Source organism: Bos indicus x Bos taurus, chromosome 4 (genome assembly GCF_003369695.1).
Source record: "Bos indicus x Bos taurus breed Angus x Brahman F1 hybrid chromosome 4, Bos_hybrid_MaternalHap_v2.0, whole genome shotgun sequence".
Taxonomy (NCBI): Eukaryota; Metazoa; Chordata; class Mammalia; order Artiodactyla; family Bovidae; genus Bos; species Bos indicus x Bos taurus.
The window spans coordinates 21,754,905-21,894,351 of NC_040079.1; the positions used below are offsets into that span (position 1 = coordinate 21,754,905).

Below are 139,447 nucleotides of genomic sequence, written 5' to 3' on the forward strand. Positions count from 1 at the left end.
AGTATTCTTGCCTAGAAACTTCCATGGACAGAGGAGCCTGGCCACGAGGTCGCAAAGAATCGGACACTACTGAGCACGCGCATGCATGCATATGCTTCTCTCTCAATTCGTCCTCCTTCCTCCCCCTCTGTGTCCACAAGTCGGTTTTGAATGACTGTGCCTCTATTCTGGGGCTTCCCAGGTAGCTCTAGTGGTAAAGAACCTGCCTGCCGATGCAGGAGACATAAGAGATGCTGGTTTGATCCCTGAGTCAGGGAGATCTCCTGGAGAGGAAAATGACTACCCACTCAAGTATTCTCGCCTGGAAAAGTCCATGGACAGAGGAGCCTGGGGGGCTACAGTCCATGGGGTTGCAAAGAGTCGGACATGACTAAAGTGACTGAGCAAGCACACATCAACAGTGGTTCAACTGAGGAGAATCATGGAAAATGATAGTGAAACCAGCAATTTCTAGGGAAAATTCACCACCTTTTTGGAAATCTAAAAGGCTATCATTCAGGGACTTCTCTGGTGTCTAAGACTCCGCATTCTCAATGCAGGGGGCCCAGGTTCAATCCCTGGTCTGGAAACTAGATCCCACATGCTGCAACAGAGATCCCATGTGCCACTAAGACCTGGCACAGCCAAGTAAGTACATTTTTTTTTTTAATGAGAGCGCATGCTTAGTCACTTCAGTCATTTTTGAATCTTTGCAACCCTACAGACTGCAGGCTGCCAGGTTCCTCTGTCCAGGGGATTTCCCAGGCAAGAATACTGGAATGGGTTGCCATTTTCTCCCTCCAGGGGATCTTCCCAACCCAGGGACCGAACCAGCATCTCTTATGTCTCCTGTATTGGCTGGCAGGTTCTTTACCACTATCACCACCTGGGAAGCCCAGGTGTATGCATGCACTACAGATAACTTTGTGGTCCAATATTAGGCCAAGGTGTACTTGGCGATCTTGTGACAACACTAGCTGATGAGCAAGGTGACGTTCTCAGATATGCTTTGTATGGACAAAGATGAGGCCAGTGAACTCCAGTTAGGGCCAGAGGCATTACCCACATTCATTTAGTCTCACAATCTGCCACATAGGTTCTGGGATAGGTATTTATCCTCATTTTATAAACAAGCCTCAGAAAACTAAAACAATCTGCCCAAGGTCACCCAGATAGTAAGAATCAGGACCAGCATTAAAATCTATGACTTTTCCATTGAAGCTACATACACATTCTCAGGAAGATGCCTATTTTGAAACAAAGTTTCTGGTGATACAAGTTCTCTGCCATGACAGTCAAAATATGGAGCCATCCTAATGCCAGGGCACTGCCCAGTCGGATGGGAGCCAGTAGTCAATAATGTGTACAGCCATAAAGGTGCATATCTGCTGAATACCCACCCTTCCTCAGCAGCCCACGAACGAGCTTCAGCACTCTCTGATGATAGAAGAGAGTCTGACTGGTCATTGTCATCAAAATACTTTTTCTTTCAAGTAATATTTTTGATGACAGAGAAATGTAGATTGATTGCATAAAAAGACAAAATATTTGAAGGCATAAAGAGGAAATAAAAATTGTATGTAATTCACACACCCATATACTCTTGCTGTACATTAGATCTTGCTTCTTTTTTAAAATATGTTCCCATATTGTTAAAAAAAAAAAACAACTCTTATGACATTATGTACAGGGCTGCTTAATATTTCACTTTAGGGATGTAGCATAATTGATTTAACCTTTCTCTTCTTATAGCAAATTTGAATATTTCCAAGTTTTTGTTTGTAGAAATAATGCTTTGGTAAATATCTTTGTGCCTGAAGCTCTATTTGCCTGTCAGTTTATGTCCTTCAGAAAATTCTTAGAACAGTTGCTGGTATTCACCTAATATTGTAAACCTGAATTCTAAACTAATCGTTATTTTCTAGTTCAGCTCCTCAGTGAAATGCTGGGAAGTGGTTAAATGTAAAACCTGATTTCAGTCTTTTGGCAAACTTGGGGAGAGTTCACAAACTCTGGAGTGTTCACATATTTTCCCATTTGAGTAACTGCCACATAGAGGGTTCCTACCACGCTGTTGGAGACAAAGGCAAGGCTTCAGGAATGGGTGAGATTAGAGCTGGTCCATGAAATGAACCATGCAGCAAAGACCTCCGGCAAGAAACAGCCCCTGTGGTGAGCCAGAGGCAGAGCCGGTGGTTAACATTTGCCCTCCCTCAGAGTTCTAGAGGCTAAGAGGGCCGGGTGCTCGGGAAAGCTTGTGAGATGTGACAGGATGACACAGGGTATATTCATGCTGTAATCCTCATTCAGAGACTAAGTTTCTTAGTGCTTTTCTCTGTGGAACCACTACTAACAATACTTTTAAACGTCGCTTTAAGGACTTTAGGGGCTTCCCTGGTAGAGAATCCGCCTGCAGTGTGGAAGACCTGGGTTCAATCCCTGGGTTGGGAAGATCCCCTGGAGAAGGGAAAGGCTACCCACTCCAGTATTCTGGCCTGGAGAATTCCATGGACTGTGTAGTCCTTGGGGTCGCCAAGAGTTAGACAAGACTAAGCGACTTTCGCTTTGCTTCACTTCTTCAGGGACTGACCTGGTGGTCCAGGGTTAAGACTCCATGCTTCCATGACAGGGTGTGTAAGTTCGATCCCTGGTCAGGGAACTAAGATTCTGTATCCTGCATGTCATGTGATGTGGCCAAAAATAATAATAAAGAAATAGTGTTATTGTTACTTCTTTTATATTTGCACTAGCACTGTTGGTACTTCTATATAATTCACGGGACAAAGAGCTATTCTCAATGGAAAACAACAAATACATTAACTGAATAAAATGAAAATGCAACATATCAAAAAAATTTTTTAATCGCTTTAGCTCAGCATAGGTTTGGCATGCCTATATTTGCAAGTGTGGCCATTAGACCACGGAAATGGAGTCTTCATCTCTGACCCTCCACCTGGGAGGAAAGAGGCAGAGTAAACAGAACTCAGTCAGGCGCTGAGTCTGGATTAGACCCTCAGCCCCCCTGTGACCCCTCCCTCTGCCCAACTGTCTCCCCATCTTGGCCTCCTATTACCCAGTGAGTCATCCGCTGCCTCCCTCGTCTGGCAGGCTGGCTGCCTGATGAACCACGGGGCTTTAACGGCTGAGACATTTTTCTGCCGCTCAGCATGTCCACCTTTCACATAGAAGATCTCGCCTCCCCTCCTGTGTCTACATGTAGATTTCCAGTGGGGGAAAAGAGCACACAAAAATGAAGGAAAGGAAACAAGAAGGAAAACAGGACAGAAAGGATGTTCTGGAATTGTTTCTCTGGAAGCTTGGGAGCAGGGGACTGAAATGAAACCAATGGAAGACCACCTCTGTGCCCCTCCCGCTGAGCCCCACGTCCAGCTCCGGCTTCATGGCTCCCTTTCTGTATGTGGTTGTCAGGAGCAGCAGCCCTGTAATCTGTGAATCATGTCACATGGATTCACTTTCTTAATTGCATTTTTCATAGGCTATTAAAACGAATTTGGACTTGACCCTGTTAAACAACAGGGACCCATCACAAGTTCTTAGTTGAGAGAAATAGTTGAATGTAGCGGTTTATATTTTGTATCTGCCAGAATGGTGGCAGAAATGAATGGCATGTTCCCAGTTGGTGCTTGAAGGAAGTTCGTTAAAGAGACGAAGTACAATGGGGTGGGTGGAGAATAGCAAATGGAGCAAAGGAAAGTGTGGGAGACCCTGAACAGTTACTGCAACAGACGGCGGGAAGCTGTGGCCTCTGATGGAGGAACAGAGCGTGGTTGGGATGGAGGGAGCCAGAAAGAGCCTGGCTCCCGCCCTCCAGTCTCCTTCAAAAGCCTCCCATTGGCTAAACGCGGGTGTGAGACCCAGTGTGGGGGTCCGGGGGGCAGGCAAGGGAGCCCTCAGACACTGTGCATTCAGGTCAGCTTCCTAGGGTCAGAGCCAGAGACAGGTAGGCACGTGAGGTGCTGGGTCTAACAGAGAAGATCTAGTCTGCACTTGTGTAGTATATTCTGACATCCAGAGGCAGAGACACGTAGATCTTAATATAGAGATCTATCTTTAAACATATTTTACAGGTTTCTTTTAAATTTTATTTTACATTGAAGCACAGTTGATTTACTGTGCTGGTTGTGCTGGTTTCAGGTGTACAGCAAAGTGACTTAGCTATACCTAGGAGCCAGAGATCAGACTGCCAACATCCACCGGGTCGTCAAAAAGCAAGAGAGTTCCACAAAAACATCTATTTCTGCTTTATTGACTGTGCCAAAGCCTTTGACTGTGTGGATCACAATAAACTGTGGAAAATTCTGAAAGAGATGGGAATACCAGACCACCTGACCTGCCTCTTGAGAAACCTATACGCAGGTCAGGAAGCAACAGTTAGAACTGGACATGGAACAACAGACTGGTTCCAAATAGGAAAAGGAGCACGTCAAGGCTGTATATTGTCACCCTGCTTATTTAACTTATATGCAGAGTACATCATGAGAAACGCTGGGCTGGAAGAAACACAAGCTGGAATCAAGATTTCTGGGAGAAATATCAATAACCTCAGATATGCAGATGACACCACCCTTATGGCAGAAAGTGAAGAGGAACTCAAAAGCCTCTTGATGAAAGTGAAAGAGGAGAGTGAAAAAGTTGGCTTAAAGCTCAACATTCAGAAAACTAAGATCATGGCATCTGGTCTCATCACTTCATGGGAAATAGATGGGAAAACAGTGGAAACAGTGTCAGACTTTATTTTTGGGGGCTCCAAAATCACTGCAGATAGTGACTGCAGTCATGAAATTAAAAGAGGCTTACTCCTTGGAAGGAAAGTTATGACCAACCTAGATAGCATGTTCAAAAGCAGAGATATTATTTTGCCAACAAAGGTCCGTCTAGTCAAGGCTATGGTTTTTCCTGTGGTCATGTATGGATAAGAGAGTTGGACTGTGAAGAAAGCTGAGTGCCGAAGAATTGATGCTTTTGAACTGTGGTGTTGGAGAAGACTCTTGAGAGTCCCTTGGCCTGCAAGGAGATCCAAATAGTCCATTCTAAAGGAGATCAGTCCTGGGTGTTCTTTGGAAGGAATGATGCTAAAGCTGAAACTCCAGTCCGTACTTTGGCCACCTCACGTGAAGAGTTGACTCATTGGAAAAGACTCTGATGCAGGGAGGGATTGGGGGCAGGAGGAGAAGGGGATGACAGAGGATGAGATGGCTGGATGGCATCACCGACTCTATGGACGTGAGTTTGAGTGAACTCCAGGAGTTGGTGATGGACAGGGAGGCCTGGAGTACTGCGATTCATGGGGTCACAAAGAGTTGGACACGACTGAGTGACTGAACTGAACTGATACATCTATCCTTTCTCAGATTCTATTTCCCATATAGATTATTACAGAATATTGAGTAGAGTTCCTACTGTGCTACACAGTAGGTCCTTGTTGATTATCTATTCCCACCTTTCCCCTTGGGTAACCCTAAGTTTGTTTTCTAAGTCTGTGAGGTTGTTTCCGCTTCACAAATAAGTTCCTTTGTATATCCTTTTTAATCTCATTTGATTCTCTACACAATGCTCCCAGATATTCACGTGTTTCTAGTAAGGTAACGGTTCTCTAATAGATCAAATCTACAGCCTAGCTAGAAGCGATGGCAAAGTGAGGACACGAGTCTAGGATTTTACCCTTATGTCTGTCGCTCCCTGCCTGTCTCTTTTCATACTGTACCTCCCCTACCCCTCACTTCCTAGGGTGGACCTGTTCTTAAAGTCTAGTTCAAGCCCCGTTTGAATGAAGTTAAGTCCGTTGATCCCACCCCTTCTGACTACCAAGCACCCTTCATGGTGTTCAACTATACTCAACTTAGCAACTGTTCCTTTATTGACCTTGTATGGTCCTGGGGTGCTGATCCCTGAGTTCCAGAGTCTATTTTCCCTTGTTCTGCTTTTAAAAAATGTTTATTTATTTTTGGTTGTGCTGGGTCTTTGCTGCTGCATTCAGGCTTTCTCTAGTTGCAGCGAACAGGGGCTACTCTTTAGTCGCGTTGCATGAACTTCTCATTGTGATGGCTTCTCTTGTTATGGAGCACAGACTCCAGGGTGCCTGGGCTCAGCAGCTGCGGCTTGTGGGATTAGTTGCTCCACAGCATATGGAATCTTCCCACAGCAGGGATCGAACCCATGTCCCCTGCACTGGTAAGCAGATTCTTAACCACGGGACCACCAGGCAAGTCCCAGAGTCTATTTTCTTAATATGAGTTCAAAAGAAGTTGCCTTTGGACATCAACTTCTGATAGCCCTTGGCACACTGTATTCCTCAGCAGATAACAGATGAATACTTCCCAAAGATAAATCACGGGGAGTGGGAAGACAGCCAGAAATACATATGTGTATGTGAGTGAGCATACATGTGTCAAGCAGGAAACAGAACCTCTCCTGCTGAAATGGATGGAATATAAGAATTAGGCATTCCTGATATCACTGGGCAGGCAGAATAAGGGACCACCTTTAAAGTATTGGTTTCAAGTTCAAATTACTCTGTGATTCCCAGGTCAGAAAGCTGGTATTGCTGGTGATGCCACACCATGACCTCACAGCTCTGCCTGCTTCTCCACTCTTCATGCCAGTCCAGCTCACTGGCACAAGCTGAATTGCACCTAGAACCCTAGCTCTAAGAAAGAATGAGAAGGCAGCCTGTACATGCTGCCATTTTTCAGAAGCCAGGACAGTCATGTCAGGGTATCTAGGAATCAGGAGGCTGGGTGAGGTGAATTCTTTGGAGGTATTTTAGATTGAGCATCTTTCTTCCAGTTGGTGCAATTTGATGGAGGTCTTCAAGATCAGCCTTGGAGAGATGTGATGGCAATGAAAAATGATCTGTAACATGAAAGGGGTGTATGGACAAGAAGGCAAGCATCCTTCCCACTAGGGGTGCAGTAGGGTGCAACCGGCAAACCAGAGACTTTGAGGTATGTGAACCAGCTGCTCAGTAAAATCCCCCTCTCTAAGCCCCCTTACCATCACCCCACCACCCACTCCATCCCTCAACCCTGGTGGCCATCTTGAGTTTCTCCTTGATCAACAGGGCCCCCTAGTGGTATGTCAAAAACATTCACATTTTTTGGAACATAGCAACCAATTAGCTTGGTTTGAATTATACTTTTATTCGGAGGAAAGACACAAATGTAAACTGAGAGAATGAGAGAATTGGAACTGGAACTCAGCATGCTTAGCTCCTGGCAACTAGGGAAGCCCCTACCTCTTCTGATGTGCCAGGTCCTGATACAGGGCAGTGGTTCTCAACTAGGGGCTGTTCTGGAGACATTTTTCATTGTCCCAGCTTGGAAAGGGGGGCCTACTGGCACCTGGTGGGTCGAGACCAATGATGATGCCTAAACATCTGCAGTGCACAGGACAAGAGAGAAGTATCTGGTCAAAAATGTCAATAATGCCTCAGTTGAGAAATTCTGCCCTTAGAAGAAGATTGTCCCCTCGGGATGCTCTCCAGGGTGTCACCAGGCTCAAACCCTCTGCATTGCTCAAGGCTCTCTTTAAACTTGAGACAGGAGAGAGATGCAAAGTAGGATAAAAGCCCACATATCTCACACCTGTCAAGATGGCCATTATATATATATTTTTTAAAGGGAAAATAAAGTGTTGGTGAGGATGTGGAGAAATTGAAACCCTTGTCCAGCACTTGCAAGAACATAAGATGGTGCAGTCATTGTGTAAAACAGCATAGCAGTTCCTCAGAAAGTTTAACATAGACTTCCCTTGTGACCTAGGTGGTGCTAGTGGTAAAGAACCCGCCTGCCAGTGCAGGAGATGTAAGAGACGCAGTTTCAATCCCTGGGTCAGGAAGATGCCCTGGAGAAGGAAATGGCAACCCACTCTAGTACTCTTGCCTGGAGAATTCTAGAAAAGCCTGGTGAGATACAGTCTATAGGGTCAGACATGACTGAAGCAACTTAGCACATACCTTTTGACCCAGAAATTCAGTATATTCCCCAAAGAGCTGAAAGTAGCGACTTAAACAGATATTTGTGCACCAGTGTTCATAGAAGCATTAATCACAATAGCCAAAAAGTGGGAAAAAAACAAATGTCCAACAGAAGAAAGGATAAACAGAGTGCAGTATATGCTTGCAATGGAATATTATTCAGCCTTAGGAAGTAATGAAATTCTGGTAGATGCTACAATATAAATGAACCTTGAAAACATCATTTTAAGTGAAATAAGCCAGACACAAAGGACAAATATTGTGTGATTCCACTTTTACCTAGAAGAAGCAAATTCACAAACACAGGAAGTAGAATGGTAGTTACTAGGGGCTGGGAGATAAGGGGACAGGAGTTATCATTTAATGGGTAGAGTTTCTTTTGGGGAAGATGCAATAGTTCCAGAAATAGCTGTGATGTTCGCACAACACTGTGAATGTACTTAATGCCACTAAATTGTACGCTTGAAAATGGTTAAAATGCTAACAGTTTCTAAAGATTTATTTATTTATTGGTTGTGGTGGGTATTTGTTGCTGTGCGAAGCCTTTCTCTAATTGTGGCGAGTGGAGGCTACTCTTGCTTGCAGTGCCAGCTTCTCATTGCATGGTTCCTTTTGTTGTGGAGTACAGGCTCTAAGCGGGCTTCCTGATAGCTCAGCTGATAAAGAATCTGCCTGCAATGCAGGAGACCCCAGTTCAATTCCCGGGTTGGGAAGATCTGCTGGAGAAGGGATAGGCTACCCATCCTAGTATTCTTGGGCTTCCCTGGTGGCTCAGATGGTAAAGAATCTGCCCATAGTGCGAGAGACCTGGGTTCGATCCCTGGGTTGGAAAGATCCCCTGGAGAAGGGCATGGCAACACACTCTGGTATTCTTGCCTGGAGAATCCCCACGGACAGAGGAGCCTGGCGGGCTGCAGTCCATGGGGTTGCAAAGAGTTGGACAGGACTGAGCGACTAAGAACGCACACACGCACAGGCTCTCAACTTGTAGGTTTCACTAGTTGCAGCTTGCAGGCTCGGTGGTTGTGGTGCACGGTCTTAGTCGCTACGCAGCATGTGGGATCTTCCTGGACCAGGGATTGAACCCATGTCCCTTGCATTGCAAGGCAGATTCTTAACCCCTGAGCCCCTTGGGAAGAACTTTTGTATTATGTATATTTTATCACAATAAGAAAAACATCATAAACTTGAGGTTCTTGGCTCTTTTAGACCAAACAGCAGCCAAGGTCAGCAAGGTCTCCAGCTTACCAAGACCTTCTGACAATGACCCATCAAGGCCCAAAGTATATTTGCCAGGACTTAGGCCAGGTCATGTCATATTAGCTGAGGATTGGCTGCACATGGCTTTGATAACCCGGGCTCAGTCTGGATTTCATGAAAGCGGGGACAGCTGGCAGCCATGCATCCCCAGCTTCAGCTCACCAAGAGGGCATCACTTAAAGGTCTGAAATGCATCTCCTCAGAAGCCCTTTTGGCTTCATTTGCAGAGTCAGCAGGACTGTCTTTCTGGGGGAAAGAAGATAAGAAAAAGGGGCTGGAATTTGTCAGAGGAACAAGGATGTTGCCAAATCCTTCTGGCTTTTCCTGATTCTCTGCTGTGCCCGGGAGATGCTAGCTCTGCTCAAGTTGTGACAAGGCTACGTTATTTATCTCAGTCCATTTCTCTGTGGCTTCTCATTGTATGTACACACATGCAGGTGTGTGTGTGTGTGTGTGTGTACACTCATGGGGCTTCCCCAGTAGCTCAGATGGTAAGGAGCCTGCACTGCAGGAGACCCGAGTTTGATCCATGTATACCCATGGGTGGTTTATTTAGCAATTTCCTCTAAGCTAGTGGTCTCGGTTTTTAGAATACAGAGATGATGGGTCCAAGGTTGTAGGTTCAATTCTGATTGTAAACTAGTTAGCATTACATAGTGAAAACTGTTTTAGGTCACAGAGTATCATGGTCTCAGCTCACTGGCTGGCACAGAAATCAGTAAAGGAATAGGATGCCATCCAGGAAACAGAAGCCCTTGAAAAGCAGAGAGTAGAGCTGAAGGGCATGGAGCACATGCTCTTGCTCACGCAGAGGATGCTACAGACCTCAGATGTACCCCATAGCTGATATCAGTCACTTCCCATTGGCTGAATAAGCTTCATGCTTCAAGCTTAAGCTTAAGCTTCAAGCAGCATGCTTTCACATTTCTCTTCCTGAAGCAATGGGTGATATCCACTGTGTGCAACCCAAGATTTTCCCACTGACCCCTTGGGGGTCCCCATTGAGAGCATCCAGTGAAAGAAAGTTGGAGCTGGGTGAATGCAGTTCCTCAGCAGTCAGGACTGGAGACTTCTATATACCAGACCAGTCCCTGCAGAATCCACAGACCTTGAGGACATCCTCTTCGGAAGGTCTTGCCCAGCAATGCTAGAATTCCTACACCATTCGCTTCAGACAGCCAGAGAAAAGCACGTTCACCAGGGACATGGGTATAGGATCAGAGAAGCCATGGATTTTCTAAAGCCTAGATGGAGGGGTAACGGTGAACAGCCGCACCCTGGAGTTCAACAGTATCCCTGTCCACTGCCTATTGGTGCAGAGTTCACGGCAGACTGAGAAACACCAGATCTCTTAAATCTTTGCCATGCCTCCTCACCTGAGATTTTCTCTGAATAGAATGCCTTCCCATCCACCTCTTAGTACAATCTTCCCCAGTTTCTATCCATATTTATGCATCATATTGTAGCAAGTCAAAGCAAGCCTTTATACACTGTGTTCCTTCTGGAGCCTTTTAGTTGCAACACCCAGATCCGCCAGCAGGTGGCGGTGACACCCCAGTTTTTGCTCTTCCGGTTCCCAGCAAACAAAAGCCTGCCTGTCAGACTGCGCTGGGAGCGATGCCTGCGAGATCTCTCTGTGGTCTACAGGGACACAGGGAATTACCACCCCCCATTTTTGCAGAAGAGGCTGAAATTCTGAGAGGCTCAATTAACCGACCAAAGATCACACCCCGCTCATTAGAGGCAGGGCTGGAGTGGTGGCTGCCTTCAAGGCCACAGTGTTGGCTCTGCGCTTTGGTGTCAGGGGCGCAGTTTCCTGAAGACAACTCTGCGCCGGCCGCCTTTTTTCTAATGGTACAAGCTGCTCGGTTGCCCTCCAGTCCAGGCCCCATCTTGTTTGGCTCTCACCCGAGGACTAGATGACTGGGTTCCACGTCCTGAGCCACATGAGCTGAGAGAGGGCTCCGTGCACTTGGAGGGCTCCCCCGGCATGAGCTCGCGGCGTGGGGGGTGGGGGGTGGGGTGCTTACTGAACTTTAAATATTGGGGAGCGGGGGGATGCTGCCAGACATCCCCTTAATGAGGAGGAGATTAGCAGGGCTGCGCGTGGGGGTTAGTCTGCCAGGCAACCTAAAACCTGTCGCGGTCCAGGCTGGAGGGGTGATGTGAAGACCCCTCAAGGCCCCCCATCTTCCCTGGGGTGCCCGCAGCTCTTATGAGCTGTGTGATCAGCTTTGCTTGATAAAGTGTGTGAGACGGGGGTGGCGGAGGGGGAGAGAAAGGCTGGGGTCAGAGAGGTGTTGAGAGAAGGGCAGGTGAATGAGCAGGAGGAGGGATGGAGCCAGGGCTTGCCAAGGCTCTCAGTGTTCCTGGGGCACCGCCACGGGGAGGTGACTGCATCAGCTGAGGGAAGGGAGGTGGGAGCCCCTGTGAGGAGCGGGGGCGGGGGGGCGGGGTGGGACGGTTTCCAGTTGGCATCCTGGGCTTGAAGAACCCTGGTCCCTACCATCCCCTTAGGCTCCGAGGCTCCCCTCTGGGTTCCGGGTCCCCTTCCTGTCCAGATGATCCTAAACAGCATCACTTGATCAAATACCCGCGCTCCCCCGGAGGAGGGGCAGAGACGCAGCCAGCGTGGTGGGGGGCTCCTGCGAGGTTGGTGCGGGGTGTCTGGGTGATGACGGAAGCCCAGGAGCAGATAGAGACCAGAGTCCGGTTCCGTGTAGGATGTGGAAATTCAGGAGGTGGAAGCGGGAGCTCACAGGCAGGAAAGGCGGACTGGAAGCACAGGAAGTGAAAAGAGAGGTCAGAGGGCAGGACCAGGTCGCTGACAGGAACCAAGGAGGGTCCAGCCCTGCCTGCAGGGGGTGCTGTTGGCCTCCCCTCCCGGCCTATTGCCCGGGAGGCTCAGCCAAGTGGACCTTGAACCTCGCCGCAGGTACACTTGGTTGGGCCCTGCGAACGGAAAATGAGGCTCTAGGGGTCAGCCTCTGAAAGTGGCCTCTGATTTCTAAGAAGAATCCTCCAAGGACTTCCCTGATGGTCCTTTGGCTGAGACTCTGCCCTCCCAAAGCAAGGGGCCTGGGTTCAATCCCTGGTCAGGGAACTAGATCCCACATGCCGCAACTAAAAAAAAAGATTCTGCATGTCGCAAGGAAGACCCAGCACAGCCAAATAAATAAGTAAAAAAAAAAATATATATATATATTTTTTTAATGGCCCTTGAGAAATGACAGCAATACCAGCACATGCAGCTATGCTGGGAATCTCCTGAAGCCACTTCTGAAGTGGCTGGGCTCGGACTTAGCTTGAACTGCATGACCGTGTGATGAGTGATTGCTTATGAACCCTCTGAAGTAACTGGGACTTCAGTCTGTAGGATGCTTTTGCAGGAATTCTCTGGAATAGTGGTTCTAATGAGCAGGAGGAAGGTTGCGGAGCACAGCACTGAGAGTCCTTACTGGTCAGAAAGCCTAGGGCAAAGCACTGGAGAGGAAAGGAACACAAACCCCAAACAGGACAGACAGAGGCTGACTCACTCCCACCTTGTACCTCCAATACTGTCGCCAAAAGAGACCCCAGATCCCCCAACACTCCAGCACCTTTTCAGCCACAGCCCTGTTGACAAAGAAAGAATACTTAGCCCCTCGGAGTAGAATTTCTGATGAGCAACCATACCATAGCGGCCAGAATTGAAGCATCACTTACATCATCTCAGTCCTATATGAAGGGGAAGTTACCTACGCAGCTCTGGATTGCCTCTTTGGTTGAATCACCTGCAGGCTCCAGAGTCTGTGTGTGGTTGACTTCTGCCTGCCTCCTGACAATTCACAATGCCCTTTAGCCCTCTCGCTTGTGGACTCTCACTCAAACCTCACGATGGTCCTGAAAAGTGAGCTTTACCATCCCAATTCTATGACTGAGAAAGCCAAGGCTGAAAGACAAGAAGTAGCTTGCCTCATGGAGAAGGCAATGGCACCCCACTCCAGTCTTCTTGCCTGGAGAATCCCAGGGACGGGGGAGCCTGGTGGGCTACCGTCTATGGGGTCGCACAGAGTCGGACACAACTGAAGCGACTTAGCAGCAGCAGCTGCTTGCCTTGAGCCATGGTTGAATGGGGGTGAGTGGGTCAGGACTTGAGCCAGATCTTTAATCCCAATATCCGCCACCCCCACCTTTTTATAATCAGAGTCAAATGATTAAAAAAAACAATCTCAATCTGGTGAGTTCCTAAAAATTTAAGTTTTTCATTTTATAAGATTGTCCTATATTCTGTGATTATTTCCTTCCTGTTTTTTTCCTTCAAAATGCCTTTTCTTCATGAAATGATGCTAATTGTGGATTCACATTTGTATGTAAGGTTAACTTGGCCAGATTGAAAAAATGACAATCCTATGTTAGGCCCCAAGATATATTAATATATTGGGACCTTCCCTGGTGTTTGACCCAGGAAATCCCAGGAAGCAGCAGCCTACAGTTCACAGTGGGCTGCTGGGTCCACTTACACTCCCTGCGAAGCACTCAAGGGCAGGTGTGTTATTTATGTTACAGCCCCAGGCCTGAGGCATCAGCCTGGCTGAGAGTGGGAGCCACGTTTTTCTGAAATTCCCTTGCTTTTTCTATGATCCAATGAATGTTGGCAATTTGATCTCTGGTTCACTTAAGAAGGCTTTCTTAATCTCTCCTTGCTATTCTCTGAAACGCTGCATTCAGTTGGGTGTATTTTTCCCTTTCTCCTTTGCCTTTCACTTCTCTTCTTTTCTCAGCTATTTGTAAGGCCTCCTCAGACAACAACTTTGCCTTTTTGCATTTCTTTTTCTTGGGGATGGTTTTGATCACTGCCTCCTGTACAATGTCATGAACCTCCATCCATAGTTCTTCAAGCACTCTGTTAGATCTAATCTCCTGAATCTATTTGTCACTTCCACTGTATAATCATAAGGGATTTAATTTAGGTGATACTTGACTAGTCTAGTGGTTTTCCATACTTTCTTCAATTTAAGCCTGAATTTTGCAATTAGGAGCCCATGATCTGAGCCACAGTCAGCTCCCGGTCTTGTTTTGGCTGACTGTATAGAGCTTCTCCATCCACAGCTGCAAAGAATATAATCAATCTGATTTTGGTATTGACCATATGGTGATGGCCATATGTAGAATCATCTCTTCTATTGTTGGAAGAGGGTGTTTTCTATGACTAGGACATTCTCTTGGCAAAGCTGTTAGCCTTTGCCCCATTTCATTTGTACTCCAAGACCAGACTTGCTTGTTACTCCAGGTATCTCTTGACTTTCCATTTTTGCATTCCAATCCACTTTGAAGAAAAGGACATCTTTTGTTGGTGTTAGTTCTAGAAGGTCTTGCAGGCCTTCACAGAACCATTTGACTTCAGCTTCTTTGGCATCAGTGGTTGGGGCACAGACTTGGATTATTGTGATGTTGAATGGTTTGCCTGGGAAATGAACCAAAATCATTCTGTCATTTTTGAGACTGTACCCAAATATTGCATTTTGAACTTTTTTGTTGACTATGAGGGCTACTCCATTTCTCCTAAGGGATTCTTGCCCACCGTAGTAGATATAATGGTCATCTAGATTAAATTCACCCATTCCCATCCATTTTAGTTCAGTGATTCCTAATATGTTGATGTTCCCTCTTGCCAACTCCTCTTTGACCACTTCCAGTTTACCTTGATTCATGGACCTAACATTCCAGATTCCTATGCAATATTGTTCTTTATGGCATCAGACTTTATTTTCACCACCAGACACATCCACACCTGTCATTTCCGCTTTGGCCCAGCCACTTCATTCTTTCTGGAGCTTTCTCTGCTCTTGCCCAGTAGCATATTGGACACCTACTGACCTGGGGGGGCTCATCTTCCAGTGTCGTATATTTTTGCCTTTTCATACCATTCATGGGATTCACAAGGCCAGAATACTGAAGTGGATTGCTGTTCCTACTCCAGTGGACTGTGTTTTGTCAGAACTCTCCATCATGACCCATCCATCTTGAGTGGCCCTGTATGGCATGGCTCATAGCCTCATTGAATTACACAAGGCTGTGATTCCTGTGATCATTTTGGTTAGCTTCTGTGATTGTGGTTTTCATTCTGGAGGCTGTGGGGTTGTAATTCTTGCTGCTTCTGTCTGCCCTCTGGTAAGAGGCTTGTGCAAGCTTCCTGATGGGAGGGACCAGCTGTGGGGAAAACTGTGTCTTGCTCTGGTGGGCAGGGCCATGCTCAGTAAATCTTTAGTCCAGTTGTCTGCTGATGGGTAAGGCTCTGCTCCCTCCCTGTTAGTCGTTTGGCCTGAGGTGGCCCAGTCCTGAAGCCTATAGACTGTCTGGTAGGACTAAAGGTGACCTCCAAAATGACCACGTGCCAGTGTCCCCGTGTCAGGCCACTGCTGACCATACCTCCACAGGGGCTTAAACGCTCACAGACAGGTCTTACTGCCAAGAAAATCTTCCGGGTCTGTTTTTACATTGTGACACTTTAGCAATTAGATATTCAAAATTCTTTAAGCTCTGGGAAGCCTTGAAACGGTGAAAGAAGTAATGCTTCTTAAATTTCGACAATCAAAACAATACATTTTAATGAATCTCTGAAAGCATCACCATGAAGGTGAAAATAGGAGGACAGTTACCATTGGATCCGTGTTTGATCAGTCATGTCTGTTCCTGGCTGTGTGATGCTTACTTGATTGGCTCCCATTGATTGTGAACATAAACAGCTCGTGGAAGATACGTCCAATAGCAGGTGGTCATGGGGCAGGCTTGGTCAAGCCTCGTTTAGAAGACATTAGTCTGTCCACCAATCCGTATCCACTGTTGTTTGGAGCTTATATCAACCTCACTGATGACATCAACTTCCTCCCATTTTAAGTTGGAAAAGAGCTGCTCCATGTGGTAACGTCACTTCCAAGGGTAAATATTATGCAGTCAATGACAAGAAAAACTGACAAAATTAACATCCTTTTATGAAGCAGAAATTATCAAGATAACAACTGCTCAGGTACCCCCTCAAAGCCACCAGCCAAGATCCTCACTCTCCCCATCTTGTTTCATGTGCCAGTAGGTAACTTCCTCAACAAGCTGGCCATAGAGCCCTCCTGACAACAGGCCTGGTCCTGAGAGTGGGCTGGATATAAGGGTTTATCTTCAGCCATTTACTCTGCCTTAAGCTTCTCGCAGTTAAGGAAAAGAAATGTTTGGGCCAAACTGCTTTCTGGCAAATAAGGGAGCAATGCCCACCAGAGCAGCCTTTCTGGACCCTGGGCTGGTTTTGTGTTTTTGTGATAATGTGGCCCTGGAATGTCTGTGTGCTGTGTATAGTAAGTCACTTCAGTTGTGTCCAACTCTTTGCGACCAACTCTATGGACAGTAGCCTGCCAGGTTCCATGGGATTCTTCAGGCAAGAATACTGGAGTGAGTTGCCATGCCCTCCTCCAGGGGATCATCCTGACCCAGGGATCAAGCCCACATCTCTTATGTCTCCTGCATTGGCAGGTGGATCCCTTACCATGAGCACCACCTGAAAAGTTCTAGCATCACCACTGTGCCACCTTCCAAACCACACAGGGCACATTGCCAGCAAAAATGCAAGATTCTTTTTTTTTTTTGCTGTGTGGCATGCATGATGTTAATTTCCTGACCAGGGATCAAATCCATGCCCCCTGCATTGGGAGCACAGAGTACTTAACCACTAGACCATCAGGAAATTCCCACAGGTTCTTTTTATAAATAATCTTCAGTTCATGTCATGTGAATATTTACATATATTTGGGGTTGCTTCTTACCTTGGAAGAGTGTAATTGCACATGTTCTACGTTCCACAGGACCTAACCCTGCACCAAACATTTACGTCATAAATGTTGCACTAAGTGCTGGATGAGTTTTAAGTCAGCACATTATAGAAGCCCCTATGGGGCAGACTCCCTGAGACAACTTCTTGTCGTGTTAGAGTTCAGATCTATAAGAAATATCACAGATGGTATGCTCCTGAACTACGCCTTCCATCTAAGCATGCCAGAGGAAATTTGAAGGTGATCAGAGGAGATTCATATAGGTGAAAGAGATGAAATAATTTGAATGCCACTTGATAGTTCCAGAAACAGAAGTTACTCCCACAGCATACATAACCTAGAAGGTTCTAATCCTAACACATGCTCCTAACACATCCTAGAACAAGTTGATGGGTCCTGGCTTCAAGATGAATCCAGAGAAGTCAGCAGAGCAGCTACAGCTCTGAGCACATAAATATTGAATATCATGTGCCTATAAAATACTGTGCAAGTGGAAAAAGAATTTTCACTGTTTTGACCAACCACTGCTGAAAACTACAGCTAGTAGCCTAGAGGAGAAATAATAAATTTCTTCATGGTTCACAGTTTACAAAATACTTTCACATACCATATCTCATCAAATCCTTCTAACATCCAGGTGAAGGAGGTGTTATTTTCAGAGGAGGAAGGCTTGGAAATGTTGCAATTTGCCCAAGTGCAGTGGGAAAATAATGTCTCAAAACCAGAATATTTGACTCCTGAGCTAGGCTCTTTTTCTTCTCAGATATATAAAGCTGTATTTTACAAAATTGCTTCCATTACAAAGCTTAAAGTCTGGGAAGTGCCTTTTTCCCTACCCAAAGAGCTCATAAACATGTAGAGGAGAACAAATTCATTTTTAAAAGACTATTACTAAAAAGGCAAAAGATGCTGTCCACAGGCACGGATTTAGATCATCCAACCCTAAGAAACTTACTTAAATGAATCCAAAGGACAATGTGGATGCAAACTGATTTGATTGAAAGTTATTATCTTGCATGTTGGTAATTCCAGTGCATCATGGAATTGTTTTGTAGCCTTCTTGTCTTTTGGGGAATCCTGTCTAATTTTCAGAGTTTCTTGTGGGAAACCTTTTGCTCTCTACTTGTAATTCATTCCAGCGAGTGATTCCTGATCTGCCTTAATCGTAGTTGCAAAACACTGGAGCAAAGAAAACATCCAACCACAGAGGGTGTGTTAGATCAGCCCCGATGTCTTGGCTTCTCTGCTAGAGTATGGAGAATTCTCCCTTTGATCATTCAGCTGTGTCACTCTGGAATGTGAGTTGCCAGCTGGGCTGGTCTCCGTCCCTGCTGCTCCCCCAGGCTCAGGCTGGAGTCCAGGGGCCATGTGACCACAGGAGTCACAGACCTTCTGCTCAGAATTGCCCCTCCCCACTGTTGGATAAGAGGGGGATCCACTTGGTAACACACATCACTAACACCAAATATTAAGTGCCATGCAGTGACAGCCTAATAAAACACTAAATTGTAAAACAATAAAAAAAAAAATCTATGCCTTTACTAACTTCAGCTGTGGACCAAAGCAGTCTTTTTTTATCCTAAGCAAGATTTCATACACTCTTTGTCCTCTTATCTCCCTATCCCATTACATTTGTATGTTGTACACACCTACACACGTGTGTACGTGTGTGCTAAGTCACTTCAGTCATGTCCAACTCTGTGCACCCCTATAGACTGTAGCCTGCCAGGCTCCTCTGCCCATGGGGATTCTCCAGGCAAGAATACTGAAGTAGGTTGCCATGCCCTCCTCCAGGGGATCTTCCCGATCCAGGGATTAAGCCCGTGTCTCTTATGTCTGCTGCATTGGCAGGCAGGTTCTTTACCACTAGTGCCATTTGGGAAGCCCACACAAACACACACACGCCCTCATTTCTGAGGCCCAATGACCAGAAGGATATAAAATGAAAAATAATGGGGGAGGAAGGGTGGAGGAAAAGAAACCACCCAGCTAGATGGACAAGCCTCTGAATCTCAGGAGTACTGGCTAATGTTAGTGTAGCTTAGAGACCGCCTAGTCATTTAATGAAACACAGAGAAGAGAGAGATGCATTTGCTATTCTAAAAAGCCACAAGTCAGTAAATGCAAATGTGCCCTATTGGAGAAAACCAAATTAAAGGAACCACTGGGAATTCTCTGCATAGTTAAGCAGAACAATTTCCCCCCTTTAAGGCCATATTTACCCTTCAGAAATCACATACCCTAAAGCACAGAAACCTAGACAAGCATCATTTTCAGGAAGGATGTGTTGCATTAGCCCAGCCCCATCCTTTGAAGGAAGAAACACGAATGTATCATTGCCCTGAAGGGCTGCTGCAGCTGCCAAGAGAGAGAACTCCAGGGCTCACATCTGACTCTACTTCCAGTTGACCGGTGTCCTGGTGGTCAGAGGCTTGGCCTTCCTGAGCCCATGGCTACACTCCAGCACAAAGACAGTTGGAGAGACTGTAGATCAGAGAAGTGCCATCCCAAACTGGGAACAGGTAACAGGCACTCCATGGGCTGTGGAAAGCTCATGCCCCTGTTCCTGAAATTTGTCACTGAGTCCATTGCAACAAGTGATTCAAGATGTGTATTTTTTTTGCTTAAAGGAAAACTTTCTTCCAGTTGTTCTGTCTCCATCTCTAAACAGCCCTTCTTGGTTTCAAGTCATAGAAATGTACTCAGCTTAGCCCAAGCTAAAACAGGACTGGTGTGAGGATTTTGAGATCTCATAAGGAAAGAAAAAAACTAACAAAACCAAAACCAGAGAAGGCAGGGGTGTATCTGCCTCTCTCTGAGCCTGTGTCTCTCCCTGTCTCTCCACCGCTGGGTCTATATCACTTTTCTGGTAGGAGTTTCTTCTCTTGTTTTCTGTTCTCTGGTAAGAGATTCATTCCCACAGCTTCTGGAGGATTTGTCTTGAATGCAGGCAATGAATAGAGACTGACACCATCTCTGATTCTCAGTTCCAGATTCCAAGAAAATATTGGGTTGGCCAAAAGTTTGGGCTTTTCTGTAAGATGGTAAGAAAAACCCAAGTGAACTCTTTGGCTAACCTAATAGAAACTTGTGAACAACACAAAAAGTACCCCCAGTATTTATGGAACTGTGATTTAGTAGAGATAAAAAGACACAACCAAAATAGGCACATAAGTTTATAAGTTATAAAGCGAGAGGAAGTAGTATGCAGAAGTACAAGCTGTTATGGTAGAGAAGAATGGTTGGGGGGAATGATATAGACTGAATGTTTGGGTCTACCCCCAAATTCACATGTTGAAACCTAAGCCCCAATGTGATGTACTTGGAGGTAGGGCCTTTGGCAGGAGCTTACATGGAGAGGGTGGGTCCCTCATGAATGGGATTAGTGCCCTTTTAAAAGAGACCCCCAGAGAGTTCCCTCACCCCTTCTGCCGTTTTGGACATTGTGAGGAAATGGCCATCTATGCACCAGGAGGAGGGTCTTCACCAGATGCAAAATCTGCAACCTTAATCTTGGACTTCCTGGTCTCCAGAGCTGGGAGAAATATATTTCTGATGTTAATAGGCCACCCAGTCTGTGGTATTCTGTTATAGCAGCCTGAATAGACAAATACTGGAGGGATATATAACTTAGGGGTTTAAGCTGAACCCTGAAGAAGTAGAAATTAGTCATTCAAGGGGAAGGGGAAGAATATGGATGACCAATAAGAACCTACTGTACAGGACAGGGAACTCTGTTAAATATTATGTAACAGCCTAAAGGAGGAAAAATCTGAAAAAGAATGGCTGCATATATATGTATAACTGAATCACTTTGCTGTACACCTGAAACTCTCATAACACTGGAAATCAACTGTACTCCAATATAAAGTTAAAAGTTAAAAAAAAGGGAAGGGGAAGAATATTCCAGTCTAAGCAACCACACAAATGAAGCCACAGGGCAGGGAAGAGCTGAGTTTATTTTGTTGTTGCTATTGTTTTTTAGTCGCTCAGTCATGTCTGACTCATTGTGACCTCATGGGCTGCAGCATACCAGGCTTCCCTGTCTTTCACCAACTTCTGGAGTTTGCTCAAACTCATGTCCATTGAGTCGATGATGCTATCCAACCATCTCATTCTCTGTCATCCCTCCTCTTGCCCTCAATCTTTCCCAGCATCAGGGTCTTTTCCAAAGAGTTGGCTCTTCACATCAGGTGGCCAAAGTATTGGAACTTCAGCTTTAGCATCAGTCCTTTCAATGAATATTCAGGATTGATTTCTTTTAGGACTGACTGGTTTGATTTCCTTGCTGTCCAAGGGACTCTCAAGAATCTTCTCCAGCACCAGAGTTCAAAAGCATCAATTCTTAGAGATTCAAAAGCATCAACTCACCCTGCTTTATGTTCCAACTCTCACATCTGTACATGACTACTGGAAAAACCATAGCTTTGACTAGACTGATTTTTGTCAGGAAAGTGATGTCTCTGCTTTTTAATATGCTGTCTAGGTTGGTCATAGCTTTTCTGCCAAGGAGCAAGCAGGTTTTAATTTCATGGCTGTAGTCACCATCTGCAGTGATTTGGAGCCCAAGAAAATAAAGTCTGTCATTGTTTCCATTTTTTCCTCATCTATTTGCCATGAAGTGATGGGACCAGATGCCATGATCTTGGTTTTTTTAATGTTAAATTTTAAGGCAGCTTTTTACTCTCCTCTTTCACCTTCTTCAAGAGGTTCTTTAGTTCCTCTTTACTTTCTCCCATTAGGGTGATGTCATCTGCATATCTGAGGTTATTGATATTTCTCCCGACAATCTTGATTCCAGCTTGTGCTTCATCCAGCCTGGCATTTCGAATGATGTACTCTGCATATAAGTTAAATGAGCAGGGTGACAATATACAGCCTTGACATACTCCTTTCCCAGTTTGGAACCAGTCCGTTGTTCATTTCTAACTGTTGCTTCTCGACCTGCATACAGGCTTCTCAGGAGGCAGGTAAGGTGGTCTGGTATTCCCATCTCTTGAAGAATTTTCCACAGTTTGTTGTGATCCACACAGTAAAAGGCTTTAGTATAGTCAATGAAGCAGAAATTGATGTTTTTCTGAAATTCTCTTGCTTTTTCAGTGATCCAACGGATGTTGGCAATTTGATCTCTGATTCCTCCACCTTTTCTAAATCCAGCTTGAACAACTGAAAGTTCTCAGTTCACATACTATTGAAGCCTAACTTAAAGGATTTTGAGCATTACTTTGCTAGCATGTGAGAAGAGTGCAATTGTGCAGTAATTTGAACATTCTTTGGCATTGCCCTTCTTTGCAATTGGATTGAAAACTGACCTTTTCCAGTCCTGTGGCTACTGCTGAGTTTTCCAAATTTGCTGGCATATTGAGTGCAGCACTTTAACAGCATCATCTTTTAGGATTTAAAGTAGCTTAGCTGGAATTCGATCACCTCCACTAGCTTCCTTCATAGTAATGCTTCCTAAGGCCCACATGACTTCATGCTGCAGGATGTCTGGCTGTAGGTGAGTGGCCACAACATCATGGTTATCTGGGTCATGAAGATCTTTTTTGTATAGCTCTTCTGTGTATTCTTGCCACCTCTTCTTAATCTCTTCTGCTTCTGTTAGGTCCTACCATTTCTCTCCTTTATTGTGCTCATCTTTGCATGATGTGTTCCTGTGGTATCTCTGATTATCTGGAAGAGATCTCTAATCTTTCCCATTCTATTGTTTTCCTTTATTTCTTCGCATTGCTCACTTAAGAAGGCTTTCTTATCTCTCCTTGCTATTCTCTGTAACACTGCATTCAGTTGGGTATATTTGAGAACCTTAAATGCCAGGGTGGCCCAAGGCTGAATTGGGCTGGGTCTCAGAAGTCGCACTTTGCTAGGTCTGACAGCCAGGTTGTGAATGTTATTGGCAGTGCAATTAGGGAGCAATGACAGAGTTTTAATCAGATACATCATTTTTTGTTTATTTTGGAAGATCATCCTAGTGACAGCATAAATGGGTAACTGGAAAGGAAAAGTGGAAGCAGGAAGATCAGTGAAGAGCAACTGAGGGTCCGGAGGAGAAACTATACTGACTTCTTAGTCCAAGATTATGGCAACAGAGATGAAGAGAAGGATTCTAGACTAACTTGGGAGACAGACATGACCGGTGTGTGGATGTATTCTATTGGGAAGAGCAGGGAGTGAGATAAAAGGTAGAACTAAGAGTGCTCCCCAGACTTCTGGGTCTGAGCAACTGGGTGTGTGCAGGTACCAGCACCGAGACCAGAGCCCTGGAGCAGTGAACGGGCAGGAGGGGAAAGTGCTCTGCTTCAAACACATGAAGCATCAGCTGCCTCTGAGACAACAGAGTTGAAGTGTAGGTCATTGTACTTGTGAATGTACTATGTAGAGAGAGGTCTCACCAAGGATAAAATTTAGATCCATCAGGATAAAGAGGGTTTTAAAATCATGGCAGTGGTTGAGTTCACCCAAGGAGTAAGAGTGAGAACAGTGCCCAGGGCTGAGAGTGAACACTGTAACATCTAGAGCTTAGGTAGAGGAAAATCAGCTAGGAGGTCTGAGGGGCAATGGCCAAAGAGGAATGAGGAAAAACCGGGCAAACAGGCTGTCACAGAGCAAGGAAAGGGCGGGAATTGAAATCTGGAACAATGGCTGCTGCTGTCGTCACCCAGATCAACAGCAGTTCAAGGACTGTGCGTGCAGACGGTGCAGCGGTGCTCCAGAAGGCGTCGGTTATCCATAACTAGTGACGCGTGTGCGTGCTAAGTCGCTTCAGTCGGGCCCCACTCTGTGCAACTCTATGGACTGTAGCCTGCCAGGCTCCTTGTCCATGGGATTCTCCAGACAAACTTACTGGAGTGGGTTGCCATTTTCTCCTCCAGAGGATCTTCCCAATCCAGGGATCAAACCCGAATCTCTTACACCTCCTGCATTGGCGGGTGGGTTCTTTACCACTAGTGCCGCCTGGGAAGCCAGTGATGCTAATCCGTTTTCCTCCCAGGCCCTTCCTGTTTCACAGCTATTCTGGGTAAACTTTTAACTGTAAACATCCAGTCATCGATGTGCCTACCTATCCATCCATCCACCTATTCATCTACTCATCCATCCATTCATCCATCCACCTATCCATCCATCCATCCACCTATCCATCCATCCATCCATCCATCTACCCACCCAGCCAACTATCCATCCATCCACCCACCCACCCACCCACCCATCTTTCCATCCACCCACCCATCCATCCACTTATCCCTCCATCCTCCTATTCATCCATTTATTTATCCACCCATCCCTCCATCTGTCCATCCATCCATCCCTCCATCCATCCATTTACCCACCTATCCAACCATCTATCCCTCAGCCCCTCCTTCCATCCAAGTCCTAGTCTTCCCGCTGGGTGCAGGGCACACAAGGGTCCACAAGGGTCCCTCGGTCCTCTTCCTTTTGTTTATTTATTTGTTTGTTTGTTTGCATATTTTTACTAGTTTTTGTTTTCTACCTCTGAAGGCATTGTGCAAGATTTCCCTCACATACAAACCATGATATCCATCCTGATGTTTGGTCTTGGTAAAGCACCTCGAATCCCAGTTTAATTACTGCGTTGAGTCCACGGTAGTAACCATAGCGATAAGAGGAACACCATGATTGAACAATCTTCCTCTTAATGAAGAGAAGGAGCATTTCTAGCTTCCGCATTATGCACACTGTGTTTTCACACAGCCGAGATTGCTTCTAGCCCATTTAAGGCTCCTCACCCTCAGTCAGTTTTTCTCAACATTTGCATTTTCTTTCAGCTTGTCAGCATGAAAAGCTCTTCTGTAGCGATGCCTGAAAGGTCAGCACAGTACCTTCACAGAGGCCGATGAGACTCCTTCCTGTTGTGCTTCACTTGATAGCGAGCCTCATTCTCGCCTTGCACAGTCCTGGCTTAGACAGCATCCTTGCCCACAGCCAATATCCGCCCCCAGTTGCTACCTCCAGAACCACAGGTTCTCCTTCCCCTCTTGCTACCACCTGGACTTCCCTTTTTATAGGTCACTTACCCATCCAGCTTTGGAACGATGGCAGGATTCATTTGAACTCCCCGACATATTCCTTGGTAAAGAATGTCTCTCCAACACAGGAGACTTAAGAAATTCGAGTTCGATCCCTGAGTGGGGAAGATCCTCTGAAGGAGGAAATGGCAACCCACTCCAGTATTCCTGCCCGGAGAATCCCATGGACAGAGGAGCCTGGTGGGCTACAGTCCATGAGGTTGCAAAGAGTTGGACACGACTGAGCACAGCACATATTCCTTAAGGATCCTCTGTGACACAGGGTATAAACTGAGATGTAAGATTTGAGGATTACTTCCTCTCATCTTCTACTGTGTCAAAATTTACCTGTTGCCACTGTCTTCTTTCCCTAGAGAGTTTCAAAGTAACTTACACACAGTTTTTTCACTCTGCACCAGCTGTAGCCCTGGGACTCTCTCTGCCCCTCGGTCCATTCCAGTTATGCTATGTCCAGCCCAGATGCTCACACACTGAGGCCACCCTTTGTCCTTCTTTAGGCCAACACATCACATAGCCCTCAGCTTCTTTATGTTCTCTTTTCCCTAAGCTCTGAGCCAGCTCCATCAGCGGGTTTCCTCACACACCTTTTGGAAGCGGTAGAATTGTAAATCCTTAGAAAAATAGATAGACTCCATAAGCTTGTGTTTGCTATGACAGGTGATGAATTAGGGGGATTCAATTTCCAGCAAGCGAGAGTTGTTAACACTGCAATGGCTCTACCAAAAAAAAAAGTTTTCTGGGGGTCTTTCAAAATAAAACTACCTCCAGTGATTTAGGGGGGGACAGATTAGATAACTTTTCAAATGCCTTCCAGTTCTGAGTTGCTACTATTCATTTCTCCCCAACTCTGCCCTCTGATTTCAGAAGTTATGCCCTGATGAACTTACCTATCCCTCCATCGGTTTTATCTGTTGAACCAATTTTATTGATGGAATGAGGTGTACACCCCATCAAAAGCATATCTGAAGCATATTCTGGGGTCCATATTACATCTGGGAACCCTATACCCTTTTATTTCTGTCCCCGAATAACAATTAAGCATCTGGGAACATACTTGACTGTGTCTTGGATTTGCCAATTTTGCTGATTTTCTTTGCCTATTCATCATTCCAAATTTCGAGTGAATGGGCACTTCTGTGAGGCACCGAAAGTCTCCTGAGAAATAATTAAGCCATGAAATGTTTTGCTTGAGAGGTTAACTGTGAACTCAGAAGCGTATTCCTATGAAGCCTTCTGAGTTTAAAAGCCAAAGAGGATTGACTCACGCCATCTTGCTCAGCACAGGTGTTTTGGGTGGATTAACTGAGTTCATGCTACTCCAGGATTTGCTTGTGTGATGTCCAGAAATACAGCCCAGTGTTGGTGATTCAGTGGTGAGCACAGATGCCGTCCCAAGACATAGCATCTTCTGTAACAGGAAGAAAGTGCAGGGGGCAGGGAGAGCTTGTGTGCTCTGGAGTCAGACACACCTGGGCTTCTAACCCAACCCTGCCTTCACCACTTCACAACTTCACAGTGTCTTTCCTGAATCTGCTGGCCCCTTACTTTTGGACTTCCCAGCCTCCAAGATGGTGAGAAATAAATTATTTATTGTATAATTTTTTTTTAACTTAAAACCTGCTAAGCCTTGGTTTTGCCCTCTGTGAAATGGGGATAAATGTAAAGATTGCTGTAAAGGTTAGGTGTGCAAATGAATGTGAAGTGTTCAGCCGGTGTCATCAGCATCCTGTGTGCATTAAACATGTCACGACAACTGCTGGCCCCTGAATTAATCCAGGCATGTCTTGCTGAAGGGTTGCATTCAAAAGAAACACCAATTCCATCACAGAAAGCAGTGGAAGGTAATATGTGCCTTTTCTGAAAGTGTCTCAAGGAGGCAGAGAGAGAGCCAGACCCCCCCGCCAGTCTAGTTCTCTTTGCCCCCAAATCCCAATTCTCACCCAGAGACCCTACCTCTCTACTTCTCATCGGTTGTCCTCACCTGCTCCAGCCCCCTGGCTCTCACATTTCATTTTTTATTCCCAAAGCACCTCCAGCTCACTCCAGCCCACTTCCCTGAAACCACCTCTGGGGGTGTCCTGAGTTGGTTTTAAGCCATGCTAGACACATAGTAAAAGTGTCAGTCACTCAGACATGTCCAGCTCTTTGTGACCCCATGGACTGTAGCCCACCAGGCTCTTCTGTCCTTTGAAGGCAAAAGGAGAAGGGAGTGACAGAAAATGAGATGGTTAGTTAGATAGCATCACCAACTCAATGGACACGGATTTGAGCAAACTCTGGGAGATAGTGGAGGACAGGGGAGCCTTGTATGCTATAGTCCATTCGGTCTCAAAGAGTAGGACACAACTTAGCAACTGAACAACAAGACATGTAGCAGTATTTCTAAAGATTGTGGAGGCTATTAACTTGAGGGAAGTTATTTTTTCCCATTTGTACTGAACAAGACTTGATTATAAGGAGAAAATTTATAGGAAACTCTGAAAGGATGGAGGAAAAAGCAGGACAGAGTGGAAGGCAAAGTTCTTCCTTGCTTCACAAGACAGAATGGCATCTGTCCTGCCAAAGCAGGGACGGCATAACTGCCCAGGACTTTCCCCCGGGAGGAAGGAAGTGTCACTGGTCACAGCGAGATGGAGTGGCTTCCGTTCCAATCCTCCGCAGAGCCTGTGATTACGCCTACCATCACTTGCAGGAGCAGGGCTTCCTGCCAGAGTTCTGAGAATGCCCTGGAATGCCCCTCACCTCTCTCTTCTCTCAGACCCAAGGTGGAGTGTACATGCTGACGAGGCAGCAAACTCGATGTATGTTTGATCACTTCATTGCTCATCCAGGCTCCTCACTCCCAGGTCAGGCTTACTCCTCCAACGTCATATTGCATCTCCGAAGAGGACTGAAGCATTCAAGGATCTGGATTCTAAACAAAGTTGGTGTGCAGTAAGCAGCTGCCCAGAGCTCTCTGGGGCCCCAAAGCCTCCTGAGGCTGTGGGTTTGATCTGGCCACTGTGAGAACCGGTATCTGAAAACACATTCAGCAACAGCTCTTGTATGCAGAACACAGAGCCTCCTCTGGTGACCTTGGCTGTGCATTTCATCTGCTGCATCTTAAGGTGGACAGAGGGTGAAAAGCGATTAAAGTTAATTGAGTGCATCCCTTGTGCTGGGAGCTTTACATATGTAATATCACTGAATTCTCAGGCTTAGATAGATGCTATTATTCCCTTTTACAGACAAAGAAGTGGAAGCTGCAGGTTTTTAAACAACTTGCTCCTAACACCTAGTAAGAAACAGAGTTAGGGTTTGAAGCCAGTATCTGATTCTAAGCGTGTATTTACTTTTCCTGTAACTCCATACTGTTTCTCTTATTTTGGTGTTTTACATTAAAATTAGAACCTGTTAACTCTTACAGACCAACTTTACATTCCTAAATTAAAACTGGATAGAGAAACCCTCAAAAACTCATTTGCACAGAAAAAAACAAAAACCACACATACTGAACTCAAAATCATCACTTCACCCAATGCTCAAAACGTTGCCCGTATCCTGCCACTTTCGTCTCCAGATTTATTTACCTAGAGCTGACTCATTAGAAAAGACCCTGATGCTGGGAAAGATTTAGGGCAGAGAGAGAAGAGGATGACAGAGGATGATGGTTGGATGGCATCACTGAGCAATGGACATGAGTTTGAGCAAGCTCTGGGAGATGGTGAAGAACAGGGAGGCCTGGTGTGCTGCAGTCCATGGGGTCGCAAAGAGTTGGACACGACTGAGCAACTGAACATGTTCAGTATGGACACATGACCATGACACCTGACATATGAGTCAAATAAAATTTCTTTGCAAATGGAGCAGGACATCCTTTTTTTGAGAACATTATGGTCCAGGTTTCACCCTGGTGCAGGCTCACAAAGGCAGCCACAATGCCCAAATCACACTGAGCATTCCACACTGTTGTTTGACGTTTTGGGAGCCAAAATCTGTGCAATATTTTTCACAAAATGTGGAACCAAATGGCAAATGGACCTAATTCCTTCCCTTCGAAAGCATATTGCCCAATGGACTCCCTTTTGTTACCTGGTTAATGAAATTTCCACACCACCAGGTGAAGAATGGAAAAGAAATATGTATCTTTGATTAAAAAGAAAGAAGAAGGGTCCCTTCATCATTAGCTACCTAGTCTGGAAGGTCTGCACAGAGTGTCTGAGATGGCTCCCTTAACACTTTTTTATAGAAAAGGTACTTCTTAACTGGCACCTGGCTTTCTTGGTCTTGTACTTCTAATTTGACCTTCTCTAATGACATTGGGGTCTATAAGGAGATATGGGGAAAGGGAAGGTCTGAAAGAGAAGGAATAATTGCAGATTGAAGAAGGTCATGGGCTCCAGGATCTTTTTTCTTTTATCTCTTCCTCTGTTCTTCGTAAATGGGACCAAGAGGTCTGTCCTTACTTGCTGAGCTGTTGGGCAGAGAAAAGCCTCCTGCAAAAATGAAGCAAAGCAGGCATGCAGAAGAAAAAGTGAAGCTGAGTATCATCTCCCCAACTATCCAAGGCAGTGTTAGGAGACGAGAAGAGAAAGTCAAGCCCAAATGTCCTCTCCGGCGTGGTGCCTCACTGCACATCCCTGGAGGTTTTGTGTGTACGGCTGCTCCACCCATAATTAGACAAAGTGGTTTCAGAGTCTCCCTGCATGGTGAGTAACATGTGGTGGCCTCACCTCCCAAGACAAGTCACTTGCTGTTCTGCTTCTCAACTCTCCTGTGAGGTCCCGGCCAAGAACAGGGTCCACCTCCTGCAGGCCCCCACATTGCTACCTGGCATACCATTGACGCTGCATTAATGACAAAAGTAAAAATGATGCTGACACCCGCCAATAAAGGAACCAGAGAAACCTCTGATCCTCTTGACCCATCAGCAACTTACAAGTTGAGGACAATCACTGAAAACTTAGTTTGGAAAATACATTACCAGTTGAGTGAAAGTGAAGGCACTCAGTCATGTCTGACTCTTTGCAACCCAAGGGACTGTAGCCTACCAGGCTCCTCCGTCCATGGGATTTTCCAGGCAAGAGTACTGGAGTGGGTTGCCATTTCCTTCTCCAGGGGATCTTCCCAAGCCAGGGATCGAAGCTGGGTCTCCATCATTGCAGGCAGACACTTTACTGTCTGAGCCACCAGGGAAGCCCTACGTGGCCATTAAGATTCTTAACCAGATGGAAAGGCAGGAATAGCACAATACCAAAGTGCTCCTTGGAGCAGCGAGGCCTTACAGCCAGTTGAAATATACACTGCGCAAACAGTCTGTGCCAGAGACCTCAGGTACCTGTGATCAGCAGCAGGGGATAGTTGGTCTGGATATAAAGATTTTCTAGCATGAGATCATTACTCTATATACATATCCAACTCTGCAGGAAGAGTTTCCTTATAATCCCCTGACAACTTTCTACAAGTTTGTGCAAAGTGGGAGGCAAGGAGCTTATAGATATAAAACTTAGACTCCAGTAGGATATGCCCATGGGTCCCAAGAAAGTTCTAAAATTTGGGGAGCTCTGGCTATCAGTCTGGTTCCTGTAATGTGAAATTCCCTCGCACTGTAATTTTGTGCCTCAGTGTTCCGATCTGTAAATTGGAGAGAAAATCACTAGTGCATCCAAGAGGACTACCAAAATGGTAAGAATATAAAAGGTTAAATGCATACTGCAGGTATAAATTACACGTGCAGTATATAAGGTTCCTTTATTCTGAGACATCAAAAAGATATATCACTTTGCTAATATTTACTGAGCATATGCTGTGAGTGGCCAGGAGGTGATGGGATGGACCAGCCTCACACACAAAACCTCGAGGGACATGCTATGAGATTGTGTGCCCGAGAGGACATCTGGGCTTGGCTTTTCCTCCTCATCTCCTGAACACTGCCTCAGATAGTCAGTGAGTTCATGCTCTGCTTCATCTTTTTTTTGTTTTAAATTTATCATTTAATTTGGCTGCACTGGGTCTTCGTTGCTGCACAAGCTCTTTCTCTGGTTGTGGCGAGTGGGGGCTACTCTTCATTTTGGTGTCTGGGCTTCTCATTGTGACCTCTTCTCTTGTTCTGGAGCATGGGCTCTAGGGCTCGTGGGCTCAATAGGGATCTTCTCAGACCAGGGGTTGAACCTGCGTCCCCTGTATCGCCAGGCAGATTCTTAACCACCGGACCACCAGGGGAGTCCTCTGCTTCATTTTTGCAGAAGGCTTTTCCTGCCCAAGAGCTCAGCAAGTAAGGGCAGATCTCTTTGTCTCACTTATGAGGGACAGAAGCGATCAAAGAACAGTTTCTGGAGCCCATAACCTCTCTCAGTTTGCAGTTATTCCTTCTCTTTGAGACCCTTCATCCTCATATCTCTTTACAGAGCCCGAGGTCATTTGGTAAGGTCAGATCACTTTGGGAAGGTCAAATGTGACATCCAGTGATATCATCAGCTGCTGGTGATGCCACAGTGGACAGAACAGCAAAGTCCCTTTCCTGCAGGAACTTATATTCTAGTCATGAGAGGCAGAAAGTATGTGATATATGGTATATTTTGGGTGTTGTAATAACAATTTAAAGAAGGTGAGGGAGGGGCTGGAGGGTAATGAAGTTGGGAGAATATTGCTATTGCAGATGGGTGGCCAGATACAGTCTGTCTACAATTTGGAATTTAAGCAGAGAGCTGACCACAGTGAGGAAGTGAACCATATGAATATTGGAGGAAGGAGCATTCTAAGCAGAGGGAACAGCAAAAGGCAAAGTCTCACCACTCCTTGGTAACACATTCAGAAAAGGGACAAAGATTGGTCTCCTCCAGTGGAGACTAAGAGCTGAGGTCCAGAGAGAGGCAGGGACCCCGTGCAGTCACTGAAGGGCCAGGGTCTGGGGGAGAGCAGTGTAGTGACCTGGAGGTCTGGCTGTGGTCCCTGGTCCCTGCCACTCGAGCAGGTATCGGACAACCTCAGAGCTGAGCTGTAGTAGCCTCTGTGGTTTTCTGAGACCCGTATTTCTCAGACTATGTAGGTCCTCTATGTTTTTCTGTAAAACAGAGTTGAATCGTGTGTGCCTCTGAAAAATGGCAGTGGGAAACTTGGTTAGTGGTCTTATTTATACAAAGTGTAAGTATACTTATACAACCCTCTCGTCCACCTCTAGTCTGCTCATGAGTAGGCAGCAAGCCAAGCACAACCAGGGCCCCACACTTCCTACTCAAAGTGCCCATTACCCTCTCACTAAATATTATTATTTTTGCAAAAGCTTTAGCTAAATTACAAGCCACTTTATAGTCTGAATATACCCCCACTGTAGCATGTATATTACACTGAACTATAAAATGTGTTGAGGTTTCTTGGGATGGGAATAGGTGTAAAATTACAGTCCATTATTATTATATATTTCTTTTCATTACTCTTTGTTATATTTCTTAGGTCTAAGCAAAATAATTCTTACCCTGCTGACTTTTTACAACCTTCAGATATGAGTAGATGGTCCCTGAGTTTCCCCAGATCATCATTTACAAAGTTCCACCATTCAGCTCTTTTAATCGTCCTCCATAAATCCAGTTTCCCTCCTCCATCACTCTTGTATCTTTCCTCCCAACACTCACCCCATTTGTTGGTACCCGGCTGGTAATTAGATGCTCAGAGCCAAGCACAGTCTTCCAGGTGGAGTCTCAGCAGGGTCGTCTGTTACTCCAAGCATTGCTTTGCAAATCCATTTCTTTTTTTTCCCTGGGTCCCACATTTCACTCCAGACAGGATAAGCCAAAGAGAGTACAAAGGAGAAAAGCACAGATATTAGCCCGACCCATAGAATGGGTCTTGGAGGGAGAACGACAAAGCTGGGCTGTGTTCCACTCAGAGCCCAGAAACTGTCACAGGAAGATGGCGTAAGGAGAGCAGGGATCCATTTTCTCCTCCATCCTCAGCGGCTGAGACATTTTGTCGTAAATGTTATGAAACTCTGCATGGAGCTGAGCTGTCTGGGGTTTCTCTTCTTCCAGAAGTCACCAGAAGCCGCCTCTACAGTGGGATGAGACGCAGGGAGAAGGTCCCATCCACAAGCGTGCTGAGAGCACCAGCCAGCTCCTTGTCTACACCTCTCGCCTCAGCACTGGCTCCTTCCTCTCCCAAGCCACCTCCAGGGCACTTTCCTAGTTACTTGCTCACCATGATCTGGGATCCCTTCATTTTTCCCACCAGCAGGTTTACAGAAGGAGAGGAAACCACATTAGTAGATGAGTTTATATTAGTGGATGAGTGTATATGAATCAGCCACACCTTCCTGGATATTTTGTTAGCTGTTTTTCCTCATCTTGGGTGTGCACCCCAGTCCTGTATATGTCACATGTATCACAGAGTAGGGATCTGACAGACACTGGGGAGATGACCCATAAGAGTGTATCCAGATGTATGTTTAAACCAGGCAGCTCTGGGCTTGTTATGTTATTTTCCCATCAGCCGTGTGATTCAGGGCAGGGGACTTCACCAGGCCTCAGTTTCCTCATGGATAAGACAGAAACAAGCATCTCACTGGGGTTCTATGAGTTGTGAGAAGGCATAAGTAGAATCCCTGATATATAATTGGCATTTATACAATGTTTGTTGTATAAATGAACGATTTATACACCATGATCGTGGTGACTGGCTCTGGTAGACCTCACAATCTCTCATGCTTGTAAACTTTCTGTAATCATCTCTACTTAGGGAAAGTTAGTATTTGGAGAGGGAAAAAAATTCAAAGAACACAGTAGTCTAATCCATTAGCAAGACAGCGCAGAAGTTCATAACCTAGCTTTGATCAGCAATTTGGAGGAAGGAGTTTCCAAATACTTGAAGGATCATTTCTCCCCCTTGATGTGATGTTGGAATTTAACTCCCATTAACCATTACAGGCTTAATGAGTCGCATCCTGGGGAAACATACCTTCTAGTGTTTAATGAACACAAAATAAAATATTTCCTTTTGTCTTTGACATCTACCAGAGGCATTTCAATAATGATATTCATATTCATGACGCATAAGACCCTTCCATCAGCTCAGCATTGTCACCGAGGCTCCTACAGAATGCCAATAAGGACGCTGAGATCCTTTTGATGAGACTGTGATACGGAAGCTGCTCCTGCAGAGGAATCACGGGGTCCCAGGTCAACAGAAGGTAAGGGACATTCTACAGTGTCTTTCCACTCGAATCAGTGGAATTTGGTGGCCTTGAAATAATAACCTTCAGATAGAGCACAAATCACCTTTACTCCAGCAGGGATGCTCTACCACCTGGTAAGATAAAAGCAAGGGAGTGGCAATAGTGAAGGTCATTATTCCCCAAGCATGAGGTTCTGCAGTTTGTCCAGCCGGGACCTGAAGGGGGCAGACCAGGGGCTTTCAAAAGGACTGGGAAAGGACCAAACAAGTGAAGACACAGAGGTGGTACAGGAAGTGGGGGTAGATGCTTCTAGAAGAGTGCTGTCCAATAGAACTTTCTGTTCCCATCTGAGGTTCTGCCCATGGAATGTTCTCTAAATCTATCCAGAATGATAGCTGCAAGCCACACTTTTCTCTTAGTACTTGGGATGTACCTAATGTGACTAAGAACTGAATTTTCCATTTTATTTACTTTTAAATTCTTTAAGTTTATATAGCCACATGGGGATAGTAGCTACCATGATGGTTCTAGAAGAAAAGGTTAGGGAAAGGTTCACAATAAGGAGGGCCACACTTCTGATGCCATGCTTTGAACCTTATCCTGTGGGCAAGGGGACGCTCCTGAGAAGTGTTAGACTGGAAAAGACTAGTGGTCAGATTTTTGAAGCACTGTGCAGGATACCCAAAGCACAGAAACTTTTCTTTTAATAGTTAATTTTTAGTTGTAAGATAATTACAATATTGTGATGGTTTTTGCCATACATCAACATGAATTGACCATTAGATACACATATGTCCCCTCCCTCTTGCACTTCCCTCCTTCTTTCCTCCCCGTCCCAGCCCTCTAGATTGTCACAGAGCAGAGCACCAGCTTTGGGTTTCCTGGGTCATACAGCAAACTCCCACTGGGTATCTATTTTACCTATGGTAATGTGTATGTTTCACCCGCCAGGTGGAGCTGGTGGTAAAGAAAATCTGCCTGCCAATGCAGGAGACATAAGAGACATGGGTTCCGTCCCTGGGTCAGGAAGATCCCCTGGAGGAGGGCATGGCAATTCACTCCAGTATTCTCGCCTGGAGAATGCCCATGGAGAGAGGAGCCTGGTGGGCTACAGTCTATGGTGTCTCAAAGAGTCAGACACAACTTAGCATGCACGCAATATGTATGTTTCAACGCTGTTTTGCAAAATATCCCACCCTCTCCTTCCCCCACTGTGTCCAAAAGTCTGTCTTTATGTCTATGTCCCCCTTGCTGCCCTGCACGTACAATCATCAGCACTGTCTTCCTAGATTCTGTATATATGTGTTCATATACGATATTTATCTTTCTCTTTCTGACTTACTTCGCTCTGTATCATAGGCAGCACAGGACTTTTTAAGATGGAGTCCCAACTCAGGATGAGGTCACGGGAACTACCTGAAAGAGGAGGTCGCACCTGAGCAGAACTGAAGAAATGAGCAGTTATTTGCCAGGTGGCTCTAAAGGGAGGACTTTGGAAGTGGAAATAACAGACGCAAAGCAGCAATGCCAGACAAAGATGGTCAGTGCATGCTCAGGAGGCCCAGATACTTCTCAGAACCCAGGGCCCAGTGCACGGGCTGGAGGGCCTCAGATGCAGCTGGGAAGATGGGATGAGAAGGCCCTCATCACACAGCAAACTCCCACTGGGTATCTATTTTATGGATAGTAATGTGTATGTTTCACCTGCCAGGTGGAGCTGGTGGTAAAGAATCTGCCTGCTAAGGTAGGAGACATAAGAGACATGGGTTTGATCCCTGGGTCAGGAAGAGCCCCTGGAGGAGGGCATGGCAATTCACTCCAGGAAGTGAATTCCTTCCTTTTTGAAAGGAAGTTTGGATTTTTTGGTTTTCTTTTTCTATGAAGATACATGATATCAATGAAGGGTTTTAAATAGAGAAGGGAATCTTAGGTAAGTAAGCTTGGGCTAGTGATCAACCTCTATGAGCTTCCATTTCACTGTTTGGGGGTTGCAAAACTGCAGATAACGAGGTCCACCTCACCTCACAGATCTGTCTGTGTCAGGACTGTCCTGAGCAGAAGTATTAGTCACTCAGTTGTGTTCTTCCCTTTGAGACCGCGTGGGCTGTCCATGAACTTCTCCAGGTAAGAATACTGGAGTGGGCTGCCAAAACGCTGGTTTTCTAGTCTCTTCCAGCTGCCTCGTCAACACGTGGCATCTCTGGCTGAGCTGCAGCCTCCTTTCTCAGTGGTCACCCCTGAGGGCCTGACGTAGAACAGACTAGAACTTCCTCTTTTCCAATCCACCCCTCTCCTCTGAACTACCCTCCTCCCTGTTGCATGAAACTGTGGGTGTTGGGGGTTTAGGGAGGAAACCAGTGCTGACTGTGTGTGTCAGTCACTCAGTCATATCTGACTCTTTTGGCAACCCCATGGACTGTGGTCTGCCAGGCTCCTCTGTCCATGGGATTCTCCAGGCAAGAATACTGGAGTGGGTAGCCATTCCCTTCTCCAGGGCATCTTCCTGACCCATGGATTGGACCCAGGTCTTCTACACTGGAGACAGATTCTTTACCATCTGTGCCACCAGGATTATTCCATGCTGCTGCTCCTGCTAAGTTACGTCAGTCGTGTCTGACTCTGTGTGACCCCATAGACGGCAGCCCACCAGGATCCCCCGTCCCTGGGATTCTCCAGGCAAGAACACTGGAGTAGGTTGCCATTTCCTTCTCCAATGCATGAAAGTGAAAAGTGAAAGTGAAGTCGCTCATAACCATGACCAAAAGAGCATCTGTCTTGTTACAGGGTTTGTTCATAATGAAATGCTAAAACTTTTAACAGAAACTCAGACTACCATATTGTTGCCTCAAGGAAAACAGCAAACTCCAGGAGATAGTGAAGGACAGGGAAGCCTGGTGTGCTGCAGTCCATGGGTTGCAAAGAGCCAGGCTTGACTTAGCGACTGAACAACAACCAAACTTCTAACAGAAACTCAGACTACCATATTGGTGCCTCAGGGGAAACAGTTGATAGTAATTATGAGTTGTTTTGATTTTGTATGAAAGAACCGCCTTCCCTCACCCTTCCCTTCAAGACCAAGCCAAAACAGGTGGGGTAGGTTTGTGAAAGACAGAATCTTCCAGGTCCACATTCAGAGAATGATTATCCTCCAGCAGGAGATCAGGGACTGACACTCCACTTTCGCAGGGCATGATGCAACTTCCAGCAATCAGAGCAGCTCAAGGAAAGCAGGATGCAAAAACTACACTCAGGGGAAAAAAAAAAAACCACCCTGTTGACATATCATCAAAAGCCTCGGAAAATATTCTGCATAGGAACGAGCTTTCCTTGTATTAAAGAGGTGGGCAGGAACACAAAATCCTCTCTGCCTAGGAGGTCCCCTGACCACTCCTCATTACCGTTCACTCAAGGAGCGGTCTGTCCTTTATAAGCCATCTGTCATAGCTGGAATAAAAAGCAGAGAATGGAAAGCATCCTGGAGGAAATTGGAAAAAGCATCCTGGACAAGCAGGCTCCTCGTGTGTGACCCTGGTGGGGCTATGCTGTGGATGCTGAGGCTTGAGAAGCTCATCTTCCAGTTGTCTTCTCTGTGAGAACTTGTTGACATCAGTGCAACATGGAAGAGAAACTACTCTCTTCTGCAAGTTTCAAGAGGTTGACTGTATAGCTCTGCCGGAAAAATAAGCCCGGAGAAAATGAACTCTCAGGATATAATGCATAAATGTTGTGGTTGTTATTTATTTGCTCAGTTGTATGACTCTTTTGCAATCTCATGGACTGTAGCTTGCCAGGCTCCTCTGTCCATGGGATTTTCCAGGCAAGAATACTGGAGTAGGTTACCATTTCCTTTTCCAGAGGATCTTCTCAACCTAGGGATAGAGCCCACGTCTCCTGCTTGGCAGGCGGATTCTTTACCATCCGAGCCACCTGGGAAGCCCACGATGAATTATAGGAAAGAGCATTTTCACATCCTAGCTCAGCTACTAACTGCCATGGAACAGGTTATCCAGCCTCTCTAAACTTTGGTTACCTTGTCTGTGCCTGTAAAATGAGAAGAAAATACAGTTCTCGTAGCGATGTGGCAAAGTAATATATGAGATGCTGTAACATGAAACATCTGGCAAAATGCCTGGCACAGAACTGCTGTTCAATACTTGCCAATTATCTTAAAGAACAGTTATCTTAATGATCTTAATTTGTTCATTCGACAGGTATATTGAGTGCTCCTATGTACAAGGCACTCTTCTCATTCTGGAGGTACACACAGAGTCCCTGGCTTCCTGGAGTCAGATCTCTAGTGGAAGACACAGAAAATTAAAAAAAAAAATCCATAAAAAGATAATGACCATCATGTTAGGTAATGGTAAAGAAAATAAAGCGGGGGTGGGCCAGATGGAATGTCAAGGGATGCTATTTTAGATATGGTGGTCAAAAATGGTCTCTCTGAGGAAGTAACAATTAAGCACAAAATTGAAAGAAATGAGGAAGAAAGCCATGGATATACCTGGGGGAAGAGTGTTCCAGGCAGAATGAATAGCAAGTGCAAAGGCCCTGGAGCAGGAATGGGCTCAACATCCTGGAAAAAAAAAAAAAATACCAGCAAGGTGCCCAGAGCGGCTGAAGAGTAGTGGTCCAGGGAAGAGTGGAAGAGAAGTACCAGGGGCTGGGTTATAGCTGGAGTGTCCCGAGACACCTTGGTGGTTTCGTGGGAGTTTATCTTGCATCTCTGACGAAGCTGAAAACCTCGGGGGTCAGTGGAGCAGAGCAGTTACAACTCCAGACTCTAGTATCAGGCAGATCTGGGAGTTAGCCAAGGTCACAACTTTGCATCAGCTTGGAAAGATCTCTTAATCTCACTAAGCTTCAATTTCCTCCTCTAGAAAGTGGAGCTCGTAATAGTGCCCACGCCTATCTCATTGGGTTTTTATGAAGATTAGATGAGAGAAGTTGGGAGAGGTGCTGGACATTGAATAAGTGTCCAAATGTTGTTGTTCAGTCACTAAGTCAGGTCTGACTGTGATCCCATGGACTGCAGCATGCATGCCAGGCTCCTCTGTCCTCCACTATCGCCCAGAGTTTACTGCAAGTCATGTCCATTTAGTCAGTGATGCCGTCCAACCATCTTATTCTCTGTTGCCGCCTTCTCCTCCTGCCCTCAGTCTTTCCCAGCATGAGTGTCTTTAGCTATTACCATTGAGGACAGCAGATCCATGCTCTGCACTTTTATCCATCAGCAGATCCATCTGAAGCTCTTACCACGGACATGCCTTGTGAGGTATAATCCCATACTTCCTAGCATTGTGTTGACCACCTAACCCAATGCCTAATTAACTTTTGTAGATTTACAAAAGAGCAATAACTTTCTAACCCAGGAATCAGTTTACTGACAACTCTATTTGGAACCCAAGAACCAGAAGGAAAACAAAACATGTCTTTAAATTCCCCAAACACTTGCCAGAAAGATTGCAAGCTAAAGCTCCTCCTTCCAACTCTCTGTAACCTAAGAAACCAACTGATGGAGCACGTGATTGGGTTTGAAAACGTTAGGAATAGAGAGCTCCTTGGCCTAATGTTTTCAAACCCAATCACGTGCTCCATCAGTCGGTTTCTTAGGTTACAGAGAGTTGAAAGGGACAGTGGCCAAACACCAACACACTTAGCTTAATGTATAGATAGCAACAGTGCAAAAGAACATCAAATGAAAACCACAGAAAGCAAGGAGGAGAATTCAAAACAGGAAAACAGGAATCTACTCACTCACCCCTTTATTCACGTATTCATTAATTCAGTTACTCAACACATATTTACGGATGATTATTGTTAGCTAGGTACTATTGTTAAGAGCTGGGTATGCAAAAGTGGCAAGACCCTCATCCTTGCCCTGGCAGAGCTTGTGGTGTGGCGGGGGAAGACAAGGAAACAATTTCAATACAGCGTTAAGTTATAGGCCAGAGTGAGCACAGAACACTAGAGGGCGCTGGAGGAGCGTCGATCAGCCTTCATCGGGCAGCGCTCATTTCCTGGAGAAAATTGGAGGCCATTTAGCATCAGGGCACTCAGAGGCCGTGGTCCATCCAGTGACTCAGTAAGAATCACCACACTGCAATAATGGATGCTCAAAACCACAGTGTTCAGTGCACAAGACAAGGATCGGCAATGTTCCCTGTATTTTATTTCATAAGGCAGGGAATAACATGAAGATTTCCATTAAAAATTATTTCAGTACAATTTACAGTTCTTAAATTGATGCATTATCTGGAAATTTTTGCTTCATTGCAATCTTGCCCTCGTGGCACTAACATTTATTTCCTAGTGATACAAGATCTATGAGGGATTATTGTTAGGCCGTAGTTTTTCAGACAATGTATGAGGCTTACTATATAATATTTTGTCTTGTATATAAATATTAGATAAAGCGCCTACTTTTTTAAAAAAACTGGTTATGGGGAAAGGTTTAGGAAGAAACATCCTTTGCTATGGAAGTCCTGTGAAAGTTTGGCATTTTTTCCCCCTATTTTCTTTATTGTGGTAAAAAGACAAATAATATTTTAATGCAATATTTTAAAACATCAAAATCAGTGCAGAAAAAGCCACAATGAATTAAATAACAGTTTTTAATACAGTAAGCTGGGTGAGGCGACTATGCAAATTGAGGGTTGGATCCTGCTTCGTTTTTATTTATTTTTAATTTTTTGGCTGCACTGGGGCTTCATTGCTGTGCACAGGCTTTCTCTGGTTGCAGAGAGTGGGGGGCAGCTTTCTAGTTGTGGTGTGGGGGCTTCTTTCATTGTAGAGCACAGGCTCTAAGTGCATGGGTTTCAGCAGTTGTGGCATGTGGGCCCTGGATTGTACAGGCTTCAGTTGTGGTATGTGAGCTTAGTTGCTCCAAGGCACATGGACTCTTCCTAGACTAGGGATTCAACCCATGCCCCCTGCATTGGCAGACAGATTCTTATCCATTGTACCACCAGGGAAGTCTCTATTTTGTTTTTAATGATGTGCAATTGACATACAATATTATATTAATTGCAGGTGTACAACATGGTGATTCATTTGTATATAACGATCACCACAATAAGTCTAGTTCCATATGTCATCATACAAAGTTAGTACAATATTATTGACTATATCCCCCATGCTGTACTGTACATCCCTATGACATTTATTTTATAACTAGAAGCTTGTACTTTCTGATCCCCTTCACCCATTTTGCATGCTCCCCCACACTTCTCTCCCCGCTAGAAACCACCAATCTATTCTCTGTACCTATGAGTCTGGGTTTGGTTTGGTTTTGTATGTTTGTTTGCTTTATTTTTTTTTTTAGATTCCACATATAAGTGAAATTGTGTGGTATTTGTCTTTCTCTGTATGACTTATTTCACTTAGCATGATACCCTCAAGGTCTATCTCTGTTGTTTGAAAATGGCAAGATCCCATTCTTTTCTATGGTTGAGTAGTGTTCCATTGTGTTTGTATAAATGGCAACCCACTCCAGTACTCTTGCCTTGAAAATCCCATGGATGGAGGAGCCTGGTAGGCTACAAGTCCATGGGGTCACAAAGAGTCGGACATGACTGAGCGACTTCACTTTCACTTTCGTGTGGACATGTGACCATGTGCATGCGTGCTAAAGTCCCTTCAGTTATATCTGACTCTTTGTGACCCCATGGACTGTAGCCTGCCAGGTCCTCTGTCCATGGGATTCTCCAGGCAAGAATACTGGAGCGGGTTGCCATGCCCCTCCTCCAGGGGATCTTCCCAACCCAAGGATTGAATCCACGTCTCCCATGGCTCCCATCGCAGGTGGATTCTTTACTGCTGAGCAACTGGGAAAGCACGTACATATCGTGTGTATGTAATATATATGTGCACCATATATACGCATCTTCTTTCATCCACTGATAGGCATTTAGGTTGTTTCTGTATCTTGACTATTGTAAATAATGCTGCATTGAAAAAGCTTGGTGCTATTAATGCTGCCAATCTAGAACATGAATCTAAAACCTGAAACAGTCAGTTAACTGGGCTATGTTTCATAGCTAAGTCATGACCAGTTGTCCACTTCTTTAGAGCAAAATACTGTAAACAACCCAAAGATCCAAAAACAGGGAACAAAATGTTAAAATGAAACATTCTTCAAGACATACTGTTAGAGAAAAAATTGAGTGAAAAAACCTACATCTTTTATAGTAAGTGGAAGGATGCCCAAAACATCAGTGACAATGCTAGCCTCAAAGTAAGGGTGCTGGGCGACTGAGGTTCAGGAAAGGGAAGGAAATTATTTTACACTGGTATCCTTTGTACCTTTTGAATTTTGTACCATGCACATGTGTTACAAATTCAAAAATCTACAAAAAAAATTTTTAATGAGGATAAAGTAAGAAATGTCATCAGTTGAAAAGGCAACCTGGTGAGATGGTGGAGCAGATTGACCAGGTGCCAAATGAGGGCCAAACAAGAACCCCTTCCTCCTGGTTCTGTTGCTCAGAGCATGATCCAGAGTCTCCAGCCTGGAGAAAGAACATAGCTCAAAAATCCACGCTTTAAAAATGTGAATTAGATGGACTCCAGCACAGATATGCAAATGACTGGTGAGCACATGAAAAGATGCTCAATGTCAGTAATCACTAAAGAAATACAAATCAAAACCACCATGAGATACAACCTCACACCCATTAGGATGGCTACTATTAAAAAATAATAATAAGTGTTGGTAAAGAGACAGAAAAAAAGGGAATCTTTGTGCATTGTTTAGAAACAGAAAATAGTGTGATTGCTGTGGAAAATAGTATGATTGTTTCTCAAAAACTTAAAGATAGAATTAACATCAGATCTAGCACTTCTGAGTATATTCCCAGAAAAATTGAAAGCAGGGTCTTAATGGGATATTTGTACATCCATGTTCATGACAGCATTACTGACAACAGCCAAAAGATGCAACTCAAGTGTCCATCACTGAATGATGGGTAAACAAAATGTGGTGTGAACAGACAGTAGAATATTATTCACCCTTAAAATGGAAAGAAATTCTGACACCTGTGACAACATTGTTGAACCTTGAGGACATTATGCTAAGTGAAATAAGCCACTCAGGTCATCTCAGGAGGCAGAACTTCAGAAAACTAAGATCATGACATCCAGCCCCATCATTTCATGCAAATAGATGGGGAAACAATGGAAACATTGAGAGACTTTATTGTTGGGGGCTCCAAAATCACTGCAGATGGTGACTGCAGCCATGAAATTAAAAGATGCTTACTCCTTGGAAGAAAAGCTATGACCAACCTAGACAGCATATTAAAAAGCAGAGACATTACTTTGCCAACAAAAGTCCATCTAGTCAAAGCTATGGTTTTTCCAGTAGTCACGTATAGATGTGAGAGTTGGACTATAAAGAAAGCTGAATGCTAAAGAATTGATGCTTTTGAACTGTGGTGTTGGAGAAGACTCTTGAGAGTCCCTTGGACTGCAAGGAGATCCAACCAGTCCATCCTAAAGGAAATGAGTCCTGAATATTCATTGGAAGGACTGATGCTGAAGCTGAAACTCCAATAATTTGGCCACCTGATGTGAAGAACTGACTCAATGAAAAAGACCCTGATGCTGGAAAAAATTGAAGGCGGGAGGAGAAGGGGATGATAGAGGATGAGATGGTTGGATGGCATCACCAACTCTATGGACATGAGTTTGAGCAAGCTCTGGGAGTTGGTGATGGACAGGAAAGCCTGGCATGCTGCAGTCCATGGGGTCGCAAAGAATCAGACATGACTGAGCAACTGAACTGAACTGAACTGAACTAAGGCAGTCACAAAATGACAAATACTGCATGTTTCTATTTCAATGAAGTATTTAGAGTAGTCAAATTCACAGAAGCAGAAACTAGAATGGTGGTTTCCAGGGGCTGCAGGGAAGGAGGGAAGGCTGAATGGTTGTTTAATGGGTACAGAGTTTCAGTTTTGCAAGATGAAAAAGGTTCTGAGAATGGATGGTGGTGATGAAAAGGTATTTAATACCACAGAACTGTGCACTTAAAAAGTGTTGAGATGGTAAATTGTGTGTGAAATACATGTTACCACAATTAAAAATAAAATTAAAAAATTTTTAATTTGAATGTACCCAGAAACAGTTTACACCTTCCGATTCCCCCCAAAACTCAATACATTTTGGAGTTTCACACATTTACCTTGAAAATCAGTTTCACATTGACTTCACCTGTCTGGCCCCACATGCATTGAAATTTGTGAGCCCTAGCAAATGTATTTAAACTTTTTGACCCTCAGATTTTTTTGTAGGAATAATAATCCCTATCTCCCTCATGTAATTGATGGAGGGATAGGTGGGCATTTAGAGGCATTTAGAAACTGAACTGGTCACTGTGATGTGCTATGTTCATCGCGGGGAGGAGCTTATCAAAGTGTTCCACCAGGGGGGTTAGTAACATAGCTTAATGCCTGAGCCAGAGAAAAGGTCACAGAACCAGAGTAGGAAAATCAAAATGAAATGAGTCCATCAGTTTGTTTTATTCCCTTAAAATACTATCAGTTATCATCTAGGGGTGAGGGAAGGTGGAAGCATAGTAAGTAACTTAGAGACACATCACATTTGATGCAAACAAGCATGATTGATTCTCTGACATCATTCTTTTCCTAAAAATGGTTTAAGAGTATCTTTTCCTCCATAGTCAGTGTCTCCCATCAGGAAGCTTCCATAAGCCTCTTATCCTTATCCATCAAAGGGCGGACAGAATTTAAACCACAATCACAGAAAACTGATCAAACTGATTACATGGACCACAGCCTTGTCTAATTCAATGAAACTATGACCCATGCCCTGATGAGTCATGGTGGAGAGTTCTGACAAAACGTGGTCCACTGGAGAAGGAAATGGCAAACCACTTCAGTATTCTTGCTTTGAGAACCTCATGAACAGTATGAAAAGGCAAAAAGATATGACACTGAAATATGAACTCCCCAGTCAATATGTGCCTGATATGCTACTGGAGAAGAGTGGAGAAATAACTCCAGAAAGAATGAAGAGACAGAGCCAAAGCAAAAACAATGCCCAGTTGTGGATGTGACTGGCGATGGAAGTAAAGTCCAATGCTGTAAAGAGCAATATTGCATAGGAACCTGGAATGTTAGGCCCATGAATCAAGGTAAATTAGAAGTGGTCAAACAGGAGATGGCAAGAGTGAACATTGACATTTTAGGAATCAGTGAACTAAAATGGAATGGAATTTAATTCGGGTAACTGTTATATCTACCACTGTGGGCAAGAATCCAGAAGAAGAAAAGGAGTAGCCGTCAATAGTCAACAAAATGAATCCGAAATGCAGTACTTGGGTGCAATCTCAAAAATGACAGAATGATCTCTGTTTCCAAGGCAAACCATTCAATGTCACAGTAATTCAAGTCTATGCCCCAACCAGTAATGCTGAAGAAGCTGAAACTGAATGGTTCTATGAAGACCTACAAATGTTCTAGAACTAACATCCAAAAAAAAGATGTCCTTTTCATCATAGGGGACTGGAATGCAAAAGGAAGTCAAGAGATACTGGGAGTAACAGGCAAATTTGGCCTTGAAGTACAAAATGAAGCATGGCAAAGGCTAACGAAGTTTTCCCAAGAAAATGCACTGGTCATAGCAAACACCCTCTTCCAACAACACAAGAGAAGACTCTACACATGGACATCACCAGATGGTCAATACTGAAATCAGATTGATTATATTCTTTGCAGTCAGAGATGGAGAAGCTCTATACAGTCAGCAAAAACAAGGCCAGGCACTGACTGTGGCTCAGATCATGAACTCCTTATTGCCAACTTCAGACTTAAATTGAAGAAAGTAGGGAAAACCACTAGACCATTCAGTTCAGTTCAGTTCAGTCACTCAGTCATGTCCGACTCTTTGCAATCCCATGAACCGCAGCACGCCAGGCCTCCCTGTCCATCACCAACTCCTGGAGTTCACCCAAACTCATGTCCATTGAGTTGGTGATGCCATCCAACCATCTCATCCTCTGTCGTCCCCTTCTCCTCCTGCCCTCAATCTTTCCCAGCATCAGGGTCTTTTCAAATGAGTCAATTCTTCACATCAGGTGGCCAAAGTATTGGAGTTTCAGCTTCAACATCAGTCCTTCCAATGAACACCCAGAATTGATCTCCTTTCAGGTGGACTGGTTGGATCTCCTTGCAATCCAAGGGACTCTAAAGAGTCTTCTCCAACACCACAGTTCAAAAACATCAATTCTTCAGCGCTCATCTTTCTTTATAGTCCAACTCTCACATCCATACATGACCACTGGAAAAACCATAGCCTTGACTATATGGACCTTTGTCGGCAAAGTAACATCTCTGCTTTTTAATATGCTGTCTAGGTTGGTCATAATTTTCCTTCCAAGGAGTAAGTGTCTTTTAATTTTATGGCTGCAATCACCATCTGCAGTGATTTTGGAGCCCAGAAAAATAAAGTCAGCCACTGTTTCCCCATCTATTTGCCATGAAGTGATGGGACCGGTTCAGGTATGACCTAAATCAAATCCCTTACGATCAAATCCCTTACTGTATAAGTGGAAGTGACAAATAGATTCAAGGGATTAGATCTGATAGAGTGCCTGAAGAACTATGGACAGAGGTTTGTGACATTGTACAGGAGGCAGTGATCAAGACCATCCCCAAGAAAAAGAAATGCAAAAAGGCAAAATGGTTATCAGAGGAGGCCTTAAAAATAGCTGAGAAAAGAAGAGAAGCTAAAGGCAAAGGAGAAAGGAAAGATATACCCATTTGAATGCAGAGTTCCAAAGAATAGCAAGGAGATAAAGCCTTCCTCAGTGATCAGTGCAAAAAAAATGGAGGAAAATAATAGAATGGGAAAGACTAGAGGTCTCTTCAGGAATATTAGAGATATCAAGGGTACATTTCATGCAAAGATGGGCTCAATAAAGGACAGAAATGGTATGGACATAACAGAAGCAGAAGATATTAAGAAGAGGTGGCAAGAATACACAGATGAACTATACAAAAAAGATCCTCATGACCCAGATAACCACAATGATGTGGTCACTCACCTAGACCCAGACATCCTTGAATGCGAAGTCAAGTGGGCCTTCGGAAGCATCTCCAAGAACAAAGCTAGTTGAGGTGATGGAATTCCATTTGAGCTATTTCAAATACTAAAAGATGATGGTGTGAAAGTGCTGCACGCAATATGACAGCAAATTTGGAAAACTCAGCAGTGGCCACAGGATTGGGAATGGTCAGTTTTCATTCCAATCCCAAAGAAAGGCAATGCCAAAGAATGCTCAAACTACCACACTATTGCACTCATCTCACATGCTAGCAAAGTAATGCTCAAAATTCTCCAAGCCAGGCTTCAACAGTATGTGAACCATGAAACTTCCAGATGGTCAAGCTGGATTTAGAAAAGGCAGAGGAATGAGAGATCAAATTGCCAACATTCATTGGATCATCGAAAAAGCAAGAGAGTTCCATAAAAACATCTACTTCTGCTTTATTGATTATGCCAAAGCCTTTGACTGTGTAGATCACAATAAAATGTGGAAAATTCTTAAAGAGATGGGAATACCAGACCACCTTACCTGCCTCCTGAGAAATCTGTATGCAGGTCAGGAAGCAACAGTTAAAACTGGACATGGAACAACAGACTGGTTCCAAATAGGAAAAGGAGTACGTCAAGGCTGTATATTGTCACCCTGCTTATTTAACTTATATGCAGAGTACATCATGCGAAATGCCAGGATGGATGAAGCACAAGCTGGAACCCAGATTGCCGGGAGAAATATCAATAACCTCAGATACACAGATGACACCACCCTTATGGCAGAAAGTGAAGAGGAACTCAAGAGCCTCTTGATGAAAATGAAAGAGGAGTGGGAAAAGTTGGCTTAAAACTCAACATTCAGAAAACTAAGATCATGGCATCTGGTCCCATCATTTCATGCAAATAGATGGGGAAACAATGGAAACATTGAGAGACTTTATTTTCTTGGGCTCCAAAATCACTGCAGATGGTGACTGCAGCCATGAAATTAAAAGACACTTGCTCCTTGGAAGAAAAGCTATGACCAACCTGGACAGCATATTAAAAAGCAGAGATATTACTTTGCCAACAAAGGTCCGTCTTGTCAAGGCTATGGTTTTTCCAGTAGTCATGTATGGATGTAAGAGTTGGACTGTAAAGAAAGCTGAGTGCTGAAGAATTTATGCTTCTGAACTATGCTGTTGAAGAAGACTCTTGAGAGTCCCTTGGACTGCAAGGAGTTCCAATCAGTCCATCCTAAAGGAAATGAGTCCTGAATATTCATTGGAAGGACTGATGCTGAAGCTGAACTCCGATACTTTGGCCACCTGATGTGAAGAACTGACTTATTTGAAAAGACCCTGATGCTGGAAAAGATTGAAGGTAGGAGGAAGAGGAGACGACAGAGGATGAGATGGTTGGATGGCATCACCAACTCGATGGACATGAGTTTGAGCAAGCTCTGGGAGTTGGTGATGGACAGGAAAGCCTGGCATGCTGCAGTCCATGGGGTCGCAAAGATTCAGACACAACTGAGCCACTGAACTGAACTTTCCTGGTAGTGAGACTTACCATCTCAATTCAATAATATAATTTAATAAACATCAGTTCAGTAATAATGAAGAGGATTACTGGGAGGCACACAGATCAAAGAGACATAGTTTCTGACATCAGGAGCTTGCCCATAGCCCCTAGAAGGCAGGACTGTTTCTTCAGGCATTTAGCCTGATTTGTAGTTTCTACTATAGCCAGTACCATTTTCAACCCTTCCTCTGTTTTGTATCTAAGAGTTTTGTAAATAGGAGCTGGTTTTTCTAAAGGTCCTTCATTACTTCCTCCCTCCCTTTCTCCCCTCACTCTGTCCCTCCATTCCTTCCTTCCTTTCTACCTCCATCCATACGCATTGAGCATCTGCTATGAGCCAAACGCCATTGAGATATGGAAGGTACCATGATTGATAAGACAAAATCCTTAACTTATGCCACTAACACTCTGATTGAGAAAGTTTCCTTCCTCACCAAAACTCTGTAGTACTCTGAAAAAGGTCATCTGTCTTTGAATAATGTCCTTGAAGAAGCTAGATGACATCAACGTATCAACACATTGGGCACTGCTTGACTCTGACCTATGAAACAAGTAACAAAAATATTTGACTTTATAAATAATACTGTACATATATTTATAGTGTGACTTTCCCATGCACAGCTCCAAGTGTCTCCGGATTTATGTAATGGAGGAGAAAATCATCCTCATATGAAAGATATGAAAACAGGTTTAAAAAAAAAACTCAAGTGACAGATCTCTGTAGGATTGTCAACTTGAGGACACTTGTCGAGGAGTATCCCACAGGAGTCATCTTACTTAATTTTTTGTCAACAAGTTGGTTAAGTGGTTTTAATAAATGATTCAAAATATGTCTGAGTGGCTGGAGCTAGAAGCACAAATGGCTTTTAAGACAACTTTGACAACCTTTTCCTGCTGACACCCCAGGGGCAAAGATGATGAACATTCCCAAAACAATAGGTCCTCCTTGTAAGTGAAGTGGTTGGCATGAGGGTTTGAATACACTGAGCCCCGCTGCTGTCTAAGATGTTGCTATTCATTCAAAGATGCTAGAATTTGGAATGGAATGTAGAAAGGAGCCTGGGAGATGAAGCCTTGTTTGCACTTCATAACTTTGGTTTTATGATGAAACCATTAAAATACTGAAGTTGACATGACACCTAACAAAGTCCCAGGGTGTCCCAGGTGTTGACTTAGAGCCTCCCGGCTCCAAAGACTCCTCTCATGTTTCCTCTTGTGATTCTGGAGGTGGATCCTCTGGCTGTTTATCCTCTGCCAAGTGGCACACTGTGGACCTCAGTCACAATGGTGCTGTAGGAGCACCGCAGGAGGAAGGGCCTTCTTCCTGGATCTGGGGCTTTTTCCTCTCTGCTTCTTTCTACAGCACATGGGACATCCCGTGGCAGTGAATTCAGTGGTTCCATTTCAGGTGGTCACCAGGAAGTTGTCCAGAGCCCCAGCCTGGGTCTGGGTACTTTCTGGAAAGTACACCCCCACAGCAACTTCCCATGACTTAGCCAGTGCCCCAGCCAAACCCTAGAGGGTGGTTCATAGCTAGTTTCATCAGGACCTTACAGAACCTCTCTGCTAGCCAGAGGGCTGTATAGCCATGCCCTCTTCAGGAAAGCCTGAGTCTCAGTTTTCAGGAGAGAAGGCCCTCTCTTCTAGATTTGTTCCTTCCTTGGCGGGTCTGCTCCTGTCCTAGGTCGTACTTGTTCTTCCTATAATCTTGGGAGTTTCTTAACCCCTTAAGGTAACGAATCCTCTGTTACTAGTTAATACTCTTGTATATTAAACTTTTCCTAAAGACCTTGATTAATTCACTGATACCCAACAGAAATGTGTGTTTATGTTCACCAAAAGTTATGTACAAGAAATTTCATAGTTGCACTTTCCATAGTGGCCAAAATGTCCATCACCAAGAAATTGTAGTACGTTAATACAAGGGAATGCTATCCAGCAATGAGAGTAAATGAACCACAAGTACATGCAACGGCACAGATGAACTGACGAACTGATGTTAGGTGAAAGAAGCAGAAACAAAAGAAAATATTCTGTATGATTCCATTTATGTCAAGTCCCAAACCAGGCAAAACTGATCTCCGGTGCTAAAAAGTAAGAAACGTGGTTATTCCTGGAGGGGACTAATGATTCAAAGGAGGCACAGGGATCTTTGGGGGTGCTGGTAATGTTCTGTTTCCTGGCCAGGGTATTGGTTATATATCGTTTATGCAAATTCATTGAGTAGTGCATTTTTGACGTTTGTATTTTAGAAATGTTTCAAGCTGAAATGTATGATGTAGTTATTGAAATTATAAAGTGTGACTTATTTGACTCAAATAATGATAGTTCAGTTGGTAAAGAATCCGCCTGCAATGCAGGAGACCCCAGTTTGATTCCTGGGTTGGGAAGATCCGCTGGAGAAGGGATAGGCTACCGACTCCAGTGTACTTGGGCTTCTCTTGTGACTCAGCTGATAAAGAATCCACCTGCAACGTGGGAGACCTGGGTTTGATCCCTGGGTTGGGAAGATCCCCTGGAGAAGGGAAAGGCTACCCATGCCAGTATTCTGGCCTGGAAAATTCCGTGGACTGTATAGTCCATGGGGTCACAAAGAGTCGGACATGACTGAATGACTTTCACTTTCACTTCCCAATGAAGTCAAACTCATTCATTCAACAAAAAGTATATGTATGTATTACATACCAGTCACTGTCTATAATGCTAAGGATCTAGAGATGAATTAGTTATTGTGGTTCCTGTTCATAAAGGGGCATAGTATAAAGGAGGAGACTGACATGAACATGTAAACTACAGTGCAACATGATTCACGGGTTGGTTCGGGTATGTATGGGGTGCTAGAGATATAGAGGAGGAAGCTGTGAATGGCGCACTGAAAAACTACACACAGAAAGGTGATGTTTCAGCAGGGGACTTCCCCCCATGCACAGTGAAGTACCTACTCACTCCTCTGTCCTCCATTGCCATAAAGGGATGAGCAGGAGTTGGCCAAAGTGAAAAGGGTGTTCTGAGCAGGCCAAACAGCATGTGGAGATGTGAACTTTGAGTCTCCATAAACTCAGAGAACAGTGTTTAATGTGGCAGGAATCCAGGTAGTCCTGGAAAGAATGGCAGGAGAGGAAATTCCAAATGTAAACTGAGGCTTTGGCAGGAGAGGAAATTCCAAATGTAAACTGAGGCTTGATGGTGATACGTCTGTATGCCTTCTACAGAGTGTGAATTTCACACAAGGAGCCAAAAAACAACGTATAATTAGTCTTCAAAGATGCCTCTCTACCCACACATAGCTGATGCTTTTGCTAGTCCCTTCTCAGAATGAATCTGAGAATCATTCTTGGCCAGTGGAACCAATAGAATTTGGTGCAAGTGATATCTGAGACCACTTCAGCTTCTCTGACTTGATTTCCTGGAATGCTTGTTCTAGGGGGAGCTAGTTGTCTTGTAGGAAGTCTGGCTATTTTGAGTTCACCTTATTGTGAGGAAGCACAACCTAAGAGAGGCCATGAGGAGAGACCCTTCACCAGCCAAGACTTCAGATGACTCCCCTGTAGCTGACATCTGGCCACAACTGCATCCAAAACCCCAGTGGAGAATGGACTAGCCATGTGTCGGACGTTGTCAACATACAGAACTGTGAGTGAGAGAAAATATTTTTGTTCTGTGCTGTCTTTTCTAAATATTTATTTCTTTTGGCTGTGCTGGGTCTTTGTTGCTCTGCACCCAGGCTTTCTGTAGTTGTGGAGAGCGGGGGCTACTGTCTACTTCTGGCATGTGGGCTTATTGTGGCTTCTCGGCTTTTCTCATTGTGGAGCATGGGCTCTAGGCTTCTCAGGCTTCAGTGAGGATCTAGAGATGAATTAGTTGGGTTGCACAGGCTTAGTTGCTCCATGGCACGTGGGATCTTCCCAGACCAGGGTCGAACTGTGTCTCCTGTATTGGCAGGTGGATTCTTAACCACTGGACCACCAGGGAAGCCCTATACTATGTTTTCAGTCGCCATATTTTGGGGTGGTTTGTTACAAAGTAGTAGCAATTGGAAGACTTGTTGGAATAGCATTGTGACATAAAGAGTCTATTTTTGGGAGCAGTGTGGAGACAGCATGGAGGATGGGCTGAAGCTACCAAGAATGTGTTAGGAGGGGAAGTGTGCATGGATGTAAACAGAAAGCAAAGGCTGGAATCTAGAGATACTTGTCAGGTAGAAGTGTTGTGAAAAGAAGACTATGAATATCTTTCAGCTTTTTGCCCAAAGAGAACAGGTGGTGGATAATGTCCTTAATAGAAATAAGGGCCCTATTTGAGAGGGTAGATAATGAACTGTGTATATGTTGATGTTGAGGGGGTTACAAGGATTCATTGGTGAAAATGTCTGATAAGCAATTGGAAACTTTAAGGCACACAGGAGATTGGGGCTGCACGTGTACATTCATGTACCATCTCAATTAACAAACAGTGATGGCTGAAGTTATGGAGGCGAGGTCATCAATAGAAAGTATACACAGCAACAGGAGGAGGGACAGATAGTAGAGGTTTGTTACGAGAATTCAGTGGACAGAGCAGGAAAAAACCAAATAAAAACTGAAAACAGATTAAGTCAGAGAAGTAGAAAATTCATGTCATACAAGCAGAAGGACAAGAGAATGTCAAGAGCATTGAGCTCTCATTATCAAAAGTCATTGCAAGATTGAGTAAGGTGAGCTTGTGGTATTTGGTTTTGACAATTAAGCGGTCACTAGGTTTCTTAAATAAGACTGCTTTCAATAGGCTGGCTTCAGTTAGAGTAAAATGAAGAAACCACGAATATAGATTATTCTTTAAAGATATTTGGCGTTAAAGTGAAGGAGAAAGACATGGTAGCTTATTTGAGCATGATTGTAGGCCATGAGGGAAAAAGGAGCCTGGCTGGCCACCTGGAAGTGAAAGTCGCCCAGTCATGTCTGACTCTTTGCAACCCATGGCCTATACAGTCCATGGAATTCTCCAGGCCAGAATACTGGAGTGGGTAGCCTTTCCCTTCTCCAGGAGATCTTCCCAACCCAGGGATGGAACCAGGTCTCCTGCATTGCAGGTGGACTCTTTACCAGCTGAGCCACAAGGGGCACTAAATCCCTGAGCCAATGGAAGGGGTGGGATAAAAAGGTCTTCAGAGTCAACTAGTTAATAGTCGTCTAGGGGGAAAATCCCATAGACAGAAGAGCCTTTCAGGCTACAGTCTGTGGGGTTGCAAAGAGTTGGACACGACTGAACAACAGCACACACACTTCAAAGTGTGGTGGATGGATCTGTAGCATCACCACCGCCTGGGAACTTGCTGGAAATGCAGACCCTCAGGATCTGCACTTTCACAAGATCCCCAGATGATCATAGCTTTTAATCCTTACAACCACCAGGTAAGATGGGCATTGCTGTGTTCTGTGCTTAGTTACTTCTGCTGCTGCTGCTGCTAAGTCACTTCAGTCGTGTCTGACTCTGTGCAACCCTATGGACAGCAGCCCACCAGCTCCTCTGTCCACAGGATTCTCTAGGCAAAAATACTGGAGTGGGTTGCCATTTCCTTCTCCAGTACTGGGATGTGGGAGACCTAAAAGAGAAGGGCAACACATGTGGGGAACCAGAATCGTAGAGTAGAGTGTGGCCTGGTCAGGGTACAAGGAGGGATTGCTTGGACTCAGTTTTTTATGGTCTGTAAAATTGAGGGAGTTGAGTGATAGCCCCTTCCAGTGCTGATATAATGTACTGTTGTGTGTTAGTTGCTCAGTCATGTCCGACTCCTTGCAATCCATGGACTGCAGCCCACCAGGCTCCTCTGTCCATGGAATTCTCCAGGCGAATACTGGTGGCTTCAGTCGTGTCCAATTCTTGGTGACCCCCTGGACAGTAGCCCACCAGGCTCCTTCGTCCATGGGGATTCTCCAGGCAAGAATACTGGAGTGGTTTGTCATGCCTTCTTCCAGAGGATCTTCCCAACCCATGGACTGAACCCAGGGCTCCCGAATTGCCGGCGGATTCTTTACCATCTAAGTCACAAGGGAAGCAAGATGGGCATTACTGTTCCCATCTTTACGTATAATAAGAAACCGGTTGCCTTAGCTGAGCTGATTAGTGGCTAAGCCAAGATTGAGTACTAGAACTTCCTGAGTCCAAGTTCCGTTCAGTCTCTCAGTCGTGTCCGACACTTCGCGACCCCATGGACCGCAGCACGCCAGGCCTGCCTTCCATCACCAACTCCCTGAGTCCAAAGTTCTTCTCAAAAGGTAGAGAAGGAAGTTCAGAAAATTTGCACTTTCTCCCAATTCAGGAGAATTGTCAGATCCTGCTGTTGCTGCTGCTAATTCGCTTCAGTCGTGTCCAACTCTGTGCGACCCCATAGACGGCAGCCCACCAGGCCCCGCCGTCCCGGGGATTCTCCAGGCAAGAACACTGGAGTGGGCTGCCATTTCCTCCTCCAATGCATGAAAGTGAAAAGTGAAAGTGAAGTCGCTCAGTCGTATCCGACTCTTTGTGACCCCATGGACTGCAGCCTACCAGGCTCCTCCGTCCATGGGATTTTCCAGGCAAGAGTACTGGAGTGGGTTGCCATTGCCTTCTCCGTGTTAGATCCTAGAACACTTCTAATTATCAGTCAATCACAGGTGTGTTGTTCTAGTGCCCTCAGCTGTGAGTTTGCCCTGAAAACGATGGACGAATCCTTTTCGTAGCCTTTGGCTGCCTCACGGGAAACAACATTGACAGCGTTGGAACTTCACTTCCCAGCAAGCCTCGCGGCTCGCTACGGCGCGAGGCATGACGGGCACCTCGCCTCTCTCTTCGATTGAGCTGCCCGGCAGAAGCGGAATACGTTGCAGCTTGACGTACGGGCGCGCGGCATTCTGGGAAGTGTAGTCTAGCCCGGACTCGGACGACCCCTCGTATGAATGGGGCTCCGGTTGACGGCGAACTACAGCTCCTTGACCGGCAGCGTTGGTGGCAGCCGCTGAGAAAAGGGAGACCGTCACGGACCCGGGAGAGCGGCGCTCCAGGACGGTGGTGATGTTCAGTGCCACGGCGAGGCGGTAGCCGGGCTTCCTGGGGTAGTGGTCTAGTTGGGCGCTTCCTCTGCGCTCTCGCTCCCCTTCCCCTGTCTTGGCCATGCGCCCGGCCTTCGCGGTGGGCCTGGTTTTCGCAGGCTGCTGCAGTAACGTGATCTTCCTAGAGCTCCTGGCCCGGTGAGTGACCCCCGTCGGTCGCACAAAAGAAGCGGGAGGAGGGGCGCCCCCGAACGCTGCAGCTCGGCGTACCCCCCGCGCCCGCGCCCGCGCCCGCGCCCGCGCCCGGTCTTGTTGCCGTTCCCTCCTTACCCCGAGGCGCGCGCGGGCCGGGATGGAATCGCCTCCGCCCGGGTCTGCTCTGGACTACCTGGGACCTTTTTGAGTTGGCTGGTCCGTCATCCTATGCACCGTCAGCTCTCCTGCCCAACAGTTTCTCAGCATCCCTCTAGGGGAACCCTCGGGGTGTATGCTATCGTCACCCGCCCGTTTCATACCCTGGAGGATTGAAGTCTGTAGAGTTTCCACCCCGCAGGGTCGAAGGTAACTCGTGGCAGAAGCCAAGATTCCCCCCAGCTCTTCTCGATCCTGCTAATGCCTCTTGTATGACTTGAGCAAAGCTTGGACTTAAAAAGCAGTCTGACTTGGTTTACACTGCAAAGAAGGTTTCAGTTGTATTAAAGTAGGCTGCAGAACATTTGTTTTATTGGCCTTAGAGATGGTTATGATACTTCACCCAGCATACCTCTTGGGGATGTAGTAGAACGAATTCTTAGGCAGAAAGTTGTCTAATTGACCGGAGATAGATTTTCCAGCATTAAGATACTATTCAATAAATTAGGAAGCTTGCAATTTGAGGCGTAAACTTTATAAATTAAGAATGGTTATGACACTTTCCCAAAGGACACTAAGGTAGCTTTATTGAGGTGGCACACAAACAGTATTAAGTAACAATGTGCAAAGGTCATTGAGCACAAACTGTTACAGAAAAGGCGACAAGTGGACTGGAAAAGCTCAAGACTGAAAATCTCATGAGTTTCAGCCTTTGGCTCTGTCATTCGCCTGGCTGTGTGACGTTTTCAAGTTATTTAGCCTCTCTGGGCTTCCTTTTTCCAGCTATAAAATAATATCTGTGCTGTTTAACACCTTGTTTTAAAATCTGCACAATTATCTCCATTGCCTATCACAACAATCTTATGTACAAGATAGGTCAACAATTATATTCTCTGTTTTACTGAAAGTGAAACACGTCCCAAGAAATTAGGTTCTCTTTTATCACTTGTAAGTGGCGGAACCAGAACTGGAACCCAAGAATCTAAACTCTTAGTCGAGTATCTTTTTCAGCCTTCCTGTTATTTTTAAACTGGAGTAGCCCATAGTTTTGGTCACCCAGTTCCTCGTGTGGTGCTTATTAGACTTGTATTTTATTTTCATGACACTATTGATTAAGTTATTCAGAAGCAACCAGTTTACTTAAGGGAATTCTTTGGGGTTAATTTTTGCAATTACAGAGCTTGAAATTTTATTATGCAAAAAGTGTTGATAAAGATCTGTCATTTGTCATTCTTGGGACTAAGTGGTGAGGGATATGAAAATAAAAGGAAAAGATGCACCCAGCTGTCAGCTGGTACACTTCAAAGGAAGGTCACTTTGGAAATTGGTTTAAAAATATAAAAATGTGATGAAATCAGGTCAGCCATGGAAATGAAGGTCAGAGAATAATAGTGTGTTTATGTTGAATATGCCATTAAATTAAATCTTGCCAAAGGCTGTATGACATCAGAATATGCTAGCAACTGAGAGCCTTTTTTTTTTAACCAGTTGTGAGCCCTTAGCTAAATTACTTGGTCTTTCTGAGTCTGTTCCTGAGCTGTGAAAGGGTGGCGATAGCTCTGCCAGCCTCACAGGGTTTTGAAGGATTAAATGAAATTCATGTGCAAAGCCTGAAGCTCATATTTGGTTCGTTCCCCTTTTAACAACTTTTGTTTCAGTATTTGTATACCCGTTTTATTGGGCTTCCCAGGTGGCTCAGTGGTAAAGTATCCGCCGGCAATGCAGGAGATGAGAGTTCAATCCCTTGGTCAGGAAGATGCCCTGGAGGAGTGCATGGCAACCTACTCCAGTATTCTTGCCTGGAGAATCCCATGGACAGAGGAGGCTGGTGGGCTACAGCCCATGGGGTTGCAAAGAGTTGGACATGATTTAGTGATAAACAACAACTCTGTTTTATTAACTGTTCCTGAAAAGTTATAGGTAAATATGACTGTACAGAATGTTTTTCTGCATTATTCATCTGAATGTTTGCATACAGTGGTAAGGGGTACATTTGCTAATTTAATGAGTGGTACCCCAGACTGAATAGTAGTTTTTTCCTAATTTTCTTGGGCAACTCCAACTTAATCATGTTTCAGATTGAGAAAGTAAGAACTGGTTGGACTAGATAGTCTTCAAGGTTCTTTGTAGATTTGGCTTCCCATAATTTGTAACTCTTGTCTTGGGACATCATGCTGCTGCTAAGTCGCTTCAGTCGTGTCCGACTCTGTGCGACCCCATAGATGGCCGCCCACCAGGCTCTGCTGTCCCTGGGATTCTCCAGGCAAGAACACCGGAGTGGGTGGCCATTTCCATCTCCAATGCAGGAGACTGAAAAGTGAAAGTGAAGTCAGTTGTGTCCGACTCTTCATGACCGCATGGACTGCAGCCTACCAGGCTCCTCCATCCATGGGATTTTCCAGGCAAGAGTACTGGAGTGGGGTGCCATCGCCTTCTTCATAGTGGAAAGCTAATAAAATTTTGTAGAGCAGGCACTGTGCTTCTTCTGTGGTTTTCTTGAAATCATTAGGTATGGAACACCAAGTATGAATGGAAATACTAAAGTGACTTGTAAAATGAGCATTTTTAATCATTCTCTTCCAAATTGGAAAACAAATTTAGGTTTTTCTTTCTGATTTCATACCTATGATTGGGACCTATAATAAAATACAAAGCACCCATGCAGTGCATAGGGCAAGCATGAAGTATTGAATGAGTGCTTTGATCTTCCTTCTGAGAGAGTTCACCTTCTACTTCGGAATCAAGATATACATCAGTTCCCTGTCTAGGCAAAGTGTCTTAGATCAGGAAAACAATCTGAAACATTTTCTTTTCGGCATTTTATTTTTTAATCAAGTGCCTAATGTTAAATAAGGACATTTTCTAAAAGTAAAACTTTGGATTCTTGCCAAAGAGAATTCAAACAGAAATGATTTGCAGTTAGTGATTATAATTCCTGAGGAATAAAGTTCAAGAAAATAAGTGATTTAGGAGAAAAAGATCTAGGTTTGTACTCTGATGTTTTCAAATGAATTATTCAAGTTAAATTGTTCCACTGGTAGCTATACAGCATTGTGTTCTTAAAAAGTTCGGTAAATTGATTTCTTAAAAATTGAATTATGTGGGCACATTAGGGAGATATAAAAATCCTATGGAAATAGAGACAAAGTAGATTAGATTGTCAAGAGGAGGGGGACATGGGGACTGATTCCTAATGGGTATGGGATTTCTTTTGGAATGTCTTAAAATTAAATAATGGAAATGACTGCACAACTCTACATATACTAAAAATCACTGAATTAAAAAGGGACCTCCTTGGCAGTGCAGTGGTTAAGACTCAGCGCTTCCAGTGCAGGGGCACGAGTCAATCCCCGGTGGGGGAACTAAGATCCCACATGCTACGTGACAAAAAAGAAAAAAATAATAATAACAATGATAATAATAAATAGAATAATAATAAAATGGAAACACCATTTATTTGCCAGGTAGCCCTGAGAGACTTACCTAACTCAGTGTCATATGGCCCTCAGTGTCTTTAGCAATGAAATGGGCATAATAATACCTACTATGGAGACAGGTATTGTTATAAAATAACACCATGAAGCCATCATAATCAAGGTAATAAACATATCCATCACCTCCAAAATTTTCTTGTGTTCTATTTTATGATAAGAACACTGAACATAAGATGTACCCTCTTAACAAATTCTAAAGTGTACAATATGGAATTGTTAACCATATGTACTTCAATGCACAGGTATCTTTTGAACTTATTTGCTTTGTATAACTGAAAACTTACACCCATTAAACAACAGGTCCCCGTTTTCCCTTCCCCCTTGACCTTGGTGGTCTCCATCTGTTGTCTGCTTCTGTAAGATTGATTTTAGATGCTTCATGTAAGAGGAGTCATGCAGTATTTCCCCTTTTGTGACTGACTTCATTTAGCATGTCTTCCATGTCGTTGCAAATGATATCATTTCCTTCTTTTTTAAGGTTAATAGTATTGTATGTTTATACCACATTTTCTGTATCTATTCACCTGTCCATGGACATTTCAGTTGTTTCTGTATCATCACCAGGTATTGCAAATAGTGCTGCAGTGAATACGGGGGTACAGCTATGCTTTCAAGATCTTGATTTCAGTCAGTTATTTTTAACATTTAAAAAACTTGAAATATAGTTGATTTCTAATGTGCCAATCTCTGCTATACAGCAAAGTGACTCAGTTATACACATACATAAATTTTTGTGGGGGTGGGGGAGTGCGTCCCTTGTAGCTTAGTAGGTTAAGAATGTTAACCTGCCTGCAATGCAGGAGACCTGGGTTTGATTCTTGGGTTGGAAAGATCCCCTGGAGAAGGAAATGGCTACCCACTCCAGTATTCTTGCCTGAGAATCCCATGGACAGAGGAGCCTGGCAGGCTACAGTCCATGGGGTTGCAAAAGTCGGACATCACTTAGCGACTAAACCACCAACCGCCACCACATACATGTTTTTAAATATTCTTTTCCATTATGGTATATGGTGTATCCCAGGAGACTGCATAGTTCCCTGTGCTATACAGTAGGACCTTGTTATTTATCCATTCAATGTATAATAGTTTGCATCTGCTAACCCCAAACTCCCCAGTCCATCGCTGTCCTCCCCTCCCCCTTAGCAATCACAAATCTGACCTCTATGTCTGTGGTTCTATTTCTGTTTTATAGATGGGTTCATTTTTGCCATTTTTAGATTCCACATATAAATGATGTCATGTGGTCTTTCTCTCTCTGACTTCACTTAGCATGATATTCTCTAGTTGCATCCATGTTGCTGCAAATGGCATTATTTTGTTTGTTTGTTTTTTTTATGGCCGAATAATGTTCCGTTGTATGTATGTACTATATCTTCTTTATCCGTTCATCTGTTGATGGACGTTTGAGTTGTGTCCATGTCTTAGCTATTGTGAGTAGTGCTGCTTTGAACACTGGCGTATGTGTATCTTTCTGAGTTAGAGTTATCTCTGGATGTATGCACAGGAATGGGTTTGCTGGAACATAAGATAAGTCTGTGTTTAATCTTCTGAGGAACCTCCATACTGTTTTGCATAGTGGCTGCACCAATTTATATTCCCACCAACAGATAGGAGAGTTCCCTTTTCTCCACATCCTCTTCAGCATTTGTTGTTTGTAGACTTTTTAATGATGGGTCATTCTGACTGGTGTGAGGTGGTACCTCATTGTAGTTTTGATTTGCATTTCTCTAATACAGTGATGTTGAATATCTTTTCATGGGCCATCTGTATGTCTTCTTTGGAGAATTGTCTATTAAGGTCTTCTGATTGGGTTGTTTTTTTTGTTGTTGGGTTGTATGAGTTGTTTGTATGTTTTGGAGATTAAGCCCTTGTATGGCGCATCATTTGCAAATGATGCTATGGCTTTCATTCTATAGATTTTTTTTTTTTTTTTTTTTTACGGTTTCCTTTGACTTCCCTGGTGGCTCAGACGGTAAAGCGTCTGTCTACAATTCGGGAGACCTGGGTTCAAGCCCTGGGTCGGGAAGATCCCCTGGAGAAGGAAATGGCAATGCACTCCAGTACTGTTGCCTGGAAAATCCCATGGACAGAGGAGCCTGGTAGGCTACAGTCTATGGGGTCGCAAAGAGTCGGACACGACTGAGTGACTTCACTTGCTCTGCCAAAGCTTGTAAGGTCACAGTTGTTTATTTTTATTTCTGTTGCCTTGGGATATTGACCTAAGAAAACATTGGTATGATTTATGTCAGAAAATGTTTTGCCTATGTTCTCTTCTAAGAATTTTATAGTATCATGTCTTATGTTTAAGATTTTAAGGCATTTTGAGTTTATTTTTGTGCATGGTATGAGGTTGTGTTCTAACTTCATTGATTTATATGCAGCTGTTCAACTTTCCCAGTACCACTTGCTGAAGAGACTGTCTTTTGCCCATTTTATATTCTTGTCTCCCTTGTCAAAGATTAATTGACTGTAGGTGTGTGGGTTTATTCTGGGTTCTCTGTTCTGTTCCATTGATCTGTACATGTGTTTTTGTACCAATACCACATTGTTTTGATTATTCTGTGTGTGTGTTAGTCGCTCAGTTGTGTCTGACTCTTTGTGACCCCACGGACTGTAGCCCGCCAGGCTCCTCTGTCCGTGGAATTCTCCAGGCAAGAATACTGGAGTGGGTTGCCAATGCCCTCCTGCAGGGTTTGATTACTGTAGTTTTTTATTAACAGTATTGTCTGAAGTCTGGAAGAGTTATGTCTCTTGCTCCCCCCACCCCACTTAGGTTTGCTTTGGCAATTCTGGGTCTTTTATGGTTCCATATACATTTTGGGGTTATTTCTTCTAGTTCTGTGAAAAATATCATGGGTAATTTTTTAGGGATCGCATTAAATCTGTAGATTGCTTTTGACAGTATTGCCATTTTAACAATATTAATTCTTCCAAATCAAGAGCATGGGATATTCTCCCATTTCTTTGAATCCTACTTGATTTCCTTTATTAGTGTTTTATAGTTCTCAGCATATAAGTCTTTTACCTCCTTGGTCAGATTTATTCCTATTTTTTTATTTTGTTTTCTGGTGTGATTTTTTTAAAGTTTTTTTTTTTCCCCTACATTCTCTTTCTGTTATTTCATTGTTTGTGTAAAGAAATGCAACTAATTTCTGAATGTTAATCTTGTATCCTGCACTTTGCTGAATTCATTTATTAGATCTAGTAGCTTTTATGTGGAGACCTTAGAGTTTTGTATATATAGTTTCATGTCATCTGCATATAGTGACAATTTTATCTTTCCTTCTGATTTGGATACTTTTTTATTTCTTGTCTGATTGCTGTGGCTAGAACTTCCAATACAGTGTTAAATAAAAGTGGTGAGAGTGGGCATCCTGTCTTATTCCAGATTTTAGCAAGAAGGCTTTCTTGCTAAAAGTATTATATTGAGTGCTGCTGCTGCTGCTGCTAAGTCGCATCAGTTGTGGCTGGCTCTGTGCGACGGCAGCCCACCAGGCTCCTCTGTCCCTGGGATTCTCCAGGCAAGAACGCTGGAGTGGGTTGCCATTTCCTTCTCCAATGCATGAAAGTGAAAAGTGAAAGTGAAGTCGCTCAGTCGTGCCAGACTCTTAGCAACCCCATGGACTGCAGCCTACCAGGCTCCTCTGTCCATGGGATTTTCCAGGCAAGAGTACTGGAGTGGGTTGCCAGTGCCTTCTCTGATTATATTGAGTATTGAGTATTAAAATGGCTATGGGTTTGTCATAAATGACTTCTATTATGTTGAGATATGTTCCCTGTATACCCACTTTGGTAAGAGTTTTTCTTTTTTTTAATCACAAATGGATGTTGAATTTTGTCAAATGCTTTTTCTGCATCTATTGAGATGATCATGTGGTTTTTTACTTTTCTTTTGTTAACGTGTATTACACTGATTTTGCATATGTTGAACCATCCTTGTGAATTTGGGGTGAATCCCACTTGGTCATGGTGTATGATCTTTTCTAAATGTTGTTGGATTTGATTTGCTAATATTTTGTTAAGGGTTTTTGCATCTATATTCCTCAGAGATATTGGCCTGTAATTTTATTTTTTGGTGGTATCTTCGTCTGATTTTGACATCAGGGTGATGGTGGCTTTGTAAAATGTCTTTGGGAGTGTTCCCTCCTCTTCAAGAAGAATCAGTATAAGTTCTTTTATGTGTGTTTGGTAGAATTCACCTGTGAAGCTGTCTGGTCCTGAAATTTTGTTTATAGGGTGTTTTGTTTTTTTTTGTTACAGATTCTATTTCACTTCTAGTGACTGGTCTCTTCAAATTATCTACTTCTTGATTCAGTTTTGGTGGGCTGTATGTTTGTAGAAAGTTGTCTGTTTCTTCTGGGTTGTTAACTGTGTTGGCATGTAATTGTTTATAGTATTCTATTAAGGTTTTTATGTATTTGTGTGTTATCAGTTGTGGTTTCTCCCTTTTCATTTCTTACTTGTTCTCTTCTCTCTTTTCTTCTTGGTGATCCTGGCCAGAAGTTTGTCAGTTTTGTTCACCCTTTCAAAGAACCAGCTCTTGGTTTTATTGACTTATTTTTTCTGTTGCCCTTTTAATTTCTATTTTATTTATTCCCTCACTAATCTTCCATGGTGGCTCAGATGGCAGAGAATCTGCCTGCAGTAGGGAGACCTGGGATCAATGCCTGGGTTGGGAAGATCCCCTGAGGAAGGGAATGGCTACTTATGCCAGTAGAATTTCTTGGAGAATTCCATAGACAGAGAAGCCTGGCAGGCTACCGTCCATGGGGTCTCAAAGAGTCAGACACAACTGAGCAACTTTCACACATAATCTTTATTATTTCCTTCCTTCTTCTGGCTTTAGATTTTGTTTGTTCTTCTTTTTCTAATTATTTTAGGTGGTAGGTTATTATTTCAGATTTTTCTAATATTTTGAGGAAGGCCTGTATCACTGGGAATGTCCCTCTAAGAACTACTTTTACTACATCCTATAGATTTTTGTATGGTTGTATTTTCATTGTCATTTGTTTCAAGGTATTTTTTAATTTCCTTTTTGATTTCCTCATTGACCCATTGGTTTTTTGTACGTTGTTTAGTTCCCATATAATCTTTTTTTTCCCCCCCCTCATTTCTTATCCTGTATTTGATCTATAGTTTCATGCTGTTGTGGTCAGAGAAGATGCTTGAAGTAATTTTTTTTTCCCCAACAAAATTCTTTATTTCACTAGAAATAGCTTTATTGATGAAATCACCAGGAATTTTCAACACAAGATTTAACATCTTAATATCCACCAAGGCCTGGGCTCTGAGGTTTGCTCTGCTTCTCCCAGTCCTTAAAGGGATTTAGAGAGAGACATTGTTAGCAGAGATCAAGTAAGGTGGTTGGAGGTCCCCCTTTCCCAGTCATTGGACAAGCTGCTCAATTCTGCTCCAGAGTAGGAAAGAGCCAGTATTTCAGAGTAGTCCAATAAGAATTTGACATTGCATTTTAATCTCTCATAACAGTTTCAGTTTATCAACAGTATTGGTCCAAACTTATTTGCTTCTGATCTAAGTGTTTTTCATTTTGCAATCTATTTTTGGTGTCCATGTAATTTTAATAAATAACCTCACTCCTTGTGAAAAAAATCAATTAACCCTGTGCCAAGAAAAGTATCTCAAACCTGAATAATCTCATCTTGCTCTTGGAAAGAGGAAATGGGGTTTCCTGCTCTTTTTCCACTCAAGAGATGAACAAATCTACCCCTTGGAAGTCCAAAAATGTTACTTCTGGCCTTGGAATCTGCAGTTTTTGATGGGCTGATTCAAATTACCTAGGAAGAGCAGCTGGAAGTACTAACCGGGCAGCCTTCTTTGGAAATTTCTTCCTAAAATCAACTGTAGAGAATGGTCCATGCTTGTGTACAACTTCTGCTGTTCCATCTCACAAGCCAGGCTCAGAGGAGGCACTGGAGTTCTCAGGAGCAAGAGCAGTACCAGTGGCCCCACAAGGCAGGACCTCAATAACGTGAGGCTTGTCAATGATCCAGGCTGTCTGGTTTCCCTTTTCAAGAATACTGACAATCCGGGCTTGACGACCCTCTCCATACTTTGAAGATTTGATTTCTGAACAAAAGTGAACTGTCTGTTCTCTTGGCAGACAAATCAGTAGCCCTCCAGAAGTTTCTGCTGAGGTTCCTTGCAGGAAACCAGAGCACCTGCTGGCCTGGCTGATGGCAGCCATCTTGGCAATGCTGGGCAGATTACAAATGACAAAGGACACTTCATTTCTCTGTTCTATATCAATAACCTCAGATATGCAGATGACACTACCCTTATGGCAGAAAGTGAAGAGGAACTAAAAAGCCTCTTGATGAAAGTGAAAGTGGAGAGTGAAAAAGTTGGCTTAAAGCTCAACATTCAGAAAACTAAGATCATGGCATCCGGTCCCATCACTTCATGGGAAATAGATGGGGAAACAGTGGAAACAGTGTCAGACTTTATTTTTCTGGGCTCCAAAATCACTGCAGATGGTGACTGCAGCCATGAAATTAAAAGATGCTTACTCCTTGGAAGGAAAGTTATGACCAACCTAGATAGCATATTCAAAAGCAGAGACATTACTTTGCCAACAAAGGTCCGTCTAGTCAAGGCTATGGTTTTTCCTGTGGTCATGTATGGATGTGAGAGTTGGACTATGAAGAAGGCTGAGCGCCGAAGAATTGATGCTTTTGAACTGTGGTGTTGAAGAAGACTCTTGAGAGTCCCTTGGACTGCAAGGAGATCCAACCAGACCATTCTGAAGGAGATCAGCCCTGGGATTTCTTTGGAAGGAATGATGCTAAAGCTGAAACTCCAGTACTTTGGCCACCTCATGCGAAGAGTTGACTCATTGGAAAAGACTCTGATGCTGGGAGGGATTGGGGGCAGGAGGAGAAGGGGACGACAGAGGATGAGATGGCTGGATGGCATCACTGACTCGATGGATGTGGGTTTGAGTGAACTTCGGGAGATGGTGATGGACAGGGAGGCCTGGTGTGCTGGCATTCATGGGGTCGCAAAGAGTCCGACATGACTGAGCGACTGAACTGAACTGAATTCTATCGAGGGTAGCCATGTTGAACATAGCTTCCTGATAGCCCAGTTCTACCTCTTCTCTGAAGAACACCATCTTTATCTTATTCCATCCTTCAGGATTATCCAGCCATTGGTGGGCATTGACAGGCAACTTGGGTTCCTAAGGGTTTAGTTAACACAAGCACATCCCCAACTGCCCCACTGTCAGGCAGGATGAATTCATTTGGTTGATATACCACAGTCGCAACCCCACCAATGATAATACCACCGTTTGCCCACCAGTCACTGCAGTCCCTCCTTCCTCGGCAGCATCCCGAAAGCCTTTGATCATGAGTGGTGTGATCTTTTCTCACTCCTCCTCAGGCATGCTCTGGCTGACGCTGATTAGCATCAACATGTTGTCACACTCAGTAATGCCCATGGCATAGCGGTCACTCAGCACGTTGGTGCATGTGATGGGCCCCATCACTGTAGGGATCTTCCACCGAGGGGTAAAAGAGGTCGGTGGTCTGCACCAAGGACAGGCCCCCTGTGCCTCAGGGGTATGATGCGGGAATCCATCCCAATGCCGAGGCTGGGGAAGGGCGGGCTGGGCTCTGCCCTCACCAGGCAGATCGGCTTCCTGGGCCATCTCTTCAAGGCCTCCGACGAGGCTCTGGCCCAGCGCTGGTCGTACTTCCGGTTGCGTCAGTCCCGCCTGGAGTTTGAGCAGCATCCCCTGGGGGGCCTTGCAGGCTCAGCCTTGCATGCCGAAGCCAGTGAGCCGCCAGCTCCGGCTGCGACCCAACGCCTGGGGCTCGAAGGGCCTGTTCGACAGGCCCCGGCTTCGAGGCAAGCCTGCCGGGCCTGAGGAACCTTCTCCCCCCGCGGCCACCTCAGCCATAGCCTCTTGCTGGCACCTGTCGCTGCGGCTTGTGCCATCATGCCCGCCTGGCAGAGATAGAAAAAAGAAGATGGAGGAGGAGAGGTCCCTTTTACTTTCCACTCCAGTTAGCAAGGCGTAACAGATATTACCGCAGAGTCTCTCTCTGGCACAACTCGCGCAGCCCAACTGCCGCCACACCACACGCTCCAGGGCCTCCTTCTATACTCTTATATTTGTTGAAGTTAGTTTGTGCCCTAGTGTGTGGTCAATCCTAGAGAATGTTCCATGTGCACTTGAAAAGAATGTGTTTTCTTTTTCGGGGAAGAAGGCGGTTATAATGTCCTGAAAAACGTCAATTCTATTGTATTATTTAGGATCTCTGTTGCCTTATTGATTTTCTGTCTAGAAGATCTGTCCATTGATGTGAGTGAGAAGCTAAAGTCTCCTACTATTATATGCTCATCAATTTCTCCTTTTATGTCAGTGTTTGTTGTATGTATTCGAGTGCTCCTCTATTAGGTGCATATATGTGGATGAGTGTAAAATACTTTTCTTGTATTGATCCTTTAATCATTATATAGTGTTCTTCTTTATCTTTGTTTATAGCCTTTGCTTTAAGGTCTATTTTGTCTGATATGAGTACTGCAACTCCTTTCTTGTCATTTCCATTTGTATGAAATATGTTTTTTCCATTCCCTCACTTTCAGCCCATGTGTGTCCTTTGCCCTAAGGTGGGTCTCATACTGTAGGCAGCATATTGTAGGCTCTTGTTTTTAAATCCAGTCTGCCACTTTGTTCTTTTGATTGGAGCATTCAGTTCATTGACATTTAAGGTAATTATTGATACATATGTATTTATTAGAGAAGGCAATGGCAACCCACTCCAGTACTCTTGCCTGGAAAATCCCATGGACAGAGGAGCCTGGTAGGCTGCAGTCCATGGGGTTGCTAAGAGTCTGGCACGACTGAGCGACTTCACTTTCACTTTTCACTTTCATGCATTGGAGAAGGAAATGGCAACCCACTCCAGGGTTCTTGCCTGGATAATCCCAGGGGTGGGGGAGCCTGGTGGGCTGCCGTTTATGGGGTTGCACAGAGTCGGACATGACTGAAGCGACTTAGCAGCAGCAGCAGCATGTATTTATTGTCATTTTAAACTTTGTTTTCCAGTTGATTCTTCTGTTTCTTTTTGTGGTTTGATATATTTTATGCTTGTGTTCTCTTCTTTTTGGTTTTTGAGAATCAATGTTTTCGATTTGTGGTAGCCCACCTTTTTTTCCCCAATTGTGTTAACCCCTTCATATTGCTTTAGATTGCTTCAGACTATAGGCTCAAACACTTTTTTTTTTTTTTAAATCTGTATTTTCTTACTGTCCTTCCCTCTGATTTTGGTGTCTTTTTTTACATTTTCATGTTTATCTTTTTCTTGTTCCTTGTGTTGATCATCACTTTCACAAGTAGGTTGTTTTTTTTTTTAATCTGTGTACTGGCCAATTTAAATGATTTACTTTCCAATTGTGATTTCCTCCTTCCTATATGGTCTTGCTTTTTTTCTATTTGGAGAAGCCCTTTCAATATTTCTTTTGGGATAGTTTTTAAAGTTGCTGTATTTGTTTAGTTTTTGCTTGTCTAAGAAATTCTTTATTTCTTCTGAATGATGATCTTGCTGGGTAGAGTAATCTAAGCTCCATATTTTTCCCTTCCAAGACTTTGAATATGTTTTGCCACTCCCTTCTGACCTTCAGTGTTTCTGTGGAGAAATCAGCTCATAGCCTTATGGGGGGTTCCCTTATACTTAACTCATTTTAAAAAGTAATTTTATTTACTTATTTTTGGCTTTGCTGGGTCTTTGTTGCTGTGCGGGCTCTCTCTAGTTGCAGCGAGCAGGGGCTTCTCTCTAGGTGCGGTGCACAGGCTTCTCATTGTGCTGGCTTCTCTTGTTGCAGAGTGCAGGCCCTGAAGTGCGGGCTTCAATCGTTGTGACCCTCAGGGTCTAGAGCACAGACTCAGTAGTTGTGGTACATGGGCTTAGTTGCTCTACATCACGTGTGGGATCTTACTGGATCAGTTGTTTATCACTGAGCCACCAGGGAAGCCCTATAGTTGACTGTTTTTGTTTCTGTCTTTAGAAATCTCTCTTTAGCTTTAGCCATTTTTATTAAAATATGTCTTGGTATAGGTCTGTTTGGGTTTATCTTGTTTGGTACTCTCTGTGCTTCCTGTATCTGAGTATCTGTTTCCTTCTTTAGGTTTGGAAAGTTTTCGGCCATAATTTCTCCAAATACATTTTCAATCCCTCTTCTCCTTCTAGAATACCTATTATATATAGATTGGCATGCTTTATATTATCTCACAAGTCTTTTATATTGCTTTCATTCTTTTTTTTTTCCATTTGGCTTCCTGTCTGCTGTTTTGATTGGGTAATTTCCATTATTCTGTCTTTCAGGTCACTTACTCTTTCTTCTGCATTATTCATCCTGCTGTCCATTGCCTTTAGCTCTACTTTTGTCTTGGCAAGTGAATTTAAAAATTTTTCTTGCCTCTTTATGTTTCTAGTTCTTTTTTACAGTAATTTGCATTTCTGTCAATAGCCTTTCTTAATTTCTTCAGTATTTTGATTACCTCCTTTTTGAACTTGGTGTCTTTTAGACTGAGGAGATCTATGTCATTGTTCCTTCAGGGGAATCTTCTTGGTCTTTTAATTGGGAGTGTTTCCTCTGCTTCTTCATTTTGCTTATATCCCTCTTACTCTATGAGTTTTGAAAAACCAACTATCTACTGTAGTCTTGGAGGGCTATTTGTATGTGGGAGCATCCCTGCATAGCTTGTGTGAGTTTAATATTTTTTGGCATGAGGGCTGTTTTAGGTTTGGATGGTGTCTCTTTCCTTGGGACTCCTCGAGTTCAAGTAGCCTGTGCCCTGCCTCCTGAGAGTGTACTCAGAGAAGGAAGCTCCTGTGGTGGGCCCACCACCTCCTCACGCACCCCCCAACAATGGCCTTGCTTCGCTGGTGGGCCCAAGCATCTTCCCATACTCCCTTGCCTGTGGCACACCACATCCTAGCCAGCCCTCTCAGGCTGTCTGCATGCAGCCAACCCCAGTCCTCTCCCCAGAGTCTGAGCTCTGAAACCCGAGCCTCAGTACCCAGCCCCCACCCACCCCAGTAGAGAAGCATCTCAGTCTGGGGAGAGCTGGGCAGCACTGACCGTCTATGCGGGTCTTTCTCTTTCCCTTTCACAGATGAGTTGCTGTGCTCTCCTCCAGGACTCCGAAGCTCCCTCTCTGTCCTGGCTGATCTCCCTACTAGAGAGGGCCATTCCCAGGGGCAGGAACCTTTCCTCCTTCACAGCTCCCTTTCAAGGGGTCAGGTTCCCATCTCGATTCCTTTCTCTTTTCTCTTTTTGTCCCACCCAGTTACATGGAGATTTCCTTGCCCTTTTGAAAGTCTGAGGTCTTCTGCCAGTGTTCAGTAGGTGTTCCATGAGAATCGTTTCACACGTAGATGTATTTTTGATGTATTTGTGGGAGAAAGTGAGCTCCACGTTCTACTCCTCTGCCATCTTGATCCAATCCTGTTATGATGCACTTTAAAATGTCCTGGATAGGATAGGAAGAATATACTTTTAAAGGGAATCCTTTTTTTTTTTTGAAGTAGTTTCTTTTTAACTTTCATACAATCCTAATATTCTAGGTCATGTTTGCTTCAGTTGCTTGAGTGAAGGCCAGACTCAGTGCCCAGAGACTGGAAGCATGAAGATGAACAGGACACCCTTTAACCATCCAGGAAGAAGGATCAGGGCACTGGGTTCCTTCTGCCTCTTACTCCATCCATGCTTGGCAGGGATCATGTCTCATTTTAGTTGGCAGCTCCCTCACAGCCAGCACTTAACTGCACATGCAGAATGTTCTCAATAATTATTCATTAGTTGAATTGGCCTAAGCCATTGATAAAGAGAAAATGGAAGGGAAAGCAAAAAGTATCATGAGCCCTTCTTGGACCGAGTCCTGTGATTGTTGATTTCTCATTGAATCCTCACTATGACATTAAAAATACATCACTTCTATTTTACAGGTGAGAAAACCTGGTCAGTATAAATGTCTTTAAAAGAGTTACTATACTTAGGTTGGGAGGCATCCTAGTGTTCTGCTCTTTGCCTTTTCCCTCCGTCAGGTGCATTTCAGGGACTGGCTTATTTACTCAAGGAGATTGGGCACTAGTACTGTTCCCACTTTAAAGATAAGGGAACTAAATTTAGGGTAATTAACTTCCGCCGTCATCAGGTAAGTGGCAGAGCTGGATCCTGCATGTCACTGTGTGCTTCTAAGCCGTAGGGTCACAAAGAGTCAGATGTGACTGTAGCAACTTGGCATGCACAAGTTCTGTGGAGCACACGGACTCTCAGCCCCATGGCAGCCCTTAAGACTTGTGCGTCTTATACACACACACACTCCTAGACCTCCCAGACCTACCCTAGTGCTTCTCAGCTCTGGGTGCACATTAGGATCTAGTGGGAAGCTTTCAAAGTGCACATTCCAGGGCCCAACCCCACAGAGGAGGGTGAGGCTTCTCAGGCTTACAGGTTTTTAAAGAGCAGCCTAGCCTGAGTCCCTTGTGGCTCAGCTGGTAAAGAATCTGCCTGCAATGCAGGAGATCTCGGTTTGATTCCTGGATCTGGAAGATCTGCTGAAGAAGGGATAGGGGCTACCCATTCCAGTATTCTTGGGGTTCCGTTGCGGTTCAGCTAGTGAAGGTGAAGAATCTGCCTGCAATGCAGGAGACCTGGGTTAGGAAGATCCCCTGGAGAAAGGAAAGGTTACCCACTCCAGTATTGTGGCCTGGAGAATTCCATGGACTGTGTAGTCCATGGGGTCGCAAAGAGTCGGACAGGACTGAGCAACTTTCACTTTCATTTCAGCTGGAGTTGAAGAGAGCTGTGCTAAAGCTAAAGTTCCCTCTCCTGTCATTTATATTTAGGCTCATAGTCTTGATTAGTTCCTTGAATGAGGGAAATGACTTATATGATTATGTGTGAATTCCTGCAATGTTTCGCCCTGTCCCTCAAACATAAGGAGTGCCAAAATAGATTGTTGAATACAGAGCAGTAGTTTTCAAGGAAGCCTTCATAAGCAGTAGAGCCTAGATAGGAGCAACAGTTCCGCTTCAGATGGAAAGCACAGCTCCATACAGGAATGGCTTATGCTTGGCATAGTTATTTTTATTTAGTGAGTTTAAGAATGAGATCCTTGGGATTGCTATTTTAATATTAATACCACCAATAGGGGCTTCCCTGGTGGCTCAGCAGAAAAGAATTCACCTGCAATGCAGTAGGTGCAGGAGATGTGGGTTCAGTCCCTGTGTCAGGAAGATCCCCTGGAGGAGGGCATGGCAACCCACGCCAGTATTCTTGCCTGGAGAATCCCATGGACAGAGGAGCCTGGCGGGCTGCAGTCCATAGGGGGTCAGAGAGTAGGACACGATTGAGTAACTGAGCGCGCACACACCACCGATAGAGAATGGAGTTGTTAATAAATAATGTTATTTTAATATATAATAATTGTTAAATCCCTCTAATCACTAGGCTTGAGTAAATGTCTTTGGTTAAGATGTGGATATAGAATTGGGAGGCTCTGTTTCATAATATGGGAATAATGGTAATGTGAGCACTGTGGAAGATTCAGGAAAACAAAGACAGCTGCTCACTTTGTCCTTCTTCCAGTGATGGGGCAGCACTACATGATGCTAAATGAAGCTGAAAGCAAACCACACGTATTAAGTAACTAACTTTCACAAAGTGCCTCAAGAGGAATGTCAGAGAATTTTACTACCTTGTAGATTTGTTCCTAAGCGTCACTGTGGAAGATCCCGCAACCCTTGCATAGATGACTGAAGAGGTTCCAGTGAATTCCAGGATGTATGTTGAGTGCCTAGCACATTTGTGTTAAGGATGGTGGAGACTGGTAGACTGTAGCAGTGCTCCTCAGTCTTGTCTTCATCATTGCCCCTCCCCCAGTACCCACAAAAGACCCTTTGTGGGCATATTTTTTCCCCTAGTCATCCCTCTGCAGATACACTATAAATGGACTTACATGCTGTATGTTTATCCTGTGCTTTATACTTAGAAAAAGAGTAAGATTCCGCGTCCCTGTCCCCCCAACCAGTTGTTGCCCGCATCGGGTCTCTGTCTAAGGTAGTGTTCTTGTGGTCAACATTGGACAGGAGTCTTTGATTGACAACAGTTTTGGAGATTCCTGGTCGGGAGGATATGTAAACATTACAGGTCAAAATGAAAGTGGCTCAGTCATGTCACTTTGCGACCCCTTGGACTATACAGTCCATGGAATTCTCCAGGCCAGAATACTGGAGTGGGTAGCCTTTCCTTTCTCCAGGAGATCTTCCCAAACTAGGGATTGAACCCAGGTCTCCCACATTACAAGTGGACTCTTTACCAGCTGAGCCACAAGGGAAGCTAAAACAGTACAGGAGACCTGAGCATATTTCTGTCCCTGGACTTTGTGTCCAAGCTGACAAGGATCTGGACTAAAGCCCTCTTGGTTAAGTGAGGATACCACTGAGAGCCTATGACTAACTTCCTACAGTTCACTGGGAAAGTTGTATCATAGTTCTTGGAATGAGCATTATCAGAGTGGTTCTTCCTCCTGGCCTGCTGCACCCTCGGAAGAGTGAAGGAAGAAAGCTGACGTTCTTCTCTGTGGGTCTGTTGCTGTGTTTGTGAGATCCATGGGATGTGAAAACGCAGATAAAGATGGACAGTGGGTAATAGAAATCCATCTTCCCTGTTATTCTGAACTACCAGTAAAACAAGTCTCACTGCCCTTTAGCTCAGTTTTCTGTGCTTTTTTTTTTTCTTTCTGTTATCCACTCCACAGGAAACACCCAGGATGTGGGAACATTGTGACATTTGCACAGTTTTTATTTATCGCTGTGGAAGGCTTCCTCTTTGAGGCTGATTTGGGAAGGAAGCGTCCGGCTATCCCAATAAGGTATGGCACGTTGAAGTCTTCTTTTAGCCCTTTTAAAAAACTTAACAGCTATTCTTCTCGTAACCATATAAAAGGAATGTGAGGCATCCTTTTTATAAGATTTATATCAAAGATATCAGTAGAATAATTCATTTTCTGAATTTAATATGTGGTGAAACTCCAGGGAGCCTGTTTTTAGAATACAGTTCCTGCCACAACACTTAAAATAACTCGTGTGTGTGTGTGTGTCTGTGTATCTTCTGTGTCTGGCATATGGTCAGTTAAAGGCCTAGTGTGGTAGCCAGTTTTTAAGTACTTATGTGTGTTATCCTTGTGATGGTAACCAAATATGGTAAGAGTCGTACTGTTGTTACTTTTAATAAAACGAATGGCTTTTGGAGATGGGGGTGGTAGTTACATAACATTGTAATATATTGGGTTGGTTTTTCTGTAACCCGAACAAACTTTTTGGTCAACATAATACTAAATACCACTGAATTGTTCACTGTAAAATGGTTGGTTTCCTGCTATGTGAATTTCGCCTCAATCAAAACAAAATGAATGGCAAGTTAAGGTAAGATTCTTATTTCCAGACCTCCATCCATGAGTCCAAATTTGTGTAATTATACTCATGGGGCCAAATACAAACAAGGCAGGTCTTATGATAAACAATGTATTGAAAAACAGCATTCTTGCCATGAGATACTTGAAATCAAAGTGTATTTATTATTTTTTTAGTTTGATTTTTATTTTATATTGGGGTGGCATTGATTAACAATGTATTTGTTTCAGGTTTACAGCAAAGTGATTCCGTTATACATATACATATATCTATTCTTTTCCAGATTCTTTTCCTGTATAGGCTATTACAGAATATTGAGTAGAGTTCCCTGTGCTATACATTAGGTCCTGTTGTTCAATTAAATTAAAAAAAAAAAAAGATACATGCACACAAAAACAAAGTGTAATCCATCCAGTTGTGAGTATTTAGTCGGATAAATACCCCCGTCCCCCAGTGGCTTTAGTATCTGTATAAAACTTTCTCATTCCAAGACCAACATTTACATCAGAGTAGGCGCCCCAACCTTTTTTTTATTCCTCTGGTCCTTCTTCTCCTCCTCCTTCCACTATTTCTTTCTACTCTGGCAGCCTCAAGAACATTTTCACTCTTGCCTTAACTTTTATACTAATAGCCTAGCAGGCTGACCTCCTGCCCATCACCTGTTCATCCCTCCATGTCAGCTTCCTACCATTGTATCATAGCACCCACTCTCACAAGTGCTCAGGGTTCACCACTGGACTCAGAGTGAAGCCCAAACTCCCTAACCTGCCTTTGGAGGCTCCTCATGAACTTGCCCTAACAGCCGTGCTCCCATGTGTGCAGTTTGTGCTGGCTATTTTATTTTCTATCTGTGAAGAAGGCATCATCAAAATCTTGCTCATGTCATTCATCCCCACAAGCAATTTCTAGGCAGTGCAATATGTAGGCAGTGATGTGGAATGGTTGGAATTAATTATCCTGAAAGAACTTGATGAACTCTATCTCCAAATGGCATCTTTTCAAGACAGGACAAGGGAAATTGGACAAAAAAGCTTGTAAAATGACTAACAGTTTATTATTCAGAAGCTGTAAAATTGCTCTTAGCAGTAACTTTGTATGTCTGTATTACTGGGTTCTGCGTTCATTGTAAAGCTCTTCAAACTTCCCAGACTGGGTTAATGTCGCACTGGCATGGCTGCCTATGAGGGCAGAGAGCCCTCTACCTCACCAGGAACACAAAACTGGTTCTTGTTAGGGAAGGTAACTTGAGACTCAGTGTGTCCATTCTCCAGATGTGCAAAAGGGTAAAAGGATGGGATTCTGTGCTCAAAGACGTCCAACACTTCCTGAAGAATATGGAACCACTTGTTCATGTTTGCCCTGAATTCTTTAGCTCTGCTTTGGGTTGGTTGTAAAGTTCATTCAGGTTTTTCTGTAACATCTTGCAAAAAAAACCCAAACAAACTTTTTGGCCAACCCAATACTTCAAATATGAACAGAGCTAGTGGAGGTGATGGAATTCCAGTTGAGCTATTTCAAATACTAAAAGATGATTGTGTGAAAGTGCTGCACTCAATATGCCAGCAAATTTGGAAAACTCAGCAGTGGCCACAGGACTGGAAAAGGTCCATTTTCATTCCAATCCCAAAGAAAGGCAATGCCAAAGAATGTTCAAACAACCACACAATTGCACTCATCTCACATGCTAGCGAAGTAATGCTCAAAATTCTCCAAGCCAGGCTTCAACAGTACATGAACCAAGAACATCCAGGTGTTCAGACTGGGTTTAGAAAAGGCAGAAGAACCAGAGATCAAATTGCCAACATTCACTGGATCACAGAAAAAGAAAGAGGGTTCCAGAAAAACATCTACTTCTGCTTTGTTGATATGCCAAAACTTTGACTGTGTGGATTACAACAAATTGTGGAAAATTCTTAAAGAGATGGGAATACCAGACCACCTTACTTGCCTCCTGAGAAATCTGTATGCAGGTCAAGAAGCAACAGTTAAAACCAGACATGGAACAACAGACTGGTTCCAATTTGGGAAAGGAATATGTGAAGACTGTATATTGTCACCCTGCTTATTAAACTTATACGTGGAGTACATCATGCAAAATGCCGGGCTGAATGAAACACAAGCTGGAATCAAGATTGCTGTGAGAAATATCAATAACCTTAGATACGCAGATGACACCAACCTTATGGCAGAAAGCGAAGAAAAACTAAAAAGCCTCTTCATGAAAGTGAAAGAGGAGAGTGAAAAAGTTGGCTTAAAACCCAACATTCAAAAAATTAGGATCATGGCATCCAGTCCCATCACTTCATGGCAAATAGATGGGGAAACAATGGAAACAGTGACAGACCTTATTTTCTTGGACTCCAAAATCACTGCAGATGGTGACTGCAGCCATGAAATTGAAAGACGCTTGCTCCTCGGAAGAAAAGCTATGACCAACCTAGACAGCATATTCAAAGGCAGAGACATTACTTTGCCAAGAAAGGTCCATCTAGTCAAAGCTATGGTTTTTCCAGTAGTCATGTATGGATGTGAGAGTTGGACTATAAAGAAAACTGAGCCCTGAAGAACTGATGATTTTGAACTGTGGTGTTGGAGAAGACTCTTGAGAGTCCCTTGGACTGCAAGGAGATCCAACAAGTCAATCCTAAAGGAAATGAGTCCTGAATATTCATTGGAAGGACTGATGCTGAAGCTGAAACTCCAATACTTTGGCCACCTGATGTGAAGACCTGATTCATTGGAAAAGATCCTGATGCTGGGAAAGATTGAAGGCAGGAGGAGAAGGGGATGACAGAGGATGAGATGGTTGGATGGCATCACCAACTCGATGGACATGAGTTTGAGCACTGTCTAGGAGTTGGTGATGGACAGAGAAGCCTGGCATGCTATGGACAGGGAAGCTTGGCCTGCTGTAGTTAGTTCTTGGAGTCACAAAGAGTCAGACACAACTGAGCGACTGAATTGATACTTCAAATACAGTTTTTCTCATTTTGAATATATTAGGTTGAATTGTATGACATTGCTGATGTTTAGCCTACCAAAAGAGAAAAGCATTTTTAAAAAAAATAAAAAATGAAAATAAATGAAAAAAAAGCATTTTAAATGGCTTAAGCTGATTTATATGAAAGTCATCTTAAGTATTTTCTAGCTCAAAATGGGGGCATACAAATATAAAATTTTTTCATTTGTATTTATCCCTTTATCTAAGTGATTAGAGTCCCTAAATTTTTTTGTTGTTTTTTTTATCATTATGGAAGAATATTAAAATAGTGTCACATTCAATAGTTCAAACTTTTTCTGTGTTAGTGTAGCTTTGTGAAGTATTTTCACATATACTTGGTATTTGACTTAAGGTGGTAGTGATACCGTCTTTTAACATAGAGAAGATAAGCACAATACTTTAAAAATCAAAAATATGTGTTTCCTAGTCTACTTGATTTTCCTGAAATTGTGGACCCTGTGTGACGATGAACTGCTGTCTCTGCCTCTCAGGTACTACGCCGTAATGGTGACCATGTTCTTCACCGTCAGCGTGGTGAACAACTATGCCCTGAATCTCAACATTGCCATGCCCCTGCACATGATATTTAGATCTGTAAGTCTCAGACTCACATGCATATGTTCCTCTGGAAAATGAAGTTAAGTGGGTCCGTTAAATTCAAAGGTCCTATAGGAAGTAAAGTCTAGGGTGTAAGACTAGGTCTCATGGATGAATGAAAAGAGACTGAATTTCATCTGAGATGGAAGGCAAAAAGACAGAAATGTGAAGGTGGATGGTTTACTTTCATTTATCAGAGGGCTTATTGGCAGTTAATAAAAGAAAAGTTAAAATTTCCCCAGATAACAGATCTTGCCTTTAATTTTCTGGTTGGTTTTATATTCAGTCTTGCTATGAATGTTGTTTAACTATTTTCTCATCACTTTTTGTTTCTTCTGTAAAATTATATTTACTTCTAGTATGTGGTATAGATTACTTCTTTTTTCTGCTGGTTTTGAAAGCAGAGACTTGAGATAATTAGCTAAAGGGATATTCTTGAGGAAGGTAGGGTTTCTCCTTAAGCAGCAGAGGTTTTCGTCTTTGCCTCAGGCATGGTGGGAGAGCTTCGTTTAGTCTGTGTATAAATAAGGACAGAGTGTTTCCTGAAGAACCAGAGAGAAACTCAAAGGGGAATGTAGTTAGGCTTGTAGAGGAATGCAAAATAGGTGAAAATTGGAATAATAACTTTTTTGTGTGGCCTGAGATTTTTGTGAGATGAAATGTGAGATTTCCCTAAAGGAACTTTCCAGAGCTGATTATAATAACTAAGATGACCTTCAGAGCATTGCGCACAGAGTAGACTTTCAATAAACACTTGCTGGCTGACTGATGCCTTTTGAGAGGACAGAGAGGTCCCTGCACAACTTCATTCAGTCAAACAGCTTGGGAGAAGCTTATTTAAGGCTCCTGTGAATTATGTGGGTGTCCCAGGTGCCTCAGTAGGAAAGAGTCCTCCTGTCAAGCAGGAGATCTGGGTTCAGTCCCTGGGTGGGGAAGATACCCTGCAGGAGAATGGCAACCCACTCCAGTATTCTTGCCTGGAGAATTCCATGCACAGAGGAGCCTGATGGGTTACAGTCCATGGGGCTGCAAAAGAGTTGGACATGACTTAGCAAATAAAGAACAAACAACAACAATTAATTAGAAAATCTGCCAAAAATAAGTCTGTAATATTCCTGCTAGCCCTCGCTTCACCTGTGACCATGTTGGGAACTGATCGTTTTTATTCTTAATGTCATCTTTAAAAGGTGTTGTTATTTTCTGAGGTAGATTTTTATAGTTTGTCCTTTTTGCTGTCCTAAGAACAAGTGATTCTCACTAGTTATTAATCCTAACCTCCATCTTTGCAGTTGTTTCTCCCCCTTGTCTATGTTCATGTTTGTCTTGAATTACATTATTTTCTTTCCCTCATGCACTAAAACTGTTGTCTCTCTTTACAGGGTTCTCTAATTGCCAACATGATTCTAGGAATTATCATTTTGAAAAAAAGGTAAGCAGTGCTCTTTTATTTTGTATATAGGAAGGTTCACCTGAGCCCCAATTTTGTCTGGATCCCTTTTCTCATAGAGGTGATAAGTTTGCTCTTGGCCATCTGCCTTGCTTCTTGGTTCTGTCTGTGACAGTGAGGCCCACTCCTGAGGCAGTGGGTCAGGGAAGAGGCCCCGTCTGTGTCTTTGGAGCAGCATTTTCTCTGTGTAGAATTAACAGACTCTTGTCATTAAATCTTTAGTACCATACTAACGTGTGAAGCCAGGCTTCCCTGGTGGCTCAGTGGTAAAGAAATCTGTCTGCCAATGCAAGAGCCCTAGGTTTGATCCCTGGGTTGGGAAGATCCCCTGGAGAAGGGAAGGGCAACTCACTCCAGGCTTCTTGTCTGGGAAATCCCATGGACAGAGGAGCCTGGCAAGCTATAGTCCACAGAGAATCAGACACAACTTCGCAACTAGATAACAACAGTAACTTATGAAGCAAATTGATCTAGAACTTCACTGTCCCACGTGGTCATCACTGGCTACATGTGACTATTTACACTTAAATTTAAATATTAAGAAGTAAATAAAATAAAATATATACTTTCTCCACCTCTCTAGTCACATTTTAAATGTTCAGTAGCCATGTGTGACTAGTGGTGACCATATTGGAGAGCCCAGATGTGGAAAATTTCCAGATTTACCAAAGTTCTGTGGGATAGTGCTCTCCTAGGAAGCATACAACATAGCGAACTAAGGAATAATCATACGCATTACAAAGAAGATTCCTAACAAAGGCCCAAGTGGCCAAGAAGAGGCAAGGAAAAGTTTTAGGACTGATCTTTGTGACTATCATGAGCAGCTCTCTCTGGGTACAGTTGGGAAGTATCAGAAGTACATGAGGGACTTTCCTGAATGTCCAGTGGTTAAGACTTTGCCTTCTAATTCAGGCAGTGCGGGTTCCATCCCTGGTTGAGCTAAGATCCCACATGACCCCAAAGCATAAAACAGAAGCAATATTGTAACAAATGCAATAAACACTTTAAAAATGGTCTACATCAAAAAACAATCTTTAAAAAAAAAAGTAGCAGTACCTGGGATGCTGTTTCCAGGGATTTGTGTCTCACCTTCTTTCAGAACCTCACCCCTCACACCCAAGGAGGAGGGGCAAGGGGCAGAGACAGCACATACAGGTTGGAACATTTCTTAGGGAAAGTTCAGCCTCACTGTTAGGACCAAAAATGTGAGTTGGTGCCAGCTTTTCAATGTAGTCCATACCCAATCCCAGTACTGGAACTCTGTACCAGCTTGGAAAGTAGCTGTCAATTCAGCATGGGAACCTATGCTGAAAAGGACTGGGTCATGAAAAGGGTAATTGTCCTGTCCTGCTGGCTCCTGGTGATGAGCTCTTTATCTCCCGAGGCTCATATATTCCCCAGATGAGAGCACCCTTGTAGTGATTGCTTTTTCAGGCTCTTCTGTTCAAGCATACAGAGATAATGCTCAAGGCTCATTACCTTTGAAGTGACCCCTGTGCTTCTTGGTAGTGTAAAATTCACATTGGGACAGACCTGTGGTCTTCATAACCTTTGGTTTTGGTGCATAGCAGGGATACAGAAGAACTTACTATAAAAGGAATGCGTTAATATTCTGACATACCCCAAATGTCAGGGGCCTTTATCAAACATCTAATTTTTCCTTAAGAACCTGTTCTGAGTCTGTCATCTCTCTCTCTCTGTTTTTGACTCTGTCCAGTGGGTCTTACCCAGAGAGCAGAAACTTCTCTAAGCTAACTATCTATATCATGGATTAGTCATTTATCATCTCCTTTTGCTTATTTTGAGTAGCACCCCTTCAAGTTTATAGTGTGCTCCCCATTCCAGGATTTGAAAACCAAACCTCTCTTCACCTTAACTGTGTTCTTCATGATTGTTCAGACCTGAATTTTAGACCTCTGTCTGATCATTGCAGACTGAAGAGCTCCCGTCTGTTTATACATCTGCGGCAGCAGTGCCTGTCTCCTCACCCACCCCTCTTCTCTAGAGTGGTGCTTTTGGCTCCTTGCCCCACCCCTTAGCCAGTTCTTAGTCACCCCTTGGCCTTTTTCTGACATGCTGTGACCAGAACTATACAAAATATTTGAGTAGAAAATTTCAGATGTAAGGTTTTAATGTCTCTTTGTTGTCGCCGGAGGCTTTTTGCTTCATCACCAAGAGCCTGAGAGGGATGTTAATTGATACTATTTTAGTTAATGTGAAATGCCACCATTATTCCTGCTAATAGTCCTATTGGTTTAGTATTACTCGCTTTATCCAACTATGCCAACATTTAAAAACAATATTTAAGTCATTAAGAGACATTAAGACAACACCCTCCCCTGAAAAGGGACAGTTGAATTCTTTTCTGAGTGTGGAATCCTGCTGCTTGTCCTGGTAGTCCTTCTGTCCTGTCCTTCCTCTGCAGGCTATGTCTCCTCACACTAGGTTTGGGCCCCAGAAACCAGGAAAAGCAACAGGAATTCTATATTAAGATCTGTCAGGCTTTCATTTAGACGCAAGAGCAGAATGGGCTGTCGTGCCTGATATGCCTTTTTTTGTTTTCTGATGAAACAGTCTACTGGTGTACCAAGTCTTGGACACCACCAGAAAGGGTGTGGTCTAGAAATGAGTAGTATCCTGATTCTTTCACGCACAGACTTAGGTGGACTGTGCTGAAAAGTGATCCCCTTGATCATGTCTTGGTGATCTGTACTTTCGTGAACCATCTTACTGTCAGCATCATGTGGAAATTCATATCTGTGCTCTTTTTATTATTTTTGCAGATACAGTATCTTCAAATATACCTCCATTGCCCTGGTGTCTGTGGGGATATTTGTTTGCACTTTCATGTCAGCAAAGCAGGTGGTAAGAGTCTGTTCACAAATGATTTCTATTCACTCCTCACCAGGGGTGCCCAGGTACTTATTAATGATACAATAAATGTAAGTGCTCATGTAATATAAGGATTTACATCTTCGAAAGAGAATTATGGAGGGAAATGGGTAACATAAATATTTTCCTTGTATCAAGGTCCCTTGCCTGTAGTTCTGGTCTCTGTACCTCATATGTTTTTTTATTTCCTAGACTTCCCAGTCCAGCTCAACTGAGAATGATGGATTCCAGGCATTTGCGTGGTGGTTGCTAGGCAAGTACAGTAATTACAGTAAAGCTAATTGCCTCTGCAGTTCTGTTTTCAGAGTTTTCTCCTAAGGGATATGTTTCTTGGCAAGAAGTTGAAGCAAGAAGCTTCAACTCAACAGATTATGCCATGGAAGAGAGAGGCACCTGGAACTATATATCTCTGAACCTTAGGGTTGAAGAAACTAAAATGAAAATGTCTGTGTTCATGGTAGCGTGTTCTACAACATGGATGTTTTCCTGGTTGCCACTAGTATAGACAGAAAAGCCTGTGTCTAGTTGCCCATCACACTCTGTGGGAACAATGGGAGTGTCATCCATTTCTTTATGATCTGTCTGCTGAGCAGAAGCTTCTACAAAAGGAGGGCACATTACAGCAGTTGACTCTTCAAATTTCTGTAGGACCCATTTCTAAATCTTAGATTTCTTTTCTTCATAAGCTCTTCCACATGGCAATGTTCCCAAACCTGACTGGTCATCAGAATCCTGGGTGATTTTTAAAAATACAGATATCTCTTTGTTTAATGAAACAACTCCTATAGAGCTTTGCCCTTGCTGTATCTTACAGGGAAGGGAGAGTCAGTGATAGCAATAAGAGATGGAGACTGACCAACTGGAAGAAAAGTGGCAGTGAAAGAACTGGATTCTCCTTGCTTCTTGACTTTGCAGCTTTATCCCTTTAGGTTGCTATTCTTAATGTAGGAAGATCTTTATGAGCTATTAGGAAGATACTTTCTCCAATAAGAATGAAAGACTTTAACACACAATTCATGGGCACAGAATTAATATTCAATAAACTTATGTTCAGCCTCACTGGTTTACTAAACAAAGAAATGCAAACTGAAACCAAAATGCAGTACCTTTTTGTTTTGGCCTATTATACTGGCTAGATATTGATTATTCTCACTGATGCTGAGGGTGCAGTAAGGCAGCCATATTCATATAGATTGTTAATGGTAAATTGACACAGACTCTCTGGGCAAAAAATTATGTATTTGAGCTTTTTAAATGTCTACAACCTTTGTCTCAGTAATCCCCCTTATAAGAGTTTCTCCTAAGGGAATAATCAACATTTTGTTTATTATTATTGTTTGGGATATATGTTGATTTTAATGATGAGATAATTAGAAGTAATCTAACCATTCTTCTCTTGTAAGACATTTAAGTATGGTACAGTCCACATGATAGAACAGTATGCCGTTTTTAAATCATACTTTTGAAAACATTTTTAATGTAATGAAGGAAAATCCAGGAAAAAGATCATGTATAAAAAGATATGAAATTACATACTCATTATGATCCCATCTCAGCATAAAGTATCTATTGGGTTGGCCAAAAATCTCCTTTGAGCATTCTGTAAGATCTTAGAAAATCCCGAATGAACTTTTAGTTAACCCAATATCTAACATATATCTATCTAAGTAACATATACAGGGAAAGATAGCAAACTATTTAGGACTGGATGGTAATATGGTAGTTGATTTTTATTTCTTTTTAAATTTTGTGCATGGTCCATGTTTAATTTAGTGTGTAATATTTGTAGAACTGAATAAATGTTTTTTTTTTTTTAAGAAAAGAAGAAATGTTTTTTGAGAAGTTAGTTAGTATGGGCGTTTGTAATTCCATGTTTGCTTTTCAGGCATTGGGGCACTGACTTTCGCTCTTCTGATGTCCGCAAGGATGGGTATTTTCCAAGAGACTCTGTACAAACAATTCGGGAAACACTCCAAGGAGGCTTTATTTTATAATGTAAGCGATTTCTTGAACCTGGGGAAAAGGAAAATTACTGAGTTGTTTTTGTAGTATATTAGTTCAAGTATGATATACCATCTTTCTGATATAGTTGAAGGATCAATTTATTATCCAGTAAACTGCTTTGGGGCCCACTGACTTTGGCACTTTTAATAGCCTGCATGGTTCTCTACAAGAAATGATTGTTATTAGTCAGTGTGAACAGAATATGTCTGCCAGGAACAACCATTCCCTTCTAGGAACCCAATGTTCCTAAAGATGAAATCAAGTTAAAACCAATATGGAAACCTGGAAAGGGAACAGAAGTTCCAAAAGCCCTATACCAAGGAAAAGATGTGCAGGCAGGAGTTGGGGAGAACTGGGGGCGGGGGGGGGTTGAGGAGTAAGCCGCTCAGACAGGCTTTATTCCTTTGAGAGAGAGCTTAATTAGCTAATTATTTGCCCTTTCGCCTCTTGTTTGAAATTGCTGATCTAGAGCCACCTTCTCTAGCTTTCTTCTTTCTCCCCACTCTTTTCTGTTGCGATAACGCCCAACTCCTCAAGGTATCAGGGATAACGTTGCCTCCAGGTTCAGTAACCTCAGGGAGTCCTTCCCTGGGAACCTTTTGAACTGAAGTTGCAAACAAGCAATTTGAGATATTTAATCTCAAGCTACAGTATGTGGCTGGGAGTTTAAAAAATAAAGGAGCATTCTGTTTGGTTCCCATGTTTCTTTTAGCACAGTACCTGGCAGATAGTAAACTGCTTGGTAAATGTTTCCTGTGATTCCTTAGTAAATGTTTACTGTGGTGGTGGTGGTGGTGGTGGTGGTGGGTGGGTGGGTGTCAGGCACCTTAATATTTGCTTACCTATCGTTTCCGCTTCCTCTCCCCTCTCTCTCTCTCTGTCTTCATTTCTTTTCCCCGACTTCATATTGTCCTCTAGTGTCTCTCCCATTAGTTTCATGAACTCCCTAAAATCTGCCTTCATGTTCTGTATAATTTTTAAATCCGTTATATTGTTTAACTAGTCTCAAAAATAGTAAGATGTAGGCAGATCCTTTGGGCAGAATGACTATGTTTCAATTTCTCATTCCCTTTTGTTGAGGAAAGGATGCTAGCTCTATTGTTTTGTAATGACCATCAGCTTCTATGGGGCAAGAACTGTAATTCGCAGGTTGATATCATGCCATACAATGTCAGGACTTATTAAAAGTATCCAGTGCTTTAAAAGGCACTGCGTATGTGCCCAGTCGCTTAAGTTGTGTCTGACTCTTCGCGACCCCATGGACTGTAGCCTACCAGGCTCCTCAGTCCATGGATTCTCCAGGCAAGAGTACTGGAGTAGGTTGCCATTCTCTTCTCCAGTGGATCTTCCCAACCTAGGGAATGAACCCATGCCTCTTACATCTCCTGCACTGACAGGCAGGTTCTTTACCATTGGTGCCACCTGGGAGGCTATTAAAAGCACTGGATACTTTTAACAAGTCTGACTTGTTTATCTTGATATTGCTTGTTACACAACTTGTAAAACTTTCAATCATTGTAAAAAATACTCTATATTTCTGTAATGTTTTTGCATTTAAATTTACATGAAATGTTTCTTCCTGTAGCATGCCCTTCCACTTCCTGGTTTCATCTTCTTGGCTTCTGACATTTATGACCATGCAGTTCTGTTCAATAATTCTGGTGAGTTTGGGGTTATCCAGTAGAATTACCTGACAGTTTCAGAGGCAGCATCTCAGTTTTACTCGTGACTTCACCTCTGCAGTTTCTGTCATATCCAGATCACCCATCCCCATGCCACCTTCCTGAAATATAGTGCCATTAATCAGTGGTTGCAGAAACAAAAGCTTTTGCAGGCACTTCTCAATTATTTGCCAATGAAGTAAGACAATATCTTCAAATTTTCTGTTTTGCTTTGGAATTTGTGTGCTGTTTGCATTTGAATAGGGATGTATGATCTGAGAATGCAAACAAACAGTAATAATACTGCAGTGACTGGAGCCATGAGAAGTTGGACAGCACTCCAGCTTCTTTCCTCCTGTTCCTCCCTCTGCTAGGAAAGGCACATCTCACAGATACAGGCTGAGCTGCCTCCAAGCAAGGAGGCACAGAAATGACAACAGGGTAGATAGGCCGCAAGAATAAGCAAAATCAGTTCAGGTGGCTACAGTGCGAGCTGGCTATTACTTTTTACAGTGGCCGTTTAGTACATTAGCTAATAATTGCTAGTTAACTTAAAAGAAATTACCAATGTTAGGCTGGCCCCAAAATTCCTTTGGGTTTTCCCATAAGATGTAATGAAAAATTTGAACAAACTTTTTAGTCAACCCAGTATAATCTCATTATCTACTAAAAGACAGAGCATGTTATACAGACAAATGAATACACAGGGAACAAATATTTTTAAAATTAAGGCTTTATGTTGCTCGGACCTATAAAATGGTAAGTGTGTTTTGCAGAATGACAGTAGGGGCTCAGTAAACATTTGTTTGCTATCTGGTCACAAGTTGTGAAGTTTGACTGTTCTCTGAGTCTGCAAAGTTGTATCTCCCATTTGCCTACAAAAAAGTGTGTGATGATGGCATGTAAGAACGTTTTTAAGGCTCTGAATTATTCAATTGGTTCTGACTTTTTAAAAAAATTGAGATATAATTGACATATAGATGATTTTTAACGCAGTGTTTTCTAAGGTCTCTTAGGAGGCTCCATATAGCAGAGGGCTATTGAAATAAATACATTATCAAGTTCCTTGAGATTGATACTGATTTAGTTACTTGAATGCTCCTTCTAGAAGTCACAGGGATGGGTATTTTTATAAAAAAATCTTTTAAGGTCTGCCTTCAACTTCTTTAAAACCATTCCTGAGTATACATTTTTTCGTCTCAGATGAACTTGTTATTTGCAAGGAAACTGAACATCCGTCTAAATACTGTACATCATATGGATTGTCTTTCCCCAGCAAGCTGATACAGTGAATCTCTCAAGTTATTATACAGTAATAACATTTGTTGACTTTCTTTTCATTTCAGTACTTGCTAAGTATTTCAAAGACAATAGAACACTAAATTATTGGGATTTCCCACTAGTCCAGATGTAGAATTTCAGAAATTATTTATATGTATATAAATTTTTATTTTTTGCAAAAGAAAATTAATGTTCATGTACTAACCATGTTTCAGCATCACTTTGTTAGACTTCACTCAGTTATGCTGTATAATTCAAGTGAAAGTTTTAGTGGCTCAGTCATGTCTGACTCTTTGTGACCCCATGGACAGACACCTCTGTCCATGGCATTCTCCAGGCAAGAGTACTGGAGTGGGTAGCCTTTCCTTTCTCCAGAGGATCTTTCCTGACCCAGGGATTGAATCCGAGTCTCTCACATTGCAGGTAGATTCTTTATTGTCTGAGCCACCAGGGAAGCCCGTATAATTCAAGCCTTCCACACAATTTAACAATATAAAAAGACTGATCCTTCAAGGATTACTATGTCCTTATTCTCTTTGATCTTTGAATATTTTATTTCCTCCCACATATTTGCTATGCAAGCCTCATTATATAAAACTAAACATAAGAATGTATTTCAAGGAAGGAAAGTTACAGTTCTGTTGCCCTACACATGAGCTAATTTCGTTTTACCAGTTTCCATCCTGACACTGTTTACATATATTGTCACACAGTCATAATCCTTGTGTAAATATAATTTTACACTTTCTTTTTCACTTTTGTTCTGCGTTTTTTATGTGACTATATATAATCTATGTGATTTTTTTTTTTTTTTTAAATCAAGTGTATAATGTCACACCTAGTTAAAGTACCTTTGCTTACATAGTCCTTGCTCTTATCACTGGGCGTTGTGACTGATTTAGTTTTTCCTTTATTGTAAACACCACCACAATGTATGTTGAATTTGTTTTTCTTTTGAATTAACTAGGACTAATTCCTGAGAATAAGAATCAATGCCTTTAGGACCACTTAATACCTATTGTGAAATTGATTTTGAAAACACCAATTTATACTACCACCCACTGAATGGCTGCTAGTTCTGCCACCACCTTGCCAGATCAGGATATTATTATAAGTGTTTAATTGCTAAGTTAATAGATATAGAATGGTATGGCCTTGTAATAATTTAGAATTCTTTGATTACTGGTAGGATTGAACATATTTCCAAATGGCATTTATTTAGGGCTTGTCTCTCAAGACAAGTATCTTAAGACAAGTATACTTAAGACTGTATCAGTTTGAACTTCTCTGTGTTGCACAGTCTTTCTCTGTAAAGTGGGGTCCTAGTCAGGTGAAAGGTAAAAAGTTTAAAGTTAAAATACAATTTGTTTTAAGAAACCAGTGTAATGACTCTTGAGGACAATGTAGCCTGGAATCAAGGCAAGTAAAGTATATGACCCAAGTCTATTTGCAAGAGAAATAAGGTTGCTATCTCTACTATGTTCATCTGTGTTACTGTGTTCAAAGGGATGAAAACATAAGCTATCCAAAGTGATACGACTGTCTCTCAATCTCTGCAGAACTGTATCAGGTTCCAGTCGTTGGTGTGACAGTGCCCATCATGTGGTTCTACCTCCTCATGAACGTCATCACTCAGTATCCTTTGCACTCCTCTGCCATGTGGTCTTTGCTGTGCTCTTTTGCCACAGAAATGTTTTTCCTTCTAACGGTGCAGTGACATGAATTTCGCTTTTGCCCTGATCTTTTCTGCAGTAAATAGGAGACAGGCCCATCCAGTGAACTCCTTTGTTGCAGGGAGAGAGGGGCAAAGAGATGCTGGCGGTGTGGAAGGTCAGTAAGTCATAAGACACCAGGAAGGAAAACCTCTGGGTGGGGGGATAGAAGTCAATGGGTAACTAAGAATTAGTATGTGACAGAAATCCTCTATGATTTCTACATGGAGTTTTCCAGTATCCTAGGATATTTCACAAGCTGCCACAAAATTCTGCAAGAGATTTCAAATTAAATAAGGCCTAATTTTTAAAATGGCTCTTTTGAACCACCTTGAAAGTTGCTCAGTCATGTCCAACTCTTTGTGACCCTGTGGACTAGACAGTCCATGGAATTCTCCAGGCCAAAATACTGGAATGGGTAGCCTTTCCCTTCTCCAGGGGATCTTCCCAACTCAGGGATCAAACGCAGGTCTCCCACATTGCAGGCGGATTCTTTACCAGCTGAGCCACAAAGAAAGCCCTCTGAACCACCTTACGCCCATTAGAAAAACCCTTGAGCCTTTGAAACAGTGGAACAGATTGTAGTTGATCTCATTCCTCTGAAGTCACCTCATATGCTTGCCCTACAGAGTTCCTTTTTGGAGATGTCATCAGCTTTACTGACAGTGTTACCTTCTGTCATTACTTGGGAGGTGACCTTCACTGTAAACTATAGGAAGAATCCAAAAAAAATCCGAAACGACTATCATAGGAAGTTTTCAGGCAGCTTCAGGTTAGGATCCATAAATGGTGTGGCAGGACAGTAATTCTGCAGGGTATTCTATCAAGGAGGAGCCTCAGGGCACCCATGGCCGATACCCTGTTTTCTGGTTCCTGGAATATGAACATTGAAGCTACAGACCTTGCCAGAAGGTTCTCCTGCTAATCTCTGGGTTGTTTACAGAAAACTGCCTTAACCCCGCTCCTCCAGGTACGTGTGCATCCGGGGCGTCTTCATTCTCACCACAGAATGCGCCTCCCTCACCGTCACCCTCGTCGTGACGCTGCGCAAGTTCGTCAGCCTCATCTTTTCCATCTTGTACTTCCAGAACCCTTTCACCCTGTGGCACTGGCTGGGCACCTTATTTGTCTTCATTGGGACTCTCATGTACACAGAGGTGTGGAACAACCTTGGGGCCACCAAAGGCCAGCCTCAGAAGGAGGAGAAGAAGAACTGAGGCCGGCCTGCAGTAGAGAGACCAGAGGCTAATGGGCTGGGGCCTGGCCACCAATTCACCTTGGTTAATGCTGAATTACCAGCCGTGTACCAGGGAATCCTCAGAGGGAGGGACTTCTCAGATTTCTCATGGCTCTGCAGACCCACATTTGTGGACCCTGAGGAGAAGCCCCTCTACCCTGAAGTAGAGAAGAGAACGGTTCTCCACTATCGGGTAGCCCTGTTCATTTGTTATCTGTTTTGTTTACCAAACACTGTATTTAGCACTGTACTGGCTTACTGAATTCTGAGTCCCCAGAGCTATTAGTTTTATATCTATGGTCTCAGACAAGATTCTCCCTGTTCTGATGATTCTCTTCTGTAACAGCCATCCTCCTCCTGGGGCCTCGTCCCCTTACTCCATCACCCTGCCACCCTCGGCTGCACTTTTCAGTCTGACGCTCCAGGCACCCTCACCAGGAACAACTGAATGGCCGCGAGAACAGATGTTCTGGAGATGGTGGGGCTGGGTTTTCTCCCCAAGGTTGGGAAAGAAGCGGGTGTCGCTGTGTGCCCTGGGGACACTGGGGCAAGACTGGTGGGGATCCTCTCCCACATTTTTCCTTTTTTCCCCCTCTATGCAACAGTTATGTGCTTTCATACCTTTTGCTTTCTGTACTTAGAACAAACTGCAGCAGTTCTCTGGCACAGTGTTAAAGAGAAGTTGTGTATGAATTGGGAAGGAGAGACTTTTACTCTGTCTTCTCTCAGTTGTCTGAGTCATTTAGCCTCAAGGTTAGATGGTGATGCCAGGAGGACACAGGAGAAACTGGCCAAGAGGGCACTCGGAGAGCCTCGGGCTCTCCCGCCTCTACACCCAGCCAGGCATTCAGGGCAGGTTCCACATGGAAGAGAGGTTAAGTCTTTGAAATGCTGCTTAATCAGGTTCATCTCTGCCTGGCAACTCTTTTCAGAGTTATGACCAGTCAGGCTAATGGGTAAACCAATATATTCAGTACGTGTGGGTGTGGTGTATCAGGCCAAACTACAACTGAAATAGGTTTTTCTTTTTTTAAACAAGGCGTCTTAATGTTCTTGCCCGGTTTGGGGGTGAGTGTGTTTTTTTATATGTAGAAACCTGCCCCCCCCGCCCTTTTGCTAATTGTTTCAAAGGTCTGGTTTCCTCCCATGGGATAATCTTGAGAAAGAACAACAGCGTTAGGGTGGTGTGTGTAGGGGGTGGGTATGCTCTTGTGTAGTTTGTGATCACTGGTGAGAGGAGAACATGAAAATCAGTGTTCTATTTCCTCATCCTTCAACAGCCCTGACCTGCATCGCCTCACCACGGATGTGCTTTGGGGGGGGGTCCATCAGACTTACCAGCCTGTCTCTTTTTGCACATAGAGGCCTCTCCTTCTGTGCTGGGCACAGATTGTGTTCTTAAATAGAGAAGTGGCTCTCCAGGTCTCCTGGGCTCACCCAGGGTATGATGTGTTTATTCCACTATCAGGAGCTGTTCTCTGATGGGACCTAAGATGAGTGTCCTAGAAACCCTGGGTCACTTTGGGGGAAGTCAGTTAAGCTGCCTCGGGTTTTTTGTTACATACGGTATGGATACTGTTTCTCCATCTAAGTCCCAGGGTTTTCAGATTGATTTGTTGTTCTGGACATTGACATCTGTGCTGTGCCAGTGAGAGTCTATACTGAAAGATGCTGAATTAAGTGTGAATTTGTTCATGGCCTCAAAAGGTATTTAATTTCTTTGAACTGTGTAGAGTTTCTCAGACTGGTGGTGCTATAAATACCATGTATTAAATAGCCTCTTAAGAACAAAAGCTACTTTTCTTACTGTATAATAAAAGAACCTGTCCCCAGGGGCTGTTTGATTGCTACATGTCTGGAGTCTTGACAGGATAACTATAGAGCTTTATATGAAATAGTATAACTTTTTTTTTATGTGGATGGGAAATATTACAATTTTTAGTAACTGAAACAGTGTTAATGTACACAGAGAGCATTTAACTGGGTTCCTGAGGTTTTAGGTTTTGGCTTATGGAGCGTGTGTTTCTCAGTCTAAACACTTCTGCTGGTCTTATTCATAGGAGGAGCTTAGGGCACTCACTCAATGAAATGAGTGCATGTAAGAACATAGCCCTGGGAATTGGTTTTTCTTTCCAGTAGTTGCATATAAGGAAATAAATCTAATAGATCCTAGTTCATGGGAAATAGATGGGGAAACAGTGGAAACAGTGTCAGACTTTATTTTTTTGGGCTCCAAAATCACTGCAGATGGTGACTGCAGCCATGAAATTAAAAGACGCTTACTCTTTGGAAGGAAAGGTATGACCAACCTAGATAGCATATTGAAAAGCAGAGACATTACTTTGCCAACAAAGGTCCGTCTAGTCAAGGCTATGGTTTTTCCTGTGGTCATGTATGGATGTGAGAGTTGGATTGTGAAGAAAGCTGAGCGCCCAAGAATTGATGCTTTTGAACTGTGATGTTGGAGAAGACTCTTTAGAGTCCCTTGGACTGTAAGGAGATCCAACCAGTCCATTTTGAAGGAGATCAGCCCTGGGACTTCTTTGGAAGGAATGATGCTAAAGCTGAAACTCCAGTACTTTGGCCACCTCATGCGAAGAGTGGACTCATTGGAAAAGACTCTGATACTGGGAGGGATTGGGGGCAGGAGGAGAAGGGGACGACAGAGGATGAGATGGCTGGATGGCATTGCTGACTTGATGGACGTGAGTCAGGGTGAACTCTGGGAGTTGGTGATGGACAGGGAGGCCTGGCGTGCTGTGATTCATGGGGTCGCAAAGAGTCGTTCGCGATTGAACTGAACTGAAAAACAGTTTATTCCCCTCCTTGGTTAACTGTTTTTTCAATCCTGGTTGAACTTGATTTCAATCCCTGTTAAAAGGGCAAATAAACCATTTTATAGAGGATCTGGCTCATCTGTAACTGGAGAAGAAATGTCTGTTAAATGCCTCTCCTCTTTCTGTGGATCAAGACCATGTAATTTTGTGCCCCAGAGAGAGAGGGTATGGTTTGTTTACAAAAGAGATTGATGTTTAAGGCATCCAGAACTCTACCCTTAGAGCAAAGATCAAATAGCAAATGACTAGCTAGAAAACACAAGTTCTGTGTGTGTGAATGTACCTGTGAACTCACTTCATAGCTTGACCAGGGTCATAAATGAGGCAAAAGGAGAAAATTGGTGATATTTGAGTTATTGCATTTAATGTCTGCATATCCTTTACCACAGTTCCATTGTTGTATTATAAATGCTTTTTTATTTTGTTAGGAATTTATTTTTGATCTTTTACTTTCTTTTTCATCCAGCTGAAACCATTAATCCATTTAATAAGTTTCTGTCAAGTTCTGAAGTATTTGGACACAGTCTAGATAGTATTTTCCTTCTTTCTGCATAGTTACCCAAAATGAATACAGTACCTGAAATTTGGTCATTGCATCCTGTGAAGAAAAACACAGAAGCTGAGTTGATCTCTGCCAAGCTCACCAAACTCCTTCCATTCTTCTGGGAAGATTACCTGGTGTTTTGTAAGGATGATAATAGCTTGTGTCATTCCCTGAGCACCTTTCCTCCCTTCTGCATATTTTTTGTTTCACATCCTAACCCCTACCTCCAGTTTCTTCAGCAGCCTCTGGTTACTCGCGTAGTTTTCTACTGAGCGACACGTATAATGTTGTATCTATTTATGCCTCTATTCTTTGGGGCCTCTAGGTGTCTTTTGTGGATTTTTATAGGATATACATATCTGTGTAGCATGTATTTGTTATACATGGTTTTAAGCACTGATACTAGGGGTGTGTATATATACAGATGCAAATATTGGGCAGAGCGAATGTATATGTAGACGAGTAAGAACAAGAACGGTTAAAGTACAAATGTTTATATACCGTTACAGCTCAAAGTGGGGTGGAGAATCCTATCAGTCCTACCACATTCTTGTCTGTATTTGGGAAGCAGTAGTTCTCATCTTTTGCTCTTTTTACCCTACCTCTAGCTGACTTCCGTTGCAGTGCCAAATGTCTATGGTGAGGGGAGGTGGGCCGCATTAGGTCAGGAGTAATTATAAACCAGTGAATTAGTTCTGGGCTGGGGGACACACTTACTGGTGGGCTAGCACACAAGCCGATGTAGCAAAGACCTGAGCATCTCCACAAATGCATGGTGAAAGGCACCCTAACATGGAGATGGGAAATCAAGACCCTACATTTGCTGTGGTCTGTTTCTCTTTGGCTAGAACTATGAGCATTTTGGTCTCAATAGTTTTATCCTGAAAAATGTTCATGGAAGTTACCTATGAGAGTTCAGTCTTAGGGTGGAAGAACTGTCAATATAGATAAAATCCATTTTTATTAGATGTGTGACCTTTGGAAATGAATATAAACAGTAAAATTAATAATAAGCATTAGCATCCATGTGGTGTGTAGCAGGCTGGGCTGGGAGACACTATAGCTGTGTGTGCTCTCTGGCGCCTTCCTTACAGTGGGCACTGCAGAGGAGGGAGGGACCAGGATCTGACTTGCATCCCATGAATGCATAAATCCTCGCCAAGATCTCTTACTCCCTCGAGTTTCTGAGAAAGCTTCTAATGGTTCTTGATACCCCTTCCCACCCTTCATCAGTAGGTCAGCAAGAAAGCAAATAAGACAACATTCCTGAGATTCTAAGGAAGGGAGGGTGCACGCCAGGAGTTGTGCAGATGCTGCTTTCTGCTGTCCAGGTGCCAGTGGGAGGAGGGCAGAGCATTACATATTTAGCACCTTGCATCATTTGATGCTCAGCACAAGCAGAGGCCCTCAGGGTACCATTAAAGATGCTTAAAAGTTTCTGAAGTAGGCTGCTTGGGGTGTCCCCTACATCTCCAAAGCTGGTATAGTGGGTTTGCATTGGCTGATGCCTTAAGCTCATTGTCTTTTGTCTCCTCAGAATCACGTGGAGATTTACCTACTTAAGTCACTCAGCGTTCTACCAAACGCCCTCAATTTCAATCAAGTAAGGCAAGCTGCAAGGGTACCAGAGATAGGTGGGTTGGGGGGAGGAAAGCTTGGTCTCCATTTGTAAGACTCATACTTTTTAAAGTAAACGTTGTAATGGTTCTTTGGCACATTGAATTATTTATAGCTTTTGAGATGTAAAGAAGACTCCCGTGAACCAGGAGAAGCAGTAATTATTCCCCGACGTGATAAAAGTGTTCTTTGTGTGTCACTTGCAATCACAAGTCATTTCTGTGCTAGTTGCTTTCATTCCAGAGAATGGCATCATCCTCCCCAAAAAGAGGATGATTTTTAAAGTAGGATTTTCTAACAGATTATGTGGCATGGGGCTGGGGAAGGATGATGGGGATTTGATTTATCCAGCCTCTGAGCTCTTCATTCATATTGTGATTTAAGAACAAAGATGGCGGCGGAGGGTGGGGGGCGGTGGCTAGACAGTAGTAGAGTATGTAGAACAGCTAAGACGTTACTGAGTATCCAGATTTTGAGCTGTGTAAATATCAAATGTCAGCTTCCAGCCTTCTGAGTTATTTGAGCAGAGAGTTACGGAGAAAAGGGAGATTTTGTGAATAAAATGTTTTTGCCAAACAAACTGAATGAGTCTTTTTACCATGATTTCTTATAAAGAGCAAATTTCTGCCTTCTGAAACAACTCATCAGACACCTGGTTTTTAATCTTGAATTGTACAATCATTGTTTCTTAATAAAAGTGATAAATATCTTGCAGGTGTTTCCAATCACCATTACCTTTCAAGTGCTTGGGTGCCGTTTCAAAAGCTCCGCAGTGTTTGCCTTGTACAGTGGTGGGACATTTTACCACAGTCGTAAGCAACCTGTCTTCTGCTGCCTGGCAGCTGGGTCAATCACAAACCACTTCCCCGGCTACAGGTCAGTTTCCACTTCAGAAATTTAAAGAGTCTTGGCTTACTTTGGGAGGTTTTAGAGGTTCGTGGCAGTAAGTTTCTGTAGCAAATCTCTCAAAACCTCTTTGCCTTAATAGAAACACATTGATTTTTGTAACATTGCAATGGCCAGCTCTCTTCCTCTTCCATCTGTTACTTTTAAATGAATCTTAATGTGGAAGCAGCTTTCAAAGCAGTTTACTATACTCAGTCTTTTTTTTTCTTTTTTATTGCAGTATAGTTGATTTACAATAATACTGGTTTCAGTGTACAACCTGGTGACTCAAGTTTTATAGATTATACTCCATTTATAGTTATTATAAAATACTGGCTATATTCCCTGTGCTGTAAGCAATATCCTTGTAGCTTATTTATTTTACACATAGAACTCTGTATCTCTTCATCCCCTACCTCTATCACGCCCCTCCCTGCTTCCCTCTCCCCACTGGAAACCACTAGTTCTCTATATCTGTGAGTCTGTACTTTTTCGTTATATTCACTAGTTTTATTTTTTAGATAATATATAAAAATAGTAACATACAGTATTTGTCTTTCTCTGACTTTAAATTTCACTAAGCAAATTTAACCCTCCGAGTCCATCCATGTTGTTGCAAATAGCAAAATTTTGTTCTTTGCTTTGGCTGACTACTGTTCTGTTGTATTTATACATATCTTTATTCATCAGTTGATGGACATTTAGGTTGCTTCAAAGTCTTGGCTATTGTAAATAATGCTGCTGTGAACATTGAGGTATGTGTATATTAATGTTTTCGTTTTCTTTGGATATATATACCCAGGAGTGAAATTACTGGATCATATGGTAGTTCTGTCAATATCTTTAGTTTTTTGAGGAAAGAACCTCTATACTGTTTTCCACAGTGGCTGCAACAATTTACATTGTATGTACTTCGGTAGTTCTTTTTTAGTGTTTTATGTTTGAATTCCTCTGTGCATGTACTACAGATTTTTGGTTTGTGGTTACCATAAGGTATCTGAATCTATATATGTGCACGTGTACACACACATATATGTATACACACATACATATGATTAAATTGCTGACTCCTTAAACATTTTAATAACACTGCATTTTACTCTCTTCCCCTCATAATTAGTTTTTTACATTATATTTTATATCTGTTTTGCATATCCCTTAATTCCTTATTATGGATATATTTTACTACTTTTGTCTTTTAACTTTCCTACTAGCTTCATATATGGTTGACTTTCTACCTTTACTGTATTTTTTTTTGCCTTTACCAATGAGCTTTTCCCTTTTATGTTGCCTTTGCTTAGAGAAGTCCCTTCAACATGTCTATTAAACAGCTGATTTGGTGGTGCCGGACTCCTAGTTTTTTGCTTATCTGTAAAACTTTTGACCTTTGCATCAAATCTGAATGAGAGCTTTGTCAAGAGTATTCTTGGTTGTAGGTTATTATTCCCTTTCGTCTCTTTAGATATATCATACCACTCCCTTCTGGCCTACAGAGTTTGTGCTGAAAAGTCAGCTGATCGCCTTATGGGAATTCCCTTGTAGGTAACCTGTGGCTTTTCCCTTACCACTCTTTAATATTCTCTTTAATTTTTTGCCATTTTACTTATAGTGTGTCTTGATGTGGTCCTCTTGGAGTTGATCTGGTTTGCAACTCTCCATGCTCCTTGGACCTGGATATCTGTTTTGTAGGTTAGGAGTATTTTTAGCTATTATTGCTTTGAATATGTTCTCTGCCTATTCTCTCTCTCTTCTTCTGAGAGCTCTATAATGCAAATATTAGTATGCTTGATGTTTTCCCAGAGGTCTCTTAAACAGTCGTTTCTTCTTATTCTTTTTGCTGTTCACCTCCAGTTATTTCCACTACTCTGTCTTGCAGCTCACTGATTCATTCCTCTGTATCATTTAGTCCTCTGTTTATTCTTTCTGTATTCCTAGTGTATTTTTCATTTCACTTATTCTTCATCTAGTTTGTTTTGTATATTTTCTAACTCTGTTAACAACTCAAAACTTTTCACTCATTATTCTCAAGATCTTTATCTTTGACTCCTAAACTCTTTTTCAGGTACATTGCTTACCTCTAATTCACTTCTTCTGGGTTTTTTCTATCTTATTCCTTTATTTGGAACATGTTCTTCTGTCACCTCATTTTGCCTGACTTGCCGTTTTTATTTTACTGTATGTGGCAGGCTGGTTATGTTTCCCAACCTTGGAGAAGTGGCCTTTCATAGGAGACTTCTTATGAGTCTGCGCAGCACAGTGCTCTTTGGTCACCAGAGCTTTATGCTGTAGTGATGCCCCATCTGAGGGGTGTATGGATCCTTCTTGTATAGTGAGCTGACTACTGTGAGAAGTCTGGTAGGCATGGCTTGATCCCACTCTGGTTTCCAGGCCCTTCCTCATGTGGTGGAGGCTTCTAGCCACTGGCTGGCAGGGCCAGGTCATGATGCACCTGCCTGTGAGATCCCTGACAAAGTGAAAGTCACTCAGTTGTGTCTGACTCTTTGTGACCCCATGGACTATACAGTCCATGGAGTTCTCCAGGCGAGAATACTGGAGTGGGTAGCCTTTCCATTCTCCAGAAGATCTTCCCAACCCAGGGATTGAACTGGGGTCTCCCGCATTGTGGGAAGTTTCTTTACCAGCTGAGCCACAAGGGAAACCCCAAGAATACTGGAGTGGGTAGCCTATCCCTTCTCCAGCAGATCTTCACAACCCAGGAATCGAAGCGGGGTCTTCTACATTGCAGTGGATTCTTTACCAACTGAGCTATCAGGGAAGCCCTGAAACCCCTGAGAGCCCCAGGGCTAATGCTGGTATTCTGGTGAGTGGATTTGGGTTCCAGGAGGAGATCTTAGGACTGGTGCCCACCCACTGGTGTGAAGTCATGTCCTGGGGCTAGTTCCAGCCTACTGATGAACAAAGCTAGGTCCTGAAGTCTGGCTACAGGGTTTTGGGTGTCCTAGAGCTTGACCTGCTGGTAGGTGGGGCCATGGCCTAGCAGGTCTCAGAACTTTTGCCCCGTTAGTAGATGAAGCTGGTCCTGACAGTAGAGGAGGTTTGCTGGTGGGTGAGGCCAAGGCCAGAGCTCAGGCAGTTCTGAATCTAGCACCTGAGCCCTTGTGTGTGGCAGCGGGTCCTGGGCCTTCTAGTGGGCAGGGCTGTGTCCCTGCCCAGGTAGTTGCTGGCCTGAAGTATCCCAGATCTTGTGCCTACAGGTTGGTAGGTGGCACTGAGGTTAGATCCTGAGGCTCATAAGCTAGAGGGAGGATTCCAAAATGGTGGCTGCCAGCGCCAGTGTCCACATGGTAGAAAGAACTCACCAAAATGACTGCCACCAGTCTCTGTCCTCAAGGTGAACTCCAGTCGCCTCCTGCTTCTCTAAGAGACTTCCAAGATCAGCAGCTACGTCTGCCCCTTTCAAATTACTGCTGCTGCTCTGGGTCAGTTCAGTTCAGTTGCTCAGCATGTCCAAATCTTTGTGACCTCATGGACTGCAGCACGCCAAGCCTCCCTGTCCATCATCAGCTCCTGCAGTTTACTCAAACTCATGTCCATTGACTCGGTGATGCCATCCAGCCATCTCATCCTCTGTCATCCCCTTCTCCTCCCGCCTTCAATCTTTCTCAGCATCAGGGTCTTTTCAAATGAGTCAGCTCTTCGCATCAGGTGGCCAAAGTATTGGAGTTTCAGCTTCAGCATCAGTCCCTCCAATGAACACTCATGACTGGTCTTTAGGATGGACTGGTTGAATCTCTTTGCAGTCCAAGGGACTCTCAAAAGAGTCTTCTCCAACATCACAGTTCAAAAGTATCAATTCTTCGGTGCTCAGCTTTCTTTATAGTCCAACTCTCACATCCATACATGACTACTGGAAAAACCATAGCTTTGACTAGACCTTTAATATGCTGTCTAGGTTGGTCATAACTTTCCTTCCAAGGAGTAAGCGTCTTTTAATATCGTGGCTGCAGTCACCATCTGCAGTGATTTTGGAGCCCCCCAAAAATAAAGTCAGCCACTGTTCCCCATCTATTTGCCATGAAGTGATGGGACTGGATGCCATGATCTTAGTTTCCTGAATGTTGAGCTTTAAGCCAACTTTTTAACTCTCCTCTTTCACTTTCATCAAGAGGCTCTTTAGTTCTTCGCTTTCTGCCTTAAGGGTGGTGGTATCTGCATATCTGAAGTTGATATTTCTCCCGGCAATCTTGATTCCAGCTTGTGCTTCATCCAGCCCAGTGTTTCTCATGACGTACTCTGCATATAAGTTAAATAAACAGGGTGACAATATACAGCCTTGACATACTCCTTTTCCTATTTGGAACCAGTTTGTTGTTCCATGCCCAGTTCTAACTCTTGCTTCCTGACCTGCATACAGATTTCTCAGGAGGCAGGTAAGGTGGTCTGGTATTCCCATCTCTTTCAGAATTTTCCACGGTTTGTGGTGATCCACACAGGTTTTGGCATAATCAATAAAGCAGAAATAGATGTATTTCTGGAACTCTCGCTTTTTTGATGATCCAGCAGATGTTGGCAATTTGATCTCTGGTTCCTCTGCCCTTTCTAAAATCAGCTTGAACATCAGGAAGTTCATGGTTCACATATTGCTGAAGCCTGGCTTGGAGAATTTTGACCATTACTAGCGTGTGAGATGAGTGCAATTGTGCAGTAGTTTGAGCATTCTTTGGCATTGCCTTTCTTTGGGATTGAAATGAAAACTGACCTTTTCCAGTCCTGTGGCCACTGCTGATTTTTCCAAATTTGCTTCATATTGAGTGCAGCACATTCACAGCATCATCTTTTAGGATTTGAAATAGCTCAACTGGAATTCCATCACCTCCACTAGCTTTCTTTGTGATGCTTCCTAAGGCCCACTTGACTCACATTCCAGGATGTCTGACTCTAGGTGAGTGATCACACCATTATGATTATCTGGGTCATGAAGATCTTTTTAGTATAGATTTTCTGTGTATTCCTGTCACCTCTTCTTAATATCTTCTGCTTCTGTTAGGTCCATACCATTTCTTTCCTTTATGGAACCCATCTTTGCCTGACATGTTCCCTTCGTATCTCTAATTTTCTTGAAAATATCTCTAGTCTTTCCCATTCTATTGTTTTCCTCTATTTCTTTGCACTGATCACTGAGGAAAGCTTTCCTATCTCTCCTTGCTATTCTTTGGAACTCTGCATTCAGATGCTTATATCTTTCCTTTTCTCCTTTGCTTTTCACTTCTCTTCTTTTCACAGCTATTTGTAAGGCCTCCTCAGACAGCCATTTTCCTTTTTTGTTTTTCTTTTTCTTGGGGATGGTCTTGATCCCTGTCTCCTGTACAATGTCACGAACCTCTGTCCATAGTTCATTAGGCAGTGTATCAGATCTAGTCCCTTAAATCTGTTTCTCACTTCCAGTGTATATTCATAAGGGATTTGATCTAGGTCATACCTGAATGGTCTAGTGGTTTTCCCTACTTTCTTCAATTTAAGTCTGAAGTTTGCAATAAGAAGTTCATGATCAGAGCCACAGTCAGCTCCCAGTCTTGTTTTTGCTGACTGTATAGAGCTTCTCCATCTTTGTCTGCAAAGAATATAATCAATCTGATTTTGGTGTTGGCCATCTGGTGATGTCCATGTGTAGAGTCTTCTCTTATGTTGTTGGAAGAGGGTGTGTGCTATGACCAGCACATTCTCTTGGCAAAACTTTGTTAACCTTTGCCCTGCTTCATTTTGTACTCTACGGCCAAATTTGCCTATTACTCCAAGTGTTTCTTGACTTCCTACTTTTGCATTCCAGTCCCCTATAATGAAAAAGACATCTTTTTTGGGTGTTAGTTCTAAAAGGTCTTGTAGTTCCTCATAGAACCATTCAACTTCAGCTTCTTCAGCATTACTGCTTGGAGCATAGACTTGGATTACCATGATATTGAATGGTTTGCCTTGGAAATGAACAGAGATCATTCTGGCATTTTTTTTGAGATTGCATCCAAGTACTGCATTTTGGACTCTTTTGTTGACTATGATGGCTACTCCTTTTCTTCTAAGGGATTCTTGCCCACAGTAGTAGATATAATGGTCATCTGAGCTAAATTCACCCATTCCAGTCCATTTTAGTTCGCTGATTCCTAAAATGTCAACGTTCACTCTCACCATTTCCTGTTTGACCACTTCTGTTTGCCTTGATTCATGGACCTGACATTCCAGGTTCCTATGCAGTATTGCTCTTTATAGCATCGGACCTTGCTTCTATCACCAGTCACATCCACAACTGGGTGTTGTTTTGCTTTGGCCCATCTCTTCATTCCTTCTGGAGTTATTTCTCCACTGATCTCCAGTAGCATATTGAGCACCTACTGACCTAGGGAGTTCATCTTTCAGTGTCCTATCTTTTTGCCTTTCCATACTGTTCATGGGATTCTCAAGGCAAGAATACTGAAGTGGTTTACCATGCCCTTCTCCAGTGGACCACGTTTTGTCAGAACCCTCCACCATGACCCGTCCGTCTTGGGTGGCCCTACATGGCATGGCTTAGTTTCATTGAGTTAGACAAGGCTGTGGTCCATGTGATTAGATTGGTTAGTTTTCTGTGATTGTGGTTTCAGTCTGTCTGCCCTCTGATGCCCTCTCTCAGTGCCTACCTTAGCATGTGAGATTTTTGTGTGCCCTTTCAAAGTGAAGTGTCTATTTCCCACAAGCCATTGGGTCTCCTGAAAGTAAGCCCCAGTGGCCTTCAGAGCTAAATGTGCTGGGGTCTCATCTTCCCAGGGCAGGACCCCCAGAGTGTGGAGCCCTATATGGGAATTACATCCCTTGCTCCTTGGGGAGAACCTTTGCGATTCTAATTATTCTCCCACTTGTGGACTCCCTACTCAGGGGTATGGGTCTTGACTTTACGATAACTCCACTCCTCCTACATATCTCAGTGTTATTCCTTCTTTATTTCTTTAATTGTGGAAGATCTTTTTTGGTAGGTTCCAATCTTTAACACTGATAGTTGTTCTGTAAATTGTTTTAATTTTTAGTGCAACCATAAGAGGAGGTGAGCTCAGGGTCTTTCTACTCTGCCATGTTGAGCCTTTTCCCTAGTCTATTTTTAATTATGTTATTCAGTGGCCCTTAGGTACACAACACTAAAGGAAAAGAACAGGTTAACACTAAATATAGCATAATTAAAGTTTCTCTCTAAGAATCACAGCATAGATAGGGGAGAGAAAATGGTGTAATAGAATGATGTATGCTCACCTCCTCTCATGAAAACACCAAAAACAGAACTAACTGCTGGAAAACTATCAACAGCTACAAAAAAAAACACTGAAACCTACCAAAAACAATACCCTGCGTCCACAAACAGAGAGGAAGCCTCAGTGAGACAATAGGAGGGACACAATCACAATAAAATCAATTTATTGCAGTCGCAATAATATCACCCATAGCTGCTAGGTGGTCTACCCACAGACTGAAAAAATAATTATATTGCAGAGGTTCTACCATAGGAGTGAAAGTTCTAAACCCCACATCAGGGTCACCAGCCTGGGGGTCTGGCATGGGGAGGAGCCATCAGAGCATCTGGCTTTGAAGGCCAGTGGAGTTTCACTGCAGGAATTCCACAAGATGAAGGGAAATAAACTCGATTCTTGGAGGGTGTACCTTAGGACCCAGGGGAAAAACAATGACCTCGTAGGATCCTGGGTCAGACCTACATGCTGGTATTGAAGAGTGTCCTGCAAGGAGCAGCTGAGGCTAACTGCAGACACAAGGACATTGGTGGTGGTAGTTGTGTAAAGTGTTCACTGGTTAAGTCTGCCTGCAAAGTACTATTTTCTCACCAGGACCTGGCCCAACCCAACAGCCTATAGTTCTAATGCTGGGATGCCTCAGGCCACAAAACCAACAGCAGTCTATCTGCCTGGAGCCTAAGCAGCCTGCTAAACAGATCCCTTGACATGGCCCTGCCCAGCAGAGGGACAAGACCCACCAGAGGAAAGGAAACCACCTACCAGGACGTCTGCACAAGCCTCTTGGCCCAGCCTCATCAACCAGGGGACACACAGCACAAGCAAGAAGGACTACAGCCCTGCAGAACAGAAATTGCAATCACAGAAAATCAGACAAAATGAGATGGCAGAGGAATTTTTCCCAGACAAATAAACAAGTAACACTGACAAAGAACAACTAAGTGAAGTGGAGGCAGGCATTCTACCCCAAAAAAGAATTCAGAGTAATGATACTAAAGATGAGCCAAACCTTGGAAAAAGAATGGAGGTACACACTAAGAAGACACAAGAAATGTTTAACACAGAGCTAGAAGATCTAAAGAACAAACAAGCAGATGAATAGTACAATACCTGAGATGAAAAGTTAACTAGAAGGAATCAAGAGCAGAATACATGAGGCAGAAGAATGAATAAGTGAGCTGCAAGACACAATGGGGGGGATTGCTGTCACAGAGCAGAATCAAGAAAAAAGAATGAAAGAAATGAGGACAGTCTAACAGACCTCTGGGACTACATTAAACACACCAACATTTGCATTATAGGGGTCCCAGGAGGAGGAGAGAGAGAGAGAAAGGACCTGAGAAAATATTTGAAGAGATAACAGCTGAAAACGTCCCTAATATGGGAAAGGAAAAGAAGCAAGTCCAGGAAGCAAGAAGAATCCCAGGCAAAATGAACCCAAGAAGGAACATGCCATAGTGATCAAATTGACCAAAATTAAAGATAAATTTATATATATGACAAATATATATAAAGCAACAGGGGAAAAGCAGCATACAAGGGAAATCCCATATGTTATCAGCTATTATTTTAGCAGAAACTCTGCAGGCTGGAAGGGAGTGGCATGATATATTTAAAGTGATGAAAGGGAAGAACCTCTAACCAAGAATACTCTACCCAGAAAGGCTCTCATTCAGATTCAACAGAGAAATCAAAAACTTCACAGCCAAGCAAAAGCTAAGAGAATTCACCACCACCAGACCAGCTTTCCACAAATGCTAAAGGAACTTCTGATGGAAAAGAAAAGGTCACAAACAGAAACAAGAAAATTACGAATGGAAAACTTCACTGTTAAATGCAAACATACAGTAAAGGTAGGAAATAATCCACATACCAATATGATATTAAAACTAGCAATTGTAAGAAGAGGATAGTGCAGGATATTGGAAATGCATTTGAAATGAAAAAAGTAAGACAAAATATTCTTGTTTTTATAGACTGCTGTATCAAAACCTCATGATAACCACAAACTGAAAATCTGCGATAGACACACAAAAAAGGAATCCAAACACAACAATAAAGTTAGTCATCAAATCACAAGAGAACAGAGAGGAAGGGGGAGAAAAAAAGACCTAACAAAACAAATCCAAAACAATTAACAAAATGGCAGAAAGAACACATGTATTTCCAAGTGGTGCTGGTAGTAAAGAATCTGGCTGCCAATGCCAGAGATGTAAGAGATGCAGGTTCAATCCCTGGGTTGGGAAGATCACCTGGAGAAGGAAATGGCAACTCACTCCAGTATTCTTGCTTGGAAAATCCCATGGACAGAGGAGCCTGGCAGGCTACAGTACATAGGGTCACAAAGAGTTGGACACCACCAAAGTGACTTGGCACGCATTGATAATTACCTTGAACACAAGCAGATTAAATGTTCCAACCAAAAGACAGACTGGCTGAATGGATACAGAAGCAAGATCTGTCAATATATGCTGTCTATAAGCTACTTATTTCAGATCTGGGGCCATGTACAGACTGAAAGTGTGGGGATGGCAAAAGGTATTCCATGCAAATGGAAATCAAAAGAGAGCTGGAGTAGCAATACTCATATCAGACAAAACAGACTAAAGAATGTTACAAGAGGCAATGAAGGGTACTAAGTAATGATCAAGCGCTTGATCCAAGAAGAAAATATAACAATTATAAATATTTATGCACCCAACGTAGGAGCACCTCAATATACTAACAAATACTAACAACCATAAAAGAGGAAATCAAGAGTAACACAATAATGGAGACTTTAACACCCCAATTAAACCAATTGACAGATAAGGCAGAAAATAAATAAGAAAACACAGGCCTTCAATGACCTTAATTGATATTTATAGAGCATTCCATTCAAAAGCAGCAGAATACACATTCTGTTCAAATTCACATGGAACATTCTGCAGGATTGGTCACATGCTGTGCCACAAAGCCAGCCTGAGTAAATTTAAGAAAATTGAAATCCTACCAAGCATTTTTTCTAACAACAATTCTGAGATTAGAAATCAATTATAAGAAAAAAAAAAAAACACTGCAAAAAACAAATACACGTAGGCTAAAGAATGTGCTGCTACTAAATAACCAATGGATCACTGAAGAAATCAGAGGAAATAAAAAAATACATAGATACAAATGAAAATGAAAGCATGATAATCCAAAACCTATGAGATTCAGCAAAGCAGTTCTAAGAGGGAAGTTTACAGCAAAGAGTCTAACCTCAGGAAACAAGAAAAGTCTGAAATAAAACACCTAACCTTACACTTAAAGCAACTACAGTAAGAAGAACAAACAAAACCTAAAGTTAGTAGGAGTAAAGAAATTATAAACATCAGGACAGAAATACAGACAGACAAAACAATAGAAAAAAAATCAATGAAACTAAAATCTGGTTCTTTGAAAAGATAAACAAAATTGATAAACCTTTAGCTAGACTCATCAAGAAAAAAAAAAGAGGGCTCAAATCAATAAGATTAGAAATGAAAAAGTAAGTTTTAGTGGACATCGCAGACATACAAAGGATCATAAGCGACTACTACAAAAAACTAACAACTATATGCCAATAAAATGGACAACCTAGAAGAAATGGACAAATCCTTAGAAAGGTATGATCTCTCAAGACTGAATTAGGAAGAAATAGAAAAAAATATGAATAGACTAATTAAGTACTGAAGTTGAAACTGTCATTTAAAACTCCCAAGCGGGACAAGGAGCTGGTGGTACAAACGGAGAGAGTAGCACTGACATTTATACACTACCATCTGTAAAGCAGATGGCTGGTGGCAAACTGCTGCATAGCACAGGGAGCTGTGCTTGGTGCCCCGCGATGACCCAGAGGGGCGGGATTGGGAGGGGGCGCTCAAGAGGGAGGGCATATATATACATGTATATACTGACAGCTGATTCACACTGTTGTATAGCAGAAACTAATACAACATTGTAAAGCAATTATACTTCAATTAAAAATAAATTTAAAAAATGAAAAAATAACAACAAAAAAAACCCCCCAAGATATGAAAGTCCAGGACCAGATGCTACACAAGCAAATTCTAGCAAATATTTAGAGAAGAGTTAACACCTATCCTTCTGAAACTTTTCCAAAGACTTGCAGAGGAAGGAATACTCCCAAACTCATTCTGTGAGGCCACCATCATCCTGATAGCAAAACTAGAGAAAAATACAACAGAAAAAGAAAGTTACAGTCAAAATCACTGATGAACTTAGAGGCAAAAATCCTCAACACAATACTAGCAATCCAAATCCAACATTACATCAAAAGGATCATACACCATGATCAAGAGGGATTTATCCCAGGGATGAAGATCTTTTCAATACCCGCAAATCAATCAGAATGATACACCACATCAACAAATTCAGGGGGAAAAAATCACGTGATCATCTCAATACATGCAGAAAAAGCTAGTGACAGAATTCAGTTTTTGACAGAATGGACCCATTTATGATAGTCTCTGGAAAATGTGCATAGAAGGAACCTACCTCAATATCATAAAGGCCATATAAATGACAAACCTATAGATAACATCATATTCAGTGGTGAAAAGTAGAAAGCATTTCCTCTAAGATCAGAAATAAGACAAGGATGTCCATTCTCACCACTTTTATTCAAAATAGTTTTGGAAGTCATCGCCATGGCAGTCAGGAAAGAAAAATATAAGAAACCCAAATGGGAAAAAGTAGAAGTAAAACTGCCACTGTTGGCAAATGACATGATACTATACATCCGATCAGATCAGTCGCTCAGTCGTGTCCAACTCTTTGCGACTCCATGAATCGCAGCACGCCAGGCCTCCCTGTCCATCACCAACTCCCGGAGTTCACTCAGACTCACGTCCATCGAGTCAGCGATGCCATCCAGCCATCTCATCCTCTGTCGTCCCCTTCTCCTCCTGCCCCCAATCCCTCCCAGCATCAGAGTCTTTTCCAATGACTCAACTCGTCACATGAGGTGGCCAAAGTACTGGAGTTTTCAGCTTTAGCATCATTTCTTCCAAAGAAATCCCAGGGCTGATCTCCTTCAGAATGGACTGGTTGGATCTCCTTGCAGTCCAAGGGACTCTCAAGAGTCTTCTCCAACACCACAGTTCAAAAGCATCAATTCTTCGGCGCTCAGCCTTCTTCACAGTCCAACTCTCACATCCATACATGACCACAGGAAAAACCATAGCCTTGACTAGACGGACCTTTATTGGCAAAGTAATGTCTCTGCTTTTGAATATGCTATCTAGGTTGGTCATAACTTTCCTTCCAAGGAGTAAGCGTCTTTTAATTTCATGGCCGCAGTCACCATCTGTAGTGATTTTGGAGCCCAGAAAAATAAAGTCTGACACTGTTTCCACTGTTTCCCCATCTATTTCCCATACATGGAAAAGCCCAAAACCCTACCAGAACTACTAGAGCTCATCAGTGAATTCAGTAGTGAATTCAGTAGAATTGCAGGATACAAAGTTAATACACAGAAATCTGTTGCATTTCTATACACCAGCAATGAAAGATCAGAAAGAGAAAGATACAATCCCATTTACCATTGCATCACAAAGAATAAAATACCTAGGAGTAAGCCTACCAAAGGAAACAAAACACCTGTACTCTGTATAAGACATTGATGAAAGAAATAGAAGACAACACAGACAAATGGAAAGATGTACCATGTTCTTGGAAGAATCAAGATTGTCAAGATGCTTATACTATTCAAGGCTATTAATTTAACACAAAGGAGGCAAGAATAGACAATGGAGAAAAGACAGTCAATAAGTGATGCTGGGAAAACTGGACAGCCACATGTAGCAGAATGAAATTAGAACATTCTTTAACACCACGCACAGAAATAAACTGGATTTTTAAAAATGGAGTAAAAGACTTACAAAAATGGATTAAAGACCTATGTAAGACCAAATACTATAAAAACTCTTTGAGAGGAAAAAGGCAGAATACTATTTGACATAAATTACAGCAATATCTTTCAAACTGTCTCCCAGACTAATGGAAATAAAAATAAACAAATGGGACCTAATTAAACTCAAAAGCTTTTGCACAGCAAAGGTAACCATAAACAAAGCTTTTAAAAAGACAGCCCATGGAATGAGAAAATATTTGCAAACAGTGTGATTGACAAGGGACTAATCTCCAAAATTTACAAACAGCTAATGCAGCTTAAGATCAAAGAAACAAACAATCCAATAAAAAAATAGGCACATGATCTAAATAGACATTTCTCCACAGAAGATATACTGATGGCCAATAGGCTCATGAAAAGATGCTCAACATCGCTAATTATTAGAGCAATGCAAATCAAAACTACAATGAGATATCACCTCACATCAGTCAGAATGGCCATCATCAAAATGCCTAGAAACAATAAGTGCTGGACAGGGTGTGGAGAAAAGGAAACCCTCTTGCACTGTTGGTGGGAATGTGAACTGGTACAGCCACTATAGAGAACAGTATGGAGGTTCCCTTAAAAACTAAAAATAGAGCTACCGTAGGATCCAGCAATCTCACCCATGGGCTTATTCCCAGAGAAAGTCACAGTTCCAAAGCATACATGCTCTCCAGTATTCATTGTAGCATTATTCACAACAGCCAAGCATTGGAAGCAACCTGAATGTCCACTGACAGATGAATGGATATAGAGGATGTGGTACAAATATACAATGGAGTCCTACTCAGCCATTAAAAAGAATAATGCCATTGGCAGCAGCATGAATGGACCTGCAGATTATCATACTAAGTGAAGTCAGAGAAAAGAAAAATATGTAATATTGCTTATATGTAGAATCTAAAAAAAGATACAAATGAACTTATTTATAGAAAGATGGTAACAATAACCCTGTATACGAGACAGCAAGAGAGACACTGATGTATAGAACAGTCTTATGGACTCTGTGGGAGAGGGAGAGGGTGGGAAGATTTGGGAGAATGGCATTGAAACATGTATACTATCATGTATGAAACGAGTCACCAGTTCAGGTTCGATGCACGATACTGGATGCTTGGGGCTGGTGCACTGGGACGACCCAGAGGGATGGTATGGGGAGGGAGGAGGGAGGAGGGATCAGGATAGGGAACACATGTATACCTGTGGCAGATTCATTTCGATATTTGGCAAAACCAATACAATATTGCAAAGTTTAAAAATAAAATTAAGAAAAGAAAAAAAAATTCATCAAGCTGTACACTTGTGGCATGTACACATACCTTCATGCACATGTCATATATTAATAAAAAGTTTATGAAAAATAAAGAAAAAAAACAGACTCACCAACTTAGAAAATTTATGTTTACCAAAGGGGAAAGGAGGGAGGAGGAGTAAATTAGGAATTTGGGATTAACAGATACACACTGCTATGTATAAAATAGATAACCAACAAGGATCTACTGTATAGCACAGGGAACTCTACCCAATATTCTGTAATCACCTAATGGAAAGAATTTGAAAAGTGTGTGTGTGTGTGTGTGTATGTATCTGAATCACTTTGCTGTACCTGTCAAACTACCAAAACATTGTAAATCAACTATACTCCAATATAAAATAAAGAATTTTTAAAACCACACAATTAAGAAAAAAGTCACACAATTTAAAAAAAAACGTGTTGCAGGCAGATTCTTTACCAGCTGAGCCACGAGGGAAGCCCAAATCATGAACTCCCCAGCAAAATGTATAACCTCCGTGGAGCAGTCTTCTATAGGGTATGCTGTGATTCCAGTGCCAGCAGCAAAACACAAGTACAGACGCTGCAGCAACTTCTCAGCCTTCAATATTCCTCATGGATAAGGGCTGGAGCACTTATGTGGATGTCAGAAAAGAGTCAGTTTCTTTGTCCTCGTCTTACATTCGGCATTCAATCACCTATCATAAATAACACAGATGAATGAATGGAGTGTGTATTAATGTCAGAACTTTTCTTTAAAAGAAAAAAAAAAGCACATCTGGCTATGGAAGTATTTAATAGTCAAAGATTTTCAGTGATGTTCTTTATCTGCAAATTAACTTAATAAAATCATCCCATCATTAAAATTAAGTTATGTTCACGTTTGATTGTCTCTTAATCAGCACTTCAAGAACTTAGCATCTGGCTTCATTATTGCATGTGACTCCATGGTGCACAGATGCCTTCTGTAGCTGAGGGAGCATATGGTGATAATTATTGGAGGTTTATTATTTCCTGTAATAGCTTCGAATGATGTTTACTGCATGAACACCCTCCTTTCATGAAGGCCACACATCTGTATCAATTTCCCAGAAATCTCCAACACCGTTACAGTGATGGGTTTCATTCCAACAATTACATGCCATGAAATAGTAGCAGTAGCAAATGTGTATTTACCATGTGTGAGGCACCTTGCTCTGCTTACATTAACTGATGTAATCCTCATGACAAATCACTAAACTTAGAAAATTACCGTAGTTTCTTAGGCACAGAGGAGCTAAATTGCCTCAGACACTCATATGTGAGATGGGAGTCGAGATTTGAACCCATGAAGACCGAGGCCAGCACCTACACACTCATTATCACCATACTATGCCACCTCTTGAATCACAGGAAGAGGCTGCCAGAGCTTCCTCTACCCTATGCCTCCCTGTTTGGTGTTGATCTCTATGTCAACAACTAGTCGTGATCTGTTTTCTCACTGTTATGTTATCATATGTCTTTGAATTCAGCTTATTAATCTACTTTTCCTTCAAGAGTTTATGATCCATGGTACAAACAAGAGGAACATAGAAGAGGGGGGTCAGGATGGCAGAGGAGGAGGATGTGGGGCTCACCTCCTGCCACCAACACATCAAAAAATATTACATCTACACCTGGGAAATCTCTTACAGAAAGCCAACCGGAAACTGGCAGATCATCTCCTATACAACCAGGGCTGCAAGATTCTCATGGAATTGGCAAGGACAGGCAGAAGACAGCAGGTGGGGACCTGTACTCCTGGGAGGAGACTAAGAGGAAAAGGGAGATCATAGGGAGTAGACAGGCCAAGCCACAGACTAGGCACCGCAGTTCCGTGGTCCGCAGGATCAGAATATTATATACAAATATACACTATATACATTCACACTACATACAAAAGTAAACTAAAGGTGGTTTAAAGACCTAAACCTAAGACCTGGAGCCATAAAAGTCCTGGAAGAGAATGTAGGCAGAACAATTGACATAAATCAGCAGTATTTTCTTGGATGAGACTCCAAAGCAAAATAAATAAAAGCAAAACAAATGAGACCTTATTAAATTTTAAATGTTTTGCACAGTCAAGGAAACAGTCAACAGAATGAAAAGACAACCTGTGAAATGGGATAAAATATTTCCAAATGCAACCAACAAGGGGTTAATATCCCCAAATATACAAACTATAGTAACTTATACACAGTGTTCCAGAGAAACCCTACAGATGGCTAAGAGGCATTTGAAAAGATGCTCAACATAGCTAATTATTAGAAAAATGCAAAAACACCACAATGAGGTATCACCTCACCCCTGTCAGAATGATTATCATAGGAAAGTCTACAAATTATAAATGTTAGAGAGGATGTGGAGAAAAGGGCACCCTTGTAAACTTGGTAGGAATATAAATTTGGTGTAGCCACTAGGAAAAACAGTATGGAAGTTCTTTAAAAAACGGAAAATAGAACTATCAAATGATCCAGTAATTCCACTCCAAGGTATACATCTGGAAAATATGAAAGCACTAATTTAAAAAATACACATGCACCTAAATGTTCATAGCAGCACTTATAATAGCCAAGACATGCAAGCAACCCAAAGTGAAAAAATGAGTGTAGTCACTCAGTCATGTCTGACTCTTTGTGACCCCATGGACCATAACCTGCCAGGCTTCTCTGTCCAGGGAATTCTTCAGGCAAGAATACTGGAGTGGGTTGGCAGTCCTCTCTCCAGGGGACCTTCCTGACCCAGGAATCGAACCTGGGTCTTGCACACTGCAGGCAGATTCTTTACTGTCTGAGCCACCATGGAAGCAACCCAAATGCCCATCAACAGACAACTGGATTAAGAACATGTGATACACATGCAGAAACACACACAGAAACATGACTCAGCTATAAAAAAGAATGAAATTCTGCCATTTGCAGCAATGTGGATGAAGCTACAGAACATTATCCTTATTGAAATAAGACAAATACTATATGGTATCACTTATGTGGAATATAAAAAAGAATACAAATGGATGTACATACAAAATAGAAATAGATTTACAGATAGAGAAAACAAACTTGTGGATACCAAAGGGGAGAGGGAAGTTGAGATGGACAAATTACGGGTATGTGATTAACAGATACAAAGAAGTATATATAAAATAGATAAGCTACAAGGATATATCCTATAGTACAGGAATTATACCCATTACCTTGTAATAACTATAATGGAATTTAATCTGCAAAAATACTGAATCATTAAGCTATACACCTGAAACTAACACAATATTATATCAACTATTTAGTCCAATTAAGAAGCCTCTGGGCTTTTTGCCATAAAAGTGCTGTTTTGTATACCTAAAGTTGATTTTTTGAATCTTAAAAAATAAAGAAGAAAATAAATACCAGTAAATATAGGACTCTGAAACAGTTCTGCTTCTTAAATGTCACATCACAACATTCTCATTATTCCTGATGTATGACTTTTGGGTTAATCAACATTATCAAATGTGCAGCATGGAAACATAGGTAATTAAATCACAAAACCTTTATCAGTGATTTGCCTAAGTAGCTGTAATTCACAGAATGTTTAATGTAAGCATTAATCGTTCTTTTAGTTTCTCCAAGTCCTGTCTCAGAAAGCATTTAAATTATGTTATCTCATCTACCTAGATCAGTGCCAGCCCTAAATTATACTTTGATAATAAACCTTCAACCATTATACAAGGATCATTACTAGAGTTTTCATTTTCAGCAATTCAGTATCTTTGGCACAAATGGATTTTAATGCATTATACATTATCCACTGGATTGTCTAATATCCCCTTTTCAAACAAGAATAAACGTTCTAGTATTGCTCAGATTTTAGCTCTGGAAAACATTTCTCTGCAGATGTGTTTGCATATGTAATTTTGTCAGAAAATAAAAACTTAACTATCATCCATTTTATACACATTTCATCAGAATGAGGTTTAACTACAAGTAATAGAGACCCCAACTATAGTAACTTAACCTAATGGCTTGTTTTTCACAGGAAGTAGGCCGGACACGACTGAAGCGACTTAGCAGCAGCAGCAGCAGCAGGCAGGTCAGGGCTGGTTCAGCCACTCAGGAAAGCAAGTAGAAGCTTTCATAAAATGCCATGTCTGCAAAAGCCCCCATCCGCCTACGATCACCAGAAGAGGAGCTAGATGGCTCCTGTTTCATTTCTGCCTTCCACATCACACAAGTACCTGTCATTAGAGGAGCCTGCCCCAGAACACCGCTGGCAAAGATTCTGGGGACTGTAGACTCTAAGACTTCCGAAGAGGGGAGAGAGTACGATTAGCTAGGGAAACAGCGAATTGCCAGCAGGCAAGCTTCCTTGGTGGCTCCGTTGGTAAAGAATCGACCTGTAATGCAGAAGACCTGGGTTTGATCCCTGGATCAGGAAGATCCCCTGGCGAAGGAAATGGCAACCCACTCCAGTATTCCTGCCTGGGAAAACCACCAACAGAGGAGCCTGGCGGGCTCCAGTCCATTGGGTCACCAGAGTCAGACACAACTTAGCGACTAAACCACCTAGCGAGCACACTGTGCCCTGTGGCTGGACTATTAAACAATAGTATTTAACTTCCAGACTAACAATTCTAGTAAAGCAGCATGCCTCTGCCTAATAAGATGTGACATCCCTCACGCAGATGAATGTCTTGCATTCTTTGCCCTTAAGTTCCCAGATCCATTTCTAGTTTCATCACAATTCCCTTTTGATATCCTGTGACCTGAAGCCAAAGTGTAAAAGTTAACCACCACACATCTTATATAAGATGAAAAAGGTCAGAAGATGGGGATTTGCAGCTGAAAATAAAACTAATTTGCTAATGTTAATACCGGAGAAGGCAATGGCACCCCTCTCCAGTACTCTTGCCTGGAGAATCCCAGGGACGGGAGCCTGGTGGGCTGCCGTCTATGGGGTCGCTAAGAGTCAGACATGACTGAGCAACTTCTCTTTCACTTTTCACTTTCATGCATTGGAGAAGGAAATGGCAACCCACTCCAGTGTTCTTGCCTGGAGAATCCCAGGGACAGAGGAGCCTGTATTTCTAACAATGCAAAAAGCAAAATACGCAGGCTTGCTGTTATTCCTCATTTTAGCTACTGTTTCTGAGGCCATCATTGGTATATTTACAACTTTTAATTCTGCTCCTTATGCTGTGTTCCCTTTGCTTGAGGGTCTTTACCTTGTGGAATGACCCAGACCTTCATTCCTGAAGGATCTGAGCCAGTTGCTGCCTGCGCTGGTGGTGTTTTCCATTAACTTGTGCCTCTGGGCATGTAAGTATTGAAACTAAGGAAGTTCCCCAGAGGATGCCTTGAGTCACAAACATTTCTTATTCCCATGATATGGAGGCCCTCTGTTTCCCTGTCATCATCAGGATCAATCCCCACCCCTTCACCCTTCCAGCAACAATAACAATCCCCTACTTGACCTATGGCTGCAGTGACATAAGTCAAAAGTGACCAGGTGGCGGTCTCAACTTCCTCAACTGAATCTGTTGCACTCCTTGGCAAGAGCATTCCTCCCCTGGGATCTAAAACTTATAGACCAACAGCATTTAAAGTTGTGAGACACACGTTTTACAAGTGTCTTAGGGGTAATGGTGTGAAGCCACTTCACATCTACCTCCTAATTCTTGGACCCACATTTCCTCTCTGTGAGTGAAAAGGGACAGTGTATTGGTTACTGGTCTAAGCAGATACTTGCTGGACAGCAGATTTTAATTGCTCTCCTAAGACTGAATGAGGCAAACCTAGAGCCTTTTTTTTCCCCTCTGGCTGCCGCACAAGCTCTCAGGGCTCAGGTGTTCATTCTGGTTTCGAACAGCTTGAGTGACATGGAGTTGGCCTAGCTTAATACGCCTGTCTCTGCCTCGTCCCCAAATGCTACTTAAACACATGCAAATGAAACACACACACAACTGTTTGCAGTGTTTCTGGTGTAAAAACAAAAAATCCTGAAAGTGACATTTTTTTCTTTCTCTTTTGAAGGCTCCCTGGCCCCCCTGCCCCCACTCTTTCTTTGGAGGGCCCATTTCAAATGTGTTAAATCTAGGGAAAAAATGTCATCAAAAGGAGGAAAACAGGTGGGGAAGAAAGAGATGAAAACACTCTTTGACAGTTCACTTCTGTTTTGCAGCTGTGAGAGCCGCGGATTTGAATTGTGCTACCTCCCTCACTCACCAAGCTAATTAATTCTCTTCAAAACAAAAAAACCCACATCTCCTTCCTTCAATCAATGTCAACAGCCAATTACAATCTTTCATCACCCAAAGTGTAATAACACAAATGTTATCAGGGAAGGAAACAGTTGGATTGACAAGATTAGAAATTTTCACTCCTTCTTCCTTAATCTTGTAATCACACGGTAGGCAGGAGTTTACAATAACATACACCCCAGTTTGCCAGTGAATTACTCCAGAAAGGCTTTGTGTAAATTCCCCACCATGTCATGTCTACTCTGGGTACAGAAGCACGTGTCTTCCTTCAAGAGGCATGGGATGAATTAAGATCGACTCCTTAGAGCTTTTTCCTCATCTATTAACCACTGCAGAAGGTTGTTAATTATGCAAAGAGGGGCAGCCTTGGTGGAATATATAACCACGAATGGCATTTAAGGGTGTCAGAAAATGGAGACAGCTGATGGTGACAGAAGGTATTTCACCGATGCTAAGATTAGCACTTTGCTGTCATGTGCTGGACAACAGAAGGCTCTCCTTGTCTTATGAGGATTAAATATTTGTTGATATGATTAGGGTGTTTTCCCTAACGTCTTTGGGAAGCCCAGCTTGGTTACTGGTGCTCAAAACCCACACTCCCCACCATCCCAGGGGGTGTGAGTGTAATGGTTTGAATTTTAGATCACAAGTGGGATTGTGAAAAGAATGTCACATATATTTGATATAAAGAAATTGACTTAAAAGAACTGATTCCTAGCTCCCATCCTGCCAGGCTCAGCGGGGAGTCCCAAATTCTGTCTTTGCCATGGCTCTCGCATCTCCCTGGCGTTGAACAAAGACCCAGGAGGCTCGTGTGATGTTTAGAAAATGAATGGGAGGGAGGTTCTGATTTCTGACCATTCTTGATGTTGGGATCCCTGAAGCCTGGTGACCCTGCATCCCCAGTGCCTGCTCTGGAAACACTTGTCTTGGTGTCTCCTTGTCTGTGTTACTCTAAGTATTTCCCTGGCTCACCCCAGGTGTGGGAGCACAGAGGCTCTGGAGGGGGAGTTAGAGCAGGCAAAGGCTTTTAATGGAGAAGAAGGATGGAGAGTCAGAGGCAGATCAGTACTCAGAGAAACACTGTACAAGTGTAGATCTTGTTTCTCCTGCCTTGAGAAGAGCCTTTAGAGCTCTGTCCATTTAGAGAGAAGGTTTAGAGCCTTGTGTCTACCTGGAATTCTTCCAGCTTCCAAGAGGACTTAGCCACCCCTGCCACTAACTCCTCCTCCTCCTCCAGACTGGGGATGGTGTGACTGGTACCTAGTGTGGCCTAGGGAGGGCCCTGGCATCTGCTGTTGCATCCATATCCACTGCTTGATTCTAGATCCTGAAGGAAGATTTCTCCTTCCTGAGTGGCTACAGGAATTTCGGCTGATCTTAGAACTTATATGAGAGCAACCATGCTGCTTTCAGAGCCTCTCTGTGGCAAAAACTAGAACACACTTCCTTACTTTCCCAAAGCTCTCTTCGTCATTCCTGCCAGGGCTCCTTGACTGCTCTCATGCCGGAAGGACTTTGTATCCTATAACTGAATAGCCCAGCAAGGCAGGAAGACCAGGCTTAATATTAGCCAATGCTGGAGTCACACGATTTTGATACAGGATCAGCTCTTGGCAGTCAATAGGTGAGTCAACAAAATCCTCATTATTTCATACTGAAAACATATGTCCCAAACCTCTGAATCATCCTTAAATAGCCAAAATATAACCACAGTAGGCAGTTTGTGGAAGACACAAGTTATCTGAGCTCAGCACGCTTAGTGCCTTGTGCTTGACAATCTCCCACCAAGAGTGTATGAAAATACATTGATTTCAAATCAAGGATGTACACACTCTGCTGTGGATACTGCGGGTTGAGTTCATGTCACATATAGCTAAGGCACAGATTACACAAACACACGTCACGGAAACAGTCTGCAGGCATTCAAAGGTGCTGGTGACAAATACGCTATGTATTTGCCTTGCCACTTCCAGTACACAGACTGCCCTTGGCAGATATTACTGGTGGGGCATGCCAGCTGCCTGTTTTGCAAGCAGGAATATATGATGATAAATGAAGCTTTAAAATACACAATCAGTGATAAGTTACTGGTAATGGACTATGAAGGATTAAGAATTCTCACTATTTTAAAGCGCATTATTCCAATTAATTATTGACTATCACAATTCACAAGTACTGTGCCGAATTATAAAAATACCAACCTGGAACAACTTGGAACTAATTTCAAGGCACTTACAGTGCAACATGGTAATTATACTTACTGATGGTCCCTATCATCTAGAAACAACTACTGGAAAATACTGGCACATTTCTAATTTTTTCTATGCCCAGATACCATATACCAAAATTAGATAATTAAATACACAGTTTTATGTCTGTTTTATTAACACCATTTTGTTTGTAGTTCTTATATTCCTTGAGATTGTTTTAATGACTTCATGTCATTCTATTACATAAATATTATACTGTTTAACAATAATGTTAAATATTAATAATGTTTAATGGTAAACAATAATATTTAATGTTTCCTAAACTTTATTATAAATAGTGATTGTATGAACACTCTTGTTTATAAATCTTTTTGCCTTGATCAGATTTCTTTCTTAGAGTACATACCTCAAACTAGATCTATTGGTCCATAGGCTGCGAACATTTCTAGATTCTGAAAGCCATATGGCCCAGTTTTAGTGGCTCTATAATTCACATAATTCGTTAGGCAAGTATTTTTTGAACAAGCTGCTAATGTGCCAGGTACCATGCTCCGCCACTAGGAGTATACAGGTGAGTAAAACCAATAGAAGCCCTATCTTTACAGAACTTAGACTCAACTGAGAGTCTAGATCTAACCTGAGAACAAGAATCTTTGTGAGTTTATGTTAAATTTCATGCAGAATTAAGAGCTTTGGACAAGGTAAAAATAACAAAATGAAAACTTTGGCTCTCCAAATGCCATTTATGCAAATAATTGCAACAAGTTAAAATTTGCTAAGCATTTTAGCAGCAAATTACCCATAAATTATGTGATTGAATCATAAATTATGTGTTCAGTTGGTTAAGGTTATGGAGGAATATTAGAAATTGATTTGACTCCAAATGATGCTCAGAGAAACAAAGAAAAATATTATTGTACTTTCACAATTTAAAAATATAAATGACTAACTCACATGTGAAAAGAGTTGTCTATCTTTCCAAAACATCATCTAGAAAAATTGCCCAAAATATTAGGAATGGGAAAGTTTAAGAGTCTATTGGGAATTTCTATATAATGTGATGGGTTAAGCTACATGGATGGCTCCCCTTCCTGTTCTAAATCCATAGATATTCTGGGGAAAAGTGTAACAAGGAAGGGAAGAAAGAGGAAAGGAGAAATATTAACCTATGAACCAGAACATATTTGTCATATATATATCTGCTCTTTCAGATATATATATATAACAAAGAATTAATATCCAGCATTTAGAAAGAACTCCTAAAATTAATAAAGAGTAGACACAGAACAGAACAACAGGCAAAAAGACATGAGCAGTGTTTCACAGAATAAATAACATCCAGTGGCCTCTAACCATGAAAGGATGCTCAAACTCATTAATCATTAAAGAAGTACATCCTAAAACCAGAGTAATATATCATGTTACAGCCATCAGATTGGCCAACACTGAAAAGTCAGAAAATGGCAAGCGTGGACAAGAAGTATATCAGCAGGAACTTCTTAGGCAGCGTTGTGGAGTGTAAACTGGCACAGCAGACTTGAAAAAGAATTTGATGATACCTTTTAAAGCTGAAAACGTGTCTGTCTTGGGACAAGAAATTCCACTCCTTGCTCTACCCGAGGAGAAACTCTTGTACATGTGCACCAGCCAACAAATCCAAGACTTCACAATAGTGCTGCTTACTCTGTGAAGTAAAAATAAATGAAAAAGACCAAAACTGTCATTGACAAGAGAATGAAAAAGTGGAAAAGTAATGAATGAATGAAATATAGCTCTACCTGTCCACAAAGATGAATCTCAAAGATCTATCATTGAATGAGAAAAGCAAATCTCAGATGACGACAAACATTTTCATACAGGTCAAAAATTAGCAAGCACAAACAGTAGGTACTATTAAAAAAAAAACACAAGGTAATGGCAAGCTGAAAACTGAGAATTATGGTTATTTCTGCCTCCTGGGCCTTCATTTTAATAAGGAGAAATATATGGTAAACAAGATAAATAATGAAAATCAATGGTGGGAGTGCTAGAGAGATAAATGAAGCAGGGAAAGGGGGTAAGGGTTAGGTGGAGGGGACGGGGGCTATAGACAGATTTTACATAGGATGATCAGAAAGACCTAAGGCAGTGATGTAAGAACAGAGACCTGGAAAGGTGAGGGGAGCAAGCCAGGTGGTTATCTGGGGGAAGAGTGTCCGAGATAGGGTTACATCAAGTTCATATATTCTCATCAGTAGCTTAACTTCGTCTGTGCATCAGAACCACAAAATATCCTTCACCTTAAAGCTTCCTTGCCTTTTCTGTTTTTCCTTCATTTGTCAAGCTTTCTGAATCAGATATTGATTGGGTTTTTAAGGAACTGCCTCCCAAACAAGCAAGTGGAGTTATTATTTAGGTAAAATTAGTGCCTCTGCCCTCCAAATCTTTATTTGGCAGAATTCATAGTTAGATCAAGAATTCTGCTATAATTTACAAGTACTTCCATTTTGGGAAAAACAGACTGGATCTTTATACCTAAGCTCTATGATCCAGGAAATAAAGAATTTAAATATTCTACAGTGGCAATTGAGAATACTTTTGACTTCACAATTGGTAGGGGAGCACTATTTCTTATAGGAGTTAGAGAATTAGAGGTATGCATTAGGATAATAGAATTTTCGAGAGAACCTTATAAACTTGGGTGAAAATTAGATTGGGGGCTTTAGTGTCTGGGATTCTAATTTAACATGCTGTGAATTCACCTCATCAAATTGCTGAGCTAATCTCCCATGCCAACAACTGCCCAGGTTAATAAAAAACCTAGAGCTTTTCTCATGTTAATAAATAAGAGAAAATATAAAACTGCAGACCCTTCTCCTTCTTAAATGCAAGCAAGAAGTACGTGACCTTAGCTGAGCCACTTTGATTGCATGGAGGCTTTCTAATTAGTAGATCAAATTGCTCTCATCTTTCATAGTTCTTGTTCAACAAAACTTGCTGCATATGCTTTTTAAAAGTAGTGATACTGCAAATTCTGTCTGGTGCTCCACTGATTATTATACTGAGGAGCTGTTATTTATGTGTTGATTTCACCATCTCTGTAAACAACACCCTTGGCTATCAATACAGTTTGGGATTGGGGTGTTTTCATTAATCGGGTACTTTAGGGAAGAATTTTTACACATGTGACCATGTCTCCAAAACCTATGAAAATTATTATTAGTATGTGATGTTTATGCACTTGGAGATCTGAATGGCAAAAATGCAACATCTCACCATTTCACCAACACTGAGTGAGAAGTCTTTGTGTAGAGGGTTTGATGTGCTTTGGGAGAAGAGGGTCAGGCCATTCTCTGGGTGCCCTGACACCCCCCTTGCCCAGAGGACTCTGCCTGGGCCCTGCACTGACAGAAAGCAGAGTACAGAAGTCTAGGTGGTGTTGGCGTTCAATGGCTTTCAGTCACAGCCCAGATTTCACTTCTCCCTCATTCCTCTTTTAGTTTTTGGCTAGTTTTGTTAAAGAATTAAACATTGTGTATATATAAACTATTCTATAAATACAAGCCTATCTGTGTATATATAAAGTATTCTATAAATACAAGCCTATCTGTGTGTATTATATACAGAGATGTGTATATTTTTAGTGAGTTTTTTCATTTTAGTGAGTTTTTCTTACTCTATTTGTATTGTTCTGTTTATATTTTTATCCCATTTTACAATTTATTTAGTCTCTGTGTTCTCTGTTTTGTATTTTAAAATGTATTATTACACATTCTAATGTAACATTTCTAGAATACTTAGTTTGAGCTTTTAGCCCCTTGATGCGAAGAACTGACTCATTGGAAAAGACCCTGATGCTGGGAAGGATTGAAGGCCAGAGGAGAAGGGATGACAGAGGATGAGATGGTTGGATGGCATCACCGACTTAATGGACATGAGTTTGATCGAGCTGTGGGAGTTCACAATGGACAGGGAAGCCTGGCGTGCTGCAGTCGATGGGGTCTCATAGAGTTGGACATGACTGAGTAACTGAACTGAACTACTTTGCAATGTTGTGATGGTTTTTGCCATACATCAACATGAATCAGCCACAGTTATACATGGGTCCCGCCAGTCCTGAACCCCCTATCTCCCTTTTAAAATGTGAATGTGTACATGCTTAAGCTTATTGTGAATTTTATTGATGTGATGGCAGTACACACTTTAGAAATAATAAAATACTAATGCTACTTTAGAAATAATAAAATACTAACTAGAAATAATAAAATACTAACTAATAATAATAAAATACTAACACTTTAGAAATAATAAAATACACTACTAATACATGGAGAAGGAAATGGCAACCCACTCCAGTATTCTTGCCTGGAGAATCCCATGGACAGAGGAGCCTGGGGGGTACAGTCCACGGGGTCGCAAAGAATCGGATACAACTGAGCGACTTCACTTATTCACTCACTACTAATAAAATACAAATATGCAATATTTTTTGTGGTTAATTTCATATAGCAAATTGGTCCTCACAGAATGCTTTCATTGGTTTTTGCAAAATTCTTGTGTCTACTATTTACAATAGCTAGGACATGGAAGCAAATGGGATGTCCATCAGCAGATGAATGGATAAGAAAGCTGTGGTACATAAACACAATGGAATATTACTCACCTATAAAAAAGAATGCATTTGAGTCAGTTCTAATGAGGTGTATGAAACTGGAGCCTATTATAAATAATGAAAAGTAAGTCAGAAAGAGAAACACCAATATAGTATATTAACGCATATATATATATGGAATTTAGAAAGACGATAATGATGACCTTGTATACAAGACAGCAAAAGAGACAAAGATGTAAAGAACAGACTTTTGGACTATGTGGGAGAAGAAGAGGGTGGGATGATTTGAGAGAATAGCATTGAAACATGTATATTACCATATGTAAAATAGATGGCCAGTTCAAGTTCGATGAATGAAGCAGGGCACTCAAAGCTGGTGCTCTGAGACAGCCCAGAGGGATGGGTGGGGAAGGAGGTGGGAAGAGGTTTAAGGATGGGGATACATGTGCACCTGTGGCTGATTCATGTCCATGTATGGCAAAAACCATCACAATAGTGTAAAGTAATTAGCTTCCAATTAAAATAAATTAATTAATAAAAAAAACAGTTGTTTCACCTTCTCAAATGTTTTTCATTTAACGAGTCCAAGATGTAGGCTTTTTACTATGGAATTATTTTTGTTTTAGTTTTTATTTATTGTTGATTTCTTGGTTTTTCAGTTCTTGTTCTTAGGCTTTTATATATCTCACTAATTGAATTTTTATCTTTCTGTATTTAAATTATTGTATTTCTCACATTGTCCACATAGAAATGGAAAGACTGACTCCTCATGACCCGTACATAGAATGAGCTTATCAATTATTATCTACATTAGGATGCTTTTGAGAATGAAAGCGGAGTCCTGTTAGGAATTTTCCTGGGACCATGGGCATAAACTGGGGACAGTCCCAAGAACACCAGGATGCACGATCATTCGATCAATAAGGGAATTTTTAGGTCCTTCCCCACTTCAGCACTCCTAGGTACCATGAATCGCAGTAGCATTTCTGTTTTTTCCCTGATCTTTCATATTTTCCAACAATGTGTGGCCAAAACTACTTATAAAACTAGCTAATGCTTATGGAGCATTTATCATTTGACAGGTACTTTATGTAGACAATTCTGGAGGGAACAGGGGGTGAACTTCCCCTGAAGGGAGATGTAGTTTCTTCCCAAACTGGGATGGTGTAGTTAGCATCCCAGTTGGCCCTTCCTGTGCTGATGTGAGTTTCTGAGTGTTCAAACACAGCAGTCTCTGATATTCTTCCTGGTGGCTTAAAGTCAGAAGAATAGTTCACTGACAATGGTCTCTCAACAGTCCTGACTGACTTGTGAAATAATACCTAACCACAAGAAGGCTGACAGCCAAAGAATTGATGTTTTCTAACTGTGGTGCTGGAGAAGACTCTTGAGAGTCCCTTGGACTGCAAGGAGATCAAACCAGTCCATCCTAAAGGAAATCATCCCTGAATATTCATTGGAAAGTCTGATGTTGAAGCTGAAGCTCCAGTACTTTGGCTACCTTATGTGAAAAACTGACTCATTGGAAAAGACCCTGATACTGGCAAAGATTGAGGGCAGGAAGAGAAGGGGGCGACAGAGGATGAGATGGTTGGATGGCATCACCGACTCAATGGACGTGAGTTTAGAGCAAACTCTGGAGGATAGTGAAGGACAGGGAAGCCTGGCATGCTGTAGTCCATGAGGCCGCAGAGAGTCAGACATGACTTAGGGACTGAAAAACCACCACACAAAGAAGTGGTATGGAAGGGGCTCCTGGCAGGCTGTCCACTTCCTCTGCCTTTTTCTAACTGTGTATTCTTATGCTTTTTTGTAGTTTAACTCTTTTCTCTGTTGACAAAAGGAATTTCCTTGTACATGCAGTTCTTTTCTCTCATTATAAGGGACCTGGGAAAGATGGCTAATGCAAGGTTAGCCCTCGTCGGACTTCTTTCCTAAATGGGAGACCACCTTCTTTGACATAGCCCTAACTGGACAGCCATGGCCCTCTTAGATTGCCAGAAGTTTAGAGGCATCCATGCTACCTCCACAAACAGACCTTAGCTGCCCCTGATGAAAAGCTGGTCTCTTGCAATAATTATCACTATCACATTTTATTGAATCTAAGGTGTTATAAATTATAACATACACCATCATTTTATATTCCACCAAGAAAGAAAAACAATGCTGCCAATTCAGCTATGGCATGCCATCAATTTTAAAATGTGCCCTGATTTTTTAAATATTTTTTAAAATGTGAAAAATGTGTCTCTCGGAATTGATGGAATACTTTCTTTTTCCTTCAATTTTCCACCATTTGATTATTAATTCTCCACCAAGGCCCACCACAGGGGGTTGGAGACCTCATTCATTACAATGTGATTAATTACAACCCCACACCTCTACCCTACTCCAGGCTGTAAAAGGACATTTCCATCAGTCCCTCCATGACCGAGCCTGGCAGTGGAAGAAACAGGGACTTGAGTGAGTTACCTAAGGTCAGACTCTAAGCTAATGACTGAACCAGGGTTTGAACTCAGGAATTTGGACAGCAGCCTTACACAGTTAATAACCATTATGTTATAGTGCCTCTCTACCTATTTAGATAGAGCCTCTCAAACAATTTTATATAGGCTGCATCGCAGGACATTCTAAGAAATAGCTGTGTCAGACTCTTCAATGCCTACATGATATGGAAAATATGGTCCATGTGTTCAGACAGCACCCACTTTTGGAGAACAAGGAGAGAAAAATTCTCTAAGTCTCATTATCAAGAAAGGCTATTGCTGCTCCTGGGCAATGACTTGTCTTATGTTAAGGTCACCATGAATCGTGAAACTGTGGTCCTGATCGTGCTTTCTTTTGTGCTGTGACTAAGTATAGTAGTCAAACCAGTCAACCCTAAAGGAAGTCAACCCTGAATATTCATTGGAAGGACTGATGCTGAAGCTGAAGCTCCAATATTTTGGCCACGTGATGTGAAGAGCCAGTTCATTGGAAAAGACCCTGATGCTGGCAAAAATTGAGGACAGGAGGAGGAGGGAACAATAGAGGATGAGATAATTGGATGGCATCATTGACTCAATGGACATGAGTTTGAGCAAGCTCCGGGAGATGGTGAAGGACAGGGAAGCCTGGTATACTGCAGTCCGTGGGGTCTAAAAGAGTCGGACATGATTGAGTGACAGAACAACAACTAGAAAGCTTAATTTTGCTCAATTTTCCTCTAAAAATTAGGGCTTGCACTTGACATATTAAAGCATCCTCTTTTTCCTCGTTGCTTCAATATCCTTAGTTTTTCATGTGTTATCTGATTGAACTGAATGCACCACTGTATGTGTCCTCAAACCTTTCTGGAATGCAGTGGTAGGCCACTGCCGAGGTCCAGCCCCGGCTGATCCAGGGTATTCGAAGGGGAGACGGCGTCGGCGACTATTTACATATTCATCAAAGATACAAAGAGTAATAGAATAAGGATAGCTCAGTAGGAAAATTCAGTGGAGAAAAGAGGCTAAGTAGCTTGGTTTATGCAGAAAATCAATATAACCTGTGACACCAGGTTAGCTCTGACCACGGAGGCCGCAGGCGCCCTCTCGAATAGCGGAAGGTGCCCCACCTTAGACACCTTCTTGAGTGGGTCTTAGAAGCCCAGGCAAATAAATGGTCGCAGAGGACCTCCGCACTCCAGATGGAGACTCAGCTGGAAATTGAGGAGAAGAATGACATGGGGAGACCAAGCTTTGGTGAGCAAGGCCCGTAGCTTTATTTTCAACAGGGGGCTTTTATACCCTAAGTTACACATAGAGGATAATAGGGGATGCAAAGTCAGCAGTCTTTGATCCATATCAAAAACCAGGGTTTCTTTCCTGCAAATTTATCGTATACAAATGGCTTAGGTGATTTACATCATCTTCTGGCCAGAAGGCCTATTAACATTTTATGACTCTTGACAAAGGTTTGTCAACCGTAAGACTTATTTTCTCTAAGAGTAATTATTTTAAGGTTTGGCGCTATCCTCCGAAGGTGTTAGATAAAACTGCATTCCTATAGGGCAGAGGTGCAGTGGGTTTACAACAAAGGAAAGAATTTATTACCTTAAGGGTCTAAAGTTGCTAGCACCAAGGCCACTACTTATCTTTTCTACATACCAACTATATTAATACACATTCAAGGATACAATACAGGGGATGTGGAAACTTGGCAGCAAGCATTGACTCATCAATGAAATCTTTTACTAGTTTTATTCTGACAGTTTCTAACTCTCTGAGAGGCTCTAAGCTATTTGAATATCTTAAGCTTCCCGTGCCTCTCGAGGCTGGGAGACTGTAAACAATCGTATGCACAGCTGTAGGAGTCCAGGTAAACTTGTCAGGAGAGTTAGAGAGCTACCTGAGGGGTTTGGATTTAAACACTCCTAATTGCCCAGGAACTTATTAATTGGAGCTGTAAGTTAACTCTTTGACAGAGAGAGTGAGATGATGGTGGGGGACAGCCCCCAGTAAAGTCAGAGGTGAGAGCACAAAGCAACAAAGTAGGCAGACTCTGGTTTTTTGGGGGTAGATGCCCGAGAATATCCAGGGGGACTCCTGAGGCTCGATCCCGCCTTTGCGTATGCCGAGCCTCTTTCCTCATGACCTTTGTCACGAGTGGAATGCCTCTCGCCGGCTCCCAGCAGGCCACACAGACAGACAGATATCTTTATGAACTTTTGAAATGTTGTGCTTCCTAGAAATTGAAATGCACGTGTCTAGGTTGGAATGGCCGCATATTAGCAGCCTCCTATCCTAACTTCCTGTTCAATAAATAATGAAAGACACTTCCCTTATAAAATGCAAACAAAAGTAACAAAAGCAACTGGTACTAGGAATGAAATCTAAAGTTAAGTTTACATGCAAAATCTTAGAATACTTATTGAGTACAGGATCCTGGGAGAGCAGAAAGAAAATATGTCCTGGGAAAAGCAGAATAAATATTTTAAAAATGTAAAAAGAGTTCAGTCAGCTCTCACCTCTTTCTTTTCCTAGTAGAATACAGAAATCAGATTCCTCCATTACTTTAGAACTATTTTCTGAAAATACTTCCCTTCCCTCACTTTCCCTTCAGGATTTTTTAGCTTAAGAATTTGACAGTAAGAAAGTAATCATATAAAAGAATTGGTAGTAAACATCGACATTAGTGAAAAATCCAGAGAGAAATAAAATAACATAAGAACTGAGGATAAAGCCAAAAAAGCTCTTAAAAATTTAATTGGGGAAAATAGAAAGAGGGGTGAGGCTCTATAAACTGAGTCTAAAATTCTGAAGTAGGACTTCCCTGCTAGTAGAGTGGAAAAGAATCTGCCTACCAATGGCAGGGGACACGGGTTCGATACCTGGTCTGGGAAGATTCCACATGCTGCGGGCAACTAAAGCCTGTAGACCACAACTCCTGACCAGGCTCTAGAACCTGCAGCCACACTGCTGAAGCCCCTGTGCCGAGAGACTGTGCTCTGCAACAAGACAAGCCACCATAACTAGAAGCCTGTACATGACTGCAAAGAATAGCCCCCACTCGCCTCAACTACAGAAAGCCTGTTTAAAGCAGCAAAGACCCAGCATCACCAAAAATAAACAAACACTTTTTAAAAATAATGAAAGTCTTAATTAAATGTATAATTGTGGGAATGGAAAAGGCAGGGAGAACTACAGACATTTTGAATTCTATGATATACATCAGAGTAGGGGGAAATATACCTTTCAAATTACTATAGATGAAAAGAAGAAAATATATAGCAAAAGACATAAACCAATAAGTGAAATGGTTAACAAAGCCAGCCTGTCAAAACATGAGAAGAAACGATAGGAAAAGGACTGAACTCGTCAGTATTAAAAAGAAATAAAAATTGTTTTGCACCACACCTGAAATAAAAGGCAGAAAATCAGATTGAGTTAAAGAAGAGAGCATCCAACTGCATGTTTCTTATAATAGTGAGACCAAAATCAAATTACATAGAAAGAATAAGATTAAGAAGATAGAGTAAAACATATCAGCGAAACAGAAATAAGCAGAGGTGGCCCTGATACTATCAAAGGAAACTTCAAAGCAAAAAGGATTCTATGAAACAAAAAGGACTCTTTCAGGACCCTTTTATTTTGAAACAAGGTGAAATCCTAATTATGAAATAGTCCTGAGCATTTATGAACTGATTAAGATAACATCAAAATCTAAATAGCAAGAAAACTAAAAGACTATAAAAAGCAAACAAAATAAAGGGAAAACATTTACTATAGCAAACAATTATTTGATATTTTAAGAAGAGACAGAAATAAAACTACAGTCTACAGAGAGATACTATAATACCAATATCATTTATGACAGAGCAAGTTGATAAAAATAAAGAGGATATATCTTGTTTGAATAATGTAAATTAGAAAAAGTGAATTAGTAGATGGAGCAAAATTTTATGCCACAGACTTTCTTTTAAATCCCAGTGATGATTTTTTAAAATTCAGCACATGCCAAGGCATAAAGGACATCAATAAAGTTTATAAAATATAAATTACAAAAGCCATATTTTCTTCATTATCACTTCTTCATTATACTCCACCAAAACTAGAACTTATAAGGAAAAAGAACTCTCAAAATAACTGTCAGACAAAAAAAAAAAAAACCCAAGACTACAATGATAAATTCTTTAGAGCTGTACTTTTCAATTGCTCAGTGTAGTAGCCACTTGTAACATGTAGTTATTTACATCTAAATTAAGTAAAAGTAAATACACTTAAGAATTCAGTTCCTCAGTCACACTAGCCACATTTCAAGTGCTCAACAGCCTCATGGAGCTATCGATTGCTATACCAGATAATGCAGATATTTTTACATATTTCCATCATCACCAAAAGCTCTATTGAACAAGCACTGCTTGTTCAATAATGTAATAGAACACATTTTATGTTCAAAAAAGTATATACAAAAGTTCTATACAAAAATGTATAGAACATATTTTATGATCATAAGCACTTTATAAGAAAACATAGTTTTGAAAACCTCTCTATTGAAAATAAATATGGACCAATGACAAATTGGGATGGATATGTAAAACAAGAGGGGGCCACTTGGTTAATATTTAATAGAGAAAACTCTCATAAAAATATAACAGAAAACACTGACATCCTAGGATAAAAATGTAACAAAGATATGAACCAACAATTCACCAAGATGGAAATACCAATTAAAAAAATAAGCGTATGAAAAATATTAAACCTAATCAATAAATTAACATTTTTAAACTATCAAATTAGTAATGATAAACAATTATGTGGGAATATAAATTTGGTGTAGCCACTATCGAGAACAGAATGAAGCTTCCTTAAAAAAGTTAAAAATAGACTTACCTTATGATCCAACAGTCCCACTCCTATGCATATATCAGGAAAAAACTCTTAATTCAAAAAGATACATGTACCTCAACATTCAAAGCAGAACCTCAATGTTCAAAGCACAATTATTTACAGTAGCCAAGACATGGAAGCAACCTAAATAGCCATCAACAGATGAATGGATAAAGATGTGGTACATACATACAATGGAATATTAGCCATAAAAAAGAAATTAAAAAAAAAAAAAAGTTAGGTTATTTATTTGACTTTTTTCTTGTTTCTTGAGGTGTGCCTGTATTGCTATGATCTTTCCCCTTAGGACTGCTTTTACTGTGTCCCACAGGTTTTGGGTTGTTGTGTTTTCATTTTCATTCGTTTCTATACAAATTTTGATTTCTTTTTTGATTTCTTCTGTGATTTGTTGGTTATTCAGCAGCGTGTTGTTCAGCCTCCATATGTTGGAATTTTTAATAGTTTTTCTCCTGTAATTGAGATCTAATCTTACTGCATTGTGGTCAGAAAAGATGCTTGGAATGATTTCTATTTTTTTGAATTTACCAAGGCTAGCTTTATGGCCCAGGATGTGATCTATCCTGGAGAAGGTTCCATGTGCGCTTGAGAAAAAGGTGAAATTCATTGTTTTGGGATGAAATGTCCTATAGATATCAATTAGGTCTAAATGGTCTATTGTATCGTTTAAAGTTTGTGTTTCCTTGTTAATTTTCTGTTTAGTTGATCTATCCATAGGTGTGAGTGGGGTATTAAAGTCTCCCATTATTATTGTGTTATTGTTAATTTCTCCTTTCATACTTGTTAGCATTTGTCTTACATACTGCGGTGCTCCCGTGTTGGGTGCATATATATTTATAATTGTTATATCTTCTTCTTGGATTGATCCTTTGATCATTATGTAGTGACCTTCTTTGTCTCTTTTCACAACCTTTGTTTTAAAGTCTGTTTTATCTGATATGAGTATTGCTACTCCTGCTTTCTTTTGGTCCCTATTTGCATGGAAAATCTTTTTCCAGCCCTTCACTTTCAGTCTGTATGTGTCCCCTGTTTTGAGGTGGGTCTCCTGTAGACAACATATGTAGGGGTCTTGTTTTTGTATCCATTCAGCCAGTCTTTGTCTTTTGGTTGGGGCATTCAACCCATTTACGTTTAAGGTAATTACTGATAAGTATGATCCCGTTGCCATTTACTTTATTGTTTGGGGTTCGAATTTATACACCATTTTTGTGTTTCCTGTCTAGAGAATATCCTTTAGTATTTGTTGTAGAGCTGGTTTGGTGGTGCAGAATTCTCTCAGCTTTTGCTTGTCTGAAAAGCTTTTGATTTCTCCTTCATACTTGAATGAAATCCTTGCTGGGTACAATAATCTGGGCTGTAGGTTATTTTCTTTCATCATTTTAAGTATGTCTTGCCATTCCCTCCTGGCTTGAAGAGTTTCTATTGAAAGATCAGCTGTTATCCTTATGGGAATTCCCTTGTGTGTTATTTGTTGTTTTTCCCTTGCTGCTTTTAATATTTGTTCTTTGTGTTTGATCTTCGTTAATTTGAGTAATATGTGTCTTGGGGTGTTTCGCCTTGGGTTTATCCTGTTTGGGATTCTCTGGGTTTCTTGGACTTGGGTGATTATTTCCTTCCCCAGTTTAGGGAAGTTTTCAACTATTATCTCCTCAAGTATTTTCTCATGATCTTTCTTTTTGTCTTCTTCTTCTGGAACCCCTATGATTCGAATGTTGTAGCGTTTAATATTGTCCTGGAGGTCTCTGAGATTGTCCTCATTTCTTTTAGTTCGTTTTTCTTTTATTCTCTCTGATTCATTTATTTCTACCAATCTATCTTCTAGTTCACTAATCCTATCTTCTGCCTCTGTTATTCTACTATTTGTTGCCTCCAGAGTGTTTTTAATTTCATTTATTGCATTATTCATTGTATATTGACTCTTTTTTATTTCTTCTAGGTCCTTGTTAAACCTTTCTTGCATCTTCTCAATCCTTGTCTCCAAGCTATTTATCTGTGATTCCATTTTAATTTCAAGATTTTGGATCAATTTCACTATCATTATTCGGAATTCTTTATCAGGTAGATTCCCTATCTCTTCCTCTTTTGTTTGGTTTGGTGGGCATTTATCCTGTTCCTTTATCTGCTGGCTATTCCTCTGCCTCTTCATCTTGTTTAAATTGCTGAGTTTGGGGTGTCCTTTCTGTATTCTGGCAGTTTGTGGAGTTCTCTTTATTGTGGCTATTCCTCGCTGTGTGTGGGTTTGTACAGGTGGCTTGTCAAGGTTTCCTGGTTAGGGAAGCTTGTGTCAGTGTTCTGATGGGTGGAACTGTATTTCTTCTCTTTGTTCAGTCGCGCTGTGGGGAGGGAGGGAGGGATGCTGCAAGCAAATAACACTGGCGTGCGCTCGTAGTGCCTCAGCCACACTGGTTCTGCCCCCGCTCACTGCGCGTGTAGCCTCCCTGCCCACACTGCTCGGGCTCTAGGTTGTTCCGCCGGGAACAATCCGAGGCTGGCCCTGGGTTGTATGTACCTCCCAGGTCCAAGCCGCTCAGGTTCAGGCACTCGGGTAGTCCTCAGAGGCGCAGACTCAGTTGGGCCTGAGTGTTGTGCTCTTCCCAGGTCCGAGCAGCTCAAGTGATGAGGTGTTTGGCGAGCGCCAATGCTGCGACTTATCGCCTCCCCGCCACTCGGTTATCTGGGCGCAAAACCGGTGCACCTTCTTAGGCAGATGTTAACCGTCCAGACCCCCAAGAAGTTTTAATTAGCAAAGAAGCCTGCTTACAGTTTTATAGATAATGTCTCTCTGGGGCTGCGATTGCCCCCTTCCGGCTCTGGCTGCCTGTCACCGGAGGGGGAAGGTCTGCAGCCGGCTATCTCTGTTCAATTCTTTGTTCCGTGCGCGGGCCTGGCGGTCTTAGGTTGGGGCTGGCTTTTCGCGTGGTAGATATCCCACAGTCTGGTTTGTTAGCCCAAATTATTTCGCTCAGATAGTGCTTAGGGTATTCAGGCCAGATTCTTACTCTAAGCGATGCAGCCCGCGCTGCATGTGAAATGAAACATGTGAAATATCATGTATGAAACGAGATGCCAGTCCAGGTTCAGTGCACGATGCTGGATGCTTGGGGCTGGTGCGCTGGGAAGGCCCAGGGGGATGGTATGGGGAGGTTGGGAGGGAGGAGGGTTCAGGATGGGGAGCATGTGTAAAATAAAATTTAAATAAAAAAAAAAAAAAAAAAAAAAAAAAAAAAAAAAAAAAAAAAAAAAAAAGAATGCCACTTCTAACAACATGAGTGGATCTAGAGATTATCATACTAAGTGAAGTAAGTCAAAGACAAATATCATATGATGTCACTTATATGTGAAATCTTAAAAAATGATACAAATGAACTTACTGACAAAACAGAAATAGACTCAAATACAGCAAACAAATTTATGGTTACCAAAGGGAAAAGTAGGGGGAAGGCCAAATTTGGAATTAACAGATACATTACTATATATAAAATAAACTCTCTCTCTCTCTCTATATATATATATATATAATACTATATCATACTATTTTATACAGTATGTAAAATAAACAACAAGGACCTACTGTATAGCACAGGAAACTATATTCAATATCTTCTAATAATCTATACTAGAAAAGAACCTAAAAAAGAATACATATATTTCTATATATATATGTACAACTGAATCGCTTTGCTGTATACCTGAAGCATTGCAAATCAACTATACTTCAATAAAGATTTTAAAATATAAACATTAAAAAATCATAGTTTATGCTACTAAGAGTATGATGAGATGGTGAGTCATCTGTTAAAGACAAAAAAATATACATTTGATAAAATCATTGTAGAAAAGCCCCATGACTCAACCCTCCAGGAGCAGTGGTAATTTTTTAAAAATACAATGCCTTAACACCCACCCCAACCACATACACACAGATCCTTATCTAAATGACTTGGGATGGAGCCTGGATATGGGTGTTTTTTTAACTTATGGAGAGAGTGACTTGCCTATCAAGCTGAGAACCATTACTCCAGAGACAACTTAGGTCTAGGATACAACAGAAATCCTATTTGAACTTGGGACTTGAAGAATAGGGTCCCAATGTTTGGCTTCCCGTATGGAGCTCTACCAGGTAGCCAATTGACCAAGTTCCCAATATATCCATGTTCTGGGAACTTGGCAAAGAAAGAAGACTGCAAGGGAATCAAGGGAGAGAGGCACTAAGACACACCCTTTGCCCCAGACTGGTACAACGGAGCAATGGGTTTATTATGTGCTTTCATAAAGGTAATCAAAGTTACATTAGAGAAAAAAAAAAGAGTCGACATACCTGGAGTGGTCAAAATAATAGGGCAGGTCAGCAGCTACAGGCATGGTCCCTGAAGAACAGGCAAGACCCCAAGACTTTCTCATTAATGCAGGAACCAGATGCTTTCTGCCGATGCCTTGAAAATTCTATAAACCCCTAGAAGTTGGATGAGATCCCAGGTTAAAAGCAAGAGAGAGGCAACAGAATTAAGATTGTCCTGAATTGATAGAGAATAAGATTAAATTTCTTTCACTTTGGATTTGACTTAAGAGTTTGTGGCCTGAGGTATCTGTACTCACTTACTATACACATGTCACTTAGCTTAACCATCAAAAAGTCCTGACAGGCAAACCTGTTATAATCCTAGGTTTATGGATGAGAGCACTTTGATTCAGATAGAAAACAATTTACATTTCTAACTTTTTTTTTTTTTGCCGTATATACTTTGATGTTATATGATTCAATTTCTAAGCGTTCATGACTGTTACCCCTTGGTAATGGGATGCGCCTCTTTTAATGGAAAAGGTGCTTTACATATCATTTAATGATTGTTATCTTAACCTCTTATTTTGTCTGATTATAAAATTGCTGCTCTGCTGTCTTTCTAATTTGTGTGATGTTTCTGTAAGTGTGTCTTTTAGGTACCACTAACTTTTCTACAATCAACAGGTAATCTGGGAAGGGAGGGAGGGAAGGAGGAAGGAAAAAAAAAAAGAAAGGAAAGAAGGAAGAAGGGAAGGGGAGGGGAGGGGAATCCAGTCATAGTAAGAGGGTATTTTTTTTTTAATGTTTCAGTATAAGTAGGAAAAAAATTAAGAAAATAACTTTGAATAATACAATTGATATGATTGAATTTGTATAATACATACCTCAGATTTCTGTGCCCTACAAAAGAAAACATTTTTTTTTTCAATACTCATTCATGGTAAAATGTATGGTAATCCAGGAATTAAATGAAAATTCTTTTTTCCAAAGGTGATTTATCTGCCAAAAATCTACAGCAGATTTCACACTTAATATAATGAAGCATTAGAAAAATTCCTTTTAAAATCAGAAGTGAGACAAGGATGTCTACTATCATTGTTTCCACTCAACACTGAATTTAGAAGTTCTCTTCAGGGAAGTTTTTAAAAGAAGAAAATGATGAAATGAAATTTTCAAAAGAGAATAATAATAGGAATGTAAAGAAGGGAAAAAAATTCATTTTTGATGATATCTGAATGGAATCCTGAAATAATCTCCAAATATACTGTTAGAATAAATAATATGTAACTATAGGAATGAATTGCATCCCATATATCAGTCATAAAAAATATAATCTTAAAGAATATTCCACTTACAATGACCAAAATAAAAGATACCTAGGAATAAAACCTAAAGATACATATATCCTTTATGGAGAAACGTATACAACTCTTGATGAAAGTGAAAGAGGAGAGTGAAAAAGTTGGCTTAAAGCTCAACATTCAGAAAACGATGATCATGGCATCTGGTCCCATCACTTCATGGGAAATAGATGGGGAAACAGTGGAAACAGTGTCAGACTTTGTTTTTTGGGGCTCCAAAATCACTGCAGATGGTGACTGCAGCCATGAAATTAAAAGACACTTACTCCTTGGAAGGAAGGTTATGACCAACCTAGATAGAATATTCAAAAGAAGAGACATTACTTTGCCAACAAAGGTCCATCTAGTCAAGGCTATGGTTTTTACAGTGGTCATGTAGGGATATGAGAGTTGGATTGTGAAGAAGGCTGAGCGCCGAAGAATTGATGCTTTTGAACTGTGGTGTTGGAGAAGACTCTTGAGAGTCCCTAGGACTGCAAGGAGGTCCAGCCAGTCCATCCTGAAGGAGACCAGCCCTGGGACTTCTTTGGAAGGAATGATACTAAGGCTGAAACTCCAGTACTTTGGCAACCTCATGTGAAGAGCTGGCTCACTGGAAAAGACTCTGATGCTGGGAGGGATTGGGGGCAGGAGAAAAGGGGACGACAGAGGATGAGATGGCTGGATGGCATCACCGACTCAATGGACGTGAATTTGAGTGAACTCTGGGAGATGGTGATGGACAGGGAGGCCTGGCGTGCTGCGATTCATGGGGTTACAAAGAGTTAGACACGACTGAGCGACTGAACTGAACTGATACAACTTTATTAAAGGAATTAAAGTTTATACAAAGGGAGCATGTTTATAGGAAGGGAGGTTCAATATCATAAAGAAAATAAGCCTTCCCAAATTTATGAACTAAATGTGATTCTAATTAACTTCAAATAAGGTATTTGTAAGTTTAAAAAATTCTAAAATTACTTGAAGTAGAGGATTTATGTGGCAAAACCAGAACTATGTTCACCAACATAGAACTGCATGTTATTTTTCATATAAAGTTAAAAGCACATTGTATTTCATTCCTCACCACTTGCCAGTCCCAGTTTGTTTGAGAGAGACAAGCTTCATCTTGTCTTCAAGCTTCATCTAAATTATTTCATCTGACTGACTGTCATTTTTGCTACATTTACTGCTACTTCTGTCTTGGGTATTCCTTTGGAAAAGATGTATGGATTCATTACATATTCTAATGTATTGTCTATAGATTATAAGATAAAGTCAAGCATGTATCTGCTGATACTTTTAAAGTGGACCTGTCTTTATACTTACAAATGTCTCTTATTAGTAGGCTTCCCTGGTGGCTCAGATAGTAAAGAAACTGCCTGCAATGCAGGAGACTCAGGTTCAATCCCTGGGTCAGGAAGATCCCTTGGAGAAGGGAATGGCAGCCCATTGCAGTATTCTTGCATGGAGAATTCCATGGATAGAGGAGCCTGGCAGGCTATAGTCCAATGGGGTTGCAAAGAGTCGGACACGACTGAGCGACTATCACTCACTCAAACTTACTTGGTACAGCAAAATGTGAAGAATGGTCAAGATAATTTTGAGGAAAATAAAAGTACACAACTTGTCCTACAGGTTGTAAGTCTTATTATAAATGTATAGTAAATAAAACAGTAACACAGAGCAGAAAGCCCAGAAACAGACCCAAGCATTGATGGAAATAATATGTGAGACATGGTCTTACAGATTAGAGAGAAAAAGAGGTGGAACAACTGGAAAAAAATTAAGCCCTACCTCACACTGTACACAAAAATCCATTGCAGGTATAGACCTAAATTGGAAAGGCAAAATTCTTTAGAAAAAAGCATTTAGAATAACATCTAAGGGACTACAGTTACAGTCGACACAGGAAATGAATATATGAGACATAAAAAAAAGCGCAGTATCAAGAAAATGGTTGAAACATTTGGCCATATTAAAAACTTTTATTCATTACAATATAACATTTTTTAAAAGGTGAAAAGACACAGCCTTTGAAAAGATATGTGATTCATATAACTAAAGACTTAATAACTAGAATATATAAATAAATCCTGCAAATTGATAAGAAAAAGATAATC

General features: G+C 42.2%; 1 protein-coding gene, 1 long non-coding RNA gene and 1 pseudogene across 2 annotated transcripts; 1 reads left to right on the forward strand and 2 right to left on the reverse strand.

Annotated features, from left to right (window-relative positions):
- Positions 1 to 55,700: 55,700 nt before the first annotated feature.
- SLC35B4 (solute carrier family 35 member B4) lies at positions 55,701 to 96,686 on the forward strand. Its single transcript, XM_027538959.1, has 10 exons — positions 55,701 to 56,051; positions 74,490 to 74,603; positions 78,637 to 78,739; positions 80,122 to 80,171; positions 82,973 to 83,054; positions 83,274 to 83,334; positions 84,967 to 85,076; positions 86,671 to 86,746; positions 89,587 to 89,662; positions 90,710 to 96,686. The coding sequence occupies exons 1-10, from the start codon at positions 55,975 to 55,977 to the stop codon at positions 90,954 to 90,956; spliced, it is 996 nt and encodes a 331-aa protein (XP_027394760.1). The 5' UTR covers positions 55,701 to 55,974; the 3' UTR covers positions 90,957 to 96,686.
- Positions 64,727 to 67,657, reverse strand: LOC113891775 (annotated as a pseudogene).
- A 15,004-nt stretch (positions 96,687 to 111,690) lies between the features above and the next one.
- LOC113891192 lies at positions 111,691 to 137,479 on the reverse strand. The gene is made up of 3 exons (XR_003510687.1): positions 136,021 to 137,479; positions 121,304 to 121,428; positions 111,691 to 111,973 (listed from the first exon to the last, which is right to left on the reverse strand). It is a non-coding gene; the product is annotated as an uncharacterized LOC113891192 (long non-coding RNA).
- Positions 137,480 to 139,447: the final 1,968 nt, after the last annotated feature.

What these genes read in the sequence shown, in the direction of transcription:
- SLC35B4 (XM_027538959.1), top strand. Translation starts at nt 55,975, where the DNA reads ATGCGCCCGGCCTTCGCGGTGGGCCTGGTTTTCGCAGGCTGCTGCAGT. An exon ending in TTCCTAGAGCTCCTGGCCCG is followed by an intron (nt 56,052 to 74,489) that starts GTGAGTGACCCC and finishes TCCACTCCACAG; the next exon opens with GAAACACCCAGGATGTGGGA. An exon ending in CGTCCGGCTATCCCAATAAG is followed by an intron (nt 74,604 to 78,636) that starts GTATGGCACGTT and finishes TCTGCCTCTCAG; the next exon opens with GTACTACGCCGTAATGGTGA.